Raw genomic sequence first — 126,313 nt, 5'->3', positions numbered from 1 at the left:
TGCAATGGGATCTCGTGTTCCTTACAACGTAGTAAGCAAGTCCAAAGAAACGCACACACTTTGATTTCAACACCTTTTCAATATTGATTAAGTATTGATTTTTCCACGCAGTTTCTTTGTCTTTTCGATTTTAGGATGAATAATGTGTTGATACCACTTTCTTGCTTTGCCTATATGTTTTGGCACGTGGGAGTAAAATGAATTGTTTATCTCGTTTCCTGTTTTCTCTGAGATGGGCTAAACTGTTCGTGCAGCTGCTTTGCATGGGCATGGTAAATTATAGGTAGACAACCATTAATAATTCACCGCCACCTTCATTACAGCCATTTAATGCAATGCCGGATGCAAAAAGCTGTAAATATTGCTCAAGGTGACACAGTTAGTTATAAAGACAATTGACAAATTATCACCAATAATTCGGACCTGCGCACACAAGAAGGTCTCCCTTTTCTCTCCGAGTTTGTAGACTAAAAACAAACTCCCCTTTGGGTAGTGAAATCAGTAGCGCTGATCTCTGCGAGGTGAACGACCCTTCCTCTCCACGTCCCTGTCTCTCCCTAAATACGGCTCCAGACGAAGAGGCTCTCCGGCATTGGACGGCTTCCAGGGACAGCGGACGTTTCCTCTTGGTAATGGCATAGTGAGCAGAACAGACCGCTGTCAATCAAGTCGTGTGGTAAATTCTTCCTGGCCACCCGCTTTATCTGACACTTTTTGCCGCTGCAATTTACATACATATTTACATAATCTGGTACTTATGCAGGTTACAGAGAAAGTGGGATAAAATGATGTAAGAGAAAGTTCGGACTTTTTTTCTTTTGGAGGATGAGTTACTCGTGTTATCTGCTTAGTTACAGTGGCCCACTCTCTAGTCTCAAGAGTGTGTGATACACTCTCAAACAAATTGCGTTACTCGGTGGTTAAAGGTAAGGCACTCCACTCCGGATTTAAATTGGATCTTTACCGAAATCATGCAGTGGCAAAGGAAGCTCGGGTTGAGATGCTTGATTTACATTCACATCGCTAGGAGGACCCCTGCAGGCTCGAATCCAGCTCGGGCTAATTTTGCCTCCCGTGTTAGGTGAGACAGTTTGACAGACTTGTAGTGATTTGCATGGGAAACTACGGTTACTCCTCTCATTAATTTATCGTCGTGTAAGTGACATGCTTTTCATATTGATCCAATTCCAGGCGTCAAAACCGAAATTTGTATTCCAGCTCTCAACAAAATTGACATTCTAGGTCAACAATCACAAAACCGAGTTTCAAAACAACATTTAACATAATCAATGAAAGAACTAAAAAATAGGTCAAGTATGAAATTAATTCAGACGGATTGATTCACCTAGAAGCTGTCAACAGCTTTCAATGACGTTGGGAAGACGCAAGACTATACATAGTACAATGCTTTCTATTTGAGACTTTAACAATATATATTTACTTATTTATTTATTTATTTATTTGATTGGTGTTTTTGATTGGAGCACTTCACTTATAAGGCGACCAGCATTATGGTGGGAGGAAACCGGGCAGCACCATCCGCAGGTTAAGTGAAGACCTTCCCACGTTCGGCGGAGAGGTACATATTTACTGTGCATCAGACCTGCCAGCAAGGAAAATTGAGGTAGCATACTTGTGTCAAAGTATAAGACTGGTGGATGAAATCCAAGAAAAGTTTTCGTCTTCAGTAAATTCACACCAAAGTGTGTCATTTACACAGTTATTTTGGGAGATAACTGAACGAAATACTAAATACTAGCGGTTTTTAATCATTGGTCACAACTGGGGTGTACTTTGTGTCCAGTTCGCTCAAAACTTCTCTCTCGTCAAGACGTGTACATCGTTTACGTGGACTGCGAAATGATGGAAGGACAGCTAGTCCCTATAGAACATTTGTTTGAACAATCAAATCTTAACTTCCTAAGATGTCACTCATCAGAAAAACGGTTCACGGCAAAGGTAAAGACGTCCAAGTCAATTCGGTTTGCTTGTCACGACAGAACGCCAGGCACCGAAAATCCTTAATGCCTATGCGTCCGACACAAAACAGGATTCATATTTGGTGGGAAAATTTGTCAGTTGTCTTCATTAGTTAACTGTGTCACCTTGACCAATATTTACAGCTTATCGCATCCGCAAAAAAATATACGTCTCGTGGATGTTGTGGTAAATTATTAATTACTGTCTACCTACTATTCACCTCTACCGTACCAGGCAGCTGCAGGAACATTTAGTCAGTGTCGTACACAAAAATGTGATATATATATAATATACTCCCACATGACAAAACAGATTAAGTAATATCCGCACATTATTCAACCTAAAACGTTAAAAAGACAATGCACAAAAAACATAATATAATAAGACGGTGTTACACTCAACGCTTGTGCGTTTGTTGGACTTTCACTACTACACTGTAAAAAGGACGACATCCGGGTTGCAGATAAGGGTCAAGTGGTAAACGAACATGAGGAAATACAGATACCTAGTAATATACCGTCCTATGTGTAATTCTTGGTGTAAATTAAAATAACCTATGTCCATTTCCAATATTTGCTAACGCAATCTCGACTACATATAAACACTGATTAAATATATATATTGTTTTTCATAACAACTGAGTGAATAAACCAAGTAGCTGTGCTAAAATTCTATCTTCTGTACATCATGGAACAATTAATACTGTTTAACGGACGGTATTTCCTTGAGTATCCAGATTGACTACACAATGGATAAGGACAATGCTGCGTGGGGGTAATCAAGAGATCAGATCGATTTCTCAACAATTGTCCCATTTGAGTCATTTCTGTCTATTCATTACAACCCCTCATCCGCAATGAATTATGTCGTTATTCGTAGTTGACAAAGATCCTGAATAAAGTGTTCAAATGAGCCGAATTTTCAGGGAGTTCATGCATACAATGCACCGTCAAAAACGTGGGTATACATCAATGGTCACAGAATAAAGCACAGGTGGTCAGACGCGCGCAACAGCTACATACCAAACAGATCTAACAGTTTAGTAATAAGTTGTTTGCCTAAATAACAGAGAAACTTCTGAATAATTGGGACTGAACTTGAAAGGAAGTCCCTCAACAACGAATGCCCCTTTTCCACACTCGGCAAAATAATCAGTCATCACATTGTAATGAAGAGTGTTTGGCCACTTTCAGTGTTAATCTACTATCAATGTGTCTCTGGCGGTATTCTTCGCTTATTCAGCGCCAAGTGGGGAATCTATTCTACAAGAAAAAACATCATAAGCAGTAAGAAAACCGTGTAGTTCTTGAATACTAGGGCATATTTTTACTGATTTATCATTCACAGAGGGCAAATGACCCCTAGCAACTAGAAGGGAAATCGCCCCACTGCGGCGTAGTCGTGTGGTGTAAAGTTTGTTCATGCAAATGAACAGAGGAACGTTTAAGTTACAATACAACAAGGAGAACAACTGTGTTGTGTTTCATACGTTTGTTTTATAAGAGACATCAGTCACGCGAAAAGTGGATTTCACCAGTGTAAGGCCTCTTCCAGGAGGAAGTCCATAATAATTATACTATGATCACATGGAGTAACATTATTTCCGTATACATGATTTCTACATAGAATGTGGTAAACTATTTCGAAGTATTATGTTCATTTATGCATCATATTTCTGTAAATGGAAGAAAAAAATCAAACATTTGCAGCCATAAATTCAGCGTAATCTTCATTACATTTACTTTGTGCCACGTGGGCAAGAGGTAACATGCGCCGCTTACAATCCAGCTGACACATGAAATCAGGTGTATTTTTATCATCGAGGTTGGCAATAACCCAGAAGCCTCCCACCAATGCCGTCGCTGTGGGTTCAACTGGGGCTAATGCTGGCTTCCTACCTGGCGGCACGTGAGAATTTCTAGCAACAACCTGCGGATGGTAGTTTGTATCCCTCCGGCCCTGCCCGATTTCCTCTTACCATGATGCTGTCGTATAAGTGAAATATCCTTGAGTACGGCGTAAAACACCAATCAGGTAATCAACCAAGTCTATCGTTGACTGACATTTTTAGTGCTTAACACGAGTAACAGTTTTGTTTATATTTTGTCAAGCTGTATATTTCATAAGTTTTCCAAATATAGTAAATATGCATGGACAATGGTCTTATACCATTGAAAGCGTAAATGAAGCCAAAACATGAACCTGGTGTCCATATCGTTAGTATATCCTAAAATGATACCCAACAAAAATTAGTTAATATCGTTTTCTCTCAGTATTAAATAACGTGTTCAATCAACAATTAGGGCTCAAGGAATACTGTCAACATCTTATGATCATCAGTATTTATTTAATAATTACCCCATAAGCCCTCATTATAACGAGTCTGCATGTTTGTTTACCGCCTCGCACACTTCCGGCGGCGACAATCGCCTCTCCCGACAGTTAGCTGTCAGCTAGAGCCGAGTTAATGAGGTGCCCATCACGTGATCCCGCTGACGTCACTGTAAGAACTGGCCATAATGAACAACACTGTTCACTTATATCATATCAAAGCTTTGACGAGACATACCAAAATAAAATCATGTCAAACTGTTAAACAGACATACTGGAAATTCCAGTGTGTATGCACTTTTCGACCCGTGCATGTATGATTCTATACGAACCGATTCAGCGCGTGGAACCCATGAAATCAGCCCAGTAAACCGCTCCCCTCATTCATCTGACAGCGAGTCTGACCACGGCGACAGCTGTCAGAAACCAAAAGATTTACGGACCGACAACATGAGCTGGTAACAACATTTTATGTCAGTTAATTCCTTGCTATTTTGCGATTTCCTAGCACTGTAATGGTGGTCGCCGTAGTATAAATAAAATATTCTTGAGTATGGTTTAAATCGCCAATCAAATAAATAAGTAAATTTCATTGCTATCGCGGCCATCCCAGCATTAGCGATTTTACTCGTGCCAACACATGCTTTGCTCACACAGACACGGCGGTGAAAACATTGTCAAAATAAAATGGGTGTTAATACAGACCTCTGAATCACGGCATCATAAATCCAAAACTAGGTTTCGTTAACGTCCATAATTTACACATGCTGTGCAGATTGTTCTGTAGTAAGCATGCTGTAATTTCTGGTTATTATAAGCCGTAGCTCTCAAAATATTCCCAGTGTTGTTTATCTTCCTAGTCCTTCTCATGTTATCTATCACCTCGTCGCCGGATTGTCCGCTGCCTCAAGCGGATACAGTTCCCTAAATCCACGGCCTCGAATATCACGATTAAATAAAAAGATTCAGTCTTTTTAGATTCACGTCAAATTGAGTCAACAATTTGCAGGTCAAAATTTATCAAGATGCATATTTTACAAGAACAAATATTTTACGTCAGCTGAGACTTAGAATTAACTTTCTCACCATATCAAGGAATCTACCGCCCATATATGGTCCTCTCTCAACATCAAATCTATTTTGTTATTTTCAGGTGTGATTGTGAGAACTGTGTCCTTATGCCAACTAATGTAGAGTGCCTCTGTTGAAGACACAACAGAGGACTATAGAAATGATAGACGAAGAGCAGCTAGACCTAGCTTGCATCTCCGAGCACGAAGACTTCATTGTCAACTGTACGAACAGACATGTCATAATGACATCCACTTATGAGTTTTTGGAAGACTATGGACCCCCCGTTGACAATGATCCACCACACAAATAAGTGGCATGGATTTAATTTCGAATTTAATACCGTTACGTATGTGTCACATGTAAATACGTGTACTAGACAAGAAAACAAACACCTAGAAATGAATTGAAGCCAGCATGATTTAATGTCGGAGCTGCAGGTAAAATTATTCAGTCACACTTGGTTGTATCAATGTAGACTAACAATCTGACTTCGGTGCAGTTTATTTGCATTTCAAGATTTACATCTAGTTACCAACGTTTGTATCAGAAAAGAAAAATAAAAAAACATGGAGAATGAGGCAAATATTATCACGAGACTTACTTCTGATACATGCATAATCAATTATACAAAATACAACAAATTTATTTATCATGCAAAGTATATAACTTGATTTGCTATACAAAAATTGCATCAAACTGCAACATATGTAATAACAAAAGCTTTTTTCTCGAGGCTTACGTGTAAGAAGTAAAATCACTAAAATCAGCAATGCCCTGATTTTCTGGTGTTGATAAATAAGGAAACATGCGAATTTGTATACACAAGATAAGAGTGAACGCAATATATAGAACAATCATCAACATGAAATTCTAAGAAGTACACAATCTCTTAAAGGTGGCTTTGCAACCGGTGTGCCTTTCAATAAATCACACTGGATCCCGACAATTCGCACTTGCGGCTTTACTTGAATCCTCAGTGTCCTAGAAGAAATAGGTAAACAATTCAAATTGTTATTTCCAATATGTATACTATCCAAAAAAAGAAACGCATAACCCGGTTTTTTGCGGAGGTGATGCAGTCTTTTCAATTATGCATAACTAAATAAGAATTGCTATTCTGCAAATATTTTTTTACACAGATTAAGGAAGGGTCCATATCTAGACAACAAGGCCATCAACTTGAGGTAAGACACTCACAATGAGTCTCCCACTTGAGTGGAATGTCAGTATCTGTTGTGACCACCACGGGCAAGAATAACAGTTCTGACACGCCTTGTCATGGACTGGATGAGACGCTGGATAGAGTGAGTGAGTGCTTGGGGTTTAACGTCGTACTCAACAATTTTTCAGTCATATGACGACGAAGGAATCATTAGGGTGCATGTACGTGTAATGTGCCTCCTTGTTGCAGGACGGATTTCCACCGCTCTTTTATTTAGTGCTGCTTCACTGAGACGACTTACCGAAGGCAAGTAAGCCGCCCCGCCCGAGCCATTATACTGATACGGGTCAACCAGTCGTTGCACTATCCCCTTCATGCTGAACGCCAAGCGAGGAAGTCACAACTTCCTCTTTTAAAGTCTTAGGTGTGACTCGATCAAGGATTGATCCTGGATCTACCGGTCCCGAAGCGGACGCTCTACCAACTGTGCTATCCGGGCCGGTGACGCTGGATAGAGGCCTGAGGAATGTTCTGCCACTCCTCCTGCAAACATGCAACTTGCTCGTTAAGCGTTTGGGGTTGAGGTTGACGTTGGCGTAGACGTCGATCAAGTTCATCCCACAGATGCTCAATTGGGTTAAGATCCGGGGAACGGGACGGCCAGGGTAGCACATTTACATTGTTTTCGGCGAGGAAGTCCCTTGTGACACGTGCCGTGTGCGGTCTGGCGTTGTCCTGCTGGAACAACTCCCGCTGAACGTCAATGACAGGTAAGAGGTCTGGCTGCAGGATGGTGTCTCGGTACCGTACGGCCGTAAGATTTCCCTGAACCTGGACAAGATTTGTACGACCAGTATACGATATTGCTGCCCACATCATCACACTCCCTCCACCAAATCTGTCCACTTGGCGTACGCAGTTAGGGGCATAACGTTCGTGAGCACGTCTGTAAACCCGGTTTTTACCATCACGTCTCTGCAATAGGAATCTGGACTCATCACAGAACCAAATGCGTCGCCAGTTGCGTAGATTCCATGCAGTCACGTTGTTACACCATCGGAGGCGATTGGCGCGATGGTGAGGACGCAGCACGATCCCAACATAGGGCCTCCTGGCTCTCAGTCCATGTTCCCTCAGCCTGTTCCGCACTGTCTGACCTGATATCCTCCTCAGTCCCGGTATGCTGGCTGCTGTGCTTTCAGCTGTAGCACAACGCTCACGCAAATGGAGGACCCTTATGTAGCGATCTTGGGCTGCTGTAGTGACACGTGGTCGACCTGAACGCCGACGGTCATTTGCTGTCCCAGTATTGTTGCAGCGGGCAGCAAGCCGTGAAATCGTGCTCTGGGTGACGTGTAGACGCTTAGAAATGGACGATTGGGACTCTCCAGCTTGAAGTCTTCCAATGGCAATATTTCTTGTTACAGTGTCAAGACGTGGCATGTTGAATCAGCTTGAAAACACCACTTGAAAGACGCCGATTTCCGGCCCGAAGTTGCGGTTTTATAGTCACACACTGCATGCTTTCCATGTAAGACTGCACGTGATGCAGTGTGGTGCTCTATTTTTTACTTCTTCCAAAAACGGCCTCCAAACTCAACATTTTCAACCAAGAAATGTTTTGAGGAATAAAATGTGTGCTAACTGTGACTATTAACAATATTAAAACACATTTTGCTCATGAAATAAAGACAAAATGTATTTATTTCATTTTAAAATAAAACAAAACACCTATGCGTTTCTTTTTTTGGATAGTATATTTGTTTTAAATTTTTGCAGCTATTCATGTGAGATACAGTTTTGGTAGAATTTAGTGCAGGCCGATCAAGATACAAAATTAGTCAAGAGGAAAAAATAAACTTAAATAATACGTGTACTTGTAATTTACTGAAATGTTCAGAGAGTTTGACATTTATTCAAGTATTTGGCCAAGTAGTAAAAATAAGCTTTACATCTAATTTATACAAGTCATGAAAGACAGTCACCTCTTAGATTTGAAAGCTGTCAGCTTCTGAAGGTAAAGGGCAGTTCTCTTCAGATGTCTCAGAATCAGCATTCTCCTAGTCTTTTTCAAATTCCTCCATGAGTTCATCTACTGTCCACATGGTGAAAAAAGTGTTTAAATACATTATATATAAAAATGATAATAATTATGAACTAATACTTACTAATTCATGTTGAACTGCATTAAAAAGTATCCCCCTTACATGACAGCAGTAAGGTAATAGGTGGAAATAAACGGGCCTCACCCAGGGAGTCTGAGAACTATTGTTTCTCTATAAAACGAATTTTATATTCCGTGATGTAACTAACTTTTAATAGTTTAATATTTCCAGCTGCAGTTATACTGCTCTAGACTAAAGCTTCATTCTAAAATGCATATAGCTTACCAGACAAGCCGCAGAATTCTTAGATATTAGAAATAACATTTCAATTGGTAATTGGATTGGCTACATACAATACGCATGTATATTATATACACAATATTTGCTTTCAGCCTTTCCGTTTTTAACATTTGTTATTGTTAAAAGAATTAACTGGGGAAAATCCTCTTTTTATCACAATATTCAAGAAATTTTGACGCTTACCCTCTTCCGATTACGCTTTGTGAAAGCTTCTGTGGGGTGTGTTGAAAGGACGAACAGGTTGTTGTTGTTGTTGTTTTGATGCCAGAGACAAAGGACTTTCGTGCATTTTCATACCCCAAGCTCGCCAACTTCTCTGGGTCTCGATCAAACATGCATTTGGAGAAATGCCTGCTGCAAAATTTGCGGTGGTACTTGAGATCAAATTTCCTCTTACAGTAATGAAGCCAGATTTTCCTGTTGGCAGGGTCTTTTGGAAGGCAAAGAAAGAAATTCCACCTCCCTTGACCAGCTGACTACTGCATCCGTAAGCCTCCGTAAGGCATGACTATTTCTCAAGAATTTGTCAAGCAACAGCAAATTCGGGTCAAAATGAATGCTTTCTTTGTCACATGTTTACAGCTTTCTACTATGATTTATGCACGTATCGAGCCAGCACCTTCTTACGGTGACGTCACCGACTCGGCAGCCTCGCTTTGAAATTTACAATATGCATATTCAGCCAAGCGGTCTTCTTCGCCGGCTGCCGCAAAACGACTACCCACGGGCCGTGTATGGTTAAAAGGGCCCAAATACTATCAGTATGAACTTTTTAAACAATCTGGGGGCACAAATACAGAAATTATTGACAGTATTCCTTTAAGTATTCATTTTCCATTTTTTACCAGATTTTCACGTTTTGAGACAATAATCCAGGAACTATGGCAGCGTGAAAACAGAGTGGTCAATTCACGCTCTTCGTGATGCTAGCGCTGGACACACTCTATATGTGTGTATTGTTACTAAAGTTGTGAAAATTTAACAGTATGAATATCTGTAACGGTAGGATTGGTAAGATAGGGGAGTAGGGAAGACTACTCGCATGGGAGTAAGCGTCATAGACTGTCTGATCTCAACCTTTGGTGGTTTACAAATGTTGACGGAATTCGAGATACATGAATTCTGTAATTTATTCTATGATGCTCACTCTCACTTTCCCTTGTCTTTTGAAATCAAAGTCATGAATCAAAAAATGTTACTGCTTCTACAGGAAAATGGGGCGATGCAAAAATATACACATCTCGAGAATATATAAACTTAGAGGAAGTGGATTTCATACGCCAGTCCTTAAAGGATCTGATAGACAAACAAATTGAGATTACATATTTATATTGTAAATATGTTAACAGTCTTAACAAAACAAAGAAAAAAAGCCCTTCCATATTTTTGGATACCATGTGCTCTTTCTATATCCAAAAACTGTGATTCCAGGAGGGGTGAGAACCATATTGAGGAATCGGACGATTTTTCTCCAAACGCATGCAGTACTGATCTGTCGGTGAACACGAATGTCTAAAATACCGGAAACCTGGTTATCTGGAGTGAAAAAAGCTATCTATAAAAATAAAGGGGATATAAATAACCCAGATAAGTACAGACCAATAACTTCGCCCAGCATGAACATAGGCTTTTGTCCGAAGCCAAAATGGGTTTCCGCAAAGGTTATTCCGTATTGAGTCGTACATTTAATCTTTATAGTATGACTGAACTTATTAAACGTAGAAAAAAGAAACTGTTTTGTGCTTCTGTCGATTTAAGTAAAGCATTTGAAAATGGGCCCATTTTCAATATATATATATATATATATATATATATATATATATATATATATATATATATATATATATATATATATATATATATACTGGAATTAAATCATCTGTTAAAAGTTGGAAACACGTTGTCAAGAATGTTCATATTTGAAATAAGTGTCAGACAAGGTGAAACTCTGTCTCCACTACGTTTTGCTCTGTACGTGAATGACCTTGTAAAACACATAGAAAACTCTCGCTGTAATGGGGTAGAGATTGAGTTAGAGGCTGAAAATGATCTTGTTTTTATGAAATGATTTGCCCTGCTCTAAGCTGGCGACACTGTTGTCATGCCCACTTTTGCACAAGATCTCCAGTCAGTTCTTGATGTATTCCTGCAATACTGTCAAAAATGGAAAGTTGAAATAAACAAGGAAAAGACAAAAAAATATTTGGCTGTATAAAAAGTACTACTCGATGTCTTAAAAAAAATTAAATACTTAGGATTTTTTTTCAGTTATAACCGGAATTTTAGGTTTTGTATGAAGCCAAATGATCTATCCGCAGCAAAGGCTTTGGATTTCCTGTTAAAAACACATAATTTAGATCTACCATTGGAATGTATTACAGAATTATCTGATCAAATTGCCATGCCTGTGTTGTTATATGGCTGTGAAGTGTGAGAGTGGATAACATAAAACTACATTGTTGCGGCTGAACTAAAATTTTTGAAACTTTTACTGAGGCTGAGGAAATCTATTGCTAATTATAGTATATATTGTGAATTAGGTAGATATCCTGTCGACTTAACTATCAAAACTCGTGTGATCGGCTACTGGACAAAAGCATTAGTTTCAACCAAAAAGAAATTAAGTAGCATTCTGCATCTGTATCTAAATACACCTGTGTAAAGCAAGTTAAATTATACAATTTAGGACTATCTAATCTCTGGACTAGTCAGTTATTTCCCAATAACAAATGGCTAATACAATGTGTTACGCGATCAGTTTATTAAAAACTTAGCAGCAGATATTAGAAACTCATCTAAAGGCCGCCTTTACCAGAAAATTAAGACCAAACTCGAGTTAGGAAAATACCTTTACGCGTTATTTGACCAACTCTCACTTTCTTTACTTCGCTTTTGAACATCACAACGCGTTATTTAATACTTAGCCAAGGATCTCGGCTGTGATCTTTTAAAATGGGACGAGGCGTAGATTCATAGCCGAGGAGTCTTCCAGGTTCCCCTGCCAATTTTATCCACATTTCGTAGCCTTTACGGCCAGTAAATCCAAGATAATTACAGTTGTGACTTGGACACAGACCCCCATAACAACTTGCGTTTTTCAGTAGGGACGATTGTAGTTCTGTGTATTTTAGGGTGTAAAGTCTTTTTTTGCTGCCAGCCTGCCGTTTTTGGTGTACAAGTGCATGTTTGGTATCAAAATGATGGAAATTGTCTAAGCTTTGGGCAGGTATGAGTTTTAATAGTGAAAGTTTGAAATTCTGGGCGAGAGGACACAAGGAGACAGGTGGTGATGAGGCTGCGAGTGACGTCCCCTTGGCGTTGCTAGGCACCCCTCCCAGCTGCCGGCATGTAAAGGTCCAGATTTTGACGGTCAACCTATGTCAAGATTTTTACAGCTTCTTTCTCTCAGGCTGGGCCAGGTATGCACCAAAGCTTATTGGCCTCGGAATGTTTGGGACTGAGCTACAGCGCTAAACGTTAACATTGTCGCTTATGGAAAACTAATGGGGGTCTGTGGCCTGATCTGTCCACTTGTGCCAAAACAATGTAATATGTCACTGTGTGCTCAGATTTGGCAGCAGCCTTATAATATTTGGTGGGTACATCTGCGATGTGGTTTGCATTGACATGGAACTTGATTGAGCAGTTTTAAAGCTTTTTAATTCTATATTTTCCCCACATATCCATTTTGTCTAAAAATCGGCTAAAACGCTCTGTGGTCAAGGGTAAAACAGGAGTATAAACAGACTGGAACAAACACAGACAATGTTTCATTGTTCCTGGTTTTTAAAATGTCTCTTTTGGGGCTGACATTTGATAAATAATGCAAAATTTGAGTGCTGCGAGTGAAATTGGAGTATGTGGCTGATAGATAGGGTGGTGTGATTAAGGATGGTCAATAAGGCCTTGCATCACATATAAGGGCCCAGCCTCACACAGGTGGATAAAAACACATCAGCAGATTAATTTACTTGGCTAGAGTAGTAGAGAGGGCCAGTGTGCATTTAATTTACAAACCAAGTCAGGTTCCTCCCATGTGTGCCACCACACACTAGGTAAATGTGCTTCAAATCATCCTGCAGGTCACAAAACATTAAAAACAGGCATCTCTGCTGGAACACTGTCTGCTGTTTTGGGCATAGACTTGAAGTGGACAAGGTAAATTTTCCTCTTTAAACTTAAAAATAAACCACTGTAGGCATGTAGTTTTCATTGCATGTGTATATTCATTCCTCTGACAAGTTACATGTGCACTCACACAGTATGTGTGGCGTTGGAACAAAAATGATCAATTTCAAGTTTCTAGCATACATGTGAGTGTGATCTGTTGGAATATTGCCCTTGTGAAAATGAGTCTCTGCCCCACCAGGTGTCTGTTTTTCCACCAGAACATAGTACGCTGTTCCTGCGACATCTCAAGGAGTTTTTGTTTTAGTATGTGGCCCAGTGTGGCATCCACCTCCCTGGGCAACTGGGATTTTTTTTATGTTTCCAATGTCCTCACACACAAGTTAGAAATTAGACAGCTACATATGTCTTTCACATCCTAGTTTAATAAATGTGAGAAAATATTTCAGCTCTCAGAATTGCCGTGCTTTATGTGTACTTAGGACGAACCTAACGCGCATGCATCGGAACTTTGTAAGCATTATAACGGAATCGGGTCTACATGGCTCTCCGGCTAAGGATGGCCAGCAGTGCCCGCGTATCAGTATATATAGGCCAACCTTAGACCGAGGTCTCGGGCTATTTAAAACTGAGAGAAAACAATATAAATTTCCTAAGTGCGTTTATATTTTTGTTGAGTATACACTGGTGGACAAGCACATACCTGTATTTATTAGTTCACCCTTTCTTTAAAGGACCAACTGTCTGTATACATCTATAAAGTGTCCCACTCGAAGTTTGAAAGCATAAGGTTTTTTGGTGATGCTACGCAACTAAGATATAAAACAAGCCAAATCGCGTAAATGGAGACAATCGAAAGAGCAACCATGTTATCAGGTTTAGCCCATCAGGCGCGAGCAATGTGTAAAGCCGGAGGACGCTGCAGTTTCTGTCTACGTCACCCGAACCCAGTGTTTGCTTGTCACCACGGTACGACATCGTGTTTCTAGTTTCTCTGACATAACGTATTTCAGGGCTTGGTAAGAATTCCGGATTAAAAGTCAATTTACTAAGTACTATGCTCGCCAGTCTCCGGCCTTTTAAGCCTCTTACTAAATAACTAAGGTTGTATTATTTGTTGCATTTTCTTTTAACAAGTGTTCCACAAAGGCCGTCATTTACAGTTCGTAGACAATTTTTTCAGAAACGAACTCCTTATAGATCTGTCGGGAGGAACTCTTAGTTCATGTATTTCAAAAAAAGCTACTGGTGCAGTAACGAGTACTCGTTATCTGGTCTATTTCATTGGCTACAACTTTTATGTAACATCGTCAACCGCATACCAGGGGCGACCTCGCATCATTGTTAGAAACAATCTGTCACTGCGAGCAGGTTGATAATTGGCTTGTATGAGCGACAGGAGAACGATTTCCAATATAGTTGCAAGAGCTCCTTTCTGAACGGAGAGCACAAATTTGCTGTGGCGCAGCAAAACATTCACAAGACATCACTCGAAACTCTAATCAAATCTAAACCAGCATAACAGAGCCTTGCTTGGTTACATAGGTAAGCGCTAACAGGATATGATACCGTGTGGTTCCGACTTCCATAAGTCAATGAGCAAATAATCTGGTCACGTGGGATCTCCGCTGTTCTGTAGTATATTGCATGGCCAGTCTTAAAATAATATCATGCGCCTTGGCAAATTTTGTCTAAATTTGTCAGAAAGATTTCTGTTTACCTTTCTTTGTTGGAAAATTAACTCGCAAGAATGTAGGAGGGTGTACAAACGCAGTAAATGTCACATCATAAAGCACGCGTGCCTCGAGTAACCGAACAAACATTCATTTGTCAAGGGTTCCGTGCAATTTACTTGTCTAGCGTGATAAAAGATGAAAAGGTCAATGTATAAACTGAACACACGCAATAGGGGCTACTCTAATTCCTCAACCTTTTCGCATACAAAAGAGCAAATTTCAGTGCAATTTATGTACGTTTTGAATTTGATTGTGGGGAGAAAACTACATTGCTTGGATTGTCCAGTTTCAGGGCTTCACGAAAAGTGCTATTTTATCAGTCAACTCAGAATAATAACTTCAGAATAGTATGCTTGAATAAACACCTAGCAAACATGCCAAAAGGTTGAAGAGTTACTGTATTTCGTGATCAGAATAGTAAAGGTCATACGTTTAGCATTCGCACAAACTCTGCTCTTTATGTCACAAACTTTGTCAAAGCCTTTCTGAAAACGATTACAGCAGTATTAGGTGTGCTCAGATTTCTTCAACCGACGCCTTCAAGGCGCGGTCCTATACCCGAAGCACAAGTAGCAAACTGGAGTTGTCTGCTCCTGATGATTGGGCAAAAACGACGATGGCACGTTTGAAACTAATGCTGTACTTAGTATTTCCTCCAAAATGGAATTATTTCTTCTCGTTGATTAGAGAGATGGTATGAGTGGAAGGGTCGCTGTCATTGCAAAGGTCACGCTGACACTAACAAACGACTCCCTGCTAATCGATTTATTCATTCAACACCAATTTCCAACCAATGATTGGGTTTGTAGCGTGTCCAAGACTACACGGTTGAATCGTGTATTAAGAAGCGGTATTCATTAAATGCAGAATGGCAGGATTCAGGCGCCGTCAAATGAGATCTATCACAGAGCCGATCTTAAGTAACTTCCTTTGTACTAATATGTCTGGTGACAATGGCGCAATCTCGGTCCATTAATACCGGCGAATTAAATGATGTCTGGGCTATTATCAATTACACTTAGCGGTCGCATATACAATTTGGTAAAACCGAGGAGTAATTTAGACATAGCGTATTTGTGCTATCCCTCCCTCATTTCCACCCATCCCCGCTCCTCACAACCCACACCCCCACATTGTACTCACACACCATGCTCTAACACACACCGTTTGGCAGAATGACCATGCCTTATATACAGCCTTAATATTGCTCTCTTTATATCTCATTTATTTTACTGTGAGCAAGAGTGTATTAGACAGCCTCACAAACTTTCAAATGGCGCTGTGTTATGTCACACGGTTATATACCTATACAGTTTATTTATTTATTTGATTGAAGTATCCCTTTCAACTTTTTCGCAGATTCTAAAGTATATGTATGTATTAAAATCTAAATGTTTCCTGAATGCATAAGGTAACCGTGAATGACCAGTAATCTGCATGTCACCTGTACTCCTCTGTAAAGTATTCTCACAGAGCTGTATTTAGTTATGAAACCCTTGGCTGTTTTAGACTTCCCTTTAACATCCTTCTTTGCATTAATGAAGACTTGCCTAGTATGAATGTCTAAGCAAAGTGAAAACCTGACAGATTTAATCATTTAAATCTGTTTAGCTTAAGTCACGCACAAGATTTGCTTGCTGCAGACCTTGCGGGCGTCCGTCTTGGCTACCTCAGCCACTCTGTAGAGGTAATACAGACGGCCATGCACGCACTACGGAGAAGCATGTGCAATACGGTGGTTCCCATTTGTTTACCGTCCCTGCTGCTCATAGGGCTGTGGCGTAATACCTGACATTTTGAAGCACTATTAACACTTCAAGAAACTACTGCTTATCAATTTACACGCTATCATCTCCGTTGATTAGATCTTTCGCTCAGTGGTTATTTAAAACTCCCTGATCCCGTCACAAAAATCCCGAGAAAACAACAAACACAGACAAGCCAGGGCGGGACCCAAAGATCCAAACACGAGCGCGTAATGGCCGGACAGTTGAGGTCTTGATGAAAGTGCCTTTTACTCAGTGAGGCAGGATTGGTCATCACATAAATAAATAATCACAAAGTGGCAGAAAAGTGTTAACACTCCTCTTGGACTACGTAGATCGGCAAATAGAGGTCATTAGATACATTGATCATTTTGACATTCTGACCGGCAGAAATCCTTAACGACATCTTTACGGTGAAATATTCTTAAATGTGATTAAAGTGCGGTCAGACTCACGGAAAGATGCTGTTTAACGTATTAGGATTGCACGCAATCCAATGAAGACACACTGCAATGGGCGAATTTTCCCAAAATTAAGAAAATCAGATAAATAAATACATAAAAGCCATTTCTTATTTTTCCTGTTTTCTTATTTGGACGACTGTCAAATTAAGTGCAGCTTGTAACAGTGCGACACACTGGTACTTGCCAGTCAAAGCACTTGTCTACTTCCTTTAAATTACAGGAAGCAGAAATTTGGTGCAGTTTGATAAGGCTTTATAGACATGGAATTACGCATGCACTGCTACTTTATTCATTAGCGGGGCTCTAACCAAAGACATCAAACACCTCGTTAGCCAGACGGTTTCCGTTACGTATCCGGCAAACCTTGGATCAACACCCATTAACCCATCTGAAGAGTGCCGTTATGAACAAGGCTGACACGTCAAATGCTTTGCGACTTTAACTAATCACTATGGCCATTGATCTCTCACATCTAAAGCAAACAAGCACGCGAGAACTTACATCCATACATTACCTCAGCTGTGTATTATATTTAACTGGTGTCCTCTCCTGCAAAATGTCCCGCGAATTCTTTATGAGTGCCTATTTTGTGATCATGTTTCAATTTGTTCACATATAACTATAAATACACCCTATTGCGAATGGTGTATGCCGGACTGTTAGCACTACTTAACCAGGGCCATTTTTGTTTGTTTTTCGAGAGTTACATATCACACCACTTCAACCATAGAATCGATGGTCGTGTTAGGTACTTGTTCCACAAACGGCTTTAGAGTTGAACAGGAACCGATTTACCGATTACCGCGATGTAAACGTGTGGCCAAGTGCAAGGCGTAAAATTATGCACATTTGTGTTGTAAGCGAAAAGCTATTAACACAATTATCACTTTTGACAATAAGGGTGGGGGAAGCAATATACCAAACGGTCTTGCATAAGGCGTGTACATATCCCGCCTTGTAGCATTCGTTGAATCCTGTGCGCTATTTGACGGTTTAAAACAAAGTCACACGTTATTACTGTAAAACATGGCGCGTCAAGGCTATTCCATTAAACGCCTTTTCTTAAGCTCCCCGAAGTTTTAGATGAGTATAATTGTCCTGTATGTTAACATGGATACGGCAAGCATAGCAGTTATGTTGTATTAGATCACCACGTTTGCTATATAAAAAGTTGCGACCAAAGCGTTCCTGAGATGCATAGTTTAATTATCAACAACTTATAATCTAGTGTGGTACACGATTCCGACATTGATTTCATTCATTCGCCTTGAACTTTCCTTGCATCTTTCCAACTATTGACAGCTTATCTGTCTATAAATCCGTTACAAAAAATAAATTTCTTACTTTATACCTTTTCCTTTTTCTTTGGTGGTTTGTGTTGAGCGTTTTTTTTATTGACCAGGAGTGTTTCTTTTGATGAATAGATGTATATCGTGTTCTTTACTGGAAATTCTTCACCTAATGTTTATCAATGGATAATAAATTAAAGTTCATCATATCTTTTTATTTACAGGTGACGGAGATATTGTTTGGGGTTTATTTTCATTTTTAATTCGTGTGGAAAACTGTAGGTTCTATTTGGCTGGTGGTCTTCCTTAGATTATTACGGGATTTAAATGCTTTTATTGTTTATAACTGTGACGACATTACAGCATTTTTAAATAATTTTAGTTCAGTTACGTCTTTTAAATTGCTATTGACATCAGTTGACTTTTTTTTACTTTAATTCTGCTTATGCAAGAGGATGTGAAAGTTGTTATATTCTATCATTTCTAATCCATGAAGAGTTAGAATAGGAAGTTGTAATTAAGGTGTGACAAGAGGCTGGGTTTCACCAGATAGGTGTGTCCAATATTCTCGCTGTTCGCATCCATGAATTGTTAGACTAGAACCTTGTAAAAAAGGTAAATTGACAAGAGAGGCTGGATTTCACCAGTTAGGTGTGTCCAATATTCTCGCTGTTCGCATCCATGAACTCTTGGTATAGAAACTTGTAATTAAGGTAAATTGACAAGAGAGGCTGGATTTCATCAGGTAGGTGTGTCCAATATTCTCGCTGTTCGGTTCCATGAATTGTTAGAATAGGACCTTGTAAATAAGGTAAATTGACAAGCGAGGCTGGATTTCACCAGTTAGGTGTGTCCAATATTCTCGCTGTTCGCATCCATGAATTGTTAGAACAGAACCTTGTAACTAAGGTAAATTGACAAGCGAGGTTGGATTTCACCAGATAGGTGTGTCCAATATTCTCGCTTTTCGGATCCATGAATTGTTAGAATAGAACCTTGTAAATGAGGTAAATTGGCAAGCGAGGCTAGATTTCACCAGTTAGGTGTGTCCAATATTCTCGCCGTTCGCATCCATGAATTATTAGAATAGAAACTTGTAATTAAGGTGTGACAAAAGGCTGGGTTTCACCAGATAGGTGTGTCCAATATTCTCGCTGTTCGGATCCATGAATTGTTAGAATAGAACCTTGTAACTAAGGTAAATTGACAAGCGAGGCTGGATTTCACCAGTTAGGTGTGTCCAATATTCTCGCTGTTCGGATCCATGAATTGTTAGAATAGAACCTTGTAAATAAGGTAAATTGACAAGCGAGGCTGGATTTCACCAGTTAGGTGTGTCCAGTATTCTCGCTGTTCCGATCCATGAACTCTTAGCATAGAAACTTGTAATTAAGGTAATTTGACAAAAGAAGCTGGATTTCACCAATTAGGTGTGACAAGTATCCTCGCTGTTCGGATCCATGAATTGTTAAAATAGAACCTTGTAACTCAGGTAATTTGACAAAAGAAGCTGGATTTCACCAGTTAGGTGTGACAAGTATCCTCGCTGTTCGGATCCATGAACTCTTGGCATAGAAACTTGTAATTAAGGTAAATTGACAAAAGAAGCTGGATTTCACTAGGTAGGTGTGACCAATATTCTTGCTGTTCGGATCCATGAAAAGTTAAAATAGAACCTTGTAACTCAGGTAATTTGACAAGAGAGGCTGGATTTCACCAGTTAGGTGTGACAAGTATCCTCGCTGTTCGGATCCATGAATTGTTAAAATAGAACCTTGTAACTCAGGTAATTTGACAAGAGAGGCTGGATTTCACCAGTTAGGTGTGACAAGTATCCTCGCTGTTCGCATCCATGAATTGTTAGAATAGAATCTTGTAACTCAGGTAATTTGACAAGAGAGGCTGGATTTCACCAGTTAGGTGTGACAAGTATCCTCGCTGTTCTTGTCTTTTGTACTGAGAACTTTAGGATCAAGTAAACAAATTAACATATATTTTGGCCGCCAATTCTAAAGCGCATAGTCTTGCTGAGAACCTCTAGCTCTCAATATTGAAGACTGTTTAACTTTTGGAAAATTGCAGGTAGACTCTTCCCAGGTTAATATCAGTGTTGAACTTATTCCATCCATTGTGAAGAAAAGAACATTTTAGCGGCTGATTTAGTGTTAATGTGATTACACTTCAATTGCACTGGTATGAACGCCATCGCGTGCGCGTTGGGCTACACCTGTCTGTGGCAACAGTGTTGCGTTATGAGACACTATACACTCTGTTGTGCATTGTATTTCTTACATACCCTCAATGCTGAATTACCGTTTCAAAGCAAATCTTCAGAATTGTTCTAACGTTTTAGTGATAAGTGTTTTAGTCAATAAACTTTGTGTAAACATTTTAAAATATGCTGAAGGACGGGATAAATTGAATGTATTTTAAATGATTTAAACACCGTTGTGTACGACTGACCCAATCCATTTGTTCCGCTGTGAGTCACCAGTTAGCCAAATAAGGAAAGTAAAGGTTGATTTGATTTATCTATCAGATTGTTGTTTTACGCCCGTACCCAAGAATACGAAATAAAACTGAAAAAATTAATTTCTTATTTTGGAATAATAATTATACAATACACATTATGAATGTAAGTACTGTATCCCAGAGGCGCATGTTTGTCCTTTAGAACTATATGCTTACTTCAAACAATATTGGAAAAAGTTTTGTCGGTGGTATAGTCAAAGCCATTTTTGTAATGAAAATACTATGGTATGCCTGCGTTTTGCACTAAAGACGTCTGTTTACATGGTGCATAGAGACATCGATGCCCCATCCGTGTTACCCGCCATTCCTGCTTTTCGGTACAACTGTATCTTTCAGCTGTAAGCGTGACAGTTGATGATTAATCATTGCACATTCATTCTGCAATCCGGATGTGGCTGAAGCCACCTATAAGAGCAGATGGTGGGCTTTAGTTATCTATGCTCACTACAGTCCTTTGTTTAAGGAATGATTAGTACTGCTAATAGGTTAATCCCGTTTTTGCTGCACTAATTAAATACATAAACATTCCAAAGGCGACACAAGCGGTGGCCTTGGCAAACCTTCATTGCGTTTCTTCTACACTAGCCCCCCTCTCCATTACCAATACTGTCCAGGCGTACACCTTCGCTTTAGCACTCTAAAGCTCTTTATTGACTCAGACTTCTGATTCACTTTTTCATAACCTTAACCAGCTCTGAGACCAAAGCATCATTCCTCGAAATTTACTCTATTTAATGTAATAATAACTATCATGCTTTATGAAAGAGATTTTCACATTCCCAGTTTCAAAACCGCACTATCCACATAAATCTTCTTTTCCAATAAACGGTTTATGACGCTGATACTGCACAATCTATCAAACCGATTATGCGAACTGTAGTAGTTTTTACAGATTATTCATTCATAAATACCATGTCGTTTTGTCTTGGCAAAGCATAGTCTCCAAATCTAAGAATTTAACCCGGTCCATCCATTATAAGCGTTAATACTGTATTTTCTGCGTTGAATTAGTTTCGAAAAACTGTATTTTACGATTTTTCTTCTGATAAAGAGGACATTTTGGCATAAAACTGAATCTGTTTTAATCTTAAAAAGAGCCTCAATTTGTTTTTCTAACAAATGGTTCATCAGTAAGAATCTTTGGTATTTACCGTATAATGTGTATGGGTGAATTAATAAGCTTATGCTGTTAGCGTTTAGATGCTGAAGAAACGCAGGTATTGATAAGTGTGACTGATGCTTTATAATGTCGCGTTTTTTGAAAATGTGCAATGAACAGTTTGTGAGGTATTGAGAAAAATTGTCAAGTTAACGTGGAAATGGAAACTGTACTTTGGCTTGGTTTAGTTTCCAGCAAAAGATATTGGTAAATCTTCAAACTTTCATCAGTGGAAGTTTTTATGCATATATTACAAAAATGACACCAGGAATTATTTGTTTGTGTCCTCAAAGCGTCATCAAACCACACAGATTGTTTCGCTACACCCTATAGTTTTTCTCAGAATGTTTCAAAATATTGATGGCAGTGGTGGTTGAAAAGGTTGAGGAATTAGAGTAGTTTATAATTACCTCTGCTGTGCACATTGATTTACCTTAAATGTTTTGTCGTGATCGAGTTAATGTCGTTATTTACTAAATGCAAGTATATATATATATATATATATATATATATATATATATATATATATGTGTGTGTGTGTGTGTGTGTGTGTGTGTGTGTGTGTGTGTGTGTGTGTGTGTGTGTGTGTGTGTGTCTGTGTGTGTGTGTGTGTGTGCGGACTCCTCATATTCTTGTCGAAACAATCTGTTGTTCTGTGGACATATACCGTCTGGAATTTTCCAGAGGCTTAAATTTGTGTTGTCTCAGCCATGGATTCATTCATTCACAAACCTCCTCAGCGTGCCATAAATGATATAAAATAGAAGTAAATAAAAAGCCAAAAAAAGTTTGAGGTTAGTAAATGAGGAGAAGTGATATTTTGTGTACATTTACCTAGCAGAGCACTAAATGACATATTCTGAATCACCTTGCCAATTTCATTGTATGGCCGCTTCCCATCTTCCCAGATTTGTAAAGTCTCTCCATGACAGTAACAACGTTATTGGTTTGTCTGCGCATCAGGCGACCATTGGTATAATCCCTCTGATCTTCTTCTAGACGAGGGAAATTTTAAGGGTTTCACTAAGGTTTCTGTGTTCCCTGATTAGACACCGAAGAGGCATTCCGTCTAATAGCAATCATGAAGAATAGCTTCACCATGCAGATACTGCCACTTTCATTATCTACAAAATGCAAGAATACAGCAGATAAAAACAACTTAGAGAAGATAAATTACTTAAAATAACCATAGTATGTAATCGGTTAGTTGATGTTCCCTCTTCACTTTGCATTCGTCTTTCTCGATGGAGAAACAGACAACAAAGGAATATACAACATAATTTTCGATTGCTAACATTCATGATTGCATATATTTGGCATTATCTTGGGTGGCCAAGTGTTCAAAGACATTCCTTATTCAGATCCAGAACAATCGTGCTTCTTCTGCTTCTTGGTGGTTTACGCCGTACTCAAGAATATTTCACTTACACGACGGCGGCCAGCATTATGGTGGGTGGAAACCGGGCACAGCCCAGAACAATCGTTCTCCCTAAGTTATTCATGTGTTTGTTTATTGATCATTATTGTTGCCTAAAGACTTTTCCGTCACACTGACAAACTTTTCACTCATACGATGGCTGTCACTTTTTTTAAGTTGAGAAAATCGGAGTACCCGGCATAAATCACCGACCGTTGCCAAGTTACTGACGAACTTTCTCACGTGTGACATACAGATATACACACCATGCTGGTAGACGACAAATTACACTACGCAAACGGCCACGTGAGCGTTCTTCGACCGCTTATTGTCAACAAGCAGTGAAAGCGGGAGAGTTTACAAATTGTCTATCCAGTGCGGGGTTTAATTTCGCATCTCGTGTGCCCTGTGGACTTACGACAGACTCTAGACCACGGACCTCTTACTACAGCTTTAAACAATCAGGCAGAACTCATGATATTTTTTTATGCGTCGTTGTACCAAAAATGGACAAGTAAACCACTGGTCTTTTCCAGGTATCTGGCAAACCTCTTGACGTAAGTTCCAGTCAGCTGTAAACCACTGCTCTCTTCTAAGTACCCGACAAACCTCTTGATGTAAGCCCGCAGCCAGCTGTAAACCACTGCTCTCTTCTAGGTACCTGGCAAACATCCTGGCGTCAGCCGCAGGTCAGCTGTAAACCACTGCTCTCTTCCAAGTACCTGGCAAACATCATGGCGTCAGTCACAGTCAGCTGTAAACCACCGCTCTCTTACAAGTACCTGACTGAGTTAAGCCACAGTCAGCTGTAAACCACAGCTCTCTTCTAAGTACCTGACAAACATCCTGGCGTAAGCCGCAGTCAGCTGTAAACCACTGCTCTCTACAAGTACCTGACAAACATCCTGATGTAAGCCGCAGCCAGCTGTGAACCATTGCTCGCTTCCAAGTACCTGACAAACACCCTGGCGTAAGCCGCAGTCAACTGTAAACCACTGCTCTCTACCAAGTACCTGGCAAACATCCTGGCGTAAGCCGCAGCCAGCTGTAAACCACAGCTCTCTTCCAAATACCTGGCAAACATCCTGATGTAAGCCGCAGCCAGCTATGAACCACTGCTCGCTTCCAAGTACCTGGCAAACACCCGGACGTAAGCCAGTCAGCTGTAAACCACTTCTCTCTTCCAAATACCTGACAAACATCCTGGTGTAAGCCGCAGCCAGCTGTAAACGACTGCACTCAACCAAGTACCTGACACACATCCTGATGTAAGCCAGTCAGCTGTAAACCACTTCTCTCTTCCAAGTACCTGACAAACATCCTGGTGTAAGCCGCAGCCAGCTGTAAACCACTGCACTCAACCAAGTACCTGACACACATCCTGATGTAAGCCAGTCAGCTGTAAACCACTGCTCTCTTCCACGTGATTGACAAACATCCTGGCGTACCTGAGAAATATCCTGACGTAAATCCACTGTCAGCTGTAAACCACTTCTCTTTGTCAGATACCTAAGAGACATCCTGACATGAATCAAATAAATAAAGTAAATAATGACAGTCTTTACACATCTACTTGTTTCCTGAGGTAGGCCTTTAGTTAATTACATAGTCCCTATATACCCTAAAAGATTATAGGTTCAAGCAGTTCATTTGTGAGCTTCCGGCATTCAGAATGTAAATGTGAAAAAAAAAAAAACCTCACTGAGTGACGAGAATCTTCCGTTTACTGAGCCTGGATTTAGCCCCACCCCCCCACACATCAATTTCAGGTTAATAACAAATACAATGGATGTGTGCATGGATACGTGTATGTTAAGTTTATCTTGTAACAAACAATCTTTTATTGATGTTTGATAACTCCTACGGCATCCAATGTTGCTTCCACTTAAATACTACAAGAAGTGTCCATTAGACATTCAATGGAACGTTGAGTCGTTTGATGTATCACCATTTATAATTTACACAGTGTTTTGCGCATTAAGTGCATTAAGTGTTACACAGAAAAAAACATACTTGCTACTCTTCCCGGTGATACGTTTTCGCTGTCTCGTCAATCAGTATGTAATGAATGGAAATCATGTTACGTTTTTTTACAGTTTGTAATATTACGGGAGACAAAGGCTACTACATTTACGTATTTGTTGATGTGTTTGCGTAAATTTCTTGCTATGTTTTTTCCCCAGACATTTATTTAACGTATGATATATGGATTGGATTTTTAATACAAGAAAGTAAAAACTCGAGGATCCACACATTAAGTAACTTAGTGGATAAAGAAACAGTTCCATTAAATGATCTATTAAATGAAAACATAACCCAGAGGGATCTGAAGACAGAAGAAGTTTTTGTTTAAGGACGCGTATACGTTTTCGGTCATACTGTCTTCCACTGACCCAAAGACATCCTATAAAATATTCAACAAACAACGTAAACTGTTGTTTGAACAGTTTTCCTTTGTACTTTGCTTTCTACCTAATATAACTTACCATTAACCTATGGATTAATTTTTTGCTTTGGTTGGTTGACTGTGATCGACTGTGATAGACTGGGCAAAATGGAGAACCTCATCATTTATGCATTTACGAAATGAGTATCAAACCGCGATTCTGTCGGTAGACTAAGCATGCTAAATGTTAGCATACTGAGTAATTCTAGACCCGTGACGTCCAATTAATTACAGTTAACATCGTTGCATTTTTTCCCATCTAATTCTTATTAAGTCATCTTGCTCGCGGGCATGTATTTTGCTATTATTGAAGCACTTGGATGAAAAGTTAGAATAAATACCTACCTAAGGTAAATTGACACCCGTTCATGTTTCAGTGGTTACGTGTGATCATTTGCCAATGATCACAATGTCATCGTTGATTGTTTTACGAGAATGTGATATACACAGATATTGAACAAAAACATTTAAGTGCCGTGAATGAGTAATCAGTATTTTCAATAATATTCACAATAATATTCACATGAAAATTTTATTGTATATAAAAGTAATGTTGAAAAAAAGCCTGTTTAAAGGTTTTAAATTTAAATTTCCTGAAATTTCTAGCTAAACCCTTAACCGGATACTCCTTCCTGCGCAGTGGCGTCTCACGTCGAAGCATGCATTGTTCTCTAGAAATGAATAAGTAATACTTTGCCACTTTGCCACGAACCACATCGCAAACCAAAGAATGGGATATAAAATATCCAACCTTAGGCAAAAAGGTTACATGTTCTGTTACATTCCTCAAAAACACAATGGTATCAGACACTCTATAAATCGATATACGAGCAAATGTTAGAATAAGGTTACAGCAGTAGGATTATTCAAGCTCCGATTCCAATCGTGAGTGGTAGCGAGGGATGTTGACAGTAGGTCCGTACTTGATTCACTCTTACTCACACGAAATGCAGGAAATATACGGCCTTAATCGAAGTTTGACTTGTGGTAGGCCAATAAACGTCACAGGGACCTAATTTAGAGGTCATTGTCAGGAAATATATCAGTGTAAATACACATTTTTAACATTGAAATGACTGTCTTGACAACAATGTAGAAAATATTGTGTGCATGTGAAAATCAAGCGCACGAAGGCGTCAAGCCCGACTGCTGTGCGGAGTCAGATGGGAACGACACGCTTGTTACACTCCCCATAAAACCAATGAATAACTAACCACATAGACACCTAATAATGTTTTTTACGAGGTACATTATTTATGCATTCAGTGTTTCTGAGGCAACTACAATAAATAAGTCGGTCATTACCAGTGTTCCGGTGATAGTTTTTTCCCTGTTAGAAAACTGTATCTGTATACTGAAGATTCGTGAAATCCAAGTCTTTGATCATTATTTTGGTTCGCTGTTTATTTTTGGAATATATGAGTGTTTGGAGTAAGCAGCGTTTTACGTTATTATCCTGTGTAGTCACTGCATGTTTAGTTTCAGCTGTGTTTGTAAGCTTAGATGCAAAACAGTTGAGATATGTGCTAAGAACTTTATTGCCGATTGGCCCTTTACAAGGAAAGACTATATGCTACACAAAGGTATGTAACCTTAAACGCTTAGGCCCTGAGAAATGGATGTGATTTTCTCATCATTGTTAAACATAAAATACTCATACTTTCGTCAAAGTTAAGTGACTATATGTCGAATCTCTGTAAACAACATGTGATTTCTTTAAACGAGATGTCGTCAAGGAAGATATTGCCCCAGTAATATGTCTTCAGAGTAAAGATAAATTATATAATCATAGAGGAGACGTTCCCAGTTACTAAACATCGGACACAGTTAATCTTCATCTCAGCAGCAATCAGGTCCACCTTAGTAGACTAAATGACAGGTCCTTTGCGGAACCAATACTTACGTACATGAGGAATTTTACTTGTGGTGAACAACCTTGAATTAATGTTCAAATTCAGCCCTCATTCGATGTTGATGTTACTTCTACTTACATTTTACAGTCAACTATCTGTTGTTTCTTTTTTTCCAGCTACGCTGAATTGTTTGCTGTATTCCCGTCAATAATTCATGTAGTATTTTGGTTTTAAGAGCAACAAGAATAGAACAACAAACTCATGGCTTTTCTAGTGATACATTTTCACTGTCTCGACAATAAATCAGACCGTGAATGGAGGGTACATCAAGTTGTCTGGTTGTTTTTAACACAACGCGTGACTCAGACTATACGTTGAACATAACGGTTAATCTGATTGTGTTCAATTTTTTATATAGTTGATTTCCGAAAGGGATCCTCATTCGTGAATGAATTGGATTTTTAAATTACAAAATTAAGCACTGAATAATTTAGTGAAGAAAAGAAAAAAAAAACAGTTCCACTAAATGTTGGATTTAATGGAATCCTAGCCAAGCGGGATCTGTTGACAGAAGAAGTTTTTATCTCAATTTTGCTATATTTTCAAATGGTATAAATTATTGAACAAAAATGGATATGTACATCAAGTCTATATATATATATATATATATGTATATATATACACACACACACACACACACACACACACACACACACACACACACACACTGGATGCATCCTTTACCGACAGTATGGCATCAGACATTACATAAATCAATATTTGGAATCACATCAGAAAAAGGGATAATGTTGCCCGGGTGGTTACTTCCAGTTTTCTATGTTTACCTCACGATTAAGTTGTCTTGCTACAATATTTGGACACGTCTTAATTTTCCTGACAGTTCTTTTCTAGTATCACAGAAAATCTCTTTTAAGTAAATCGATTGACCTTGTTTCTATCCCAGATAATCTTGCTCTAGATTTTTGCGATAACTCTTCTGCATTGGTCTCTTCGCTGGCTGAACCTTGACACTTGAGAACATGTATGTAGTTTAGGTACCTTAACCATTTGTTTAGGGCGTTGAGATTTTGAACGGAAAACACCCCTCTTTTAATTTGCCTGGATAGGTGTTCGAATCTACGAGTGGTAGGAATGTCAGGCTCGAAGATTTCGATTCAGTCTAGACTGTTTTTCCAAGTTTATGACCTTCTACTTTATTACGAAGTCCTCAAAAAATAATAAAGGATAGCGATATATCTAAAGAACAAACAGACTGTTTCGTCATTAACAAAGAAAGGCTGAATGTTACATGAAGCAATAAAGGGTTGACATTTCGGATTAAATATTTCATGTCATGACATTTTTGATGGTATGGTTAATTAAACCGATAAATGTGGTTAAAAGACCTACATGCGTCTATACTGGGGACTTTATTACGACGGCTCAGTGGCGAAGCGTCTGCGTGGTGGGAGAATTTTTAAAAAACCTTTTCGGTCCAGACGAGGCCACGGTTGGAAAAAGTTTGATGAAACCGGTTCTCTGGGCGGGTTGGAGTTGTCCATAAATCATAAATTATATCCATTTAAGACATTGAACAAATTATGAACCTGTAGTGTTTAAATGATTTATACACAAACTTTTATTAAGAAAAGTCCGTGTCGTTTTACACGCAGAATACTGGTTTTCACATGGCTGTGAGAGTAGAGATTCTTGTGCGGTAAACACCACCAAAAACAAAAACAATAGCAACAGCAATGTCGTCGTACCACAGAGCTGGTCATCGCAGCTAAACCACTACAACATTCGCCCAAGGAACATCTCAGGCCTTTAGAACTAACAGTATCAGAGAGCAAATTAATAAGCCTTTGATGAAATTATCAAATATTGTGATCAAGTTAATCTACCATGTTGGATAACGTTTTTCTTAATTATTTGATTGGTGTTTTACGCCCTATGGCCAATGGTGGGAGCAGAGTTTTTGTTTTACACTTTGATAGGAAACAATCCTCTAAAAAGTAATTTGTCATTTTTCGTCGCTAGTCGGTTTCAACAACATATTTTTTATGAACATCACATTCATGGCATTGGCGCTGGGCATTATACGAAGCCAGATTTACGGATACTGCACGCACGATGAAGCGTAGCCAGGATACTCTGCCGTCACGATTCACGATTACGCCGTTTATTCCAGATTGATCAGATTGATACAAAGGAAATGTGTCCATGGAGGTGGAAAGAAAGAAATGTTACCAAGGGATTCGTGGCAGCCATTGAGTTACTAATATTCACTTTTTTCTCTTTGTTTAACAGGCCTCTATCTAGACTGCAATTTACATTTGCTTGCAGTAATTTCATTTTTGCTTTGGATATTTGGTATTGCATCTTTTAATAATTAAATCCTGGAGTAAACAGCAGAAGTGTGTTAAACTGTGAGTAAACGACATGGCAATAATAATCTCTGAAGTAATTAATCGCAAATAATTATATGTAAATTCTTGAGTTCTCATTTGAATAACGTCAAATTAATGTCTTTCTTCAGGTTTGGAAGTATGAGCAAAATATACATGAAAATCTCTCTCCTTAAACTCAAAATCCAATTTATGATTAACTCTAGCTGTTTGTTTTTCTCTGGGGTTATTGCTAACAAAAAGACGTGGAACTAGGAGACAGTTAAATATTGGACAAACGGAAGGGCATTGAGCTCACTTGTACATTCAGATCTGGATTATTTTTAGCAATATGACGGGATTCTAAGTACGCAAGCTTCAGAGTGTTGTTGGAGTAGTCAATGATTTTGAATGTCAGAGAATTTTGGTTGTGATTTTTATTGTAACAATGGTCAGCAACAGCTGACCCCATGCTATTTTTTGTTTTAGATATAATGTTCGGCAAACCTTTGACCAATGTGACGTTTCGTCAATCCTACGTAACTTGAGTTACTATCACCACACTTTGTAGATATGTAGATAACATTTCTGTGTAATACATCTTCCTCTGGGTTTTTAAATTTGACATATCTGCTTATAGGAAGGGTCTGATGTTATACAACAAATTGTACTGAAGGCAGTAATTTTTGTAGCGCTGAGAGTTGTCGAATAAGTTTGGTAGACGCTGGTCCTAAGTAAGAGAGTCTTGCGAAGATTTTGTGGTTTTCAGGGCCATATGCTTTGCTAATCGGGATTGAAATTTTTTGTTGAAGAAATGACAGAATATATCACACTGGATGGATACATACTTTTATACAGCATAATTTAAATATGTTCGACCTCATTGGTGAGACTGGTATAAGAACTGCAAATGTTCCAGGCACGGTTTAAAAATTTATTAATTGGATTAATGTTGTATTTGTAGAGGACAAAGCTGGTACATTTGGTGTAGAGTCCAGTGTGAGTAGGTTTCCCATACACTTTTGTGTGTGTTGGGTACAAAGCTGGTACATTTTGTGTAGAGTCCAGTGTGAGTAGGTTTCCGATACACTTTTGTGTGTGTTGGGTACAAAGCTGGTACATTTTGTGTAGAGTCCAGTGTGAGTAGGTTTCCGATACACTTTTGTGTGTGTTGGGTACAAAGCTGGTACATTTGGTGTAGAGTCCAGTGTGAGTAAGTTTCCGACACACTGTTGTGTGTGTTGGGTACAAGGCTGGTACATTCGGTGTAGAGTCCAGTGTGAGTAGGTTTCCCATACACTGCTGTGTGTGTTGGGTACAAGGCTGGTACATTCGGTGTAGAGTCCAGTGTGAGTAAGTTTCCGACACACTGTTGTGTGTGTTGGGTACAAGGCAGGTACATTCGGTGTAGAGTCCAGTGTGAGTAGGTTTCCCATACACTGTTGTGTGTGTTGGGTACAAGGCTGGTACATTCGGTGTAGAGTCCAGTGTGAGTAAGTTTCCGACACACTGTTGTGTGTGTTGGGTACAAGGCTGGTACATTCGGTGTAGAGTCCAGTGTGAGTAGGTTTCCCATACACTGTTGTGTGTGTTGGGTACAAGGCTGGTACATTCGGTGTAGAGTCCAGTGTGAGTAAGTTTCCGACACACTGTTGTGTGTGTTGGGTACAAGGCTGGTACATTCGGTGTAGAGTCCAGTGTGAGTAAGTTTCCGACACACTGTTGTGTGTGTTGGGTACAAGGCTGGTACATTCGGTGTAGAGTCCAGTGTGAGTAGGTTTCCGATACACTTTTGTGTGTGTTGGGTACAAAGCTGGTACATTTGGTGTAGAGTCCAGTGTGATTAGGTTTCTGACACACTGTTGTGTGTGTTGGGTACAAGGCTGGTACATTCGGTGTAGAGTCCAGTGTGAGTAGGTTTCCGACACATTGTTGTGTGTGTTGGGTACAAAGCTGGTACATTTGGTGTGGAGTCCAGTGTGAGTAGGTTTCCCATACACTGTTGTGTGGATTTTGTCTGGTGTCCTAGAGATGAATGCATTAGGGAATGGGAGAGAACCATTAACTTCATGTTCGCAGGTGAAGCTTAGCCGAGTATGACCTTAATATATACGTTTGTACGCGTTTGGTCTGACTTCCGGGTAATTTCGGACAAACTTGTTTTCAACATGTTTCATAAATTTATTTATTTATATGATTGGTGTTTTACGCCGTACTCAAGAATATTTCACTTATACGACGGCGGCCAGCATTATGGTGGGAGGAAACCGGGCAGAGCCCGGGGGAAACCCACAACCATCCGCAGGTTGCTGACAGACCTTCCCACGTACGGCCGGAGAGGAAGCCAGCATGAGCTGGACTTGAACTCACAGCGACCGCATTGGTGAAAGACTCTTGGGTCATTACGCTGCGCTAGCGCGCTAACTGACTGAGCCACGGAGGTCCCCTGTTTCATAAAGACATCAGCAAACAGAGGCGCCAGCGGAGAAGCCATGCAGACACAGCCCACTTGCTCAAAATACTTGTTGTTGAATTTGAATGTGACATTTGTTGCTGCACGTGTCACGCTTGGTTTGTCTTCGGGTCATTCCACGAAATTTTGTTTTGACATCAAAGCTCATAATAATATCACCCTGTACAAAATTCCCATGCATGTTCTGGACAACGCGACCTTGTGACCTAAATGGGGTTTGACCGATACTAGGTGGGTGAGAGATAATATTGTGGACTGGCAGGTGGATGTATAATACCACATCAGTACGAATGTTAGCTATAAAAGCAGATAAACAACATGTGCCTTAATAGCTTATTGGTCTGAATATAGATTTACATGGCCATAATAGTAATCTGACATTTGCGGTAGTGTGACGCGTTGAAAAGGCCACAAATCCTCTCTGCATTCACAAGAATGAATGGTTGCAAGGAGAGGTCACTAAATCACAGAGTAAAACTGCTTATTTCTTATTTATTTGATCATTGCTGGACACTATACTCAAGACTTTATTACTTACACCATGGTGGTCAAAATTATGGGTGCTAGAAACCGGGATGCCCAGCGTAAACCACTGACCTTTGGAATATCACCGACGAACTTTCTCACATGTGACGTACAGAAATCAACACCTTACTGACAGATGACAAGTGTTCTTAACGAACGTTATAGACTACACACATGAACGTCATCGACGGCTTGTCAGCAAGACTCCAAATGCTGTGAGAGCGTGGAGCTTTTGTGTCATGAGGTTTGTCGGGTACTTTGAGAAGTTCCGTAAACTTTTCGTCGGTGCTGCTCACGACTTTCCTGTGCCCGGGCATCTGGCAGACGTTTGTGGATGTGAAATACTGTTCACAGCATTAAAACTCAATTCAAAGTGAGGAATGAAAGAATACAGGGCTTTTAAAGAGGGGTTTTAATCGTGGATTTTCTGGCAATAAATTCTGAATACGATACAGAGTACACCATGACTTCCAAAACAATATCTGCTTGGAACAGTTGAAACTGAAGCCAGATACCCAGTGTTTGGCCTAGAAATTATTCACTGCGAGTTTGAAATTTCAACTGGATTTCATGCCCAGAACATTGACTCTCTTGCATGTAGGTCTATCAATGAAAATTGACTGCTTACAAGTTACCACCTTCGTTTGCATGTCATCTGTGCTTAAGTAACTGGCGTGGTTTTCTGAACCTTAAGATTGGCAAAACAAATCTATGAACCATATAAAAATTGCCACATGTAATAATGTGAGGTTTCATCTACAACCTGCCTGTGGTTGAAGCAATTTCCCACCGTTGGGAACAAAGAGGTTGTAACTGCCGACAGGAGACATTAGTGTGTAGGCATTACAATGACTCTCGCGTGCAATGTCTAATTGCTTGTTATAAAGCTGTGCTGTTAGTACATGTACATTACTCTGGTTTTTTTTTGCGTGTAATGTGTATAATTAGGTGTAATAATGTCAAATTACTGCGTGTAATAATGCTGTCTGCCTTAACTGTTGTTCTTTTTTTTAAACAACCTGAATTGAAGTAATCCGTAATAGTAAGCCAAAAGTTAGAGCTGTATATTTGGATCATAGATTAAGCGTTCAACTAAGTAATTTTATTACATGTACCTGATGACTTAAGGGAACTTGGCTTAAACGATTTGTCCTATGGCGTGGCCTTTTAGGAAGATATAGGCGTTCGTGTCAATTACGAAACCGGTTACATAGGTCGGTTAAAGTTCCTTTCCAAGGAAAGTTTGTCTGTACATCTCTGAGGGTGGGGACGATTGTGAGGCTCACGGCCTGAAGGACGGGCTTTATCTCAGTTGGGATCATGCCAAGAAGACCCTTCCGGAATCCCGATGAAGACACATTGTCAGCGCTTGGAAGCAACAGATCTTAGTTAAGACGTTGTTTTAGAGAAGCTTAACCTGGGATTAGACGGAGCACGTCCCGGTTGATACAGCTTCGCTTCAGTCACGAAAATCGGCTATGGCCAAAGATCAATGTGGTTATATCAGCGACGTTGACATTCGAAGTGTGGGCGAAGTCTTAGACGAATTGACTCCGCGCGATCCCGAATGGTTTATTGCCTTAGACTAGTGTATATTAATAGCTCTTCTCGTAATCAGTCTCAGCAGATCCCAAATCGCTCCTCAAGTCGAGCTGCCGGATTTTTATCTCAAAACCGTGTTCATGTTTTAGAAATACGTTATGAGTCATGTTCATAACCGTGTTTAGTCTTTGCAGTATATAGCCGTAAAGAGAAGATGTTATCATCTTTAATAATCCAACAAATACAGGAAAAAGACTGAGCACTATATTTTAGATTGGATGCGATCATCACGTCCGACATTTGTATACCTCTCGTAGACCATGATGCCAGCGCTCCAAGTCGATAACCGCAAACGCATTTCCAAAACAAACTAAAGAGTTATCAAAGCAGGACGAAAGAAATACTGTATAAATCATGCGTATGTATGTATGCACATTCGTACTCAGCAATTTTTTAGCCATATGACGACGGGGAATCCTGATGTGTGTGTGCATACTTACTGTGTCTTCTTGTGCAAGGGGGAGTCCATGCCGCCAAGTATCATGCTGAAAACACCAGACACCCCACCCAGTCACATTATACTGACACCAGGCCAACCAGCCCTGTTTTCTTGCTCTAAATTCTCAGTGCCGAGTGCCTTTTGTATACATGACACGAATTAGATCACAAGTATGCCGACTTCGAGGCGAACGCTCTGACCACTAGGCCACCAAACCAGCCTCTATAAATAGTAAATAAAGGTAGTAACATTTAAGTGAGAAGCAGTTAACAGTTGTCAGTGATGAAGGGGAGACCGTCGATATTGTAAGTATGGCACATACATCAAATTCCAAACTCGTATTCCACGAGGTCAAACATAAATATATGTAAAGGTATTTCAGCCAAAGCATCATGTTGATGTAGCAAAATTGAAAATAAAAGCATCATGTTGATGTAACAAAGTTGAAAATAAAAGCATCATGTTGATGTAGCAAAACTGAAAATAAAAGCATCATGTTGATGTAGCAAAATTGAAAATAAAAGCGTCATGTTGATGTAGCAAAATTGAAAATAAAAGCATCATGTTGATGTAACAAAGTTGAAAATAAAAGCATCATGTTGATGTAACAAAGTTGAAAATAAAAGCATCATGTTGATGTAACAAAGTTGAAAATAAAAGCATCATGTTGATGTAGCAAAACTGAAAATAAAAGCATCATGCTGATGTAACAAAGTTGAAAATAAAAGCATGTAACAAAGTTGAAAACAAAAGCATCATGTTGATGTAATAAAATTGAAGATAAAAGCATCATGCTGATGTAACAAAGTTGAAAATAAAAGCATCATGTTGATGTAGCAAAATTGAAAATAAAAGCATCATGTTGATGTAACAAAATTGAAAATGAAAGCATCATGTTGATGTAAAAAAACGGAAAATAAAAGCATCATGTTGATATAACAACAATAAAATAAGAGCGTCATATTTATAAAACAAATATGAAAATAAATCATGCTGCTATAAGGAACATGAATATTTACACAACCCACTAGCCACGGGGTCAGTAAACGCAGTTAGATACATCTGTGACAAAAATGGCATGGCAAATTATCTTGTCTGGAAAGGTTTCTAACGCGTAAATTCACTCCTCACCCTAAATACTAACCACTGCAGTTGGTAAGATTAAGGCGATGTGATAAACGGCTTGTCATTCGTACTCCCATTAGTAGTCTAACAGGTATGGGAGGTGAACAAGTAAATAATAACAATTCAAAATATTTGAAGTGCTACATGCTAGCTTCAAATGTGCATTTAATCTCGAAATATTATTTGATTTATTCATTTATTTATTTGATTGGTGATTTACGCCATACTCAAGAATATTTTACTGTCGGCCAGTATTACGGTAGGAGGAAGAATCCGGACAGAGCCCGGGGAAAACCCACGACTAACCTCATGTTGCTGGCAGACCTTCCCACGTAGGGCCAGAGAGAAAGTCAGCACGAGCTGAACTTGAACTCACAGCGACCGCATTGGTGTGAGGCTGCTGGGTCATGGCCTCGTGCTGGCGCGCTAGCCCCTGGCTACGGAGGCTCCGAAACATCATTTGTGAACTTCTATTGAGTTTAAGTGTACGCATGTTAAGAATGGGATATTGCAAGCTCCTAACTTTGAAATATATTTTGCATATTTAACTTTAAAATATATTTACATAATTAAAACTTTATGTACGATTTCACAGAAGCATTACTGACACGGTTGTGGGCCCATTTAAATTAAACTTTATATCATCTCATAGATGTAATCTTAAGACAAATGTTGCACCAAAATTCAACTTTCAGTACCAAAAGCTAAGCATTGTGGCGAAGTTTGCGTTGACTTTAGTGGCTTTGCGCAATTAAAGCCCAAAATTTATCAAACCATCCCTCTAGATCTGGATCTCAGTCCGGAAAGTATAGTATCTAGTCACGAATAACCATTCATGCTATACGCAGGGCATCGTGAATACACTTCTATGACGGCTTCATAACACAGGAGGAAGTCATGAGTTTTGGCATAGGACCTGATCTGCCTTTTCTGGTAAAGATGCAACCGAAAACGCGACAGCTGGGTTCGAACTTACAACATCTTAGGTCAGCAAGTCTTAGGGAATATATATTCTCTCCCACTATAGGAATATCACTATTGTAATTTATCTAACAGCGGTATTTTTTTTCAGAATTTCGGCTGGAGAACCCCTGTATAAGTGACCCTGTGTTATACATGTGTTATACTTCATGAAAAAATAAGGTAAAATTTATTGTACGCTTGAAATTCATGATAGAGATATTAAATGTTAAATGTATAGGAGATGGATTCGTGCATGCAGTGATTGTCAGGTGACATAATTATGTAAGGGTCGCCTGCGTATGTCGCTTAACCAAGAGCTAATATACATCGAGGATTCCGCAATTTGAAAAAATTAAGTACTTGATTTAAACTAAAAGGCTCAAATGTAGAACGAAGGACACCATTTGTTTTTACACAACAGTGGTTAGCATAGATGTAACAAAATCAATACTGACAACAGAAAATATACTTTTTCTCCAAACTTTTCAGTAGTGTACATGTATAATTTAACACAATTACAGTTTGTCTTATTAGGAAGAGGGGGGTTTAAAAGCCCTTCGTTTAAAATTAGTATTTCCTTAACTGTGATAGATGCATATGACGTCAGTGTATAATTTATATATTAATAAGCCTTGTTAGTGTCGTGCAATTCAACCCATCTAGTCTTTTTTTGGATTACTGAGAAAGAACCCATTTTACATTGAGTTAATTATATGTCATGTATAAACAAGTTCAGTGAGCAATATTCAATACAATGCAAAAGCGTATCGTTCAGTCTAATTATTGGTGAACATGAAACGATGTATTAATCATAAACGTATTTGGTTATCTATAATTATCAATAACACAATCAATAAATCGTGCGTGTTTTACGTCAGGACCATGTATTACGTGAGAAGTATAATGCAGGTGTAAAAATAACGAACGCTTCAATGCCCGATTACGTGGGCAAAATACAGGCACGCTAACAGAGAGCATGTTTTGTATCTGTGTGTCAATATGTGCCAAGGACTATATTTCCGAATTAAGATTTGATTAAGTAATGATTTCAGTGATGAACAAGAGTATTTAAATTACACAAGATTAAGAAAAACCCGGTTCAAATGAGTAACAGCACGGAATAAACCCTGTTTGGTGGGCCTTGGTGATAATTATTGGTTGACGACACTCACGTGACCTGGGCTTCAACGCTCGTTGAAAAGACCACTTGTCTTTTACCAACACGATGCGCATATCTGTAGATCACGTGTACCTTGGTAATGTGATGAAGGCCTATTTTATCATTGTCACGATGCTGACTTTTATGTTGAGTATTGTATTTAACTAAACAATGTCATAATGCGGTGTTTTACGCCAAACTCAAGAATATTTCTCTTATACGACGGCGTCCAGCATTATGGTGGGAGGAAGCCGGACAGAGCCCGGGGGAAACCCACGGCCATCCACAAGTTGCTGTAAGACCTTCCCGCGTACAGCTGGAGAGGATGCAAGCGACCGTATTGGTGAGAGAGACTCCCAGGACACTGCGGGGTGCTGACGTGCTAACCTCCTCGGCCTCGAGGGCCCCTGATTGCCACTTGTCTACAATTAATATTGTTGGATATGCTGGTGCCCTACACTCTTTGCAGTATTGTTTTTTTTCTTTGTTAATATCAGTATTTGTGAATGTACTGCTATCTGTTTTATTTCGCAACATCAGTATATATTTCGCTTGACCAATAATCCATAAGTCAATATCGATATCTATGCATGGCCTGGTAGTCTGGAATCACGACTTATTGTCCCTAGATGTGTTCATCAATATTATGGTATGAAACTTATTTTTTCACCGTGATATTGTTATTGCTATTTGTTACCATCGTTTCCTTGCGTTCATTACCGCATTGGTTTACTTGATAACTCGTTACGCAGCAAATCAAACTATTACGAGAGAACAATAAAGAGAGAGATAAAATGACAAAAGCGTTTTTCGGCAAAGAAGAAAGAAATCGATCCAGTGATCTCTCATTGAGTTTTTACCATGTGAACTCGGTTAATCTGGGAGATACGGCTAATTACTGTATATTAGACGACGAGGGTTGATCTTATTAGTGGCAGCCAAATTAACTGATAAAGCCTGCTTAATACAGTCATAAATAAGAAAGGTGCAGTTTAATAGACAAACTTTGTTCAGGAAATGGTGAGAGGAAAGGGTTTGAGATAATACTTAACAAGCCTCGGTAAACATATCGGGAATGCCTGTGTCGTCACACTACACCGGTTCGCTGTGGCCACTAGTCCGATACCACCGAGGCCGGACGTTGGCCTCTTCCTGTAACTTACAACAGATAGGTATTCAGCGCTTTCCTGCAGATCGATTGGACCTTTCGTGCTTAGGCCCATTCTTGTACTCATTCTTCAGAACCAAACAAAGTGTTTACTTACATTGTTTCGAGACAGGGTTTAAGGTTAAAGTGGTCTTCAGTGTCTTGATATTCGTCTCAGGATGCTAGACAACCACTGGTCAACCCAGTGTCTGGATACGGTAATGGTGTCTCCGGCATGGTGAATGAGTAAGGCAGCACGGCTGCCCCGCATAGGAAATGGTCTGGTTCACCGTCATAATATAAGTCGAAATAATACTAAACATAGATGATGGTGACTTTAAACCACGAACAAAAACACGAAGAAGCAAATGAACAAGAACCCGTTCTCAATCCAGTGACCGATTTCACAAAGATGTCGTACATGTATGATAATCGCAGATATAGGATAATGGCACGGTAATAATGTAGCAGAAAATGTCGTACAACAAATATACGATAAAAAATGTCGAACACCCCTTTCAAAAACTGGGTCCAGTACCCTTTCTTCATCGTACGTCGGCGAAATCTGTCTCCAACTGTAATCGGTCATCCGAAAATCACTCCCCCCCCCAATCTGGACTCGATTTCTACACCCAGTCATTCGTTACTAACTTGGGGCATCTTCATTCGATCACAAATAGTGTCAACAAATGAGGTAGGAGAATGAACTACGTTGGCTATTGTTGTAGCTGCTCTGAGCAAACACCATCACTGTGGATAGTATCGTTCGTATTTTTGTTGGAGAGAACTTTGTGTTCATCAGGCTTTGACATATCAGCAGAGTAATGTCGGGCACGCCATGAGACATCTCGGTTAGGTTTCGGCTTTAGCATGCATGGAAAAAAAGTTATGAAGATAAATATTTCATATATACTACGGATCTCAGATATGATAGGAACCGGTCATGCAACTGTCTCTCTTATGGTGCGGGTTTTCGATTAAGACTGTCGGTCAGTAAATGTGTATTCCAGTATGTAGTACAACACGTCGTGTTGAAGCCCTGAATGCTAAAAATTCGAAAACGAAAATGCTTAAATTTTTTAAACTGGAATACATGAAGATGTAAAACGTCTGTTTTCAGTTTCAGTATTGCCTACACCTACTGCAAATGATTGATAATTCAACCTTATAAAGGACTCCTTGAAACTAGACGGAACAAGTAAGTTTTACTTGTTTTTCTGCATGAAAAAATTCCACCTCACTGCTGCACCGAACAATTTCCTATCTAGTTGTAAGAGGTCCTTAGGCATTATTCCTGGTGACCCATTAACCATTAATCAGATTTAACATATTACACCAATGTTAAGTTTCATCTCATTGCGTTGACTCGTTAGAGTTGAGTTCAACTCAACTTTCCACATTATTTCGTTTATAGCAGGGTGGTGAATTTTGACAGAAGACTGGCGCAAACGTCCATATTTATTGCGCTGCCTCACTGCAATGTCATGGAGAAGACACCACAGAGGGATGACTACTTCCCATTGGCTTTAAGTCACGGGGTTTGTGAGTTACTAGGCGAACGACGGGCATTCCTTTTGCCACCACAAAAGTATGAATAGGGCGTTAGGCACAAATCAGATAATAAATAAAGAACCTGGTACGGTAAGGCGAGGAATCTGCCCCAGAGAGGTACGATAAGAAAGTGCAAATTTCAAAACCCCAGCACAACTCTGTAAATTTCCATATCAGAGGTATAAAACTTGGTCGAATCACCCATAAAAGTTATATGGCCATAAAAGAGATGGTTGCTTGGTAATAACCCGTCGAAAAATGCACTCTCGATCAAAAACGCCAATTTTTTGGCTCAAACGAGACATTGTGTATTTAATTTACACAGGTCCACGTTAACCAGAAAAATATCTTTGCTGAAGCTTTCAAGTATCTATTTGTGCGTGCTGTCAAGGTTTCGTTTTGGTTGACGTTTGTATTCATATGTAAAAAATAAACTTTATAAAGTGATCAGCTTTGTTATATTTTGGCAAGTTTGAAATCCGTATTTGTGGCATAGTCTGTCAGGTATCCTTCAAAATACAGTGACTAGCAGTCACTATGGAAAGTAGATTGCACCTATAGGAAATGCTCGAATCTTTGTGGTTATGGTATTACGTAACGTGTAGTAACAATAGTCATACGTGGATCTATGAGGCTGAACATTTGTTATATATGTATTTGACTGATTGTTGGATAGCTGCATGCTCAAGAACTTTTCAGAAAGTTACATTTGTGATACAGTGATTTTGTGCACTGTGAGGTGTCTATAGAAAAATATTTCAGTGTGACTGGAGCAGACTATCATTTTCCGATTTTATGACCAATGCATTGATTAAGTGCATGTCTGGAGTTTTATTATAACTCGCATGCTTGCCATTTGACAGGAAAGGAATAGTAAAACAGAACAACAAAAACAACAAAAACAAACAAACAAAAAAAAACAAGCAGCATTTGGAGTATGTCAACAGCTGTCAATCACAGATATAGTCAGTTTCGCTTCTTGAGGTGCACAGTCTGGTGCACTGGGACCGATTCCCTGCCTTACCATACCGCGTCCTTTCAAGCGAATTTATTGCAATCTACCAAAAAGTAATAAGCCACCCAAAATGATAATACCGACGTTATACAACACTTGTTTTCTCTGTTTTGGATCAAGCAGAACTGAAGAGACTAAAAACATACTATATACCCGGCGACCGTGAAACAAAAACATTAATTTGCACCTAAGGTGTGGCAGACTTATTTGTACTTTATGGCCTCTGTGGCCCGGTAGTTAGTACACTGGCGCAGCACACTTACTCGGACACCTATCACCAGTGTGATCGCTCTGAGTTCAAGTTCCGCTCATGTTGACTTCTGCCCGGTCATAGGTGGGTATGTATTCCAATGATTTTTTCGTCGGTTTTCCCCACGCTCTGCTCGGTTTCCTCCCACAATGGTGATGGCTGCCGTCGAATTAGTGAAGTATTCTTGAGTACGGCGCAAAACAGTCAAATAAATATTAGCACTGTTTTTCCCTGCCGAATGAGAGGTTACTGAACTTTTGTAGTTCAAAGGGATGGGGCCGATAAAACGTGGGAAACACTGATGTCTGCAAAGCTTTACTACGTGTAATTCTTGTCATATGGACATGTGTGGGCTACAGGAAAGGAATCGATTGGTGGACAAATCGTGACGTAGCTTATCCGTGTTTTCCAAAGACTATCCATTTTGTTGACTGGCAATTCCTAGTCTTAATCACAGGTCAGGTCGGGATATCGAACACTTGTACTAGGTGACCCTGGATAATATCTGAGCAATCACTACTTGTGATTAAGTTTGGTTGGATTACCTGAAAAATATCTTAAAAGAATTGATTTATTTCTACAGAGTTCCGGTTTACCACTGATGTTCTTGTAAAATTTATCACTAACTTTCCAAGAATCGTTCATTTACGCTGGGCATTTCGGTTTCCTCCACTCACAAATTGCATGACCACCATCGTACAGCGTTAAACAACAACTGAATAAATAAATACATTCTAATTAAATTTTATTGCCAATAGTATTTTGTATTTCTCGGTTGACCGTAAACACCAAGATCCAAGTGTTTTGCAACTGTGTTAAATTCAAAGACTTCTAATTTCTTTCCGAAAAGGTTTTGGATGTGGCAATTGCTCACTTAGACATCAATATTGAATGGTTAACTTTCACCCTTACATGACATTTGACGATTTCGTCATCGGAAGCTTATTCAAACAAGTTTGTTATTTTCCTTATCTTGCATGTTTAGTTGTTAAATTCATATAAGTAAATATAATATTCGTGTTCAAGCCTGAGGCTACATCTGTGGATGTTTTGTGGTAAACAATGTGATAAATGATTCACATTTGTGCATCTTCCAAAATGCACTAAACTAAATCAAAGCTGTGAAATTTGGTACCTTGTTAATCCTATAAAGTACGTGGGAAGGCCCGTCAGCAACCTGCAGATGGTCATGGGGTTTCCCCGGGCTCTACCCGTTTCCCTCCCACCATAATACTTGCTGCCGTCGTATAAGTGAAATAATCGTACATAACCTTTGAAATAAAACCAGCCCGTTTGGTTTATGTCATACTGGTCGTCAGCCTATAACGAGTTAATGAGTTCACGAGGTTATGGAGAGTTAAAAGCACAGCCCATGGTCTTATAACCTACTTTTGGTTTTAATTCACCTATGCAAGGTTTTCTCTCATGTCCACCCATGGGAAGTGATCGACGAGACAAAGGCTGAAGTCTGAACATGCGGCACAACGAATGCTGATTCCAGAAATAGAGCACGTTATTAGCCAAGTGAAAGGAGCGCAGTAATTTTTGCGAATTGACCACGTATGGCGTAGACAATCGCGGGTCAAGCTTCACCCCGAGGGACGCCCTTCCAAATCAGCGGCCGTTTGTGTTGGTCAAGAGGTCTTTGGCATAATTATGGTACCATTGATGGAGCATTTTAGCCAATTGTTACAATCGTCAATACTTGTCAACGTCCTAACAACTCTTTAACAACTCCACATTTGACAAGAAGGAACTGTGTAAACAATGAAACAGTACGTATGCGTTCTTTATCGCCATTCAGTCGCCAACTGCCTCCTTGGTTGTACCTACACGTGCAGGCATGCGTGTGAGACATCACGGGGTGTGGCTGTAGAAAGTGGTCGGTACATATAAAACATTCAAATCTATTAACACGTGCAGAGGCAATATGTGTATGATAGCGACACTAAATTATATGGCCACGACGGAAATAGTGAGACATTAGAATACCGATATTGGATGCTCTAAATGTAATATCATGCGTGGAAAATGTGATAAATGTTATCAGTGTGAAGTCCAAGTTACAGATGTGTAAACACCTCTCGTTGACGGCCGCTAACCAAATGCAGCATCACCACTATAATAGTGGCCCCGGTAAACACTAAGCCGGTTTCTAGCCGATTAAAAAATCAATTCACACACCACATTGACCCTAGCACGGAAACAGAATATTTGTTGTTGGTTTTTCATTTGTATTAGTGGCGTAAAGGTATTGTGTTCTGATAATCATAGGCACGTAGTGGTAGAACATAATCACCTTTATCTGAAGGCTCATCTATTTTACTCCACATACATTTTTTTTACCAATGTCGACTGTTTCCGGTACCCGGATTTCCGGGGGTTTGAGGGCGCACTGGCTTCTGCGATGCTTTGGCGAGGATAGAATACCAAAAATACTATTGGCAGAGCCTTAAATGGATTCAACTTTGCAGACAAATGGTGAACTACTCGGACCAATTCCACAAATCAAGTTCTAGCCTGCTAAAATTTAGAGCTTACAAAATTTAGAGCTTTATTGTGGCTCCTAAAATTATGACCTTAAATGACCACCTGATCACTGCTATCTTAAACATATGTGTCAGAATTGAACCTCCAGTACAAACAGCAACACATAAGCATTGTGATAAGGTTTAAAATTTTGGCGATTTATCGCACAATATAAGTTGGTTATAAACCCCATGTACCATTGTTCTCTTGCCACGTACGAATACTGCATTATCAGTTTGCTCATTACACGTCATCGGAAAGACAGGAATGAACGAGTACTGCATTATTAGTTTGCTCACTAAACGTCTTCGGAAAGACAGAAATGAAGAAGTACTGCTTCATCAGTTTGTTCACTAAACGCGTCCGGAAAGACAGAAATGAAGAAGTACTGCTTTATTAGTTTGTTCACTAAACGTCTTCGGAAAGACAGAAATGAAGAAGTACTGCTGTATCAGTTTGTACCCTAAACGTCTTCGGAAACACAGAAATGAAGAAGTACTGCTGTATCAGTTTGTACCCTAAACGTCTTCGGAAAGACAGAAATGAAGAAGTACTGCTGTATCAGTTTGTTCACTAAACGTCTTCGGAAAGACAGAAATGAAGAAGTACTGCTTTATCAGTTTGCTCACTAAACGCGTCCGGAAAGACAGAAATGAAGAAGTACTGCTGTATCAGTTTGTACACTAAACGTCTTCGGAAAGACAGAAATGAAGAAGTACTGCTGTATCAGTTTGTTCACTAAACGTCTTCGGAAAGACAGAAATGAAGAAGTACTGCTTTATCAGTTTGCTCACTAAACGCGTCCGGAAAGACAGAAATGAAGAAGTACTGCTGTATCAGTTTGCTCATTACACGTCATCGGAAAGACAGAAATGAAGAAGTACTGCTTTATCGGTTTGCTCACTAAACGTCTCCGGAAAGACAGAAATGAAGAAGTACTGCTGTATCAGTTTGTACACTAAACGTCTTCGGAAAGAGAGAAATGAAGAAGTACTGCTTTATCAGTTTGTTCACTAAACGTCTCCGGAAAGACAGAAATGAAGAAGTACTGCTTTATCAGTTTGCTCACTAAAAGTCTGCGGAAAACAGAAATGAAGAATTACTGCTGTATCAGTTTGTTCACTAAACGTCTTCGGAAAGACAGAAATGAAGAAATACTTCATTATCAGTTTTTCACTAAACGTCTTCGGAAAGAGAGAAATGAAGAAGTACTGCTGTATCAGATTGTTCACTAAACGTCTTCGGAAGAACAGCAACGAATGAGCTTTATCATTTTGCTCACTAAACGTTATCAACTGTACATATTATATCCCAGTTACTTCATACGGGAATTGTTCCTCAGTACTGGCTGGTATAACATCCCTGAATCTGGCGATAAGGAACAATTCAAAATACTATCTACATGTGGTATGCATCATTGTTAAGAGTGACAACATAAATGCCGACCCCAGACACACACAGATACAAAAAGCGCACATCACAAATTGCCTCTAAACTGCTGGACCTCAGCGATCAGTCGAAGTTGGACCCAAATTTGTTTACTGGTCTTAACTGAGACATACTGTATCACCATTTTCGGCTCAGTATTAGTAGCTAACCCATCGAGCTACAATTGGTGTAATGGTCGTTTTGAAGTTTAAAGTTGTATAAGATGAATACTTGTATGTTTCAGTGTTGAATACAAACGTGTGAACTCAGTATTCAAGTACTAGTGTACTTTATTGATGCTACATCTCCGGTAACAATACCATGCTCTAGGGTAAAATTTATGAAATTTATGAAAATATGGATAATTAGGGTCTTCATAAAATAACATTAAAAGACATGGCACGTGACAACTTCATTAATCTGTGAATACCATGGAAGAAAACTAGATTCTACTTTGTTGATGAATGCCATGCTATATTCGGTGTCAAAAAATCAGTGAGAATTCTTGCCATTTATCCATATCTAATCTTAATCTGGCGAATCTATATCTGCAGTAACATATTACAGCTAAACAGATGTAAAGGGAACGGAAGCCTCTGTGGCCGAGGGGGTTAGAACGCCGACCCGGCGCAATGACCCAGGCGCCTCCTGCAAGTTCAAGTTCAACTCATGCTGTCTTCCTCTCTGGCCGTGCATGGAAAATTCTTGCAGCAACTTGCGAATGGTCGTGGGTTTCCCCGAGACTGTGCCGCGGTTTCCTCCCACCATAATGCTGGCTGTCGTCGTATAAGTGAAATATTCTGGAGTACGGCTTAAAACACCAATGAAATAAATAAATAAAATGTAAACGGAACGTTCCAAAAGCATTACAAAGACATATATTTATGTAACCTACCCGTATGAACGACTGATACTGTTTCTGGACATAGTGTGGCCTTCAACTTAAATAAATGGCACAAACCTGTTTAAATGAACACGTCACAATATAGACAGGGGCTTTTACCTCTTGTGACGCCACCAATATCAGGAACTATTGCTCAGATGTAGTCAACTATGGTCCCCAGTGATCAATAAGTGAATGCACCTGCATTATTGAATCCCACGTGATGGCAGCAAGCCTTGCGATCTTCGGTTATGGGACGGCAAATGACATATGCAAAGTGCCTCAGGTAGGCCTACATGAACTTACCAAAGGCGGACAAATTTCGTCTGATTCTGCCCATCCGCAGGATTTTAAGGCTTATTAAATAATTTTGCAAACTTTTTACAACAATAGATGTTAATATTTTAGTACATTGGTCTATTTCACCAGAAATCAGGAGCATCTATGCAGTGTTTGGCATCTACTTTGAAAACTGGACGGATGTCAGCAAATGAGTACAATCCCTTCACAAACGAGATGAGGTGTTCGAATCCAGCTGATTCACTTGCGACTTATGCCCCGCAGGTTTGTTCAATAAATAACTGGTAAGCTGTTAGTGTTGGTGAGCTTTTAACTCATACGATAGCTTTATGGGTGAAAAAAATTAACACGTTTTCTGGTTTACCAGTGATATTTGACAAAGTCTTTGCTAACATCCCGACATGTGGTTTTGAACGAGCTTAAGTTTGTTTATATACATATACGTTGTAATATGTCGAATAGGTGAGAAATCCAGATGTTCCATGTCCAAAGCGGGGATTGAACCACACGCCTTGTACCTCAAGTGGTTAACCACTTGAGTGATAGGGGAAATGTGTCTGTCTTAAGGCAAACAAACATGTCTGTGTGGGCGAACCTGAAGTCTGTGACTTCTAGGCCGCTATTCGTGTCATGTCTTCATCCAGTCCTCTTGATCTTTTCTGATCTGTTGGAGGGTTGACTGGCTCATTGAGGCGTGTGTCTCCTTAGTCATACCCTAGCCCATTGACAATAACCTGATATAACCCCCTATGCGGGGGTGTTGTACAAATAATGTTCATTAGCTCACAGAATTACTCTTAACAGCGTATGTTGACGGTTGTGAGGTGTAGTTGTGGGATAGAGAGGGGTGGGGCGAGGGGAGAGTATGACGATTCGAATGGTCGTCAAAAATCAACTCTTGCTATTGATCTGTGCAAAATGAAATTCCCGGAAGACAATCTCGTATATCTTTATAGAAGTATGAATTTCCCAAGGCGACCGTCTGGAAACTTTTTGGTTCGCGCAGACCTTCATTCATAACCTAGCTTCCGGTAACTAATCCTGCCTTACGTACTGGTACGAGCACGTCTCTAAGCTGGGATCGTATCATTTGGCACCAGACCCTTTAAGTCAACAGTACAAGACACGTTACCAATTAAATCGCATGCTAAATATCACATCAAGTGGCGGAGAAAATCGCAATTCTGTTTCAAATACGTATTAATTACACCGGACGTCGTATTTCCCTCCACGTTGTGTATGTAAGAACCGACTCGTGGTATTACGCGAAAACAAACTCTGCAGCCGTTGTCTGTGCCCTTTTGTTTGTTTTGTGAGAATCGGTATCCATCTCATAAAGCTAGAGCCACGGACTTCATGGTTTTGCCGGATGATAGTCCTCTTTACCCTTGAGGAAAAGGAACTATGGATTGGTTAAAGGGCTTCTTGGCCGTATAACTCAATAAAACTGAAATGGATTTCCTGAAAATAAAACCCAGTCCTGATCCAAAACACACAGGAGTTATATCCGTGCTGCAGATGACCGTTATAGTCTAAGTTAAGTCGACCAGGGTAGTGAGGTCTTTAACCAGACGGTCATTGAGTGAACTGTTGGTTCTATACAGGTCATGTCAGTCAAGCTGTACGTGTGTGTAACGTGTGTATTTCATCTCGTAAAATTCATTGCTGCAGATCGGCTCGTGTTCGGAACCCAAACAGTAATGGTCACTTTTAAATGTCACAGTAAGCAAATTTCAAGACTAGATGAGATCGTCTTAGGAGTTAAATCTACTTAACATGGGGGCTGCATGCAAGACTGCATGAAACTTGTCACTGCAGTTCACCGTGGGAACGAACTCAACCTTGCAAAACTGATTGCTCTTGTCCTTTGTTTTTTGCTATGAGCAAAACATAAAGGCAGCAATACCTCAATGCTGGTCTTCTCTGCTAGTTCTATTGTACATGATACGTGGATATCTTGGCGTCAAACTCAATATATCCCTTTTCTTTTTTGTTGCGCTTTTTCTAACCTTCTTCTGTCACTGATTACCTGCACTCAAGACGGCGGTACAAGCATCTGATCACAACATATCCTTTATTCTCTATGGCCTCAATTGTTGCAATATGTTTATGTATGGGTATGGCACTTTGGGTATGAGTTTAAAAATTAGGCGACAACTTTTCACCACTTTTACTTGCCAGTCTGGGTGTTCTGTGTACACAGGTAAGTTTAGAAGAGTTCGAACCCCACTCATGCAATGATGTCGGTAACGTCTTTATTACGTTTTTAGATTGTTTTATCAAAATTAGAAAATTCTATCTCAAATAATCCCACATACATTGGGGTTGTACCGTTCTATATTCCCATACATGACATTGGGGTTGTACCGTTGGATATTCCCATACATGACATTGGGGTTGTACTGTTCGATATTCCCATACATGACATTGGGATTGTACCGTTCGATATTCCCATACATGACATTGGGGTTGTACCGTTCGATATTCCCATACATGATACGTCTTTATTACGTTTTTAGATTGTTTTATCAAAATTAGAAAATTCTATCTCAAATAATCCCACATACATTGGGGTTGTACCGTTCTATATTCCCATACATGACATTGGGGTTGTACCGTTGGATATTCCCATACATGACATTGGGGTTGTACTGTTCGATATTCCCATACATGAAGACAAAAATGATTTAACTAGAAATAAGACAATTGCTATCGGCAGAACAGTTCAAATCACGGAAATACTGTTTACTAACAGCTAATTTAAAATGGTTTTGATTTCTGTTTAACGCCATTATCAAGAATTTATTCAGCACATCAATGATAAATTCTCCACGTGTGTCGTGCATATGTGTACACCACAAGAACGCTAAATTGGACAACAGGTCACAATGAAAACAGAGGAATCTACAAATTTCCTGCCAAAGGCTAGGTTAGAGCCGACACCTCGTGTGTCCTAGCGATTGGGAGGTATACACCTTATGCACTCTGCTACGGTCCGCCGCCCAATGCATGGACAGATGGATGTATGGATGGATGGTTGTGTTGATGAATTGGTTGGGAAATAGGGGGAGGTTTGTTGTGACAGGATTGAATGAACCATGGATGATGCCTTGATTGGAAACAACGGTCTGTATTTGGCAATAAAGATATTCATGGATTGATCTAACAATTACAACAGAGTCAGTTGCATGTGAGTTGGGTATGTTTGTTTTATAATAGTAAGGTTGGTTATTTGTGTACTAATGCTAGAACACTCCACATTTGTTGCCAGGTATTGGTGAAAAGAGCTCATGTATAAAGAGAAAAAAAATCCAAGCTAATTTTTCGCACTTTCAAAAATTTGAAACAATTAATTACTTTTAATTACGGATACACCTACCAAGTTTCCTAAAACCAGTCCACTAAAAGCAAATTAAACTCAAGTGAGTTGCTAAGGCCTTTCTGACAGTAACGTATGTTGTCCTATTCAAGTGTAGTTATTCACTTCTGAGGCATGTGAATGACATGTCAGGTGGGCAAGAGAGCAAGACATGTGAGGTGCCCAGAGAACAAGGCAGGTGTGGTGTTTAGAGAACAAGGCGTGTGGTGGTTAGAGAACAAGGCATGTGAGGTGGCTAGAGGACAAGGCATGTGGTGTGGCAAGGGAATAAGGCGTATGTTGTGGTTTGAGAACAAGACATAGGTGGGGTTCCAGAGAACAAGGCATATGGCATATGTGAGGGTCTAGAGAACAAGGCATGTCTGGTGGTGAAAGAACAGGGCACGTGGAGTGGTGTGGTGGGTAGAGAACAAGGCATGTGAGGTGGTTAGAGAACAAGGCAGTGAGGTTGTGAAAGAACAGGGTGTGTGGGGTGACTAGAGTACAGTACTTTGCTTATCACTGTGCTGACCAAACAGTACTTTGCTTATCACTGTGCTGACCAACTAGTACTTTGCTGAGTACTACAGTACTACTGTGTTGACACTGTGCTGACCACCAGCACTTTGATTACCACTGTGCTGACCACCCAGTACTTTGCTCATACGCTGAGAGGCAAGTGGAGTTCACCTGTCACCCGATGAAAATATACTTGACACCAGGCTGACCAGTAATAAGCTTATCCCTAATTACGCTTATGCTTAACGCAAAGCTAATTGTACGAAGATCGTCGACTGTGAAATCTGTATCAAAACCCGGATGTAGATTAAACCTAGTATGTGCTGTTGGAAAAAAATTGTGCTTACAAATTTGAATGGAGGATCTACGTTTGTGATATAGAACAGTATTCTCCTAAAGAGCATTGCTCCGATTACATGGACTTCTATATCCGGGCCATTTAAAAGCTACGAATATCAGCCAGATCCACTGTGGGCACGTCAAGATGCGGATACAAGACTGCTGTATAGTTTTAGCTTCCGTCTAAGCGCAATGTCAATATTTAATGAAAGATGTTATCAAGAGTGGCAGATGGCCTCTTTAGGTAATCGTTGCCGTGTTGTAGCCCCAGCCTCCACGCCACATGTGTGGTGGCTCAAGACTTTGCTGTAGGATCGATAAATAAGGAGTATTCTCGAAAAATCTCGTGTTTACAGACACTCGCGTGGTTTTCAGTTGAAGGATTACAACTTTCTCCATTGACGGTTTGTGTATTTATTTCCCGACAAGAATTCACAATAGTTATCTCAGATATATGATTTGTTATGTAATAAACTTTACGTTTTAGTTTATCCGTTGGCAATGTATATGTATGTATGATTGGGCTTTTATGTCATACTTTTTATGTCGCAATTTTCTAGTCACTAAAGTATCATGCAGGAGACACCATACATGACACCCCATCCAGTCACATTATACTGACACTGGGACAGCCAGCCGCTAGTCTTGTTTCCTTGTTCTAACGTTTCAGACCTGAACTTGAAGGGGGTCTGGGTTCCTAGTAGGCATGGTTTTGACTAAAAGAGCAAAATAATGTGACATATCTAGTTTTTACCATTGTGGAATTTATTGTCTATTTGTTTGTTTTTTTTCCTCTGGAATACTTGAGTTCTTTTCTTATTGAATCTTATGTAACGAGTAAAGAGAGCGTCAATCAGGTGTTTCTCGTATAGCTCTATATAAAACAAACAATTTGCAGCACTTCCATGTTCGCTATTTGTTCAAAACCGATGACTTTTTACAGTACGCTTTGCGTGTAGCAAAGTGGGGAGCAGATATCAGAAGAGTCGTCCATGACTTTACTTCAGTCAAATGTTGCTGGATTTTTCTGACATATTCAATCTTGGTTAACCAAGAGTACATCGAACATCCAGCGATAACGATAGCAACTCGTTACGTGATAAGCGAGGCGCACAAAAAGATAACAGGTTCTTATAGCTTTGCTTTAAAAGGCTGAAAAAAAAAACATTAGAAGGAAAGGAAATTTTTTGCAATTTGAGTATGTTGAAATTCAATTAATGTCCTCATGTAAGTTTAACTTCCTGATAACCATGAAAAAGACGCAAGAAAGCCATATATTGGCAAGCTTTGCCATTTTACTTTCTTTACACCAATTTTGATATGTAATAAAATTTTTTTAATGAAATCGCACAAACTGGCAGCGCTCGACTGGCCGATACCAGCCATTTACATCCCATAACAATAAAGGCATTCCTTCTAAACCGTCTGTAGTGTTACCAGTCAAAACGAGGTGAAGAATTGTTTCCCATGTTTGCCACGTTCGATTTGCAAACTGGCATGCCTTTAACCGATTTTCAATGGTACAATGAAGGTACATGTTTATTACCTCGTGTAGCAGTAGTGACATGGTTCGGGAAGTATTTATTTATTTATTTATTTATTTATTTATTTATTTCATTGGTGATTTACCCCGTACTCAAGAATATTTCACTTATATGACGGCAATCAGCATTATGGTGGGAAAAAACCGGGCAGAGCCCGGGGGAAACATACGACCATTCGCAGGTTGCTGGAAGATCTTCCCACTTAGGGCCGGAGAGGAAGCCAGCGTGAACTGGACTTGAACTTACAGCGATCACATTGGTAAGATTCTAGACCAGTGACGCCTAATAAGTTGCAATGGACATCACTGCATTTTTATCTAATTCTCCTTAAGTCGTGATGATAGGGTGCATGTAATTTGCTAATATGCAAGCATGTACATGGACAGTTAGTATATAACCATAACTGAGGCAAACTGACAAGAGGACGTATTTTATTAGTTACGCTTGATCATTTGCCAGATGTCACACTGTCGTCGGTGCTCTGGTCTTACTTTCTATTCTGTCATTCTTTCATTCTTTAATTATATTATGACATTATACTATGTTTGTTGGTTAATATCCACACAGTTCCTTTGTTCTTATTACAGACAGATGTAAAGCAAATGGTTTTACACTTGGTCAAGGTGAAAACAAATTCAAAACTTGACATGAATGACGATACTCACGGTCGTCGTGATGTCTTCTTCACCGTACGAACTTATCTCGTCAATGATTGACAACTTCGGCATACATCAGTACAAAGACTTAACTTATAATGTTCTAAACTAAGACCTTATATTATTAGTAACACTTTAATTTGAATAAGAATTCATGAGCAAAATATAATTTGGCATCGCCAAATATTGTTTTTACGCAAATATTTATGTTATTGCTGCCGGTGAGGCGATTCGATAAACCGTTGAAATAATTTATGTATACAGCTCACTTGGTCCTCATAAGGGTGTTGTACTTAGAGTAAAATCGTCGGTGGAGAATCATTACCGACGAAACTTTTCATCATTAGCCTTGCATGGTACACACAAACGTCCAATAGAAAACAGTGACATCTGTGGCTTGGTTTTACACGAAGTATGGTATGTGGACAACATAAATTATGCATGTAACAGTTGACGTTACATCGTAGTTAGTACAGTACACTCCAAACCCCTCTTCAATCATGTCTAAATCGCTGTATTCGACGTTCACTGACAATCCTACGGGGAAAAGGCTGGAGATGGAGTCCACTGATGGGATAAACTGTTAGCCGTCAACGGATGGATTGATTTTGTTTTCAATGACCTCCACACCCCAAAAGAGGCCCTTCACGTGCTTTCGCTCATCGGCATAGCGCAACCGTGTGCTGGGTTATGTACCTGGGGCAAGTGGGTATCAGCAGAATTTACGATGTTTTGAGGTTGATTAGACCACTGCATATGCCACACCGGCCACAATTGATCGATGTAGCGTGCACACTTGACATATGGTTATTATATGTATATGAATACACATATACATATGGTTAGGAACCCGTAGCAAGAAAGCTTGGCAAATCCACTGAGCAGGGAAGGAGATAGAGTAAATGTGTTAACAGTTTGGATTGGCCTGTGATAGATTTACCGACAATGACTTGTACAAAAATGAAGCCTTCGAATACTAGATTAGAGTGCATATACTAAGAGAGCGCAGTTGGAGTCGGGGGAATGGGGGATGGGTCTGTATCAGTAGGCCAACTAGATATATTATTTTTGGTTATGTTCTATTGTAATTATTCTCTCTCATATTTTTAAAAATATCAAAAAGTAAAACATAATTATACTAATCGTTTCTGTCACTTCCACTTTTTCTTAAAAATGAATCATTTAAAAACATTTTACGTCGCCCAGGAGATGACGAATATTTAATGGGTTTGACGTTAACCCATCTTAATGTTGAGAACACTTCAGTTAATACATCGTAAATTTGACAGGCTGTTTTGAATTGAATGGCTTCCTCTATATATCTTTAAACATTTAGCCAAGTTTCTCAGGGAACTAGACACGCTCCTTGAGGCTAGACAGCTAAAAATATGAAATAAGTCATTAGTTTGTAGGCTGAAAAATATACATAAAATATTTTTTGTTAGATTTTCATTACGATAGTTACAATACATTCTGTGGTAGAATTTAAAGCATTCTGACGTTAAAAGAAGTTTTTCCGACTTTAAGTACAGTTTTCAACACTTGCATTTAATTCTGTAAAAATACTCAATAAAAGTGAGGAACCACATTTCAGAAAGGGTTTTCAGTGGCCTTTCTTCTGATGCCCACTTCATTATTACCTTGCCTTTTCCCTTGAGTAGACACAGCCATATTGTCTTATAGATAATATTATTCTTATAGATAAAGTCGTAATGTTTTACAGATACAGCAATATTGTCTTATAGATACAGCCATATTGTCTTATAGATAAAGGCATATTGTTTAATATGTGCGCGTGTTTGCAAAACCCTTATTTAAATAATGGTTGGTACATGTTGCTGATATATAAGGAAGTGAGTCAATGATTTTCTCACGTGATAAATAAGGATGGATTAATTAATGCTGATGCATGTCCGTGAATGCCCTCATGACTTTAAGCGTTACAAATGGTGAGATTTCTGCTTTAGTTACAACCTTCAAACACAACATTATGTTTGTCGTTAGTCTTTCTGTTGAGGGAGACAAATTGTGTTTTCGAGGCCACAGTGTCGAGGCAGAACATGGTGTGTTTTTATTTGCTCATATTGGCCTTAAAACAAGAAGAAATTTAAAAAGCAACAAATACATATATTTATATATATATATATTCAAACACACACCTTCGCTTACTCGACCAAAGATAATAAATGGGATTATTTAAATAAAAAGTATACACGGGGGAGTTGCGTACACTCAGAGAACTTCACTAAATGCCGTCAACTTGCACTGTCTGTCAACTAATATGTTGCGGAACATGACCCGACGGGCATGAAACATCAGATAATGATCTTCACCGTGAAAACAATTCACCGAATGACCCAGCATAACGTACTCTGTCGTAGTCTTTCATGTATACAATCAGTTCACCATATAGTCGACATACATGAAAGGCAATGGAACTCCCTTAACAGAACTGTTGGACAAACCCACTTACTCTTAGGTAAATCACACACACAGAAGCCAAAGCTTGACCCGTGAAATAATGTTCATGCACGTATTTCGTTTGTGTTAACGCCCTGGTTAAAGCTTGTTTTCTCTTACACTCTACCACCATCCAGACGGGTGTTAAAGTAAAGCCTCAAGATAGCTAGCTACACGCAAGTGAAAGTGTGGACGTCTAGATGATAGCAGAGAGAGCCTACGCATTGGTTGTTGAACCAATCGACACTCTAGTTGTGGTTGTAAACATTACCGACGGCGTTAAACACACATGTGATGTTCGGGCCAACAGACTCTTGTCAACACAGCTGACCAAGGACCAATCAAGAGACTAAAGACAGAAGATAGATATAAATCAATTTTTTTAAGTCAGAGTTTCTGAAGTTGAGACCTATTTAGTAGCACTAGAGAGACGTGCGACTGAGGGACGAAAAGCAATCATAATTTTACGACAACCATCTCATAGCCACTAAGTTACCGGACTGTTGTTTCTCTATAGCAGCCGACATGTTAAAATTACCCTGTTTCACTTCCACAAGGAATGCTACAGTGTTGCCTTAGCGACAGTAACTAACATTTATGTTATATTTACGAGTTATACATTTCTCGAGATTTCATGCGGCTTTAAAAAAGATGTGTACTTCGCCATAAGCTGTGAAGCCATAACATTGTACCGATAATATCTCGACTCTTTGAATTACCGCGGGATATCTGACAGAATTACATGTTGGAAAATACATGTATTACCAGCTCGATAGTGAGACGTGTTGAGAAGAACGAAAACTGATAAAACGTTATGACATGAAAAAAGATCGGCAAAGTATGATGCTGTAAATGTGGCTGGGTAATAAAACAAAGAACGGTTGCGGCTTAAAGCATTATTTGTTTGATAGAACAGAATACTATCAGGTTCCAACACAAACCAGTCGATTTTCTCCATTAAAAACGTTTAATGACCACATTTTAATCTCGTTGACACTGTTCAACCACACACAGCAGTATTACCAATATGATATCATTTCCTTACCGTGTGTTATCTCTTCTTGGGAATGTAACTGAAACCGGTCATCTGTCAGAAGAACAAGCAGTTCAAGTTGTCAACTTGCATTTTTTTATGATAACTGCATTGAGAAGTAAATCTTTAAGAAAGAGTTGAGTTTAAATTGTCCGTTTTGTTGGTCAAGCTGCCGTTAAAATCTCAAGATGGATAAAATCCTTGCCACTTATTGACAAGATCAACTGTGTTATCAAGAGGAAAATAACACAACGGTGAAGCATTCTGTGAGGTCTCTTCAAAATCTTCCTGCAACAGAGCAACACACTAGTCAGAAACTAGTTTGATTCCAGTATAAGTATGTTTTAATGTGTAGTGAAACACGTCTTTATTGAAATACAAAGAGGTAAAATAAGTGTGCCTTGGATACTTTCTGATGATAGTAATATTAACAGGCACGGGTTTAATTAACACACGCGTGTAGTCTCCGTAGCCCGTCTCCTTCGATCAGATTCCGGCTTGTGAAAATCGTTGGCAACCCAGCCTGGAAGAGGGTTGGTCTAAGTCTGAGCGTGGGGGGCGGCTGTATAAAAGGCTACCTGCGACTTGGACGTAGTGAGAGAATCCGCGTCAGTCGGGGCAGTGTTAACCCAGTTAAGCTTTACGCGTCGCAGTACAAGAGGGCCGCCAGAGGACAGGAAGAGCGAGGTCGTTTTACGTCTCTACCGGCGGGTCACTTCAAGTATCACTACCCACCTGTCTCTCCTTTCCAGAGAAAACAAGTGGACTTTTCTGAGCGTACCTAAAAGAACTTTCTAAATCAAAAGCAGCAAGTGTACATATATTTGTTACATTCACAGTGAAGGCGTAGAAACTGGCAGGAATCGTTTGACAGCAGTAGAAGGCAAGAAGACCGAATCCGAAAAAGAACAATTTTCCTGAAATGATGTGGCTGTGTGTATCCTTTCTACTGGTCCTATCTTGTACAGTTCTAGCGACGCCTGTTGAGGACCCGGAGGCAGACAACCAGGTAAGTCTGTGTAACATCATCCATTAATCAAAAAAAAAAAATAATTGACTCTTTTGACTGATTAATTGAAACATGCTCAGAGCTGCCAATATTTTGTGATCAAACATCGTCATTCAGTCTGTCAGTGTATTATTAAACTGAGCTGAACGTAACCCGAGCTAAACTTAGATGGCACGAATTAAGAGAATTTGGCCATTAGGCTTACGTAGAATATGGATGCCCAGTTCCATGAAGTATTAAGTCATTTTCAGAATAATGTAAAACTTTATTTTTTAAACTTTAACGTTTCATTTAACTGACATATATTGCGCCATCATAGAGGAGTTAAGGAGAGGTCAAACTCCACTGGCGGAATGTAAGCTTAGGAAACTTTCGGGTTCGCCTAGTTTGCAAAGAGAACAAAATCAACACCTATAATGTAACCAAACTAGAACTCAAAATCAACACAATATAGGCGACACAGACTAAGTAATAATCACCTCAAACCTGGTTACCGATGCGTGAGCCTTATTTGATAGAAATTATCTTACTGCGATAGTGTTGGCAAATCTGTGGAAACAAAGTTAGATTGGTATTATATTTATGTGACGCTGTGCCGGTTTTATGTGCCTATGTTCTCCCTGGCACCTAGTCCATTGATAACCCGGCCTGATATTACAAGGTTTCCCCAAAGTCCACTCCGTTTTGTCGCCTAGGTTAGGTGACATATTTCTGTATGATCTGGGCAGATCCCCTATAAAGCCGACCGATGGTGCATTCCTTTTTCTCCGCGGCACGTTTCTCTGTTTGGTTTTATTATCATAGAAGCTGAGAAAGGATACTGATGGGCTTCTCTTGTGAGAAGCTTAGATCGTTGTGTTTATTCGCAATTCTCCTGTCTCCGTCCTTACTCGTATACCATTTGTCATATTAACGCAGACAGGGAGCCTGCTTTATGCCAGCAAAAGTTATCTAGTATTTCTGCTTTTGTTTACGATGCTCACGTCGTTCAAACTTTTATAAAATAGACAGGTTCTGCCAGTGGAATAAAGTGTTTTAAGACTATAGTCACTTTGCCTGTAAACAAGTTGAAAAGGGGTTAGTGTGACATTTAAGACATTTATGGCAGATCAAAGAAAATAAATTGAATTTTTGGACGAATCACAATAGGTGTGAGACAAACATAGTGGAAACAGCGTGTGCTATTATCTTCAGTTACAAAATAACTCTCTGTTGTTGAATGTATTAGGCTAGTGTTGTAGCGTCGGCTTCTTTCAGGGTACCGCATCGAAGTCGGAAGACCCAGTATGAAACCGGGGTCGGCTCATACCAAAGACTTTAAAAATGGTATTTGTTGCTGCCTCCCTTGGCTCTCAGCACTTCGAGGCTAGAGGAGGGAAACAAGGCAAGTAAGCCCGGTGTCAGTATAATGTGACTGGGTGGCGTGTCATGTCTGGTGTATTCGGCGTGTTACTTCAGTGGCGACAGCACTTTGGCGGCATGGACTCGCCCTGGCAGAAAAAAACACGGTATATATACACACATCCAATGAGTCCACGTCGTCATATGGCTGAAAATTGCTAAGTACGGCGTTAAACCCCAAGCATTCCTTTATTGTACAAACGTCCAGATGAACTTCTACTTTCATTTCTTCAACGCAGGAAAGCTTTCATTCATGCATATAAACCTGCGAAGAAAGAAAGAATTATACTGATTGATCACAGAACAAACTGTTAAATTTGAAGGTAAAAATGAAGAAATTCAAGTTTATCGACTCAGGGAATAAACTGGCATAACATGCAAAAGACGTATACAATAACATGCTCATGGGCACGCATATGTTTTCTATAAAACATAAACCTCATGCATTCGGCAAAAGTTTTGACTCAGGCCATCAGTCACAGACTCGAATCCAGCATTCGTTAGATCAGGCGCAAGTCGATGCTTTCCTTCACCTATAAACCCGATCGTCTTCAATGGCGTTCGTGTTTGTAACAGGTGCGAACAGTTTTATACAACATGATATATTACGACACTTGTCTCGTGGCTCGCTGTTATTTAATGTGTGTTTAGTACCAAGCAAATACTGCTTTAGAGAATTGCGTATGGAATTAGCCTCTTGAAAATGTATCAGGTGATTTAAGCGATTTGACGGTTGCTGTGACATGTCCAAAGCATTGTGTGTATCTCCTCGTGAAGGACAACCTGCCATTCCCAGTGGGACAACAATTATGTCATGTTCCTTATTCACGGTTGCTATGTATTTACTCGTTTTTTGTGCTGAGTGCTCTGGTCACACAGATCGTAAAGGCATTAATGGCAAACTCATGTCAAGAGCAACTGTACACTTACTGTTGATATTCGCGCGCCACGGTTGTGTTGCAAAAACAAAAGCGCTTATCATCCACTGTCCACCGCATTTATAGAGGCCAGTATCGTATGGAATACGACTGCTGTTAACCCTCTGACCCTACGAAAATAATCATATTAATTTCATCGAGCCAACAGTTGTTGACATGACTGAACAAATTAAGCCGATCATCTGTGTCTTTCGAGCAAGGAAACTTACGACATACCACGACAACCCTGGATGCCCGACAAGAGAAAAAACTCCGAAACATATTACTGTGTTACAGTCATTAAAACAGTTTTGTTTTATATTATCGACAAATGTCATCACAGAACTTATATATGAGTTTATCTCCCAAGGAACATTTTCGAATCATGAGTTTGTTGATTTGACTCTTTGAGGGGTATTTGACTCATTTCCATTCCAGCATGTTTAGCAAGGGGTAGAAACAACATAGAATGTTTGCACTATAAGAGTGCGTCCTTGAAAACAATATTGTGAAAATTAAACACCCAATCAACGCACGGTTGATTTTCATCAGTAACTGTCAACTTTAGGGCAGGAATGTTTCGGGCATTAGCAAGATAGGAATGCGTCAAGACTCATACATATAAATGAAGGAGGTGATAATTAGTAAAAACAAATGTAGCACTATAAAGAAAACGCCAAACTTTGCGCAAAACGTAAATCGCTAGCAGCTTCTCTGCCACATTACTGACACCGTCTGATGCGTTTATCTAGCTTCCTAGAATTAAAAGCAGTAAGAAACAAAAAAAAGAAGAAAATAAAGGACCGCTTTTAAACGTTTTCGGAGAAGTCCCGTTTAAGAAACTACACAGCAACGCAAAATCAATGCGTCCGACCGCTACGACCACAAATCAAGTCTGCCCTTTTACATAAGGCCGTATCTGTCTCATCTGAAATTACATTAGGAATACCTTCACATTAAAATTGCACTTGTGCTTTTCTCTTTTTTTTGGGGGGGGGGTTTTCAGAAACTCCAGTCTTTCCGATTTAATGTGCACTAAAACGTAGTTCTATTTGACCCGTTTTATTAGTTCTGTATGGCATTCGCCTTATCAAATATAAAACTTTGGAATTCAAGTAGTGGTATTTCTTTAAAGTGACCAACGCACAGACGATGATCATTTTTATTAGCGAATAACGGGGAACATTATTGCCTAAACTAAGTTGGTACAAGCGGTATACTCCTTTGTTCTGTCATACGTGGTTCACATATTCTGTGACATAAAAGCATTAAATCTAGTGTTTTACACAATTTGTCGCCTTGTGTAGGCGGGACATGCTAAATGATCATGTCTATAACTAAAATTACTGGACACATCAAATGTTTTCTTTAACACCAATTATGCTTTAATCGTGATTCAAGTCATAGTTGAAACACTGAAACTGGTAATTTCTCTATCACACATAGTAGAGCTAAGCATAAGGCTCATATATATTTATGGTGGGAATAAACCAACCAGAGCCACGACCCACGACCATACGCAGGTTGCTGAAAGATCTCCCCCACTAACGGCCAGAGAGCAAGCCAGCTTGAGCAGGCCTTGAACTCCCAGAGATCGTATTGGTAAGAGGCTCGTGAGTTATCGCTCTGTGCTCGCGTGCTAACCGCCTCAGCTTCCTAGGCCTGTCTGAGACGAATAGGTCAAGTACTTGTCGACCCTGTGTCAATGTAATCTAACTAGGATTGGTGTCATATCTGGTGTCTTCGGTATAGTGTTAAAATGAGGCAGAACTATAGTCATGGAAGCATTGGGCCCGGTACGCTTTATGAGACACTGCGTCATATCACCAAAGTATTGTTAAAAGTGATGTTATAACTCAGTCAAATAAAAGAATTAAACAAGTCATGATGTATTTTATAGTGTATGAGAACGTTTGCTTATAGTTACTCATCGTCCACACTCTTTCGGTTGTCTATATGGACAGCAGAGACGATGCATGACTGTATTTTCACAGCGACATACCATATAGCTAATATTGCCTTCAACCTGAGCAAATTACTTAACACTAGGCTTCTTTGATTCTTGACTACACATTAGCCTTGAAGACCGATTACATGTCAGAGGCTTTTTCTCCATTCAACTCATATCTGAAAGAATTATAACAGAATTATTCCTTCCATCTCACGCCGAACATCAATTTATGGAAACACATCCCGATCGCGTCAACGTTCTCTAATACACATGACTCTCATATCGGCTAAAATCCCTTGATCTGTTCATTCAGTTCAGTTCTGGCTATACCTTTAACTTGAACCTAAACGAACAAGAAGGAAACACTACGAAATTGACAAAAATACTTAGTACTTCACGCTGGGGTCACGATGTAATATCAAGTAATGCCACAGTGATTGGCAGGCCTTACTTAGGAACCAAGCATGAGGACAATATTTACTTGATTCAGCAACTAATGTATGGAATAAGCTGGCCGAATAAAAACAGAAAAGGTGGTCAGCGTGCCCACGAGGCGTATTGACACAGGAACCTCTCACCAATGTGGTCCCCAAGTGTTCCAAGTCCAGCTCGAGCTGACTTCCTCTCCGACCCTACATGCAAAGGTCTGATTGAAACTCAACTAAAAAAGAAGCGGAATGTCCAAAAAAATTTTCTTCACGAACGCTTTATCGTTGTGGTTCGCTAAAACATCAGCACAATGTTACTGCAGCATAAACACTCAGACATGTAACTGTAAAGTAGTGCAGTATGGTGGGGGATGAATGAATGAATGATTAAGGCTTATCCCCACCTTGTCATTTATTAATGATGGAGCATCGTGGTTAAGTAACGTGTGATAATGTTGTGTCGTTTATTTTTGTTTTGATTTTGTTTATATTTAGAGAGTTTATCAGACGTCTATATGATAAGGGTTCTGATCCATAGTGAAAAACACTGGGAACAATTCCATGAAATCAATGCTTACTTTAGTCAAAATATGAAACGCAAATGGAACACTTACTTTTGAACCGTTGCGTAGAAATAAATTTGAAACAAATTTCAAGTTTTAAGCTAAATAAAATCTGTCACAATTTAAAGCATACATGGTATCGGATTTTTATATTCCGATACCATAAGTAAAAGTCACTTTGCGGAATTAACTCCGCTTTTCTATAGTGGATGATGTGGAGCTAGCTGTCAATCAGCAGGACTTCTTTGCCCAGGAGGGTCACCATCAAGTGTAGAAATCTATATTAAGTTCTCCTTTCGGTGTTGGAGTGTAAACAATTAGGAGAGAAAATGACCGTATCATTATTCAATACATGACAAGAACCGTCTGTTAAACCACCACGATACTGACTTCATTTATTACCTATAGCCTTTAAGAGGGCACTATCAATGTCAATCGCAATTGCAGCAGATGGGGCTATTCGATCGCATAAAAAGCGGGGATCTAATTGGCAAATAATTCCCTCTATTGCTGTCTAGGTCTAATATTTAGAGAGCTCTTCAGCGGGAGGTAACTGAATTATTTATCGAATTACTCTATGATTAAGCACATCTAGGTCCCGAGTGGTTTTTCATCACCGTGCCTCTCAAGTGGCAAAATCTCGTCCGCGCGAGACGGGTCTAACTGTTTTCTTCCTGGAAGTGCTCCAGACTTGAATAACTGTGCGACCTGATGCCTCGACCGCACTTCAGCATGCCGTACAAGTGTATGGCAAATCACATAAGTCTTACGTGGAGTCCATTTCTCCTTCAGTCAGTTTCAAATTACAGGGGACCCACGTTTCTTGATAGAGTCGGCTAATCGAACAGCTGATGTATTTAATCTAAGATTAATCCTCCGATCACTTGGTAATTTTGTGATGAGCGAACATGACGTCAACTGCTTAATTCTACACGTACTTCTTGTACTGGCTTTAATCACTCCATTGAATACCTAATCATAAAAACCGTTCGTTTGGTTGGCTGGCAAATGGGTCATATGCTTATATATGAAAGTGAACCATCCACCGGTTGCAATCGAAGACGGAAAACTTAAAATTTACAGTTTGAAAATCAATTGCTGTAATTTGATCTCCCACCTCGCACAATTTTCAGAAATCTATCCTTCAGCATCTATACTAGTGATTTCCTTTACTGTGTTAATATTTACCTCGAAATATCCAATAACCTAAATTTAAGAAAAAAAGTATGATTCTTTGTTAACAAAAGACAAAATTAAACAATTTTAAATGTGCATCAGTGTTAACATTTACGTCAAGACAACGATACCATTTCAAGATCAGCGGTACTTTTTACAAGTTGCCAAAATTGATCTGCACTAGCTCATAATCAAGCTTTGTTTGACAAGGTTATCTCTTGTCAGTTTAAGTGGGCTGTTGCTGTCATCATAGAAGTACCGTCATAAAAACTGGCTTATGGGACGTTGTAGAGAAAATCTGTTTGAATGGCCTTGCATAAGCCTCTGTATTAAAGAAAACACCATTCGCTGGGAAGATCCGTCATTGTGCCGTCATACTTAATTGACGTCTTGCTAACCGAGAATCATTTGGTTAAACACCGGGAGAAAAAAATAGAAAAACGCTTCGATTTCTTGTAATGCCAATAGACAGATTTCCTCAGAACCAGGGAATAACATTAGAACGGCAACTACCCTTATGAAAACTGAATGGCGGAAGTCAAAGCGATTTCTGGATCATAGGTTTCTTGAGTGCGTGGAACATCACCTCTCCCACATCCAACCCCTCAACCCCATACCAACTCCCTGATTTCCAACTGTGTGGGTCGGGTTACCGCCATTTGGAATCGACAAAGGCCTTGACTGATTGCAGCCCTGGATAGCAAATGGACACCGAATGAATCCCACTGGTGAAAAAAACGGCCTTTGTCCATCAACGGGCTATAGAACGGTTCTGATTTGCATAGACACGAAGGCAAGCAACTACTCCATCTGGGATTTGCGTACAGACGACTGTCCTTCTCGCTACTAATTGTAACTATTACACTACTAATGTACTGTCACTGGTAACACGGCTGGATTCGGGACACCTGTCCCTTCATTATCAATTACCGTACTAGTCAATGTACCACTACTTGGCTAAACAGCTTGCCATGACGCCAGCATTGTGGCTCAGATCAGGCAATTACTGAGAAGTTTGAGTGGAACAAGTCTAAAAAAAATCCACATCGTAAATGCCTTGGAACGCCCTCGTCACTTAAACGAAATCCATGTAATAAAGATGTTTTCTTCACCTGCAATTTCACCTATAATGAGGTTTGAAGCGTCCAAGGCTCTGGCGCTCGCTGTGTTGATCGGTCGGCCTGCGTGTAACACGACATCGACTGTATGCGGGATGTTGCAACTAATGCGAATTAGCACTTGTTTTTGTGCAAATTCAGCGTACAAATACTTGACCAACCAGCTTGATTCAGATGGGTATGTTACCGTATCATTGAAGACGTACAGCATATAGAGTGAAACAAGAGTAGCGACCACACAGTGATAGTTGGCAAGTGGTTACACGTAACCAATGAAACGTCCTGTTGATTTAGCTCCGTTAGAGTTTATCCTAACTGTTAATGTTAAGGCATCAATAGCAGCAAATAACATGCCCCGTAGTACCATGGCTTAATCTGAATCGGGTAAAAATGCATTGATATAAATTGTTATATATTGAATGTCACAGATCTAGAATTACCCCCAATGCTTTGTTCACATTCATTATACAGTAGCATAACGTTGTGTTGTGACAACATCTCGTCCGTGTGTATTTATTTTATTCAGCTGTAAAAGGTGGTCTAGTACAAGGAAAAGCCCAATTTGAGTCCCTGTTATAAACCACTACCTATTGGTAGTTTTACGCCGTACTCAAGAATATTTCACTTATATGACGGCGGCCAGCAGTATGGTGGGGGGAAACCTACGACCATCGGTAGGATGCTTGAAGCCCTTCCCACGTATGGCCTAAGAGGAAACCAGTACTAGAGGCTCCTGGGCTATTGCGGCGCGCTAGCACGCTAAACACCTCGGTCACGGAGTCAACTTGGCTCAAGTCTACGACCTGAATGGCCTATCAGCTTTGGTTAGAAGAACCCTTTAGCAGAATTACCTAACCACGGCTTAAGGCATGTCTATGGCATTTAGCCCCATTTGACCCTTACTAAAGCTGGAGTAATTTTTCTAGTATTGTCGTCTTATTGATACAAGCCGTTTAGTCCGCTATTCATCTTCACAATGGTTTTTGCGCGTGCACATTGCCTTCAGGCTATCGTTTCATTTACTCGTGCTCAGGTCGATCAGTTAATAATTGATTGAGAAATATGGAGACTCATGCTTAATCTGTGGCAGCTACTGAAAGTTTTATCAATCACTTCCTTGCCCCTCGTGGAGCTGCAAATGTGAAGGTACCATTGCATAAGACTGAGTCTGCTGGCAACGTCAAGATTTATCTTCAGTCTTCAGTACGACTGGAGCTCATCTATCGTTTATTACTTGTAAGCTAGGTATATGATCAGCTGTGTGATAAACAGGCGATTGGGAAATATGGAGACTCATGCCTTATCTGTGGCAGCTACTGAAAGTTTTATCAATCACTTCCTTGCCCCTCGTGAAGCTGCAAATGTGAAGGTACCATTGCATAAGACTGAGTCTGCTGGCAACGTCAAGACTTATCTTCAGTCTTCAGTACGACTGGAGCTCATCTATCGTTTATTACTTGTAAGCTAGGTATATGATCAGCTGTGTGATAAACAGGCGATTTGATACAAACGCTCTAGTACTTTTTTAATAGTGTCAGTCAGGTGACATCTGTTTGACAACAAATATTCCTCGAACAAAAACCGATCGTAACGTACTGAATCTTTTTCTAAAACCAATAAACTCAGGATGAGTTGTATCAATCTATACACATGGCCAAGATGAACAGGTGTGTAATAATGAATGAGTATTAACAATACTGTTGAAAACAAGCCAAACTAATTTAGCTACAACTAAACTGTAGACTATTAGTGACTAGTTGAACAGTTTTCAGAGTACAGAGCTGCCTTGTGTGTCAAGCGAGGGAGAGAGCAGGTTTAAATCGAGTTATTCCTTGTAAGCTAGAAGAGAACAATTAGTAAAAAAAGTCTATGATTTCAATGTAACTAAAGTCACTTTTCAAATCCATGCGGTCTATTGGTCGCTTATAAGTCACTCGTACATTTATCGCCAATAACCGCTCTTCGGTTTTTGTTTTTAGAGTTATGACAAATCTTAAATATATACTGTTTCGACAGAGGTGGTGTCATAGTGGTATAGATGCTGAACGTCCACGCTTGAAAAATGAGCTTATTCGTCTTTTGTTTAGTACAAACTGCCTTTCTTGTGAAAACGACAAAGTATTAAATTGATTATCCCCATTGAACTAAAGCAGATTCACCATGGTAAGATTCCCCTCTTGGCCTCTTTTTTATACTTGTGTTATTTGTTAAAATTACCGCTCCTTAAAAACATGCTGACATTCTGAATTAAACCGCAGCTGGTATCAGTGTACGATATTTGACGTAAAGTCGAATTGACATTGCTGAAATATTGCCAACATGGGGTTAAGCCATAATGTTTCTTCCATTCATGATCCTATGTTTGTGTTCTGTCTATTCTGCCGTACGTGACGACTATATGTTTCTTGCCTCCCATAAAAGAGAACCATTGCGAAATGACATTGTGCATTGCCGAAAAAATGTCAAGCAGCAATAGTCTTTATATCAAAAGATCAATATTATGTGTCCTCTTTCAAAGCTCCATCCGCAGTGCAGAAGAAAGTGCCGCTTTTAAGGTAATGTCGTGTCGCACTCCAAGTTGCAGGCTAAAGCGTTTTGAAGGGGGTATTCTTAACGGGCAATTCTTTAACCACTGGTCCCTGTACAAGTTTAGAGCCACATATGCGCATTCTATGTGCTTTAATACTTTAATATTCTTTTGTATAAAACTAATCAGTTAATATTTTTGAATTTTATATGATCAGTTGTAAGAGGAATTGTATGAAGGTATGTACAAACTAAGGAAGCTCGTTAAAATAAGGCGTAAAGGCGATTCATTTGCTTGTCCTATCGACAAGACTTAGCTTTAAGAAAGCTAGGCGATTGGGTTTGCCACATTTCCGATGCGTTTAAACTGATATATTTCTCCTGTCACAATGATTAAACTCTTAATACGAGGCATTCTTACTAACCAGAATAAAGTGTCTCAGACTGCAGCTCTGTAACCCAGATCGATTACCCGATAACATATTGGAATGTCTCACGCTCGGACACCATTATGTTCCTGTAAACCGACTGAGATATATCCGCCAGCCAGCAAAGGAGTCGCAGTGAGCAGTACACATGATGACACTGTTTGGAAGAAAAATGGTATCCCTAGAATGCAAACCTCCACCGAATGCCAGTATATACAAATCTACCTAGAACAGAATCAGGGACAGTGATATGCATTTGTGTAAGGTGAAGAATCGCTTAAAAATTCTTACTTCCTGATTGTTCCTTGTGCCAAATTCAAGATATGGACATGTAACCATGACGAATAATTTGGATCACTGCCCAAATATAATAGATTTGATTTTATACCCAGTGCAATATGTGCAGTGTTAAAGTTTTATTAAGTTCCTTTCGACATGTGGAGATGATGAAGAAACCCTCATCTGGTCAACTTCAAAATTTGATAGATTCATTCTTGGCTTAGCCCAAGCTTTGCATCAAAAATCATCCAAATACGTGCTTAACTTTTTTCCACCAAGCTGTCGACATCCATTTCATATTGAAGAATTCTGTATTAAGAAATTCCTGCATCGAAAACCAGAGCCTGTGCTTTGGATCAAATTTGATCCAAATCCTTCTATATCCTTTTCCTATAATATTGACGAACAGCAGTAAGGCAGACAGATAGACAGATGAATAAATAAAGATCAGTGCAAGTATAACGACCTTAATTATTAGTGGTAGTAACATTTAATTGATTTACACGCCTCCTACTTTTTCAAAGTCGATGCCAACTTTTTACAAACCTGGAAATGCGCTGCACTTTATTTCTGGCCTCGTACACTTACGTGTATATGTGTGACCCGCCAGTCCTTGGTTATGTCTTGCATTCCTGCTTCCTGTAACATCAGGAAAGAATGAAACTGACAATGCCATGATGTCCAATGTGCACATTAAATCAACCAAATGAATCTAGATTTTTCTTATCTTTTTATTCCTCTTCAAAAACGCTAGGGCCTTGAACCCGGAGTAGTCCTTGAAGGATATAAAAAGTGGCATGTCGCGTGCTTTGCCTTAACAAGTTAGCTCTGGGCAAGTCTGTGACGTGCCAATATCATGTGTTAAAATAGCCGCATGTAATAACGTCCGTATTTTACGACAGAGAATTGCATTGTGAGATCGTTAATCGTGTAGCAGCCGCAGAACCTATTTGGAGTCTTCGACACAGGAATCTTCGTAAAGCGACGTATATTTTGAGTTCTCTCCATTTATTTAAGAAATGAATTTCGTAGGCCGCCATATATCCGCTCAATCTATCTGGGCGGTGGCAAATCTTTGAGATTGGTTCAGCATAGAAGGACCACTTAACCAATGACTTTGTTGGCATGCGTAAGGAACTCCTTTTCCTCCTCTTCCGATTTTCGCTCAAGTCACTTTTCATTATTGTGTTCCATTGAGATTTCAGATCTGTGGAGCATACAAATTTTGTGCCATAGACAGTTGTTAATCTAGTCGTACATTTAGTTGTATGCATTGAAAATTCACAAAGACATACTATCATATTCAAGCAGAATGCCATTTCTAACGTGACCTTACTGTACTTTATTAAAAATTCATTTGACTTCGTTTGGTACTGTTTTTGTGCTTTTGACGTTTAGAAACTTCTCTTTTAGTACTCGGGGACTCATGTTAGTGAGGTGTGTATATAATGTAAGATGGTTTTAGAAAACATGTGACGTATGACGTCATTTTTTATTTCTACTTTCTGCAATGGCGAATATAAAAGATAGGTAAAATGGTCACCGGTGAAATCGAGCCTTTCGTCTGTTTATGGTTTTATTGCGATTGTTCATTTAAATGCATAAGTAGTAGCAACTTATCATTTCCCTATCATCATGGCCTAGTCAGAATAGTGAACAATAAATGGAGTGATGGTAACTGCCAATATGTTGGTCATCGCTGGACTGGAATTATAAGATGGATGTGTTTTAACTACTTACAGGAAAGAAATACAACACTGACAGCTAAATTTCACGCTGTAAAGTAAAATTTTCTCTGTCACCAGCACCCTTTCGTGAAAGATCAGGAAAACGTAAGAAACAATCTAGATAGAAGCTAGACTATTGGAACAGCCGTATTCCTTGACAAGCACGTCCACAGGGTAAATAAGTTGGCCATATACGTCAGTCCCACCCCCTGGGAAAGGTTGATCTTTCAACCCAGTGCGATACACGTGACCGTGTTAACGGTGTCTCAGCTCTAATGATTTTATAATGTTGTACCGGTCTGTATTAATTTATCTACAAAAATGCTTCGTGTCCGTTAAAACTGAAATGATTATATCTTGGATAAACGGAAATGTACACCTAGCAATAATTACTAGTGGCAATGTCGAGGCAGGGTTTTTATTTTCCCTGACATCATGCATCATTTCCTCATTACCTAGTGACCTTGACGTTGTTCAAGATTGCTGGACAAATTTTACCAGCGGTGACAGTAGTTTACAGAGGGCATACGGAGCGGGACATGCGCAGTGATAAGTATACGAGAAGCTGCCCCGGAAAGGTCGATCTCAAATCAGTAGACCAGAGCACACCCACGCAATGTCTCTATTGTTTCATAAAAACGTGTTTTCTACCCTGAGAATATTAACCTGTCCATGCAGCTTTCGGACGTTTCGGAATTAATTGAGATATGACTGACTTGAATTTCCGAACCTGTCTCTAATTTCGTTCAAACTGTTTTTACCGGTCTACTGCTTAGGCGTTCTCAGTTCTTCGAGTTATCTGAGCGAACAAATACGTGGAATCATTTCTCGGAGTCAATGTCGACGTCAGTGTATATATAAACATATCTGTATGTAGAGACGACCGCTGGCGTCGTGGGTTTAAATGGTTTTAGAGTTGGCTAAACCGGTATGTCTGGGATATACCATCAAAAGCCTTCACTCAAAGTTTCTTAATTTTCCAGTATAGTTATGTTGTCAGTAAATTAGGACAGCATATAGTGTCCAGAATCTCTGGCACTTTTCTTCACAGGCAACTCTCAATTTCAGTTCTTTTTAATCTTGCCTCTCTATAAGAACTTAAAGAATTCATCATGTATGATGTTCCATCTAGTCTCAACAAATATAGGCGGCTATAGGAGTTGACCCCCGGTTTTCTTGTTACTAGAGGAAAATAAATGAATAGTTCACATGTCTTGTTCTTAAGTATAAAAACGTATGGTAAATGAGCACTTTCCGACTATCCCTTCTCCCGATAACATTTCTCGTTGCGTTCCGCATTCCACTGATGCAAACTGAGACGTACTGGAAACTGTATGTAACAAAGATAAGGTGAGAATGACATATACACCACTTGGGATTCACTGTGACATATTTCCTGTTCATTTGACTTTTCGTGGAGTGAAATAAGTAAACGGGTATGAATTTGGATAAGTGATTTACATTCGAAATTTCTTGTGTATAAGGGACTGATGGGGTTTAATTCGAAGCCAGTTTCTGACATGTGAAGACACACATGCTGAAATCAAAATAAAGATGGAAACAAAGTCTCATTTACCAGATGTGTTATAATTTTGCTTGGGATAGGTATCTTCGATCAATGTTACACGTGTCAGTGTATTACCATGTCCATTCTTTGATCATCGACAAGTTATAAACGAGAATGGTGCAAAATTTTCAAACTGGTTTCATTCGTTCATCGGGACCGGTAGATCCAGGATCAGTCCTTGATCGAGTCACACCTAAGACTTTAAAAGAGGAAGTTGTAACTTCCTCGCTTGGCGTTCAGCATGAAGGGGATAGTGCTACCACTGGTTGACCCGTATCAGTATAATGGCTCGGGCGGGGCGGCTTACTTGCCTTCGGTAAGTCGTCTCAGTGAAGCAGCACTAGATAAAAGAGCGGTGGAAATCCGTCCTGCAACAAGGAGGCACATTACACGTACATGCACCCTAATGATTCCTTCGTCGTCATATGACTGAAAAATTGTTGAGTACGACGTTAAACCCCAAGCACTCACTCACTCACTCATTTGTTCGCCTAGAGCATCCCTAGCGTCTTTCCAACATCATTATCACTTGTCCTTCTTTATATGGGCTCGTCCTAATTTCATACTTTATACACTTCCTTGGTGGTTAGTATGGAACTTTGTTTTAGGAACTGACCTTGCTATTATTGATCCGTCCCGTCCGTTGCATTCAGGTAAATCACTGTTCCTGCTGAAGCGGACGTTGAGGGATTAAACATTGATTTAGCTGCGGCTTTATGATAGGAAATTTATCAGATTCATCGTGAAGGGCGGCTGTTTACCTAGGACGCGGTTTTTCTTCAGCCACAAGAACGGCGTCGTATAAAGGTTTTCCTAACACGGAGGCAAACACCAATCAATAAACATCAGGTCGGCAACTTAACACTTTTAAGACCGTGAGTACGACAGCATCAAATCGTTGCGTAATAAAGCTACCTGTAAGGATTGGTTAACTGCCTGCCAATCCCTGTAGTCACTCAACGCCCTGATAAATGATGCGACACTTCAGCTGTGGTCGTGGGTTTCCTCCGGGCTCTACCCGGTTTCCTCCCACCTAATGCTGGCCGCCGTCGTATAAGTGAAATATTCTTGAATACGGCGTAAAACACCAGTCAAATAAACTTTAGTTGTGTGCAGTTTATAGGAAATAGAATCTAAAGCGGCATAACAACCGTCAGTTGTTCCTGTTATTCAGGCGTCCCTGATAAAAAAGAGAGCATTATTTAATTGCATAGGTAGGCTGGGACTGATTGATCTCATCAGTGGATACGTGTCTGGTGGCAAGATAGCCGTCCGCCGGCAATAGAGCGGTCAGTTATAGGCTTTGTCAGAAAATGGACGAGGCCCTTGGGAAAACTTAAATAAACCGAGGCCAGCAGAGAGGGTGATGTTAAGGTGAATTAAAATCGAAAATCGAATGTGGAATCCTTCGTGGTGGAACTGAGAGTCAAGGAGTTAAGAGGCGAACATATCTAGTGACACTGCTGACAATTCATTATCGTTTTGAACAACAGAAACAACACGATCTGTCGATACACAACATGAAATCGCGGCCTGTTTAAATGAACAGTGAAGTGTCTGTGTTTCGCAGGCCATATAATATAAGATTACACATATTGCACTTCTCAAAGGGATGCTTCGGAATCCTCTAATTGGAACTGATAACGAGAACATCAGCATCAGAGTGTAAATGCCTGGGATATACCATCTTTAAGTAGTAAAACAAAAATGCGATTTGCCCGGAGAAAAATGGCTAGAAACAATCAAACTTCAAATAAACCACGGCTACACTGCGATGAACAATCAGCAAAGGTGGTGACATCGCAGTGAAACCCTCAATGACGCGTGGTTAAAACCACGTTGAACAACCGCAATGGCGATGGCTTCGAACGTGAAATCCCCAAACACGCATGGTCAAAACAGAGGTGATCATCCGGCAATGGTGCTGACAGCGCAAGTGAAACCCACAAACACGTATGGTCAACAGAGGTGAACAGTTGTGAACAACCCGCAATGGAGCTGACGTCGCAAGTGAAAACATCAAACACGCATGGTCGAAACGGCGATAACCAATTGATAAAAGTGGCCACCTCGCAAATGCAACCCTCAAACACGCATGCATGGTCAAACCAACCAGTCTTGAAACCTTGTGTGACATGATTTTTGGTGTCGTTGACGCAGTATTTCATTGAGGCAGCACAAGAAATACAATGACAATGAGACTCTAAGATACGTAGGAACACATCCATCATGTATTCCCGTATATGGTTAATTTCAGGTGATTTAAGTTTTTTTTGGTTATATGCAGTATGTGTCACCTGACAATATAACGCATAGCTATTAATGAAATATACGTCTTCGGGTTCATGCTGAGTATAAGTTCTCAATTTCCGTATCCTTTCTCAAATGTATACTTGGAATTACTCGAAAGAAATTCCTAATTTCATTGCCCACCATTTATGTTAGCACCAGCTGTACGACCGTGATAAAAATAGGACCGTTTCTTGCGGGCCTTTGAAGTCCAATTCACCACCTGCGGCAACCCAGTTGTGTAATTTTGTTTTAATTTACTCGAACGTCTGAATAAAATATATAGAATTTGGTCGTCTAATCTGTGAACTATGGAATCCGGGTGAAGCAATTGTGTCTGAACAGTAAAGTGTCTCTAAACCAGAAACAAGAATAACATCCTGCATTTGAATAGCCTTTGGTTACAACCAGATTCCGCCGAAATACGGATATCCCTCTAGTCTCACGTCTAAAAACTGTATCTTTGCTCTAGTGTCTATGTCAAATCTGGATGTAATGACGCGACGAGCTTGGCTTTTTTAATAATCTGGTTATAATGATTCGTAATGTAGCTAGAATGGTAAACCCCCCCCCCCCCCCAAAAAACCCCTGCTAACCGTTGTCCTTGACCCAGTCTAATCATGGTTAGTAAATTAAGAGGACACCTGCAGGATTGCTGACGGAAACTAGAACGTGGTTTCAGAAACTTTTTTACTTTTTAATTTTAACTTCCCTTAAAAAGGCGCCAATTCACGGAAAAAAGGGGTAGAAAGGTAAGTTCTTTATATGACCCAACATCGACTATGAGGCTCGGACCAAAGCGCCAGACTGGCACGAAAGTAAGATGAGATTCCATGTACAAAGGGAACTTTATTGGAGATTCATGAGGTACATTTACACAACGGAGTGCCGTTCCTAGCCACTAATTTAGAAAAGGTGTAAATTTAATGGAAAATTTTTCGAAGAGGACATGTAATCTAAGTAAAGCAAGATTTCAACGTGAGAAATCGAAATTTACACCAGTTTCTCGATGAAATATCCCGAGAATCTCATTGGTATTTCTCAACAATGTCGCACTGATTCCTTAACTCTGGTCTTCACCAAATATCGCAGTGGTGATATTGCAGTTTCTTTTTGCTAGTAAGATGTAAAAAGAGAGAATGTGCATGTGGCTGTACAGGTCAGGTCTTTTTCACAACACGTAGCGCTTAATGAACACAAGCAGTTACTTTCTAGAATGGCAGTCTTGAGAAAAGCAATTCTAGATGCGCTTTTCTCCAGTTTCATCGCTTTTGGCAAGAAAATATCGAACTGAACACATAAATACTGTTATTTGCCCGCATTTGTGTTTAAGGAAATCACTAACGATCTACCTCTAGCCTGAGAATTGTTATCTCAAACTCGATTATTAATCGTGGATTGAGTTTTGTTGGTTTCTGTGATATCCGCATTAGCGAGTGTTGAATGGGTGGAAACAGACTGTGGCTAGACTGGCAGTCCGAATTTTCTAAACGAGCTAGAGAAAAATTAAAGGCACTTTCAAAGCTTCTTCTGATCCCAAAGTGTCGAGAAAATCAATTAAGAGTCGACTCCCGTGATTTACTGCGCATTTCGCTCAAATAAACCCTTGGAGAAGCCGCTCGTTTTATGTGGAAACCACCTGGGCTGTGTGGGGTGTTATAAGCCGATGAGGATCACAAGCTAGTCAATGGGAACCATAAAGCAGAATGCGACAATTATCCGGACTGCGCAAAGCCAGTTGGCTCATGAGATGACAACAGTTGATATGCTTTTCTTGTGACTAATTTGGCCGGTAATGATTACCCGCAGGGAAAGATGACTGTTGCCTTTGGATATAAAATAAAGGGAAAACAATGAAATGGGGAAAGTTTGCACAGCCAATCCAGAGTAAATAAGACACTGGTGGGCATAGATCACCACATTTAAATATACAGGTGAATTTATATACTAAAGGAAAGGTGATTAACTTTCATGTTCTCCTTGTAATACACAAATATAGCCAATTTTTTTAATGTTTTGTTGGAGCAGTTACCAGCGTGTTTATGACTGAAGGATGTTTATGAACGGTTCTCGAGCCAGTATTGTACACGGGCTATAGATTGAATGTTTGGCAAAAGGTTCTCTAATCAGTGTTTCTTATACCTTCTTTGTAATCGGTCATGTACTTTTGTGTATATGATTGATTTATGTATTTATGTGATTGGTGTTTTACGCCGTACTCAAGGATATTTCACTTATACGACGGCGGCCAGCATTATGGTGGGTGGAAACCGGGCACAGCCCGGGCGAAACCCACGACCATCCGCAGGTTGTTGACAGACATTCCCACGTACGGCCGGAGAGGAAGCCAGCATGAGCTGGACTCGAACTCACAGCGACCGCATTGGTGAGAGACTCCTGAGTCATTTCGCTGCGCTAGCGCGCTAATCAACTGAGCCACGGAAGACCCCTTTGTATATATGATTGATGTTCAAAGCCGTAGCGGGGCAGTGAAACTAGAAAAAAATGTCTTGCCCGAAGGAGGGTGTCTTCAGGGTGTCTTGATATCACATCCAGAAAACATAATATCTCGTCCGCACAACATAATATCTCTTCCAGACGGGTGAATTAGCCAGTGGAAATATATGTTAGCACACATATAAGCCTTCAACCGTCAGCTTTTGAAAAAACTGCAGTCACGTATGAAATTCTCGGTAGGTTTAGCATTTTACAACCAAGCATAAGAACTAAATGATTTAGCACCATATAGTCCTTTATAACTTTTCCTCGCCTATCCATTGGGAGAATAGGACACTATCTCAGGTGTAGTATTAACACTACAGTAAGATTTCCTAACTTTCTGACATTTGTAACTGCATTAATCTCTTACTGTCCCGTTACTACGACATTGTTAAATTTTGGCAATGAATTTCATAATCCCAGTTAACTTTTGACAACGTTAATGTTATTTATTAAACAAGTCAATAGACAGAAGTGTCATTTAAGCAAGGAAATATATAGTTAAATAATTAATTGAAACCTTTCAGTTTTGACTGAGCTTTTGCTATAACTTCGATAGAACTCTATTCATTGGAAGCAATGTGGATAGAGTATGTTGACACTAAAGGAACTTGACACTAATGTGATGTATACATTAATTGATAGTGTTTTGTACTTAACATAAAGAGTATACACGCCACATGTTTTGTTCTGTCTATAGCTCTTGTCCACGCTCATTTAATTGCCATCGAAATGGTATCGTCCGGGCCTGAGCAGCTGTGTCACCCCAGAAGTATCTGACTGGGCACATTTAAGTAATCTCAAGGGCGCTACGCTTACGTCTGCTGTCTGGTTCAATAAATGTTAAGGGAGTAGTCATTGCTTGACGTACAGACGGGCCCTCTCACGTGACCACCCGCGACCTGCGGTGTAAGGCACGTGTGGAGATTTCTACCTAAAACTTCCAGAAGTAACTGTTGAAATGTCGATGCTGCCTATGTCCATCAGGGACTAGATTGAAGGAAGGGGAGCGGCGTGCCTCGCTTTACCAAGTTACAGAGGTAAAAAACCTAAATTTTAGATCACAGATTACCTTCTAAGGATCCAATTAATAGTCCTACGAATAGAATAAAAAAAGCTTCCAGTGGACAATAATCCAAGCGAACACGCAGTTTATTAAACAACATCATACATTTGATGCAAGTGAACTGTCAGCCAATCCTCCCGTAATACATTGTAAAAATTATCTCATTGAACTGCTGTCGTTGTATTTTAACCGTTCAACGGTTCTTCTACCACTTTCCCCACTAACCTCATAACGAGATATAGACAAGACGAACAAAACCTTGGTGAATGTAGAGGTGAAAACGAAAGGCCTGTCAGGATAAATGAACTGTTGCTATAAAACGTAACGTGTGTTGCAGCACGTCGTCAGTGGCATCAGCTACTGACGTGCTCTATGGGCTCAAATTAAACTTCAATTATGGGAACTGTTCATTTGTTTTTTAACCATCTTGACTATGGTTTAATCGTATGGGAAAAAGAGTTTATATGAACGTTAGTTCCATTTGAAGCACTTCTTCATTACCTACTGTCTTTCCATTTCTTGTAGCAGTGGACATATTACATGGTGACGAATTAATGACGTAAGCTCAAATCGATGTTTGACGATACAATTAATCAGCCATTAAGTCTGTTAAACTTGAATAAGTCACTTCGGTGATGAAATCCCTAAAAGGCAAAACGGAGTCTATACAGACTGTTTTTTTCAACCGGAACAGCTTTCATTCGGTACGCTTTCTCGGAAAATATTTTCTTAGAGGGAAAAAAGCTCTTTGGTATGGAATCATGGATGGACGGCTTTTCCTCCTTCGTTATTGCCTTCCGATTTGGAGGCAGGGGGCTCTATCATGAGCTAATCAGCATTTCCCAACCTCTAATTTCCGACTTATGGTAATAACAGCAAACCCATCTGAGAATCATGGCATCGATAGCGAGACGGCCCCTGTAACGCTATTATGTAGCCGAAGTCTTGAGTCGCATCCGACAATAGGGCGGCTTGCGTGGAAACATGATTTTACCGAAACCCGGTCAGTCGTGAAGTAGATTGTGGCTGTCGAAACAGGGACCCGGTCGTCTATCGATCAGCATACTTGACCACTGGGTATTTGTCGCAGAGCAGAAGGACTCCGACTCGATCACTATAACAACGGAAATTTCACTCAAATGGATTTCCTGGTTCGCATTAGGCCGTACTTAGTCTCCATTCCCGGTCAAACACAACTCTTCTGCTCAGACAATAGCAAGGGCAGTTACGCTTACATCGTGATTTTTATTACTTATCGGCATGCAGCCAAATACCGACTGCCAATTACTAAAAAAAGAAACAGTTGGACTGGAGTCGCGGTCCTTCATGCACTGACATTGGCCATTCTCCATGTAGCCGTCTTATGGCCAAACGCTTTTATTCACTAGACTCTTCGGTGGCACTCAGGTGAAACACTTATCTCTTACCTTTGTTGGGAGAACCTGAAACATTTCAAACTTTTCCATAAAAGTTTCCAATGTATTTGTCCAATGGCGATGGTTTACTCCAGGTAATCTCTCCATAAACTTGACAGATGTACTTCAATCAGACAATATGGCAGTTGTTTATTTAACCATGGGAGAAACCTAACCTTAGATCGAAAAATGGTATTGGTTTACATATATATATATGCTTAATTAGTTTATTTACAATCAGTCTTTATACAACTATCCAAGATGTTTCAACATTCGTTTATATGCATGTAATCATCCCATGTGTTTAGTTAAAACTAAAAGTCCAATTAATTTTCACTGGAAAACTCTCCTCTGCTGTTTGGACAGACTTATAGAGGAGCTGGGGAGAAGTAATTAGGCTATCCCCCTGTTTGTCTTGAGGCAGACCAGAAGAAATGGGGGGGGGGGGGGGGGGGTAGTTAATCTATTTCAGCTCGTCAGTAACCTCCGTAATAGCGACTAAGCAGGTGTTTTTTCCCACACTACTCCGGCCTCCGGGGTCTTCACAGACAGGTGGAAACATATCCGGAATTACATCAGTCTAGATATTCGGGAATTTTACTAATGTGCTTCGTTACCAACAACATTTACCATGCTCAGATACGCACAATGTCAATTGAAAATGATAAATGACACGTCTTAGTTTGCCAGGTGCTAAATGTACATCATGACAATTTTAGGTCAGATGCAAAAATGTTAGAACGTGATAGCACGTGTGCAGTTCTACGACTTATGGCATTTCTGCGTTTTTGTATGTCGGCTTGTCATCTGACTTAAGATCATGATTAAATCCAGTTCGCAGTACCATACATGTATCTCGTTTGCGGCGCTATAAGAAAGCCCGACACGACCGCTTTCACCCAGGCCTTTCTCTCTTTCCAGTATTCAAAAGCCCAGAGCCAAAATGTCTGAATTTAATAATTTTGAATATAGCTGTGAACAGATATCTAAACACCAATCGTTAATTTGAGCCAGTGCTCAACAGACTGTAGACTGCATTGGACTTGGCTATTGGAAATGTAGAATACAATGATGTATTCACTCATACGCTGAGATACAATTATACAACGATTTATTTATTTATTTGTCTGAGTGATATTTAACGCCGTATTCAAGAATTTTTCACTTGTTCAACGGATTTCAGATTTTTTGCTGTAGAAAATCGGACGGTGTTCTGACAAAACCATGCAGGTATGTGACAAATATTCGTACTTACAGCCGCACCTAACGAGACGTAGGAGGGTTCGAACACACAATCCCATTGGTCAATGACGGATCGGTTCCGGAGAGTGCGACGGTTCAGCCAACCCGCAAGTTGAGAATGGGAAGTTTTTACAAAAGAAACACCTATATTGAGCTTTTCGTGTAGCATGAAGTCATCAGATGCCGATTTCTACACATTTGAAGTGTTGATTTGTAGAATCTGCATTGCACATAGCAGAGCAACATAAAGGAAACATCGCTGATACTGTGTCAAAACGATTAGTATTCAAAATCGCAGTCCGGAGCCAAGTCTATAATTTTTCAGTTTTTTTGATTTATTAATGGAAATGGACAATAGCATACACGGGGCCCAGGAGACTCCTAGGTCATTACGCAACGGGGACATAAAGATAGGGCAGCTAAAACATTAAAATGGTTGTGCGGAGCATTTTCTCTAATGTTAAATGTGGTTTATGCGTAGTTAACGACACATGATCGTATCTTGTGACTGCTACAAACATAATGACGGTATAGATTGGTCTCTTACGTCGAAACTCGAATTTCCTTGAATAGTGGAACATGATGATTCTGACCCTTGAGTAAACGGTGACATTGCCCTGTCAGTCTCGTTAACGGCTACAGTTCCTACAAATCATTTGAAACTTATTTCCAGAGTGTTAGAAACGCTTATTGTAAAACAAACCGTAATAAATGTAACCCGCAGCAAGTATCTTTTAAATTCACTTTGCTTTATTTGTGTGATAGTTACCAAAATGTTCAGTTCATCTAATGGACAGTTATGAGCGTTTTAAGGGGATAAATGTGCTAAATATCACTGGGAAACAGCCATATTTGTTTGACTGAAGCTGTGTGAAACTATATACATAGCGTGCATTGTTTAGCCATTTTGGTTCCATATTTTTTGGTTCCATACGCTGTCTTCTTTCAGAGTTAACTTTGGAAAATTCGCAAACAAGACAGCGGAAGTAAGGACCAAGTTGTGGTGTTCAGTAACGACAGTCGCCTGGTTTCTTATGCATACAATTTCACGCCTTCTTGTTGTTCTAGCATCGCCCACTGTGAACCCTTGCTTCAAATGTCCCAGCCGTCATGTCAGATGGTCTTGTGGATAAAGTCAAATATTTAGCATTGTAGTAAAATTCAAAGCATTTTTCAGGAAATGACACTTTTCAGATAATCCTGCTCAAGCTAAGAGATTCTGTGTTGCTGCATTTTAAGCATTTACATGAACAGCTGGTACAAAACCCTAACTGCGGTAAATTGACAAGAGGCCAGGTGTCACCAGTTGTACATGTAATCCATTTACCAACAATCACGCTGTTTTTGCTGCTCAGAGCCCGTATTTATCAAGACACTTAAGTTGCAAGTCCCAAAAACTCCGAACTCAGAACAGGAAAACAATTCAAACGTGGTTAGTGCATTGTCATGCAATAAAGGCTCAATGGACAAATTTTAAAGTTTCTAGAGCAAACCATTTTTGTTTGTAGCTGTGTTTGAATATTTGACTTGAGCCTTAAAACGTTTCATAAATACGAGCCCTGGTTTTACTCTCTAAACTGTCAAACTAGTAAGTATTTTCAGAAAATAAATACAATTTGGATATGGTGTTATGCAGAGGTTGAGTCAATCCACCTTTTGCACTCTTGACAGTCTGATTGTACGTCCCGCGATAGTGTAACCTTGATGAGAGTGCATTGAATGGAGTCACGGCTGCTACTGCTACTGTGCTCCTACAAATAATTGTGCTGCTTTAATGAATCTTTAACTTAGGAACGACAAGTCAGTAGAATTCGTCACGCAAATCGAAAGATTAATTAGAGGTCAGAAGTTTAATTCTTGTAGACAACGAAAAGCACTGACAATCTTGTGATTTATCTCATTATTCAGTTTTGCTTAAAGTGTGTGTTGTAAACTGAACAGTGTTTACGTGGGTTGTATTGGATTTTGCCCACAAGCAGTGATATGCTCTATTTGTCGCATAAATCTTTAGGATTTTAACAGTTAAATGTGTCTTGTGGCAGTTTCAAGACTCGTACTTTGCCGTACGTCAAGTGACTACATGTACCACAGCACAGCTATTTACCTGTACCAAAACAAGTGTGTCGTGGAACGGAAACGAGCGTACTGTCCTTCAATGTATATTGATGACGGTTGACGGTGGAAAGACGACTAAATATATATTGCTAGCGCTTGACGGCCGAAGATTATTGTGTCAACGGCAGACAATTGTGTGTCAAAATTGTGATAAGGAAATGTAGATCTATAGATGGCATTATTCAAGCTACATACAGCCAATGTCTACTGGGTATTTTTCCAGTCGTCTCACAAAACGTTCCATTCAATCTTGTTTTCTTAATGGTTCCCAAATGTCTTCGCTTGTAAAAGAAGTCGCGCAGCTGGCGACGAATTTTTGGCTTATAACTGAGGCCCGGGCATGTATATGGTTCTCTTTGATTTCCAATAACGGCTACGTCAATATTAACTAATGGAATATCAAAAGTTATCCAAACACCGGTTGTGGCTCATACTTTCAGCTTAATTAATGTCATCTATGCTTCCCGGTTGGCTGTGGATTAGCCCACGATCTGGCCGAGAAATCTCATTTGTTCTCTTTGGTCAGGTTGCCAGGTGCGGCCCCACCCGGTCAAGGTTAGCTCGTTTATTACTCGTGGTCGCGCGTGTCAGTATTTGGATCTGGTTAAACGGCCAGTGTGAGGCAATGCATTAATCAAATATACCGTCAAATTAGTGAGTCTCGTTTACTTTTATTCAGATATTAATGTCCAAGCACACGTTCATGAATTTGGGCTCAATTCTAGATGTGATTGCTGACCCAGAGGGAAATCGAAGGAAGCAGACGACATGGTTTTGAGCGTGTGGCCTCTCGACGGGTTAGTCGATGTCACTGATCGCATTACCAAACTTTGGCACATCTAAAACCCAATTTCGTGCCACAGGAGTCGGCAGCACTTTTTACATCACATAGACTTAGCCAATCTACACTAAAAAAGAGGAGCAAACCTTCAAATTCCTTTGAAAAAACGTCAATAAAATTCTATAAGAGAAAACTTCTTTATAAATCGATCAGGTAAACTGGCTTAGTCAGTGAGTTTATATTTGGAGTGAGTTCTGTTTCAGGAAAAAAGAACGGTGGGACAAGGTGGAGAGGCTTTGTCATTCATCTAGTCAAAATTAAGCCTCTTGGCCTCCAGTGCAGCTAAAACTGCTCGCAGCCATACTGGGGCACGGTCGCTATAATGACATTCTTTTGTGCTAACATAAAAACTGGCTGTTTCCTCGGGAAACCCCCATTGCCGTGAAATCGCTTTTGCTCAAAGCCTTAAATTGGTGTTGTTTAGAAGTAATGCTATTATGGAATAATCAGCCACTTACTTGGCTTCCCATCGATTGTTTTCTTGTTAGAAAGCATTGCTGGGAAATATGATTAGAAAAGCCTTATGTTGATATCATTGCTGGGGATCAATAATTAAGGATGCCAGTGGGCGTTGAAGTGAGACTGGCGACCGATTCTCAGCCAGACCTTCCCATGAATTGCCAGGCTATTAAATGGGGTAGGGATCCAGCTAAGTCATATGTGACTCCAAATCAACAAGAACTAATAGAAACCCCGTTATTAAGGAGCTCATTGTACGTGGAGTCATTGTACATGGAGTCTTTTTATCTTTGATCAACAACACGTTAGACGTCAGCGTTATTTGTATCACACAGTGTATACACTGCTATGGTTTCGGAGCCTTTTACAAAACATGCCCTATGCATAGCGCGGATGTTTATGGCGCCTTGTACAAAATTGCCTTTCACATAATGCTGAAACAGAATTAGTGAGCGCTACCTTGTACATAACATGTAAATAACATTTTTTCAGCGATTTTTTTTGTCCTTTATTGAGAAGTATCTGAAATTGTCTTTGCAAATGTGTTATTCAGGAGAAGAAATAGCCCCTTTATCAATGTGGGGGTCAGTGGACGTGTATTGTGCTTTCTCTTATGTTCTAACTTGTTATCACGTCTAAAGACCTATTTTTCAATCAGTTACGTTAATTTAAAATCAAGGGCAGCTTTAATTCTTCTCCTCGGAGGTATCTTGGCTTCAAGCGCGTGTGTTTTTTTATGAATTTATGAGTATGGCCTTTATTGTGTGGTACGTTTATAGGTTTAACTAAATACAGCGAAAGCGAAATATTTCACAGTGTTATAGACCTGCATAAACGTGGGATAACAATTTGATAAACATTTTGCGATATTTGTTCATTATTTGCTGTCTGCTCAAACTTTTAAAGTATGACTGGTTTACGTGCAAAATTTTCCCAGTTTGTATCATTTTGCGAGTGCTGCCAATTCAGAATGACATGTTCCGGGAATCCACAGTTTTTGAGGGTTATCGTTCTTCTCCGATGAGTGTTTGACGTTGGATATCATTGTGTGACAAGATAGTTATGATGTGATTATAAGCAGCATCTGCAGATTCTACCTAAACGGATTCTATACATAGAAAGAATCAATAGAAATTTATTGCCCCACTGACATTTTCATCTTGCAGATATATTAAGCACATTTGCAAAAACATGTCTTTTGCAATAACAGTAAAAACAGGGGCAACATATTCATTGAAGTCGTCGTGGGAACAATGAAGCTCTCCTGACTTTGTTCAGTCTCGCAAAACTTCCAGTATCCATAAGAAAATATACGAAGGCGGGTGTGAGAAATGTGGGTGACTGGAGAGGCAGGAAGGTAGAAATAAAAAACTGTGGCTAAAAGCGTGAAAATATGTAAATAACACCAGCATTCATATATCCATATGTTTATTACAGCACCACTATATAAGAATATTACTTTATCTGAAATAGCACAACCACACGCAAATCTACACCACATAGCAACACTGTTAAACGGTTTACAATCACATGTCAGGGAGCTGGAAGCTAAGCAGGGGACATGCCCAACCGATCTCAGAGTCAGTTTACAACACAGGCTTGCAGTTGTGTGTCAGTATTATAATCTATTTCTTTTAGAGAGTCGTCAATATTCAACTGTCTGTAAAACCAGTCATACTCACTACCAAAATTGCCTTTAGTCAGTGCTACGTAACAACACACGCTCTACTTGTGGATATGTTCGGAGTTCACATTCTTGCAAAGAAAATCAAATTAGAACACTTTTTCGAACTCTTAATGTTAAACTGCATCAGGTCAGTTTCAATGCCAAGAACTCATTGCCTCGGATGACGTCAAACTTATTTTTAAAAAAGTGGCATGCTGGGGAACAGGTGTTGAGAATAATTTGTTTTACAATACCTGCACCAACCAAGAACAAACTGCACACAGTAAGACAGCCTATACTATATACAATCTCAGCGAATAGACTACATTGATTTTTATAACAAAATTTATAACATCCAGCTTCAATACCATTCTGTCGTGAGATCATATTCTACAACAGGCAATATTAAATTGATTTCTTAAGGCCATGTTTTATTAAAACGAGTAAACAATTTCAAATATGGCAGTGTCAGAAAAATGGTTTACAGTAAAATCGATAGTAGTTTTGGTAACTGGTGTCACCCTTCATCAAAACATGTTAAATCCGGACAACTAAGAGTTGGACAATTATTGTGATGCACTCTTTGACAATGAAATAGAATTACCAGAACAACGGATATATCCTGCATTCCGTCGTCAAATCCCAGTGATAACCCGTCTCCTACCAGCTGAAGTTCAATCTGTACAGTACATCGACGAGCAGTGGCACATCGGGACATGGAATTACGTGTAGAATAGCTAAATATGCCGCTAAGGACTTCCAGCTCCTAGATCGAGACTCGTCCCCAGGTAGTTTGCAAATGACATGACAGGGTTTTCAATCACAAAAATGTCCCCATCTCAGTGATCGATGGATGCAGATGTATTGAATCGCCGCTTGGCTGACGTGTTCTTGACAGGTGAGTAACGACTTTTTACTGTCTTATGGCGAAGAAGATTGGACCAAACCCCCTGATTTTCTTACTTTAATACCCCACGTTCACACAAGTCCACACCTCAACAAACATACACCTGTCTCTACAATCGCATTTACTAAGTTCAACTCTCTTTAGTAGATACTGTACCATATATATATATATATATATATACCCACTTACGAAATGTTTATGTATGGACAAACTGGATAAAGTTTGTTCAAGCCTTGTAGCAATCCCAGATGCCGGCTAATTCACACGGGATTGGAGAGGAACGACGCTGCATCCGCAATCTGCTAATTTACCGTAATCCTCCACCTAATGCTTAGCATGGAGCGATGTGGTCTCCTTGGAGGTTTGCTGTTTGGACGAAAGTTCTGTTATAGTGTGCATGCGTGTACAACAGATCAGGCACATCAAGAGTCGTTACTAGTGACGTCATGTGTAAAACATAAGATTGTGTGTATATGTTGTTTATACAAACCTACCGCGTGTTGACAATACACTGACCATGGTTGTGAAGAGGCCGTGGGTAGCAATCAACCGTGAAACACATGCATTAGAACTACACATGTACCTGTTTTTAAAAAGGCGACCCTTTAGATGAAAGTTAACCCATTACATGTTTTAACCTCAATTAACCCATTACATGTTTTGACCTTTGGGTCATGCTGGCTTCGTCTTCGGCCGTGCGTCGTAAGATCTGCAGCAACCTGTGGATGGTCGTGGGTTTCTGGCTCTGCCCGGTTTCCACCCACCATAATGCTGGCCGCCGTCGTATAAGTGAAATATTCGGCGTAAAACACCAATGAAATAAATAAATAACTAAAATAAACCTTTTTTCTTACAAAACGTATCACATATGTTTGTCTATTTTTAAAACTTTGTTTTCAAACACTGAACTCTGAACAATTTTTTGGAAAATATGCATCATCCACAGTCAGTCTTGTGGAATGCACGGACAATACGCCAACTAGTTAGGATCGCTTTTACTTACAGCTTGTGCATTCCACAATGTATACTGCACAATTTTCTGTGATTGCGCTTGCAGTCTCACTCTACGTATGTATGTAGGCCTATGCTTGGGTTTTACGTCGTACTTAACAATTCTTCAGTCATATAATGACGATGAGTCATTCGGTGTGTGTACATATACAACGTTTCCTCGTGGCAGAGAGAGTCCATGCCACCAAAGTGCTGCCGCCAATGAATTAAGTTTCATGACTAAGACACCAGACATGACACCACACCCAGTCACATTATTCTGACACTGGACCAACCGGTCCCATTTCCTTGCTCTAATCTCTCAGTGCCAAGCGGGACAGCAAAACGTAACATTTTTTTTTGGTGTTATTCGAGGCCGGTTTGATTCCGGGCCTCCCGACTTCGAGGCGGACACTCTAACAATTAGGCCACCGAACTCAATCTAGTAGTTAACAACGTTAGTTCGGGAGTTTACGCAGTTTAACGTTCGCTGAAGACCACGGATCTTCCATCAGCACGTGGAAAAGTTTGTCTATAACTTGCCAAAGTTATAGAATTTAATAAAATTTATGCTGGGAAACGGTAACTCTTAATTCTTACATGTATGTTAAGAATTAATACAAAACACCTTATTCGGAAGGAAACTGGTAGGCTGTAATTTCGCACGTATAATGGCTATACTGCCAGGGCCAAGCAGTTTTGGATCACCGGAACACAGTCTCGGTCTTGTGAGGTTAATCATCATTTCACCTGAAGGGCTTGTCCGCCAGTCAATGGCCACTGGATCTGTCATAGAAGGGTGTAGTCATTTCGGTACGCTGCGATCCTTAGCCATCGACCTCCGACATTGACTGGTCTCAGATCATTACACACACTGACAAGATCGTTTTATATTCGCCCCCATCTGGTCATCCGTCTGTTTGGCTAACATCACCCATGCCCCGCTTCCGACGAAGGAGAAGAGGCCAGGAGTGACTAGATTAATTGAGCAAGAGATAAGGTCCTCGGGGGTGAAAGGATTGACACCCCATCTACACCCCCTCAGTCAATATTCCTTCACGCACTTCTTATGCGGAGTAAAACAATTCGCCGCGGTTAGCAAACAAAATGAAAAGGCAGCCAGGATCGCGAAGTAAAAATTAGCCACAGCTCTATTGACGTGTAATATTGATTCGGAGTCCGCTTTCCGGGCACTGAGTGTACTCGACCGCCTCGTGAAATTACCGGATCGCACCGATAAAGTCATGATATACGGCTCGCCATTTGTGGGCCAATTAATTCGTCCAGTGACAAGATCAAAAAGCCGTTGTGTGAAAATTAAAAGAACACAGAGGCGATATCTGGATTTGCCTGAAGGAGGCTTTGGATGATAAGGCCGATAGGAATTCCACTAGTCAGTGATACGCAAAGTCCTTTCAATTGGTCTCACGTGTCACTTCTGTTAGAAAAGCCATTTAGCCAGATTAAGACGGTGATATAAAAGTTGTACTAAAAGCAAACTACAGATTGATGAAGAACACGGTCTTCTGGTGTTTGGATTTGTCCGTTTGGGTGAAGGCAAAGACTCAAGATAAGACTGAACGGTTTGAAACGTCCAATCGATTTTCAATGAACTGTTGAATACAAACAAAATGAAATGGATTGAGGCTTTGTGTTGAAACCACAGCAAACGACCCCAGCGTGTCTAAGTACTGGTTTGATGAATGTTTTAACATTAGGGAAACTTATCCGTCAAGGATTTTCTTGTGGCACGGAGAAGAGTTCTCTAAAAAGTATCCCTAAAACATCATAGCTGAAACAGTCATTGTGTATGTTGACGTGAATTACGTTGATTTTTTGTCAATTTTCTTGTCGATTTCTATCAAGTGCAATCTTTAATCTCATTCTAAACAATGCTTATAGTATTACATTTTAGTTTCTTTGAGATCTGAACTGGCCAATAATCTGTTGATGTTTCATATGACGATGTATTTAATTAATCAAGGCGGATGGACGTAGGCATCTCAGGGGCTCTGCCCGGTTTCCCTCCATATATAAGTGAAATATTCTTAAATTAAGATAAGTGTGAAACACCAATGAAATAAATAAATGAATTTAAAAAACTCAATCAAGGGATGAATTAAGCAATCAACGAATCAGCAGATGAATTATTCAGTTTAATATTGCCAGTCAGTCTCTCACTGATCCAACTACACGTACCCACCCTCTATCCATCAATAAATATTATCAAGCACATTAAAGCGAATTATTTTAAAATCAGATTTTTTTCAAAACTTTCCAGTCATCACGACATGCGTATCAACATGTTTCCTGTGTTCTACCGGTTTACTCCAAAAGCTATAATGCTGGCCGCCGTCGTATGAGTAAAATATTTCTTGAGTACGCCGTAAAACACCAATCAAACAAATAAATAAATGTATGAAGATATGTTATACCTTAATGTCACACATTGAATAGCGAATACTCACTAATCAACCACTGAGCTTTGTGATTTAGTTTTATCTATCCAGCACGCTTTAATCGAATCATACAGCGCCTTGTAATTGCCATTTAACCCTATTTGTTTATTTGCTAGGCCATTGTTAAAGATGACATGGCATTAAATTGCTGACAAATGTCCTGAAGTTTCTTAGCTATGCCTCCTAAGACCAATTCTGAATGTTCAGCGATAGTTAAAAAGAACTTTAGTCCGAATTATTTATAGAAAACCATATCGCCCTCGTTTTCGGATTTTAATGTAAAAAAAAATTTTTTTTATTCTTATCTCAAGTGCATTGGTTTCGATTACACACTGCTTAATAATGCATTGAGAGCCGACTCAAAAGTCGTATATTTATATAAACAGGCATAACTGATGACAAGCTGAACGAATTTTGAATTGGAAAGGTCGATAAATGTTATCCCTTCTTTATAATCGCGATTAAGTACACCACAATGAAGCATGCTTAGTTAAATGGATCACTTACTTTTATAGAGCCTAATTTAAAGGTATAGATTAGCCAAAAAAAAAATAATGCATACGTGATAAATGAGATACGAGATATTATTGCATGTTTATAATATGTTGTTTCGAAAGCAGTTATAATTTGTGACGAGAGTGAAGTTTGTAATAAAGGAAAAATGATCTGATTCCGTGAGAAAACTGCTTTTTAGTCATTTTCGATGCAATATGCAAGAGAGTGAAATTTAAATTGCTTCAAAAAGATGTTACGAGAAGTTTTTTCCCCATATTATTGTTCCTAGGCTGTTGAATCATTAAAACTCTTTTGAAAATGAAGGCAAGACAAGTTATTGACTAGTACATATCGTTGCTATCTGTCGACACGTGCACCCTAGGCTCTGTGTGTGTGCAGACCAGAGTTGCTATCGACTGACACGTGCCTTCAAGTGACTGCGTAAGTACACTGAAAAAATAAACAAACATATGATATGATATAATATATATGATTTGTGTGATATAACCTGTAGCTGGATTTCCCGAAGTGCCCATTCTTATGCAGGTAACATTCATGGTTAGGGCTATTTAACTAGAATCCACTGAGAAACTGGGCAGAAAGCAGCAGCTATTTGTTTTGTACGATATGCACATGCACCTTTCCGCTACCATCTGTACTAAGGTATATGTTCATAAATTTTTTTACATAATGTTTCTTACGTGCATCTTCTGTAAAGGGATCATGGTGCTTAATAGATTCATCCATTTTTTCAGTAATAATGCAAGATGTCATAGATTTAGATGTGGGTATAAGGGAGATGACTCTCATTGCCCTGCAACAGAGTTTTCTCCCTTGTCTATCTCGCCTTGCATGTGGATACGAGAATTAGAGCCGACAAACACATGCATCAATGGCGAACTATTGGTTTGCAATCATACAAACACATTCCACGGATATTAAAATAAAGAGAAATCAACTTATTTTAAAAACACGGGTGGTAGTGTGTATGATTAACAATACTTGCAATAAACATGTACATGTCCACCATTGTCTATATTTACTGGAATCGTCAAGTTTCCTCTCGGCGCTGTCCGGTTTCCTCCCACCACGATGCTGGCCGCCGTCGTATAATTGAAATATTCTTGTGTATGGCGTAAAACAATATATTTTTCTCTGTTTCTTTGTATTCGTTTATTTAGTCACGCTTTATTGATTTATTTATTTGATTGATGTTTTACGCATACGTAAAATGATCTGCTATTTTGCGCTGATTTAGAAGAATATATCTCTTATAGGACGGTAGTCAGCATTATGGTGGGTGGAAACCGGGTATAGCCCAGTGGAATCCCACGACCATCCGCAGGTTGATGGCAGACCTCCTCACGTACGGTCACGCTTTATATAATTTTATGTACAATATTTAAAGTAAGTTCACCGTTGAGACATTACAAATGCTTACATGCATGTCATGTACAACAGTATCACTGTAAAGCTATAGGTGGCTAGCCTGCCAGCGCGGCGGAATGACCCAGGGGTCTTTTATCAATGTGGTCGCTGTGAGTTCAAATCTAGTTGATGTTGGCTTCATCTTTGGCCGTGCGTTGGAAGGTCTGCAAGCAGCCTGGGGTTGGCCGTGGGTTTCCCCTATGCTCAGCCAGGGTGCCTCCCACCATAATGCTGACCGCTGTCGTATAATTGAGGCATTTTTGAGTAAGCACGGAAACACAAGTCAAATAAATAAATAGGAATTACGCACGTAGAATTTGTAAATAACTCTATAGACAAAACTTCATCTCATAACAATACTAAAAACATAAAGATGTGTTTTGCCTTTCTCTGTCTTTTTCGTTCTACGCCAAACACCAAGCGGCTAGCTATTAATAATGGAGTCACTCAAAACATGGATATTGACAGAGCCGTATCTGTCACATTAACAGCGACCGAGTGGAAGTCAGAGTGCGTAAAAGGGATGGTTTTGGGTATATCTTTATAACATCCATATACTTAAAATATTAAAATGTTAAAATATATTCTGTTATTACAACACAATCTTGTGTAATATTCAACATGATATCCTGTTAGCTTAATAGAATATTTATGTTGAATTAATAGAATGTATGTGTCATGTTTAACAGACTAATCTGCTTCAATAGCAGAATACAGTTTAGCATCACGCAGACAACATACTTAGTGTTAAAATTATGAGAATATTTTTGGCAGAATTAGCTAACTTTGATTAATAAACGTTCAGCTAAAGTTACTAAAGAGTAAATAGTCTGTGCGTTGCTCGTGTCAGCGTTAGTTTTTGAAGTCAGACATTATCCACCTATGTTTTTTTATGAAAATTTACATCGCATTAATTTGTGAGAATACGTCCATAAGCGGAACGATGTAATTCTCGCCGACTTAAAATCGACAGAACATTTCCTTGTATAATCTTATCGACAAACTGTCTTGAACCTACAACTGAGGCACAGGCATTGTCGTTTCAGGGGGGGACCACTCTTCGCGCAAAAAGAACTTCACAAACCCAACCTGATGTTGAGAACGTAGTTTGGAAACACAGCGAGAAAACCATCAGTGTGGTCATAGTTCGTAAATGCATAGAAGTTGGACTATAAAAATGGTCTTGTTTTAGCGCATGTTGTTGTATATACACATTTTAAAACGTATACGCACTAAGATGTTTATAGATTTTAAAAGGTACGGTATGTCTTTATACATGTCCTGTACATACGAAGACACATACTGTGTATGTAATCCTTCATGTAGAAAATTTGTACCGAGATGTACAGGCTGAATACATATCCTATGTTTATACATAGTTATTAATTTAATCTGTGTTTAGGGCCAATTCATCCAGAGCAGCATATACTACACACTGAACGTTTTGATTCAACGCATTGTTTATAATTACATTTTAGTCAAATTAGGATGAAAATTTATCTGGACAATGTATATGTGGCATTTTGAGAGATCAGGCATGTCAGGGGGTTCATGGGATATCCATAAAGAGGATCTCTATGAATGTTTTAAAGCAAATTAAAGGATAATTGATTAATTTGACTATATGGCTGTTTGTATAAAGGGAACCAAGTCTCGTAACAGTGCCCCTTTATATTATTTATTTATTTATTCTTCCACGCAAACGACGTGTCAGTTGTAAGTTGGGCTTCGTTTAGCTACGTATATTTGTAAATAAATATAAGTAAATACGTATATTGAAACTGGCCAAATAGCACACAAGAATTATTCAGAATTGCAACGTAAATATTGTCTGATAAGACAGTTTCTATCATGGCGCCAAAATATGCAAGTCTGCCCGAAAGAGGGGAAGGGCATATGGTGTGATTTTTGATTTTGATTGGTGTTTTACGCCCTACCCAAGAATTTTTCACTTATACGACGGCGGTCTGCATTATAATGGGAGGAAACTGGACACAGCCCGAAGGAAACCCAGGACCATCCACAGGTTGCCATACGATTTGATAGTGGACGGGTAAATGTGGAGGGTAGAGGGTTAATGGAGAGGGCTTCGCCCTAACTGTCTCCTGGTATTAGGGTTAACTATTTTATATCCTCGCGGCCACCTAAGCACGGACAGAAAGTGGACAGCACACCGCGTTAGCTTAAGTGCTTTATTGGATTTTCACGGGACAATTTTTGGACGTATGTTGACATTAAGTTGCGAAAACTGGCTCCATTATAGATGTCCCGGGGGACTGCTTGTGTGGCACAGAGGGAAACTACGTGTGACTCCTCTCGCGTCATTGTGCAGCTTTGCTGGGGGTTAATCGAACTATTGGAAGAGCCAATCTGACTCAATATCCCGGATCAGGCCATGTGTGTCGTTCTCACCGGAACAAGGCCATCGGATCCCTGCGACTTCATTGTACAATACCGGCATTGTAATAATTGACAGGGATGTTCAAATAGTACACGTAGTAACCCGTGTGGCGAAAAACGCATTATTGGGATTAATTACAAGATGAATGTCAAACTTCTAGGATTTCATCCTGAACACTAAATTCTTGTGTTCAATGCCTTGTTGTGATGCAAGTTTTCCTTTTTTAACCACTCAAGAAGTAATGGTGTTCCAATCACCCATATAAATTCGAAAGCACATGTGTGACAGACCGATGGACGTGTCACCTTCGTGAGCGGGACTTATCTCCTTTAGACTTGGCAGTACTGTCACTTCCATGGACTATCGTTCAAAACAAGGCTTAGTTCACACTACGGTTCGTTCGTTATAAACATAGTTCACAGCACGGTTCGTTTGTTATAAGCATAGTTCACAGTACGGCTCGTTCGTAACAAGGCATAGGTCACAGTATGGTTTGTACATAAGAAGGCATAGGTCACAGTACGGTTTGTACATAAAAAAAGCATAGGTCACAGTACGGCTCGTTCGTAACAAGGCATAGGTCACAGTACGGCTCGTTCGTAACAAGGCATAGGTCACAGTACGGTTTGTACATAACAATGCAAAGGTCACAGTACGGCTCGTTCATAACAAGGCATAGGTCACAGTATGGTTTGTACATAACAAGGCATAGGTCACAGTACGGTTCGTTCGTAACAAGGCATAGGTCACAGTGCGGTTTGTACATAACAAGGCATAGGTCACAGTACGGTTTGTACATAACAAGGCATAGGTCACAGTACGGTTCGTTCATAACAAGGCATACGTCACAGTACGGTTCGTTCATAACAAGGCATAGGTCACAGTACGGTTTGTACATAACAAGGCATAGGTCACAGTACAGTTCGTTCGTAACAAGGCATAGGTCACAGTACGGTTTGTACATAACAAGGCATAGGTCACAGTACGGTTCGTTCATAACAAGGCATAGGTAACAGTACGGTTTGTACATAACAAGGCATAGGTTACAGTACGGCTCGTTCATAACAAGGCATAGGTCACAGTACGGTTCGTTCATAACAAGGCATAGGTCACAGTACGGTTTGTACATAACAAGGCATAGGTCACAGTACGGCTCGTTCATACAAGGCATAGGTCACAGTACGGTTTGTACATAACAAGGCATAGGTTACAGTACGGCTCGTTCATAAAAAAGCATAGGTCACAGTACGGCTCGTTCGTAACAAGGCATAGGTCACAGTACGGTTTGTACATAACAAGGCATAGGTCACAGTACGGTTCGTTCATAAACAAGGCATAGGTCACAGTGCGGTTTGTACATAGCAAGGCATAGGTCACAGTACGGTTTGTACATAACAAGGCATAGGTCACAGTACGGTTCGTTCATAACAAGGCATACGTCACAGTGCGGTTCGTTCATAACAAGGCATAGGTCACAGTGCGGTTTGTACATAACAAGGCATAGGTCACAGCACCGTTTTGTACATAACATGGCATAGGTCACAGGACGGTTTGTACATAGCAAGGCATACGTCACAGTACGGTTTGTACATAACAAGGCATAGGTCACAGTACGGTTCGTTCATAACAAGGCATAGGTCACAGTACGGTTTGTACATAACATGGCATAGGTCACAGTACGGTTCGTTCGTAACAAGGCATAGGTCACAGTACGGTTCGTTCATAACAAGGCATAGGTCACAGTACGGTTTGTACATAACATGGCATAGGTCACAGTACGGTTTGTACATAACAATGCATAGGTCACAGCACGGTTTGTACATAACAAGGCATAGGTCACAGCACCGTTTGTACATAACATGGCATAGGTCACAGGACGGTTTTGTACATAACACGGCATAGGTCACAGTACCGTTTGTACATAACAAGGCATAGGTCACAGTACGGTTTGTGCATCAAAAGGCATAGGTCACAGTACGGTTTGTACATAACAAGGGCATAGGTCACAGCACGGTTTGTACATAACAAGGCATAGGTCACAGCACCGTTTGTACATAACATGGCATAGGTCACTAGTACCGTTTGTACATAACAAGGCATACGTCACAGTACGGTTTGTGCATCAAAAGGCATAGGTCACAGTATGGTTTGTACATAACAAGGCATAGGTCACAGTACAGTTTGTACATAACAATGCATAGGTCACAGTACGGTTCGTTCGTAACAAGGCATAGGTCACAGTACGGTTTGTACATAACAAGGCATAGGTTACAGTACGGCTCGTTCATAACAAGGGCATAGGTCACAGTGCGGTTACATAACAAGGCATAGGTCACAGTGCGGTTTGTACATAACAAGGCATAGGTCACAGCACGGTTTGTACATAGCAAGGCATAGGTCACAGTACGGTTTGTACATAACAAGGCATAGGTCACAGTACGGTTCGTTCGTAACAAGGCATAGGTCACAGTACGGTTCGTTCATAACAAGGCATAGGTCACAGTACGGTTTGTACATAACAAGGCATAGGTCACAGTACGGCTCGACCAGTTGTCATTATATTGTGATTGGATATAGGGTCATATCTGATGTCTCCCAGCATAGCATTCCATTAAGGCCAAGCTATAAATGTGTCGTCAGTGTGAAGCGGCAATAGTGTACGCCCCAAATGTATTAAATGTGAGAATCAGCCCTTTTCGAGTAAAACGTAAACATGCATTGGATATTTGGTACTTTCTTACTTAACAAAATTGTTTCATACATGGATATATTCATGTTTGAAATTCTGAGATTGCTTCATTTAGAAATACTCTTGTGATAAAACGTGTAGCAAGAACTAAAATGAGCGACAGTTTTGGGTGACGTCTGATATAAATAGTTCCACGCGATGCTGCGGCAACGGAAGTGTGACGTGATGTACTATCTAATCGTTTATCATACACAATAGTTTAAAGTCCACAAACGGTATAAAAAATCGACGCACGCCAACGGAAGATCATTACTGGTAAGTTTGTTGCTTCGGAATGACCACAAGAGATATTTCAAACAGCTTTGAATAATATGACAGAAACATGCAAAGCAGAATAAACTAACGCTTTCTCTTCGACTACCAAAATGTGTGCAGAAGCAGCTTTTCGTGTACATATTGCTGTGGTCATACAGTTGTATATTTGTAGGTCACGTATACTTGTATATTTGTATATACTGGTTTTTATTGATTTTATTTCATGTTCGTGATTGGTATATGGAATGTAATATCATTCATATGTTGTATTGCCTGTTTCCGTTTCTTAAACAGATTAAGAGTAATACAAAGGAGAAAAAAATTCAATGGCAAAGTCTACCGACAAAGCAAGATAAATCACACCTCTGCATGAAACCATGTTCTCTGGTTCTTGAGGGCAAGTTCATGTCAGAGATCGTATAAAGGGATTCAGCCAAGAGAATCGCTGGGAAACGGGATCCGATGGCTTACGTCTTCATTTGGGGTGGTTTATGGGAGGGCTTTTTTGCCATATTTCAAATAATAAAACGACAGTCTGGAGCAATTTGCGGATGGCTCTGGGTATATAATAGCACGGGAAACCTCATCAAGACTAGTCTCGTTCAAAATTTTATAATTCCTCGTCGCGCACAACTCATTTTGAATTGACGTTCTAGCGGATTGAATCCAGAAGATTTGGGAGATGATGTCTTGCAGAAAACGGAAAATTGGGGATCGATATTGGCAGTTTATATGACCGCCGATGTTGGACGTATCCAAGGATCCCCGCTGGCTATTTCAGCTTCCAGCTCAAACTGCATAACGGTCTGCTCTCTTCCATACTTCCCCTTTAAGATAAGACTCGGAATCTATTTGCCATTGTTGCGAGATCAAGCGGAAGCTTCTGAGATTTAAACCCGGTTCTCACATATCCTAAATAAATCATATCAACCATGCAGTTGCGTACTGACTGGGATGTAGAGCCAATTATTTATTTTATTTTGTAGTTTCCAGAGTACAAATTTACTGCTCTCCTTGCCATTTCATCTTATATATTTTTGTCTGCTTGTAAGTCATTTAAGAAAGGATAAACTTCCGTACCCGCGAAAACGTTCGACTGAGTTTTGCTGAAATGATTTTGATTAATTTGTTTTTAATTTTTATTAAACCAAGGGAACTTTGTGGGTGTGTCTGTAGCCTAAATTTCTTATATCCATGTAATGGTGAACAAAACTATCGAAACCAAAACTTGATCTATCAAGTATATAAAGACATGTGAGTGTTGAACCAGTTTAAATACTGAAGACTGAATTAAATCGAAAGTATTGAACATAAATATAAAATTTTTGCTACATTTTTATGTGCGAGTGCATTGGATCGGTCGTTTTCTCTCCATAGATATATAGAGTACCGAGTATTTGTCTTCGGGCTTTTATTTACATGTAGTTATTCTGTTACGTGTTTAACTTGCCATTGTTCACCCAGAGAATAATTTCATTTCGTTTTAATTAGCCTCATATAACTTAATATGTGCCCGACCTGCATTGACTATTTACATAAAACAGTGCTGGGTGATATCGGCTTGCAATGATGGAAATGTATTGGTCATGTTATGCAGTGGAGAGTCGTGAAATTGCGTTGTCCTGTTTCACTCTCCTATACAGGTGAGTGGCGAGCTCAGTGCTAACGTGTGCTCACATGTTCTAAGGAATCCTTTCGTTCAGTTCTTATTATTTGTTACATAAGTGATTTGTGACTTTCACAATGTGCATATTGTCTGTGTTTTGTATGGTTTCGCCCAGGTTCTTGATGTAGTAACAGGGGTAACAGACCCTGGTGTTCTGTATCATTTATGCTCACGTCTCCACTTTAAGGAGTTCCAAGTTTTCTGTTCGACATGCGATCATATCGTATCGTTCTACACTTTTTTTTAGTCTCTGGGTTAACCACTGGTAAGCATAAACCGAATCTTAACCACTTCGCAATGAAAATAACCCATCCTTTACAGATTGGTAATATAAAATAACCCATCCCTAACAAATTGTCAATAGAAATAACTCACCCTTAAAGAACTGGTGATAGATATAAAGCCATCCTCAACCCACTATATATATATATATATATATATATATATATATATATATATATATATATATATATATATATATATATATACCCATCCCCAACCGACTGGCCATAGATATATTCCAAAGCCATCAGACTGCAATAGGAAAAGCACTGATCGACTGTTTCAGTCTTCGGCGCCTTGCCGATTTGTCATACTCATATGTCGTGGCTCTTCCAGCTAATTTCTACAAACGCAAACTATTTTCCGAGGGCATATACGTTGCTAGCGGGCTAGTGCAGCAGAATAGCTCGCACTAATGCGGTTTCTTTGAGTTCGAGTCTAGCCCAAGCTGCTTCTCACCTCGATCGTCTTTAGGAGGGTCGTGGATTTCTCCCTGGCTCTGCTCGGTTTTTTCCACCATATTGCTAGCAGTATAAGTGAAATTTTGTTGAGTATACCAATCAATAAATAATACACTATTTGTCGTCTTAAAATATAACTATTTGTTTCCAGTCTGTTGTAAGTGGGTTCTTGTTGAGCTTGTTGTTAATGTACTAATCTTATGACACACAGTTTGTGACATATAGTAGATTTGGTCTCAGCTTCATAAATATGCAGTCCTAATTACCACTGACAACCATATGGGATTCATTAATGTACCAATGTCGACCATTTGAATATTGACTGTCACTTATAAATCTTCATATGCCATTCACTGCCAAGTGCAGATGTGAAAATCCCACTTGATATTGATATACCTTTATGAGGGAAAGTTTTGTTGACAAATCGAGTTAAATGAGGAGTAGGACCTCGACTGCGATGCCAATAAAACCGCCAGTTCTGTCAATTGAACAGCTATTGTTCGGCCAGAATGGTGCTTGTTGGCGCGTCTTAATCCATTACTCCACCGATAAAACAATCAATGGGAAGACGGGCGATAATCCTCTACGTCTTAGTGAATACATGTGAGTGGAGAGAAATTTATATATATATATTGAACTGCTTTGTTAGCGGGAGTGTACAAAAATCATAAATCGATGATCGTGGGCAAAATTTCGCCCGGGAAGCCCGTCTGGTCATTGGTACAATAGCGGGCAATGTGTGGAATCATGACGGGTAAAGGAGTGCATCAAGACCTGGCTGGGTTTGTCCGATTTTCACCCTGGCTGCACCCCAGGTTCTAACCGTGCTCGGTCGATCGCATTGACGGAAAACCCAATTAAATGCACCCAGCTTTGAAGTAATGGACGTACGCGTTTCAGGAAAGGGTACGGCGCGAGTGATCAATGTTAGCATCTCTGGCCTTTTAGGAAGGGGTCAATAACAACAATTATTAAGCGCCTCCATTCATACCTACGACTATTAGTAATCTTTGTCGGTCTGTACCAGCACTGTTCCGTCAGGCGGAATCCAGCAGAGCTCTCCCCATGACGTCCGCGCCGTTGGTTTGTTCGATCTTAGCTATTTGTTATAATCAAATTGCCGAATCAGCCCTAACTGGTGGCTATTTTATGAAATATCCAAACAGTTTCCTCCCTTGTGGAACTTCAGAACCCAACTGATGTGGCCTGCCGGAAGTAGAAGAAGATCTTGTAAATTCAAGAAATTAATTATCTCATAGCGCCGTACCTTGGACCGGGCTTCCAACACAGATACATTATGTCTCTCGAGTAAATCGGTTAATATTTGGACAAGCCAGTTCTTGTTAGCACACAGAAGTTCAGTCCTGTGCCCAGATGAATCCAACACGGGCGGAACACCAGCTCTAGCTAAAACATGCACGATTTTTCAGGTGGCGTTTAGGACGAATATCAGGTCAACGCGTATAATGTACCATTTTCAGTCTGCACTGGGTAGTGCACCAAGTTATAATGATCATTAAAAGTACAACGTTACTGGGTAGTTCACCGAGATAGCATGATCATTAAAAGTACCACGTTAATGTGTAGTTCGTCGAATTATCATGATCATTAAAAGTACCAAGTTACTGTGTAGTTCATTGGGTTATCATGGTCATTAAAAGTACCAAGTTACTGTGTAGTTCATTGGGTTATCATGATCATTAAAAGTACCACGTTAATGTGTAGTTCATTGGGTTATCATGATCATTAAAAGTACCACGTTAATGTGTAGTTCATCGAGTTATCATGATCATTAAAAGTACCACGTTAATGTGTAGTTCACTGAGTTTTTACAATACCACGTTAATGTGAAATGTATACATATCAGTATCGTTTGTGCACGTGTTATTACTCAAAATGGATGAAAAATTTGTAAAACTTGCTGGTCACTGTAAAGAATTCTTTCAACGCTTAGAATCGCTTTGTCACCATATAAATAGTTTAAGATTACAAGTCCCATATTACCGGCCCGGATAGCACAGTTGGTAGAGCGTCCGCTCCGGGACCGGTAGATCCAGGATCAATCCTTGATCGAGTTAGACCTAAGACTTTAAAAGAGGAAGCTGTAACTTCCTCGCTTGGCGTTCAGCATGAAGGGGATAGTGCAACGACTGGTTGACCCGTATCAGTATAATGGCTCGGGCGGGGCGCATTACTTGCCTTCGGTAAGTCGTCTCAGTGAAGCAGCACTAAATAAAAGAGCGGTGGAAATCCGTCCTGCTACAAGGAGGCACGTTACACGTACATGCACCCTAAAGATTCATTCGTCGTCATATGACTGAAAAAATGTTGAGTACGACGTTAAACCCCAAGCGCTCACTCACTCACTCACTCAAGTCCCATATTTCCTGAAAGGCAATAGTTTGCCCTATTATCGGTAAACAGAGAAAAACTGGCTTGACTAGCGAATATGTTTTTTCCTTAGCCAAAAATCTTTGAGATAGCCTCCTTAATGGGTCACTGGATTGCTATTTGACTCTAGAGTAACCACTCTACATTTACGTTCGACAGTACACAAAATTGCATCAGTGCTTAGATTTGACCAAAGTATTCGTTAAATGTAAGACATTACACCTGATATGTTCACAGTGTTGGAGAACCACGATAGTTACTTCGAGCCGTTCACAGAAGTATAAAGTATCCTAAGAAAAGTATCTCTGCTCGTTGCATGTTGGTTAAACTTGCCTTACAATGAGTCATCTCACGAATGCTTTGTCTTATCTTCACCTTTGGTCAAATTACGGTATCTATCTGGTCGTTTTTACCCACGTAACCATAACGGTATTATGGCTGTTTAGCCCACGTTATGAAGTGTCATACTGTGTCTCTCATTGACAAATAATTCATTGTTGATTCAGCATTTGTTTCAATCATATCGTGAGTCTCGGCGTCACTGGTTTGATCGCGTTCAGCAGAGATAAGTCCTCGTTCTGTTCTCGGTGCCTTGCTCAAGGGCATTACACGTAAGCTTGTGCTGGGTACGGCAATGCGAGGTGTCGACCTGGCTGTCGCAGATAACCTTTATTATCATTAGACCCGAATGCATTTGTGGTAATGTATACTGCCGAAGGCTATTCAGGTTCAGACCATTGTCCTTCGTTTAAAGTCCCAGAGTCAGGGGCTGTGTTTAAACTGCCATTTGGGCGCATGGTTAGTTATGCCATCGTATTTCATGAGAGGATTTACGCATAACAGGTCCAGAATGCGGCCTCAAGTTAGGAGGTCTTTAACACACCTAGCGACGGTTGGTAGTTTCTTTGCAGCGCTTGTTTTTCTCCACTCATAAATCCAGCATACAGCGCTCAACGCCAGATAAATAAATAAATAAATACATACATAAACATATAAATACATAAATAAATAAATAATCAGTTTAGATATCATGAATTCGTCACAAAAACATGTAGGTATGGTGGTTAAAGAATCCGGAGGTACAAAAAACCTGGGAGAGCTTTACATCTTTATTTTGTACCTCAGAGCTCTATTTAAACCATGCTTCCGTTAGACCCAAGTTTCCCCACATATAGTACATATAAAATACTTTGCTCAATGCAATGATAATACCGTCAATTTTTACGGTTAATTACAGACTTAATCTTCTAATTCAAATGCATTCATCTTATCTTCATACATGATCCAGATTTCCTACATTGATCTGGACTTAATGAAGGAGAAGCAAAATTAGTGAGTAAGAAAGATTAGTGACCGCAGGCCTGACCGTAAAAAACATGAATCGAATGATAGCGTCTGATGGTCGACCCAGTTGTCTATCAATTTATTTGCCCCGAATTCGACCATATGAATCTGGGTTAACTGGAATATATAACGCAATTAATTTGACCAATATATTCGCAGATAGCAATTCTTCGTTCCGTCGACTTTCAAAACAAAATACCCACTGTTTTACATTTTTACGGAAATGATTGTATTTAAACGCTGAATTCATCATCTGTTTCGTTTCGTTTTCATTTCCTTTGGTGTTCTGATGGCCTTGTATTTTCCTTAATTGAGCTAACTGATGCTGTTCTGGCACAAATTAGCACCCTTGCACAAAATACATGTATATAGGGAACTTGCTAGCTTATTCTCCTCCGGCGATGTGATCAACTGGCTCCTAACCAGTGGGGTGGCAGATACTACTCCTGGTCCCGAAATTACCAAGTAACTTAAGCCTTAAGTCATAAACTGCAAGACCTTCAAAAAGCCAAAAACAGGAAAGAACTCAAATTGTGGTTAGTACATTAATTGGTCTGCAGTAAAGAATCTGTGTACAAATTTTAAACGTTCTGGGGCGATACAATATAATTGTAGCTGTGTTTTTATATCTGACTTAAGCCTTAAGCAGTTTGATAAATAATTTCACTGGTCTGGGTACAGTTTTCATGTCAGTATGGACAGACATTTATATAGGCTCTGCCCGTTTGTCGAACCTGCTCCGTCATCTCTTTGAATAAAATAATGCTTAAAAGAAAAGTACCTGGCCAATCATTGCTGTCCTTCCCAACCCTAAAACTGACCGACACGGTATAAGCGCTAAAACATTCTGGAGTACAACGTTAAAGAATACTCCAGTGAATAACAAAGCCAATACTCTTTGAACCCGAAAGGCCAAAAGCAAACAGACGTGTTGATTTAGTGTTAACCGTAATTGTCTAGTAACTTTCAATCGCGTGTGTGTGAGGTAACTTACCGCCGTACGTCTGTGTTCTTATAAAAAGTCGAGACCTATAACTTTTAGGATTTAACAGAAAGACGAGGATTAAGTACAGGCATGAACACACCATCCATCCATTAATCATGACTAACTATCGAATAATGGGCATATCTGGTCACAACAGTTATATATACAACTCCCCCAAACGTGTGGGTCGCATACAAATGCATAACTTGTAAGGAACCCACATTTCGAAAGAAAACCGTCCTCCAACATTAATTCTTGGGCCCGGCATGTAAATATATATCGAATGGTTTATAAGGGTTCTTCTTAGCTAGCTTATATTCCTCCTGCAGCTTCTGATCGAGGAAACAGAGCTGGCTCTTGGTAGGGTGTACCGCCATAAAACTTCTCCCTGTCACGGAAATTTAAAGCCATATTCCCTACAGATCGTCCCAGCAGGCGTTCAATTTATCTACACTACCGAAGGTTTGTTGAGCCGACACCAATGAAGAAAAATGTCTTTCCTCTTGACCATTCCTTACTCACTGACACCATTATCCTCACGAAGGCCACAGCGTACGAGTTCTGCTGGCACTATATATCCCCTTTGTAAAAGGACAGTAAAAAACACAATAGTCGCAAAGAGGTTAAATAATACAGCGGCAACAGATGTATAGGCCTCTGCTAAAGATGGTCATTTAGTATTACCTCACTTTTAGTTTAGTTCAGTTTTTCCTTCTTTGCATCCAAAGATGAAAATTAAATTTTGACACTCAGCATGTCACTATAAAAACAATGGCGTGACCTGTTATAGACAAATGAAGAATGACATCCCTATTCTTATAATATGGTAAAAAGTCAGTTGTTTTTTTTGTGCAAATGGATATGTCAAATAAATGAGCAATTTAGAACTTGCACATTTGTGAAATAGACAGTGACTGTATACCATACAGCAGACATGATCATCGCAAGGACACCAATGGTGTTCCCTAACGCGTCCAACTCACATGCTGGTGGTCTCAGTGGGGTATTTGCGGAAAGGACGCCTGCTGGTATTGTTCATGATTCTCATGTGCGTTATTACCTACTAATGCTGTTTTTTTCCCTCTTATGAGCAGCGAGAGTGAATGTGGAATAATGATAAGAGTTTTCGTTCTGACAGATAAATAGTATGAATGCCTTTAGGGTCTCATAAAAACACACTATGGACTAGGGGTGGTGCAATTTTGACTGGTAGAGCAAAATGTGAATTATGGTAGCAATATCATATCCAGTTATTAATAAAACACTCGCCTGGTTTACATGTTGACGTTTTTTATAGAATTTACATAAATACCATGTTTAGTGTCTATTTGGTGTCCATTGCGTCAGGTACCACAGAAGTCTAAAGGACTTGGACACCTGTTTATCGCAATTATTAGGTTTACCAACTTCTACTCGTAGTTAATTGGTGTTGCATTTGATCTTGGTTTTGGAGCAGAAGGTAATTAAGTTGTCTTCTCAGCAAAAGTTGTTTACAAGTCAACCAATCAATGCATAGATCGATGTCAGTCGACCAGTCAGTCAACCTGGCTTGGATAGAAAGCCTGTAAACGTATTAGTCCGCATGCCCGCATGCTATACCATGAGAACACCACCACCACCACGCCGCCCCCTCTCCCCCTCCTTCCCGAAAGAAACATACTATGGAATAATGTTAGTTTGTATGGTCTGTCGACAGTTGCTTCCCTGGCCACTTCCCTCCACATTATCGAAATATCAGCCGCGTCGGTCCATTCATTATCCTCAGCTATAATGCATCATAGAGCGTTCAGTCCTCTCAGTCAAAGACACCAACCAGTGGTGCGGAAAATTATAGGTCATGAAACAGAAAGGTCAGTGTCCTACTTCGAATCGGTTGTGCGGGATGACTTTGGGAGTTCATATGCTTGCCTGACAGACATTCATTTATTATGATTAATATAAATACCGCCTTCTTGGTCATAGCTTTTGTGGACACACACATCAAGTCAAGCGACTATATCGCTTATATATGAGTTTGCCGTATGTCTATGAATGTGCCTACACATTTCGGGATCGTGGTGATGTCTATCCCAAACGGTTGTGCTCAGTGCTTGGTGTGGCGTTCGATAGATACATCGTTCGACCAGAACTCGAATCCTTTATAAAAATAATGCGGCAATAACAGGTTAGGCAGTCCTCAGGAATGGAATATATAGCCTGGTGGTACATCAGCCATCCCAACAACCAGACGTGAGCCTGCGTCACCCATGATGTAATAAAGTGTGATTTTAACATGTTCGGACAACAAATCTGTTCAGAGTTACAAATAATAATGATTTTGAATTCGACTCTATCGCACTGACATCACATGTATTTGCAATGTCTACTTAATTTTTTTTATCTGATTGGGATTTTACGCCGTGCTCCACGCGGTGCGCTATTTACCAGTAAGTGAGTGCTTGGGATATAACGTCGCACTCAAAAATTTTTCAGTCATATGACGACGAAGGAATCCTTAGGGTATATGTAATGTGCCTCCTTGTAGCAGGACAGATTTCCACCGCTCTTTTATCTAGTGCTCCTTCACTGAGACGACTTACCGAAGGCAAGTAATGCGCCCCGCCCGAGCCATTATACTGATACGGGTCAACCAGTCGTTGCACTATACCTTTCATGCTGAACGACAAGCGAGGAAGTTACAACTTCCTCTTTTAAAGTCTTAGGTGTGACTCGACCCAGCATTGATCCTGGATCTAGCCCTCCCAAAGCGGACGCTCTACCAACTGTGCTATTCGGGTCTGTCGCTATTAACGACGATCAGGTTTATTGATGGAGAAAACCGCGAGCAAACCAACATTCTTCCTCGAGCACCTAACAAACCTTCTAACTTAAGTTAACTGCACTGAAAGGATGTATGCGAAATATCCCATGATTCCAATGAAAACAAATATGATTTCTTTTTTATTATTATTTTATTTCAATGTTAATCCATTTAATCGCCGGGAAATCAATTAACCTTTCAGATATTGTTTGATCGTGGGGTTTGTTAGACACACGTCGTTTGCACATGCCATCTTTATATTGATTTACAGTTGAACACTACGCTTCAAAGCCCTAAAGTGCCACGAAGTTAATGATTTTATCATGTAAGCGCAAATAAACGCGCCCTTTTTGCACATCTAATGGATGTTTCTTTGTTGGATGTTGTCTTTTTCCCCAATTATCCAGGGTCTAAGGAAAGACTTCAAAAAGAAAATCTGTTGTTTTTACCATAAAAGAGATTTGCTTGGAGAGGTCACCATCACGTATATGATTACTTCCAGGAGAATGCTCTTGATAAACTTTATATATATTTTCTATGCTTAGATACAATATAGCAACACATTGTTTTAACAAAGCACCTTTCTTCTGCAGTTTTGAACGAAGTATAATTGTTCCAAGAAAATGGTAATATTGAGTGGCACAGACGAAAGACAAATACACGAGCACGCACACACACACACACACACACAAAATAAGCAAACAATTACAAACAAAACACCCACGCTCTCAAATTCATGTAAGGCATTTCCAAGATCACATAAAGAAAGCTCTTCAGATCCTCTTAAAAAGCCAATGTGAACGGCGATTTCAAAACTAGCACAATAGTAATTGATCCAGGCACTGTGCACACCCATGTGTACTTAAAAGATAGACTTGATAAGCATTCTTTTGTCCAATATATGGCGTTCCTTCACTTTGGCATCCGTCTAAATCTGTGAGATTGGTAATTGCAAAGTATCGTTCCTATCATGAATTCTTCATGGGTTCTGGGTTCTATAACGTCTTTATGATTTATATATAAAGTTTCGTTATTAGAATGAAAGAAATCAAATTAAAAAAACATGACTGGAGCCAAAAGTTTAAAAAAAACTATTGGTGAACTAACCGTGGACATAAAACATGATCCATGATAACCACAAAGATGAAAACATCTTACATAGGTTAAAGGCAATTTAAACTAACACGTGTAACTATTTTGACATGTTGTTTTCAGAGGCTTTGCTTCGGAGACATTTTTTTTTCTGTTGTTGATATTGACGGAGAATAAGGGTGATTTTCGCCAAATATTCGACCTCAAATCTTTTTATGTCGTCTTGCACCTAGACCCATCACATAGTGAATGTCCTATGTTGAAAGGTAGGGTGTAGACAATTTCACAGGCGGACAAACGCGACCAACATGCATATGAAGCGACAGCCAGAAAGAGCATGTTATAGAAATGTGTGTGGTACCAAATTCTATAAAAAATGTTTGATGCATAGAAAATTTTTACATGTACACCGCTGGCTCACTTCAGTGTGTCTTATGTGTATCCCGGTGTCCGCTATATAGTGGTAATTTGTGTTATTTGTACCAGATTTGGCAGCCTTGTGTCAAGGTAATCGCAGGATACAGAGTCTCATAAAGCAAAAGCCCAGGGATCAGACCCTCCTCAAGTGGTGCTGAGTGATTCAAATATGGCCAATCTAGTCCTACAGGCGTCGCGGTCGGGACAAATTTGTTAAACAGCAATAATCTGCTGATCTACTGGTTCAAGTACCATTATGGTACAGTTCTTCAATGTACGAAGGCCGTAAGTAGCCTTGCAGAAAACAATAAATTTTCCTACAGCTAGCCAATCGTATATCGATCTAATTTTCGTTGCGCGCGCCCCCTGGTGAGGGGAGCCGTGAAGATCGCTTTGAACTCCGATCAATCATAATCTACCCAATTGAACATTCCACTTTGTCATAGCCAGTCTAATAAACACGACTTAGGCTCTTCCATGCAACATGGCGCCGTTTCAGAACACCATTTGGCCATTTGTAATCAACGTATTTCCTCTTTACCTCACAGGAACGTGTTCATGCAACGGTGAAGTACGTGTTGCCTGACTTGCTCTCGATCGTGGAAATTAAAGGAGAATTTGTATATGTATACGAGTAGGTCAACTTAATGTGCATCTACTATATCACCCATCCTTGGTAACAATAATCTAGTTTCAGTGATAACAACACGTGGGCATTGGTCGTCTTCTTTCCTGTAATTACAGTTAAACCGTCAACGACATCCTTTTAGGCTGAGGGGCCGAAAGGGTATATGGCCAGTAATATATATGTCCAAAGACCATATCACGAACAATATATTGTCCAAAGACCAATTCAAGAACAATATATTTGTCTGATTCTAAAGCTTCACGAGCTTCTTCCTTCGACAGAGGCCTGTATTGTATGGGGCTGTATCGATGGGGTTAAGCTAAAGACGCTCTGCCTGAGATGAATTGAATACCGACTTAAAACAATTTCATCACTGGTTTTGGAAGCAGCATTTTAAACCGCAAAAGGATGGCATTACACATGTAGCACATCGTACATTAGTAATTCGTCGTTGCTTGTCAGAAATTTCTCCGACCAGACGCCGAGCCTATTGATCAGTCCTCGAATGTCTCCGCCTGCTTTACTTGTCCAACGTCGTCTTTGGGTAACAAAAGCGAGCACTGTTGGCACTAAGAGGTCTCAGATTTCACTCTTACGACGTTGTCTCTATTACCCAGGCGGCGATTAAAACGAACCGCATTAGGCGTAAGTGCAAGAATCACTTTGGTACAATAAATTCTGTTAGGGCCATTTCTTTACGGGTATAAGGCCAAAGCGTGTCTGCGAATCTCGCCCCCAAGACAAAGGCCGTGTCAGAGTAGCAGAAACATGCTGATATGACACCTGCTCATCCTATGGATTTTAGCGCGGACCTAAACGAGAGCCACGTCAATCGATCCCTTGTGCTATTCTTCCTTGAGTAACGCATTACCCACTGATAACATGTTTCCGGATTATTACTCAATGGTTTCCCATCGTTTTTCTTTTCCCATTGACGCAGCGTTTACAAATTGGTAAAATGTAACTCTTGGAACTTCAAGAGAAAAAAAGAAACCGTAAGTGCATTAATTAGTCTGTGTATTGATTTTCTAGACTCAATTTTCCGTTTTTCGTTATTCAACACAGACATACTTTTCATTTGGCCTGACCTACAAGGTAATAAAGAAAAACTACCCCGGAACCATAAAGGGGAAGATGGATCACGTTAAACCTACAAGTTTCATTATTTGCCTCAAGTAGCCTGTCTAGTGTGGTTGTGTGATAAATTTAATCGAACAGCAAGTCTAATCAATACCCGAAATTATACGTAAATGTGTTAATTAATTTCTCGTCGATGTAATCTGATGACATTTTATTCCAAAATTCTAACGGTACATTATACGCAATTAGATAGAAGTATGAAAATGTATCCGTTATGATGATAGGTGAATAAATTGAAAAAAAGGCATCTTCGTCTTGAGCTGAACAAACACCGAGTAACTCAACAATATAATATAGTGCTTAAAAACTATAGACAACATTACTGGTTTACCTACATGTATGTAACCCTGTTAGCCGTAAGTAAATTCTAGTTTATTCTCGTAAGCATTTATTACTGAACCTGTTAAAGGCTCAAATAAGACAACCATAGGTGGGTGACTTCAAGCAAAGCTACAAGTGATTCGCTCACGAAAGATCGTTTTCATTGCCTGCCTTAACGAAGAATGTAGACATGAAGAAAATAATCGATGTCTATAAGAATTCCCTAAAAACTCCCCTTATTAAGGTACTGGACTGAGCTTTATAGAACTTCGTATCTTACCCTGTGCGTGTCAGCTAGACATGCCAACGGCTTTTCTATTGCATGTAAAGTACAAACTCAAAGAGTAGAGGCTAAATATTAAGTGTGATTTGCTGTGGAATTTCCAAGCTTTCCTTTCGAGATAATTAAGGAATACTTTAGGGTAAAACAATAAGTAATAATCTAGCTTAAATAAAATATTGTACTTAATTATGCCGGCCAACAGTAACGCCTTACAACGTGTATGGAGGATGCAAGGTGCATTAAAATGCAGGTAAACTGATTTCATTTTATAACATCTTTCTTAGATTTTTCGAAATACCGTTTTTAATGTTTTCATATTATTCATGCGTCAGTGTTTTTTTTTTTCAGATTATTGTTTAATTTTAGGTATTATTACAATGTTGTATACTAGTCGATATTGTATCCTAATGATGACATATAAAATACCGAAATGCAAGGACATAAAGTGAAGAGTTACACTTTCCTATTGGTCAACATTTGTCAGAGGTATTATGCAGAAAGGTGATAGGGATGTCGTCGAGTACAAATATGAGAGTTATTCTGTCCATGAGATGTGATGTCGCACAGGCTTACCCAGCCAGGGGAGATCGAGACACCGGTAATACATTATTAAACGCATGTAAAGCAAGTGCCTTCAATAAACCCAGATGAATAAGTCCCCCAGGCAGCGATCGATTAACAGCCCTGGTGTAGGATAACCCGCTCCTTCCAGTGAAGCAAGGGATAAAGGTACACTACTGAGTGTAGAGTACAGTTCGGAAACGAAAGACAATAAATGGTAAATTAAGGTATTGTCTGGTGAAGTGGTCATTTCTGAAGCCCGGTCGTATGCAGACCGACCACAACTCTCTAAGGATTTAAGCTGCTGTGACCACAAAAACTATACCATGCTCGAAATGGAGACAAGATATGTTTACAGAGTCACAATAGAGTTAGAGTGCGGGGATTAATTATTGGAAACCCGAGATAATGCGTATGCCAGTATTAGCTCGAAAGCCATTATTTATAAACAATAGGAAAGTAACCACGTTCAGGAAGGACATCTTCAGTGACGCAATATGCAATATAATACCTTAAACGGTTCATAATTGCTACGTAAACAAGGCAACCCTCACCCCATGCCCCTTCCACAATTCAGACAAAGTTCAGTATAATACAGCAGGAACAATTTACACATGTGTGAACTGCTGCACATGTAACGACTTTAATATAGTGATGTCACGCCTACTGTGACTTACTCTGTTTTCACTGAAAAGAGAAGCAGTCACGCGTAAAATCTTGCTGGTTTCTATGTTTATTTGCACGGCGTTTCGATGTAACAACTTTTTTCGTTATCATCCACAACAATCTGTTCCTCATAACGGCTTTTTGGGGATTTTTTTTGTGGTCGTCTTCTTATTACTTTACCTCACTTGTTAAAGTAGTTAATATTCCATTCCGACCAGATGTACCACATGTTTTGCATGCATGTAAACTTGTTACTTTTAAGGTGTTTTTACGCCGTTTTTGAAACCATTTCATTAATAGGAGGGCGTTCTTCTTTTAAGTTGAAAACAAGAGGACACACTGCCACTTCAGTCAAACCACCATTTTTCAAGCCACAGCCGATCTACCCTCAGCTGCATCTGAGTTTGTTAGGTATTTGCACTACTAACCGTCTTACTCCGTTAAACCAGCATACATATTTGCAGTTTAAACACCGTTTATTCTGCTTGTTGTAAGATTGTCTGTTGAAGAAAAAAAACACGTTTTTTATTTCAAGGTATTGATCGTATTCGTAAAAGACATTTTGTTACGCTCAGGGATTTGACTCTTGTCGCCGTGTAACGCTCGATAAACTTTTGTTTCTCTTTCTTGGTTTTTCACAACGATGTCCAGTTATATATGACCATTTCGCGTGTGTATCCATACTCTGTGTATGTGGGCACTATGGGGGAATCTCTTTTTTTCACCATGAACAGAACTTTCTATTTGTTCAATTTGTTTGCTGGAGGCTTGATTTCTTTTTGCCGTAGTGGTTTGGAACGAACCACTAAATGACTGAAGGCTCCGTTCAACTTCTCAATTGCAAGTACACAATATATTTCTTCACTGAAAGAAACATTTTCCTGGGAAAAAAGCTCCCCCCCCCCCCATTTCAATGATATCCCCCCCCCCCCCCCAGCAAATTAAATCCATTGAGTAAACCATTCTGATTTGCCCACTAGATATTGCATTGATTTGTTATGGAATAGAAGACTGTAACACAGACATTCTATTTATGTCTTCCTAATAGTTCTGATGATATCCGTGCATTAACATGCCGGGGTTTCTGGGTAATTAAAGCGATCTAGTTATTCTTTAAGACAATAGTATAGACTGTGTTCTTACATGAAGCTTGTTCAAACGGCTTGTTGGTGTAGCCACTGTAAAACAAATTACTCTCCACGCACATCGTCCAGCATGCAACTTGTTTGTGAATAATTATGACGTCAATGGGCGCTTAGTTTCGAAACTAAGCTTAGAGATTTTAACATTATGAATTAGAAAAAATATTTTCTAACTGCAATTTATTTGTAATAACACAAACATCCAACGTAACAATGTGTAGAGCTTGGGTTGTTACGTGACACTGGCTAAAGGCAATTTTGGTAGTGAGTATAACTGATTATACAGATCGCTGAATATAGGCGACTCTCTAAGAAATGGAGCATAGGAGAATATTCGTCCTCTGTAAATTGGTCGTTGAAATATGCATTGATAAAAATTGTATTACCAAGCATACGTGGAACATAGCGAGTGCTTTGAACAAAACACGGCTGAGAAATGATTTTAATTAGGGTTGTAGTTTTCTTTGATACGCTTAAATAGGTATACAAGGCGTTATACAAGGCGTTAAAAGAACATAAATATTCTTTTATATCAAAGTTTGCTCTCAGAACGACCTTTACAAAACAGAGTAACTCTTATGTAAATGACATCGAACGTATCTGTAATGAGAGATAATAGGAAGCATTATCGTTGTAGAACTTATGCCTCATGACGTTTAAATCGACAATGGTCAATAGAAGCGTTGAGCATCAATTATCCAGGACTTAATATCTCACAGTTACAGCGTAATTTAATATATCACGGGTGGACCTTTCGAGATCCAGTGAAATTATGCTGGAGAAAGGTGTGCGAAGTTTTTGAATATTTATGATTTGACGCATATTAATCCTGAAATATTATTGGATCAGTCTATTGACGAGAGTCTGACGCAGAAGAGTTCCGATACCTTACACCTAATACGAGTAGCAGCACAGTCAAACTTCTGAAATCCTCTCACGTCACGTAGCCGTAAACTGATAGATGCGGTTCACTTAATACACTTAACGAGATTAAATGAGATGGCAAAATAGGTAAGAATGTAGGCGTTATAGCGTCTCTGGGATAGACCCTACATGTTGTTTACTGTACAATGATAAATAGAAAGATTAACAGTGAAAGTGTGGGCTATTTAAGTTAACTTGTAAAATGTTAATGATTTACAACTGAATGCAATTTTATACGATCGAAAAGAGGTTTTTATCATGATTTATTGTCTTTTGTTGGTTTATTTGGTGTGGCGATCAGTAGTATAAAATACAAGCACATTTGTATTTTATAGAATCTTGTCTCCTTAAAAACTCGCATCAGTTTAATAACTCCTCTATGACGTCGAAAAATTGACCTTTAGTAGCCTGTGGTTGACTGTAACATGCAACAGTATAAAGACTGATACAAGTATTGAAAACCTTGGCATGCAAAGATGTGTTGGGTTGACATATCTGAATAATGACGACTAACGCATGAGCACTGATCCGGATTCCAACAATAGGAGTTGGGAATATTATTAAGTCATTCTGAATTGACATTTGCGTTGTGCGAACATTTTGTGCTTTCCATTAATGTTGATAATTTGTTTTGTACTTCCAGAATGAGATTCAGAGTCTTCCAGAAACAAAACCCAGTTTTGTGACAAATTTGGGGAAACTCTTGAGTGTGCTGAGAGAGCGACATGAAGACAACCTAAATGATTACAATGGCGAAGATGTGGAAATCCCAAGCGATGCTTCAAAGCGGGGATTTGACACTCTTGGAGGCATTGACGTCCACAGTGGTTACAAACGACAGTTCGACTCTCTAGGTGGGCACGCCATCCACCCCGGGAAACGCCATTTTGATTCTCTGGGAGGATTTGCCATTCATCCGGGAAAGCGGCATTTTGATTCGCTAGGAGGATTTGCTATCCATCCAGGAAAACGACAGTTTGATTCTTTAGGTGGGTATGCCATCCACCCTGGTAAGCGACAGTTCGATTCTTTGGGTGGATATGCAATTCATCCTGGAAAGCGTCATTTTGATTCTCTTGGCGGGTTTGCCATCCACCCGGGAAAGCGACACTTCGATTCACTCGGAGGGTTTGCCATCCATCCAGGAAAGCGCCATTTTGATTCGCTAGGAGGATTCGCAATCCATCCAGGAAAACGTCATTTTGATTCATTGGGAGGTTTCGCAATTCACCCTGGAAAACGACAGTTTGACTCGTTAGGTGGATATGCCATCCATCCAGGAAAGCGCCATTTCGACTCTCTCGGAGGGTTTGCGATTCACCCGGGAAAACGCCAGTTTGATTCTCTTGGTGGTTATGCTATTCATCCTGGAAAACGGCATTTCGACTCTCTTGGAGGGCTAGATGTCCCTTATAAGAAAAGCTCTGAACCAACAGGAGATTATGCAGTGGACAATAGCGAAGCGTCAGTACCTTATGACAGTTTCCAGGGGGATGAATTTGATGGCGCTAAACGCGCTTTTGACTCGCTGGGTGGTTTCGATGTGCCGTACAAGAAATCCTATTTTGACTCGCTCGGCGGGTACGGAATACACCCTGCCAAGAGGGACTCAAGTTCATCGCAAGGCAGACTAGACGATGAAGACAATAGCGATGACATTGCCTCAAACCGCTCTTAAGTGATACTCAATCTTGCTTTAGAAGACCGTTTACCATGAAGTTGATTCCTTAAATCCCTTTGGAACAAATAATTAAAAGTATGTAAATATACGTACAGACACCAGTTGCTAAGTGTGGAAATGTGTGTAAGCCCAACTGTGTTTGCTAAGGCAAATGTTGACAGGTGTTGTGGATAATGCTTTGTTACTGCGGCGGCGTAGCAATAATGTCTCAAACATGAAATTGTCTCATGATATACCCTGGAGGAGTAAATTATATCTCAAAGTATACGCGTGAGAAATAACGATGTGCAAAATATTACAGGACTGTATAATTCATTGAAAATATCCGCTTGAAAAGACAGCATATATGCAACAATCTCTAAAGGAATTTTATTAGAAATTCCTGACACTAAGAAATGTATTCTGCTTAAAAACAGCTTTTGAGTCTCTCCTGTACAAAATGAAACAAACCTATCATTCTTCAATAAAAAGACAGCAACCAATCAAAGAAGTCCTATGCTTTGTCTGTGTATATGATTTTGAAATAGAATGTATTCCTGGAGGAAATGAGGTTATCTCTTAGGACCAGGATGTTCCTCCAACTAAAAGACCCTTAAAACTTTAGAGATTCATGCTCTGCCCTTTTTATTCTAGAAATGGTTTTCTTGAAATATAAGAAATACAGGAATGTCTTTCTGGTAAACTCAGTATATGATCTATGGATTACCCAAACACTCCCTTTTACTTGTAGAAGAGAAGCATTACCGAGCATAAATCGGATTGGGACTTGAAACGTTCTACTTCCTGGATAAAATATTTTCACTTACTCCCACTGAAACATAGACAACATTCATTTGATTTTTTTTTTTTTTTTCAAAATTGACCGAAGGCCTGTGGCTTGGGGATTACCCTCTATCAGGTATTTAATAAATACGAACATGTAGCTGAATGAAAGAAGTGGTTATAGTTTTGCGCCACGTCGACAAATATTTCAGCCATATCGAGTCAAGAAGTTGTGGTTTTAAATTAGTACGTCGAAGGACGATAATAGTTTGCCCTTAGCTTTGCCCCATTTGCCTCCAGTCTTAAACCTTCTCGCTGACTTTTCTATTGGTCTTTTTTCCTTTCTTATGTCCTCACCATGGAAACTCAATCAAAAATTCAATGTGTTAAGCTGTTTATTTAAATATTTAGGCTGTTTGACTGTCGGAGGAGTGCTGGTATCTTTCTTGATGAGTTTTCTTAATCTTATATTGTCCAAAAAGTGAAGTCCTCATGGAAAATGTGACGACGGACAGGACTTTGAGCGATGTAACGAATGTACAGTGTTTCTAACCGTGATTTCCTTGCCTTAATACAGGGCTCTACTAAATCAGATCAAGTGAAATTCCTACTACCTAATGCCACATGTAATCTAAGTATTGAAAAGCTTTTCCGACTCATACACTTAGTCAAGTGGTATACACGAAAACATTGTTATACGGAAATTGTGAAGGATTCAACACCATCGCCTCAGTTCCACATACAATCCCTCAGTCAGCCAACACAGAACAAAGTATTTACCTATTTAGTGTATTGTTACATAACTACTTAAGACAGTTTCACTTATACGAAACTGTGTTCTTTTATATTGTACCCTTGTATTAATCAAACTTCTGCTGGTGGAATCAACATCCCCAAAGCTTGGCCCCAAAGTGTTTTAATGCTTTTGTACATTACATTTGATAACAACACGGCAGTGTGAGTAATTCTAGACGAGCGACGCCTAAAAAATTGCAATTAGTACCACGGTGACATTTTTTTACCAAAATCTGCTTAATCCATGATGTTAGTGGGCATGAAAATTGCTGCTACTGGCATTACTGGTGCATTTTCATGAACAGTTATAATAAAACCTTAACTCAGGAAAACATCCAGGAGGCCGTGCTTCAAAGGTTACCTGTGATCATTTGCCAGCTATCTAGTTTAACTCTCTATGCTGTATTACTTTATATCGGTTAGTTCTTAACAGGTTCTTAACACATATGATACAGAGTAAATCTAAATCTCACATCAAGCTCGAATAAAGCACTTTTGCCAGAAAAGTACCTGTGTTAAAGCGGAGAACCTGCCTCTGTGTAAGGAATTGTACACCCCAAAATGCAAAACTGGCTCTAGCCACGACTGACAGTTGCTGGCACCTTCACGTCATGATTTGTAGTACCAACTTGTAGCGTACAACCGAGTCGAAGCGTCAGAACACCCGAATGGTTTCGACCTTTGTCACATTCAACGAGTTGTGAGCTAGTCGAAAGAAAAAGAGAAAGTTCTATCTTCGTGCTACAAATCGCATTCGCTGGCCAATCAAATCAATTCTTCAATTCTTTCCAGAAGTTACGTCCCTTTGTGTTACCAAGCCTGTCAACAACCTTATCCGCAGAGGCAGACGACAGAAATCCATAAAACCGAGCAGTTTATTGCTTACTATCTCTGTCAAAGATCTAATGTGAAAATACAAATCATGTAAATTAGAGTAAACCACTCATCACGTGCAAACAAAACACCTGACCTTAGCATGAACGAGAAAAACGCGATATTCGATACAAGCCTCATGCGACCATGTCACATGCGATTCTTGTCAAACACTAGAAGTCGAATGGTACAAGTTGATACGACGAATCACATCGTGAGAACGGACCTTAAGGCCACTTCCTTTGTCTGCTCTGGTTTGCTTATTTTCAATGTGTAACAAGTATGCAATAGATGTTGTGAGGACACGACACTAGGCCATGACACTTCGAAGTTTTATTCTTTTGAATTGGGTATTTCTAAAGAGGTTTTGAAATTTAATCTTTGTTATAATACTTGACGGGGGTAGCTTTTGTCTCCCAACCTTCTTAACAGGTCTTGCCCCTTACTTGGCTGAATGAGATAGTGTATGTATATTTTTGTTTATCACCATATTCAAGAATTGTTTCTAGAATACGATGACGGTTGGCTTTGTGGGTGGAGAAGACTGGAGCGGAGGTAAACCATCGACCTTTGGCAAGTTAAGGGTAAGGTTGTTTGTTTATAGGCTGTGATATAGGGCAATCAAAGCCATTACACTGTTTCTACAATATAATTAAAGACGTACAACACAGAGGGTAAAGCCAGAGCAGCGACGACATTGTGATAGCTGGCGAATGGTCACGCGGACATTAACTGGTAACTGGTGAAATATGGCTTCTTCACAATTGACCTCAGTCAGGGTTTTATTCTAACTGTTAATGTAAATGCATGAATAATAGCTATTTACACGCCCATGGCTTAAGCAGAATTAAGGAAAAGAAAAAAAATGCAGTAATGTTGATTGCAATTAATCAGACGTCACTGGTCTAGAATTATTCAAATTACCGTGTTGTCATCACATTTAACATGAAACATTAAACATACACTCTTTCGGATTTCCTCAACGAATACAGAATACCATCTTATTTTAGATCAAATAATGTCTTTAGTCAGATCGCGATTATATACTAAAGCTGAACAATGTAATCATGATTCTCAGACCTCCCGTAGAAGTAAACAAATGTCTTAAGTCTGTTCTTTAAAGTTCTGTAAAAAGTCTTACAACCTAAAATTTTCGGATACGTTTTCAACGCCTCTGTTATATAGTCATGGTACACGTCAAAATGTGTAAAGGGTTCGATCAGGTTGTCAGGATATACGTCAACCAATGTCTTAAGGTTTCTGTCAGAGTGTCATGGTATACATCGACCAATGGCTTAAGGGTTATGTCACAATGTCATGATATCCGGAAACCAATAGTTTATGGGTTCTGTCAGAATGTCATGGTATACGAAAACCAATGGCTTATGGGTTCTGTCACAATGTCATGGTATACGGCAATCAATGACTTCAGGGTTCTGTCACAATGTCATGGTATACGGCAACCAATGACTTCAGGGTTCTGTCAAAATGTCATGGTATACGGCAACCAATGACTTAAGGGTTATGTCACAATGTCATGGTATACGTCGACCAATGACTTCAGGGTTCTGTCACAATGTCATGGTATACGGCAATCAATGACTTCAGGATTATGTCACAATGTCATGGTATACGGCAACCAATGGCTTCAGGGTTCTGTCACAATGTCATGGTATACGGCAACCAATGGCTTAAGGGTTATGTCACAATGTCATGGTATCCGGAAACCAATAGCTTATGGGTTCTTCTGTCAGAATGTCATGGTATACGGCAACCAATGACTTAAGGGTTATGTCACAATGTCATGGTATACGTCGACCAATGACTTCACGGTTCTGTCACAATGTCATGGTATACGGCAATCAATGACTTCAGGATTATGTCACAATGTCATGGTATACGGCAACCAATGGCTTCAGGGTTCTGTCACAATGTCATGGTATACGGCAACCAATGGCTTAAGGGTTATGTCACAATGTCATGGTATCCGGAAACCAATAGCTTATGGGTTCTTCTGTCAGAATGTCATGGTATACGAAAACCAATGGCTTCAAGGTTCTGTCACAATGTCATGGTTTACGTCGACCAATGACTTCAGGGTTCTGTCACAATGTTATGGTCTACGTCGACCAATGACTTCAGGGTTCTGTCACAATGCTATGGTATACGTCCACCAATGACTTCAGGGTTCCGTCACAATGTCATGGTCTACGTCCACCAATGACTTCAGGGTTCTGTCACAATGTCATGGTTTACGTCGACCAATGACTTCAGGGTTCTGTCACAATGCTATGGTATACGTCCACCAATGACTTCAGGGTTCCGTCACAATGTCATGGTCTACGTCCACCAATGACTTCAGGGTTCTGTCCCAATGTCACTGCATAGGAAAACCAATGGCTTCAGGGTTCTGTCACAATGCTATGGTATACGTCCACCAATGACTTCAGGGTTCCGTCACAATGTCATGGTCTACGTCGACCAATGACTTCAAGGTTCTGTCACAATGTCATGGTATACGGCAACCAATGACTTCAGGGTTCTGTCACAATGTCATGGTATACGTCCACCAATGACTTCAGGGTTCCGTCACAATGTCATGGTCTACGTCGACCAATGACTTCAGGGTTCTGTCACAATGTCATGGTATACGTCGACCAATGACTTCAGGGTTCCGTCACAATGTCATGGTCTACGTCGACCAATGACTTCAAGGTTCTGTCACAATGTCATGGTATACGGCAACCAATGACTTCAGGGTTCTGTCAAAATGTCATGGTATACGGCAACCAATGACATAAGGGTTCTGCCAAATTATGTCTTATTTCTGTATCACATTTTTCTAAATAAATGTGAAAAGATGCTCTGGTACTGGCGTACTGGTGTTTCATGACGATCTGTGTATCATCACGCAGGCTCTTCTCAAGTTTGCTCGGCCAGTGGTTAATACAGAAAAAACTTAATGGAGATCATTACCCAGTGAAGAGTGTGTAAACAGTCAGGGACGGGGGTGAATAGTAATCAGATCAATGCTAGATGCAGAAATCATTTCATAAACCGAATCTGTTTACTCAACTTGTAAAAACACAGCCTGAGCTTTTGTCTTCTGGACTATGAGCCTGCGTATATAATTATGGAAAACTTTGGCTAGACAAACACACATTTGCGTTTTGGGTGACAGGCGCTGAAAGAGTATCAACACGCTGGGCTGTTTTTTTTTAATACGAGTGGCCACCCAAAATGTCTCATGTTTTATGCATGTTTAAGTAAATACCTAAAAAAAGAAGCAAAGATCCAGTGCCTCTCGCTCTCGTTTTAAAAGCTATAGTTAACTGACCACAGCTGACCAAACACTGTGACCTTCGTCTTCACATATTTATTTGATTGGTGTTTTGTGCTATATATTTCACATATGAAACCGTTGTTCATCGAAATAACTGGAATAAACGCCCTACCTATGTGCTGAATGGCTAGTCGTATCCTGAGGGGAACTCATCATGCGGCTTGGCTAGTCAGGGCCCGGCACAACGATGCCAGTGAAACAGTAACCATCGAAACATGTGATGCTGAAATGACCAGTTACAAGAGTCATAAAACACTTAGTTTTTATTTCTTATTATATGCTCTCTAGGATGTGTCCTGACATAAATGTGGGCCCCCATGGCCGAGTGGTTAACGTGCTAGCGCAGCATAATGACTCAAAAGCCTCTTATAAATGCCAGAGTTTAAGTTTACTCATGCTGGATTCCTGTCCACTCGCACATGAGGGGGTCTGCCATCACCCTGTGTATGCTCGTCGGTAAAACGCAAATGAAACATGTAAACGCATTCCGTAATGCTGGCCGCCGTCGTAAAATGTTTTATACTTTGTTTCAAGTGTTGGTTTAGTGTGTTCATTAACAAACTTTTAATGGAGTTGGAATGTAAACACATTGAAGAGTATTAAAAGTCCGAATGTGTGTGTGTGTGCATGCTAAGTTGGTCTGGGTATTAAACATCAAGTTCGACATTGAAATCATTTCCGAAAAAGTGCGCCCGTTCACAAAAAAATTACATATCATAGAGGAGGTATTGAGAGATATACAATATGCCTCAAAGATCTAGTGTATTTTTTTAGATATTTTTAGATAATGTTTTCGTATTTTCCAGATAATTATCGGCTTAGAGTTTCTTTTCACGAAGAAATGAGTACGTCATGATGAGTTAGAAGCTGACTAAACTAAAATAGAGCAATTATTACCATATTACCACCAATAGCAAACAGCAAAAATATGGTGCGAAACTAGATGAATGGACAGATGCTGCTAATGCCAAATGTTCATAGGAGAGACGCCCGTAGGGATCGAGGGCAATTATGTCAAATTATGGCATGATATTGTTAATGTACAGTCATGTAGCGCATTTTACAGGTATAATTCTGAGTCATTGTAACGACGTTTTACAAACACGCTGGACAATCTAATTGACAATCGGAATAGGTAGTAATACGTCCAACTGCCCAGAGCATTGTTTCGAAGTTGAATTACATGTGAAGAGACACCAACACCATCTGCCTTGGTGTGCCTTTAGTATCCTGCACAGTGATCATCCGGGTTAGAGTGCTAATGCGAAAGAGAATATAAAAAGCGTCTAGGATTGATTCATTTATTTATTGATTGATTTGACTGTTTCTTAACACCATTTGTAACGACCCAAAGTGTCTGTATTATAAAGAGATGGCTTGTTCGAAATACACGACAGTTAAGCCCCACAAAAAAGTAACCAAAACCAGCAGATTTTATTTTTCATGTCGAAGTTTAAGCCCAACGAGTTTATGGAAGCGCCGGATGAGGACATTTTTGATGTGTTAAATGAGAATGATTTGTATGCTTTAAGCACGTACCTGAACCTTAATATCAAAAGATCCTTACGCAAGAAAGATATGCAGTCTAGTATTGCTAAATGTTTGCTAGAATTACAGGAGTTTAATGAAAGTGCATTAGATGCGTACAGGCCCGAGGGCGATGATTCCACTGTAATAAGACTGAAGGAGTTAGAACTGAAAGAAAAGGAAAATAAAAGATTGTTTAAAGAAAAGGGAAAGGAAGATGAAAGATTGTTTAAAGAAAAAGAAAATGAAAAAGAAAGATTGTTTAAGGAAAATGAAAGTGAAAGATTGTTTAAGGAAAAGGAAAATGAAAGATTGTTTAAAGAAAGGGAAAATAAAAGGTTGTTTAAAGAAAGGGAAAATGAAAGAGTGTTCGAATTGGAGAAATTGAGACTTCAGAGCGAAATTGAAGCGAGGAAACTAGAAGGAGATAGGTCTGGTTTAAGTTTTTCCGATATGCCTCCAAAATTTGACGTCGCTAGAAACATAAGATTGGTGCCTCAATTTCGTGAGACTGATGTAGATAAATATTTTCTACAGTTTGACATTGCTCAAAATTTAGAGTGGCCTAAAAAGTTTTGGACTACCCTTTTACAGAGTGTGTAGTTAACTGGCAAAGCTATGGATATATACATAGAGCTATCAACACAGCAGACTGCAGATTATGATTTTGTGAAAGATGTTATCTTAAAAAGATATGAGCTTGTGCCAGAGGCCTATCGGCAGAAATTTAGAAATTTTGAGAAAAGAGGTCAGACTTACATTGAATTTGCTAGGAGAATGGAGAATTATTGAGAGTTTTGGATGCTTTCGCTGTGTTTTAAAGTAGCAGGCCTTTTGTGCTGAATTGTGGTGTCTTTATAGCCTTTGGGTTTGTTATATCATATCTCCACCGAGCACTTGTTCAGTCTGAACTTGTATATTTAATTTGTGCTCTTGTGTACACAGTGCTTATTAGTACACGGACCCTGTCTGTGAAATTTTGTGTATATTTCGTCATACACTCGGTTATACTGTGGATTTTCCCTCTTGTGAATATTGCATCTGTGCATTTTTAAGCATCGTGGAGTATATGCGTCCGTTTGGACTTGACACCGTTGTACATGTAAGTACTTTAGTATTTGTATAGATATTGCTATTCTTCTTCTTAAACTTAAGTGCTTTAGTATTTGCATAAGTCTTGTTATGTGTTCTTGTTAAACCTAATAAATTGTTGAAAAATAAAATCTGCTGGTTTTGGTTCCTTTTTGTGCGGCTAAACTGTCGCGTATTTCGAACAAGCCATCTCTTTATAATACAGACAGTTTGGGTCGTGACACATTATTATTATGAGTTGCACTGATTGATTTATTTCATTGTTGTTTAACGCAGTATTCTTGGGTTGCCACGGAATAGACTTACGCCACAACATAGCTGGTGCGGATTTAGGACCTGTTGAGAATGTTTACCTGTTTTGTGACGTTGTATAGCAAGTCCCAGGTCGCCGTGAGAACGCTTTCAAAAAGAGAAGTTCGAAACAGAGATAGAATTATCTGATGTAGAAAGTTACAGCACTTTTTTACTTCTATACTTTGTCGCGCTAAAGCATCATCTAAAAATGTTTGTTTCCTCTCTTACTCGGAGTGCTTGAAAAACAGACCTGTCGATTCGACCACGCTTACGCGATGAGCTCATTAAACATAACTATATGCAAACTTAAAGAAGATCTGCATCTAAAATTGTGAACCTCCTATTTACACAGCTTGTAAATGTATGGTGCTGAACGTCGAGCGAAGCAGGACTCCACTCTATAAACGAGGGATAACGAACACCGATCTATGACCTTAGCATAATATGGAACGCCATGACCAAGCGATATAGAACACCATTCTATTGCCTTATAATAGTATGGGACACCAATATATGGCCAGGGATATAGATCCGACTGTATGGTCGGGGGATACAGAACAGCAATCTATGATCGGGTAGTACAGAACACAACTCTGTGGCCGAGTGATATGGAACAGCATTATGCGGAGGGTATATATAGCACTCTATAAATGAGTAATACAGACCCTCCAGGTCAATAATCGCAAGGCAAGTTCCCAAAACGACATACAACACAAACCAGCAGACAATTAAGAAAGTTTGAAATTAGGACAGGATCATGAAAACAGAAGTAGCGAACAATTCAAAAAAATGACGTTGGAAAAGTGCAAGGTATGAGTGAAATCAGTATTCAAACCATGTTCCATGCTAGTGTATAACTTGACGATAATAAAACATGTATCTCAGTATCTGATTGCAACTGTTCATATATCCAACCTGGCGATCTAGTTCAACACGATGAATATACTCCCCTAATGCCAAGCTAAGCTTTCCACTTTGTAGCATAGGGATATAGAACAAAACTCTTGTGCTCAGCAATATAGAACACGAATATTCACGAATACTATTGAC

General features: G+C 39.7%; 1 protein-coding gene across 1 annotated transcript; it reads left to right on the top strand.

Moving 5' to 3' along the window:
* Positions 1–58,054: 58,054 nt before the first annotated feature.
* LOC135465845 (feeding circuit activating peptides-like) lies at positions 58,055–117,060 on the top strand. Its single transcript, XM_064743208.1, has 2 exons — positions 58,055–58,436; positions 115,540–117,060. The coding sequence occupies exons 1-2, from the start codon at positions 58,350–58,352 to the stop codon at positions 116,572–116,574; spliced, it is 1,122 nt and encodes a 373-aa protein (XP_064599278.1). The 5' UTR covers positions 58,055–58,349; the 3' UTR covers positions 116,575–117,060.
* Positions 117,061–126,313: the final 9,253 nt, after the last annotated feature.

The sequence above is a fragment of the Liolophura sinensis genome, chromosome 5 (assembly GCF_032854445.1).
Source record: "Liolophura sinensis isolate JHLJ2023 chromosome 5, CUHK_Ljap_v2, whole genome shotgun sequence".
NCBI classification, from domain to species: Eukaryota; Metazoa; Mollusca; class Polyplacophora; order Chitonida; family Chitonidae; genus Liolophura; species Liolophura sinensis.
This window is presented reverse-complemented; position numbering and strand designations above follow the sequence as displayed.

Bases quoted from the DNA above. Each gene is read 5' to 3' on its own strand.
- LOC135465845 (XM_064743208.1), top strand. From the start codon at position 58,350: ATGATGTGGCTGTGTGTATCCTTTCTACTGGTCCTATCTTGTACAGTT. The intron at 58,437-115,539 runs GTAAGTCTGTGT...TTGTACTTCCAG, and splicing joins ACCCGGAGGCAGACAACCAG to AATGAGATTCAGAGTCTTCC.